The 121896-nt window shown below is 43.3% G+C and overlaps 1 protein-coding gene and 1 pseudogene across 1 annotated transcript; one reads left to right on the forward strand and one right to left on the reverse strand.

Annotated features, from left to right (window-relative positions):
• Positions 1 to 1663: 1663 nt before the first annotated feature.
• LOC143788809 (uncharacterized) lies at positions 1664 to 71412 on the reverse strand (annotated as a pseudogene).
• LOC143788492 (putative ferric-chelate reductase 1) lies at positions 58577 to 121391 on the forward strand. The gene is made up of 16 exons (XM_077278188.1): positions 58577 to 58691; positions 75284 to 75485; positions 77751 to 77890; positions 84729 to 84820; positions 94442 to 94505; positions 95465 to 95650; positions 97286 to 97387; positions 101894 to 102041; positions 105034 to 105144; positions 107894 to 108006; positions 110657 to 110743; positions 112920 to 113011; positions 113782 to 113840; positions 113965 to 114102; positions 117597 to 117622; positions 118542 to 121391. Exons 2-16 carry the CDS (start codon positions 75290 to 75292, stop codon positions 118629 to 118631), a joined length of 1644 nt encoding a protein of 547 aa, XP_077134303.1. The 5' UTR covers positions 58577 to 58691; positions 75284 to 75289; the 3' UTR covers positions 118632 to 121391.
• Positions 121392 to 121896: the final 505 nt, after the last annotated feature.

Below are 121896 nucleotides of genomic sequence, written 5' to 3' on the forward strand. Positions count from 1 at the left end.
AAGCGAATTCTCTAAAATTCGATACTGGCAGATTTGCTTGAATTCGGCAGGGAGATTTGATTTGTATCCAATAACTTTGCTGCGAATTGCAAGTGACCCGATTGCTGAAAGACGTTTATTATGCTGAAAAGTCTCTCCAGAAGCCAAAGAGTAATTAATATAAAGGAGGGAAATAGTTAAAAAATAACCCGCAATATTATAGTCACCTAGCCCCTCACCTGTTCTGCCCTCGCAGCTTCCTGCTGGGTTCTCCCCCTTTTCCCTCTGATATTCTGATGATGACTATTAGGCCACTCTGACTAATGTGCTTTTCCCCACATGGTAGCATTGGTAGTGTTATTATTGTGAGTCGCCCGCCAGGGCCGTGGGGTACTCGGTACCGGGTCCAGTACTTAAGGGGACATGTCATGGCGGAGACACGGTCCGTGGCCCTGGGCGCCCATGTAAAAGGGGAAAGTCTTTAAAGGGATTTGGTGAATAGAGTTTATGTTCGTGACGCCACCTGTGGTATTCGGTCAGTGTGGACGGACACTGCTTTAAGGGGTCCTCTGGGGTGATGTTATGGCAGCTTGATGGTATAACTTCCCCACAGGTGAAGTGTGTCCCCAGGGCTCCTGGTGTGTAGATGAAAAATGGTGAATGGCGCAGTAAAGAACGAGGACACAGGTTTGCAGTCTCTTTACCTGGTTTACTGAAGACTTCAGGCAGCCACAGTCCAGGGTACCAGATCACAGGGCAGGCAGGGTCCGGCCGGCTTGGAAGCGAATCCAGAGTCCCCTTTACCAGGTGGAGTTAAAAGCCTTCTTCTAGCGTGGTGGTGTTGTAGCCCCCTACTGCCTATGGCTTCACATAAGGTCCTCACAGTTCCTCCCTCTGTCCCCCATATAGGATAGGACATAACCCGTATGACTGGTGACTTGAGCCTTTTTACAGGGACTCTAGCACACCCCAGGCTCTATAGGTGTCACTGTACCTCCTGGGTATTAAGGCGGACAGGTAACTCGCAGTTCAGCTGTCCTGCTGATCTCTGAGGTAAGTCGTAGAGTCCTTACAACCTCGGTGGTCCGGCTACCGGTTATCTGCGCTTCAGAAGGAGGCAGCCTGCTCTTAGCTGGTCTCCCCTGATGTTACTCTCCTGTGCTTTGCTCTCCTGCACGCTCACTGAACAATGTTCGGCTTTCTGTATGTCTCTTTCCAGGAGCTGTAGTGCTTCGGACTACAAGGTCCCTTCTGACCCTCTAGGTCGGTCTGCTCTCTTCTGTCTCTCTGACAATCTGACCTCTCTTTCCCTCCAAACCACAATATATATATAAGGGAGTCACCTAGGAATAAGATCAAAAGCTCCCCCTTGTGGCCTGGAGTGTGAACATGTTGTATGCATTGTGGTTACCTGATAAAAGATATCCTTCGTCGCTTCCAAACGTAACATCACTCTCCCCATGAAGAAAGCAACTGTGACCACCAGGACCCTGGGGTGCCAGACTTGCTCATCTATTCACCCCTTCCCATGAGCAGCAGCATTATCCCCTTCTTATTCCTCCTCAATTATAGTAAAATACAGTACTAAACCAGACTCCGAGACTAGAAGCAGTTTCCCTACAGCCATCCTTCCCAGACTAGGGCACAAGTCATACTGTAGATGGGAGGCTATAAAGAGGGATTTCTAAGCTCCTTTCTTTTCTCCCTTGCTGTCCATGTGTAGACTGCAGGCTTCACCTGTCCAGGCAGACTGCACTGGTAATACAGGGCTGGCATTATCAGTGCAGTGTGTACTTTCTGTGTGAAGTTGGCTTCCCGACTGATCAGCGTCCTCAGCACCAGGGACAGCAAAATAAACAAGAATAAGCTGTTGCTGAAGAGACAGTGAGCATTAAAGATATAAAATGCCTATAACCATTAATAGCCAAAGTAGGTACAAAAAAACATACTGTAAAGATGACATACAAAGTTAGAATGAAGCATGACTGTGCAGCTGCACACCTACTCATGTTTCTCCCTGTTTCCCCATGAGGCATACAAGGTAAAGAATATGTAAAACAGGGAACAGCCATTGATAAGAGATAAAAGAGCTCAGCTGATTTTCATCAATCTTCAACCAAGAGCATTTGGCTTGTCCAACAATGTATGCGTTGTTTCGCCCCACCTCCATCAAAGCATTTCCGTGCTTCCGGACTTCACTGTCCAGACTTGGCTCCATCACCATGGTAAATAACTAATCCCTGAGACCACTTTAGCACTCCCCATTGCTATTTTTACCAGCCATAGTGCTTCATAGTGTCCAGAAGCATGTCTCCAGTAGTAAATACCCACATTGTATCTCTAAAAACAATTGTGAGAGCCAAAGTACCACAATAGTAATAGTGCCAACAATGTCCTTCAAATTAAGTGTGACAATGTTAAATCATAGTGCCCACGTAGGCCATAGTGGCCCCAAACACAGAGAGTGAAGGATAGGATCATTTCTCAAACTACAGTTTCTGACCTGTCTGCTGCTTCTGTTGTTCAGCAGTTCTCCATATTCACTAATGCTACAAAACCTTCTTCATTGGTTCCTCTATTGCCTTTTGCAGCTTTTCTATGGTGGTTCTTAACATCAGACTCCTGCAACATAAAATGGAGAACACAGGATCCCCAAATTATCAGAAATGTTTATTAAATACAGAATCACTTATTCCCCTGTTGTGGAGTTACCCATAATTGAGAAAATACTGGTCAGATCTGGAAGTCAAATGGAAGTGATGACGTCAATATGCGGGGATACAAAGGGTTCTGCATTCAGCCTGCAGCACTGTCAATACAACATCAATAATGGCGACAGTAACAGACACCGGGGCAATCAGCGCCGGACCTGTGAAGGGTGAATCAGCAACATTTGTTCAAACAAAGTGCACCTGGGGAAAGGGGTGTTTCTAAAAAAGGAAAAATCTATTCAACTGAAACATAATTAAATAGTTGAAATTACTTGACAACATTTTTCCGGTAGGTACATTTCAAGTTATTCATAAGAGTAATATGATCATGCAAGCTGAATACAGAGCCTTTTTGTATGTTTCTACAAACCTTTTATATAGAATCCTAAGGTTTGTTGTTTATCCATTTTGCAAACTTCTCCCTGTTTTATACTTTCCTTCAGCTTTCCCACACTTTGATATCCTGCTTTCACTGGCTTCAGCAAATAATGAGTATCTGGTTGCCAAATTAACTAGTCTGGGACTGAGTTCTGCCCTACAATAGAAGAGCTTCCCTCCATCACACCTCCTGGGACATAAGTGCTGTTCCAATTACATGACCTGAATTGACTATTCACACCCATTCCCTCTTAATATTCTGTGTCCATCCATCTATGAACAGATTATATATATATATATATATATATATATATATATATATATATAATATGTACAGATAATATATATATCTTTAACATATTTATTAAAAATCTGGTAGAAGGTTTACACAGTAAAATATCGATATTTGCAGATGATACAAAACTATGTAAAGCAGTCAATACAAGAGAAGATAGTATTCTGATGGATGGATCTGGATAAGTTGGAAACTTGGGCCAAGAGGTGGCAGATGCAGTTTAACAATGATAAATGTAAGGTTATACACATGGGAAGAAGGAATCAATATCACCATTACATACAGAACGGGAAACCACTGGGTAAATCTGACACGGAGAAGGACTTGGGGATCCTAGTTAATGATAAACTTACCTGGAGCAGCCAGTGTCAGGCAGCGGCTGCAAAGGCAAACAGGATCATGGGGTGCATTAAAAGAGGTCAGGATACACATGATGAGAACATTATACTGCCTCTGTACAAATCCCTGGTTAGACCGCACATGGAGTACTGTGTCCAGTTTTGGGCACCGGTGCTCAGGAAGGATATAATGGAACTAGAGCGAGTAGAAAGGAGGGCAACAAAATTAATAAAGGGGATGGGGAAACTACAATACCCAGATTAGCAAAATTAGGATTATTTAGTCCAGAAAAAAGACAACTGAGGGGCGATCTAATAACCATGTATAAGTATATAAGGGGACAATCCAAATATCTTTCCGAGGATCTGTTTATACCAAGGAAGGTGACGGTCACAAGGGGGCATTCTCTGCGTCTGGAGGAGAGAAGGTTTTTCCACCAACATAGAAGAGAATTCTTTACTGTTAGGGCAGTGAAAATCTGGAATTCCTTGTCGGAGGAGGTGGTGATGGCGAACTCAGTCGAGGGGTTCAGGAGAGGCCTGGATGTCTTCCTGGAGTGTAACAATATTGTATCTTACAGTTATTAGGTTCTTTAGAAGGATGTAGATCTGGGGATTTATTCTGATGATATATAGGCTGAACTGGATGGACAAATGTCTTTTTTCGGCCTTACTAACTATGTTACTATGTTATATTCTGCCTATTTTTTGCTGCCTATTATATATTTGTTGGTACATTATGTAAGGAAATTATGAGCAATGTGTATTATTTTATATAATATACAAAATGAAAAAATAATTTAAAAAGGGAACACAGTAGTAAGGGAAGTTTACATAGAGTGCTAGGCACTGCCATTGGCCACCAAACACTGCCCTGCAATTTGTCAGTTAACCAATCCCTACCATCGGTAGGTCAATAAGATCTAATTTACATAAAATTAAGTGTTAAATAAGAAGAACAATAATCATGCTGCCTAGCAGAGGTGAATGTACAGCTCAAACCCCCTGCAGTGAGCACCACTCATCAATTCATAGTGGCGGCACCTAACATCATGGGAGGAAGATGCAGACATGGGATCAGATGAGATATCCACATGCAAAAAATATCCGTGCTCTATCATTGTTACAGTACTTTAATTCTGTTTTCTTGGTGAGAGCTCTTGACTATGTTCATGAATATGGAAGGGTGGTGGACAGAGCTGTTGCATTCTTACCCCTGAAGACACCAATAACATTATTGTAAATAATGTGATGTAATGTGAATAATGTAATGCATTAGTAATATGCCTAATTATTTAAGATAAGTAGTGTAATGTATGTGTAGATAGTTGACAATAGGGTAGTAACAATAATAATAAGTTAGGAGGTGATGTTTGGGACTAGTCCCATAGTGGGCAGGGTTAGAGTTAGGGAAAGGACTGCTTTCTGCTAGTTAGGACGACAAGATTTTGAATGTGAAATTAGCAGTGCTGCAATTAAAGGGTGACCCTGCGTGAGAGGAGACAGAAGAAGTAGGGATGGCGTGATCCTGGGGAAAAGTCACCGACAAGACAGAGTGACTTTCTGGAGACATGTCCTGTGAGATGACACCTAAACAAATGACCTTGTAAAGCAGAAGAAAATAGGCCTAAGAAGGACTGAGAGATGGGGACAAGTGAAGGGTCCCGAGCAGTAAATCCGAGGTGGCAGTAATGCAATAAATGGGACGTGGAACTGCTGAGCAAGTAAAGGAGACTTTTGAATCAGGACTGTAGCATTAAAGCTGGTTTGTGGTGAAGGAGGGACACATAGTGTGCCTTGAAAGCCCTGGAGTATACTACAGAGGAGACTGTGCAGGAAATGCTTCATATTGTAAAGGAAACGTTCATAAGAATTTGTACCCGCTCTCTTGAATATAACCCTTACCAAGTGACCGTTAAGTAAAGCGTTTATTTTGGATAGGTGGTCTCCCTCATTGAACTGTGAAACAACTGGTCCTGGCAAGCACTCAACACCGGCTACATGCATCCTGCATTGGCATAAGGACCTCACAACACAAGTTCACCCAGTGAGGACCAACACTTTCATATAGCGAGGCTCTAAAGACGAGTGCTTCGCTCACGGCTACAGCCCTGCGCCACGTTACAAATATGCTTAAGCTTTACTCACCAGTCACCACAACTAGTGCCAATGAGGGAAATTGGACTGATTGTGTATAAACCTCTGATTGGGGAATAAGGGTGGAGAATCACTCTTCACAGGATGCACCCCTGATCAGCAAGGACAAAACCCATTGCATAGATTGTTTCTTTTCTGACAATCGTTGATATAAAATAACAAACTCTACTATACTCACCATCCGGTATTGGTACAGCATGTCAACAGCGTGTTAGCCAATCAGTAAGCTCAGGATCAGCCATTCTGAGAAGGGCAATTCATCTACACGGGCAAAGTCGCCGAGCTCACTGATTGGCTTCTGTGCTTTCTACGTGACCTCAGCGCCACGGCCAATATCGCACTCTGGAAGAGGGGGCAGAAACTTAACGATGGACCCAGGGATGGTGAGTAAAGAATAGTTAGTTATTTTATAACAAACTCAACCCTGTGACCAAGATTATGTGAAAGATAACACCCCCTTTAAATTATTTATTAAAGAGAACCTGTAGCACAATTTTGCCTGTTAAAGTAGCGACATGGCCGTAATGGCACTGTTATGTAGATTAAATAGATACCTTTACTGAAGAAATCTGCATCCTGATTGTTGTTTAATCACCATTTGAAGGTTAGGTGTATAGGGGCAGGACTGTGGGTAGGGCCTTCAGCTCTTCCTCGACTCCTACGCCTGACTCTGGTGTCCGTATTTGCCTCCTGTTAATATCTGTGCCTGTTCCATCCTCGCTGAGGGCAGCGCTTACCATTTTCTACCATTTGTAAGCAGTTTTAAAAATAATTTAGTGGCCATGGAAGGACATCTACTGTACATGTGTCTTGCTCCAGCCTCCATTATACATATGACCAATTATATCGGATAAGTGCTATCAGTAGTGTTGAGCGATACCTTCCGATATTCGAAAGTATCGGTATCGGATTGGATCGGCCGATACCGGCAAAATATCGGATCTCGCCGATACCGATACCTGATACCAATACAAGTCAATGGGACACAAATATCGGAAGTGATCCTGGATGGTTCGCAGGGTCTGAAGGAGAGGAAACTCTCCTTCAGGCCCTGGGATCCATATTCATGTAAAAAATAAAGAATAAAAATAAAAAATATGGATATACTCACCCCTCCGGCGGACCCTGGACCTTAGCGATGTAACCGGCAGCCTCCGTTCCTAAGAATGCAGAGTGAAGGACCTTCGATGACGTTGCGACTTGTGATTGGTCGCGTGACCGCTCATGTGACCGCTCACGCGACCAATCACAAGCCGCGACGTCATCGCAGGTCCTACACTCACTGCATTCTTAGGAACGGTGTTATGATCCTTAGTGGTTGAGGATCACAAATTACTCCAGCAAGGTAACAAAAATAGGACAAGCTCTAGGGAGGTGGAAAACTGGACTGACCGCAAATCTGAACCTATCCAAACACACTAGAGGTAGCCGGTGAACGTGCCTAAAATTCCTAGACGTCTCGAGCCAGCCTGAGGAACTAACTACCCCTAGAGAGAAAGAAAGACCTCTCTTGCCTCCAGAGAAATAATCCCCAAAGATATAGAAGCCCCAAACAGATAATAACGGTTAGGTAAGAGGAAGGCACATACACAGGGGTGAAAGCAGATTCAGCAAATGAGGCCCACTAATACTAGATAGCAGAAAATAGTAAAGGGATCTGTGCGGTCAGTAAAAAACCCTTACAAAAATATCCACACTGATATTTCAAGAACCCCCGCACCAACTAACGGTGTGGGGGGAGAAACTCAGTCCCCTAGAGCAACCAGCAGCACAGAAATCACATTTTAGCAAGCTGGACAAAAAAACATGATGAACGCTGAGAATCAGAAAAATGAACAAACAAGAACTTAGCTTGACTTGGAGAGACTGGGAGCAAGGTAGTCACAAGGAATCTGAAGAGCACTGAATACATTGATAGCAGGCAAGGAACTGAGTATCCAGGTGAGTTAAATAGGAAACCAACCAAGGATAACGAACCAGCTGATGCAGCCAACCTGCAGAAAGACAACACTACACAGTACCGCTTGTGACCACTAGAGGGAGCCCAAAAATAGAGTTCACAACAGAACGGAGGCTGCCGGTTACATCGCTAAGGTCCAGGGTCCGCCGGAGGGGTGAGTATATCCATATTTTTTATTTTTATTCTTTATTTTTTACATGAATATGGATCCCAGGGCCTGAAGGAGAGTCTCCTCTCCTCCAGACCCTGGGAACCATACACTGGGAACTTCCGATTCCGATTTCCGATATCACAAAAATATCGGAACTCGGTATCGGAATTCCGATACAGCAAATATCGGCCGATACCCGATACTTGCGGTATCGGAATGCTCAACACCAGCTATCAGAGGTCTTCACGGACAGCGCTCGTACCCATGATATTGGAACGCCCCCACACCGCCGCAGGGCCGAGGGGTACCCGGAGCCGGGCCTCTGAGAGTCTCTGTCCTGGGGTTGTCACGGTGGCTAGACCCGGTTTGTGGCCCTGTCTGTCAGTGGGGGACGTCCAGTGCAATAAGTGGTGGTGTAACGGTGCAGTTGTGGGGTGCAGGTCGCGGTAAATAACGAGGACACCAGGTTGCAGTCTCTTTACCTCTTTACTGAAGATCTCTGGGTCCTCAGTCCAGAATACAGATCACCAGGCTGCGCAAGTCCGGCCGGTCCAATGGCACCTCCAGAGTTCACTTTGCAGGTGGAAATCAGTGCCTTCCTTCTTAGCGCTATGTGTTGCAGTCCTTCCCTGCTATGCTTACAGAAAGTACCCCACAACTGTTGTGTCTGTTTCTTAAGTTCCCTCACAACTCGATTAGATGATGTTCTGCTAATCCTCCGTCCCTCCCTGTTGATCTGGTTGGAACGGCACCCGTTTGACGGGTAGGCTCGGAGCTCTTCCGGGACCCTAGAGATGCCCCTCTCCACAAGTTGCCCCCCAAGACTTCATAGGTGATTTGAGTCAGACAGCCCGCCTGAGACTGACTGTCCTGCCGCTGTTTAGAGTATTGCTTGAAGCTCAGTGTTATAATACTCTCTCGGCGTTCCGGCCACCGGTTGTGCGCCTCAGTAGGATGTTGCCTCGGTCTAACAGCACGACTCCTACTGGTATACTCCTATTGCTTCGATCTCGTTTCTCACTCAGCACAATATATCTCTCTTCTAGTCCTTCCTTAGGGCACCGCCGCTTCTCAGTGCAGGCACGGTCCCGTTACTTTCTTTCCTGTAGCCAGGTCTCCATCAGGGTCCCAAACCTGACAGAGGCCCTACCGAATCCTCCCCTGCAACACCCTCTGCCACAAGGTGTTGCCTGGTTCACATCCAGTCAGCTTTCTCCTCTAACTTCCTGCCTGACCCCCAGTTTACCCACAATGGTGAGGAGTGGCCTAGTGAATAGCACCCTTAGCTCCCCCTGGTGGCCCGGCTGTGAAATGTATTGGTGACTGTGATACCTGGTCAGATGAACTCTTTCAGTGCCATCAGACGTACCATGGCTCCCCATAGCGGCGGGACCACAGTACTGCAACGACCAGGACTCTGGGGCGCTGCACTCCCCCCCGGTTAAATCCAGTACTCCGGGACTGGGAAGAAAAACAACAATACAGTTAGCAAAAAGACATACAATTTTTGTGAGTGCAAATAACGATAAGTATAATTGAACAGGCTTCCCTTTATGGGAGGTGAGGACACTTGAACGTTACAAAACATGGTTAAACAGTATAAATTACAGGTTACAAACAACTCCTGTTACCCAACCGGGTATTCTATTTAGTGCAATTCTTTGAACAATACTTTAACATCGCCCTTAAGGACGTACACGCGGCATCCATTAAAGACCTTCTTATAATCACATTATAAGGCAAGTTTAACTTTACATTCTCCTTCTTTAATCTGCAGGACCGCCTGTCCTAACGGCACCAGACCTACTGCCTCTCCTTTCTTACAGGACCGCTCCTTTCAGCCCGAGCCTTCTGTCTTTTCCTCTGCTATACACAGTATAGAACATAACATACTTTCAGGTTTAGGAACACTGAGCCATCTACATATGGCTCCTAAGAGGACTCACTTCCTAACCCCCTACGGGTTCACTTTCTGTCCTCTGCAACACATTATTAACTCTTTCTCGACAATGAACTAGCTTTCTATGGAGGACTCAGGGTTTACCTTCTATCCCCAGTTTCTATCAACATTATCAACCATTTTCTTGGAGCATTAACTTCTATTTTAACTTTCTTGCTAACAACTATGCAGGACACTATGTCTACCCCTACGGGCCTACTGCACCTTTCTTCTAGTTTTCACACTTTCTTCCAATGAACTTTATCAGCATTTCTTTCACAATTAACTAGTCACATACATATAACTTTACATGTAAACATTAGCATCTCTTTCTTCATCAAGACATTACTATTATCTGTCAGTCTTAGAGCACACGGTTCATCAGCGTAATACGTGGACATCCCCTTTAAGAGGGGACCAAGTCTTTATGAGGTAGCATATCTTCTCAGGCTACCAGTCCGTACTCAACAAAGGCTCCGGTGCGGTATCTTCGCAAAGAGTCTCTCTTTAAGTAAAACCAGTAGGAAACACCCTTAAGAAGGTGTGAACTATATACAAAAAGTTTGTATCATGCACTGTTCATGATCCAGCAGTTCTTTTCAACAATGAGGAAACAGGAAACAAAAGCAAAAGCAGAGGAAGGGATCCCGGGTAAACAAAGGGATCCCTTTAAAAGTTAACCCTAGTCGGGTTTAAAGCAGCAAAAAGCAGGGAAACAAACAGTTAACTATGTACAGTTTCAGGTTTCCGAGGTTTAGTTGGACGGCTTCCAGGGCTGCACCTGGCACTTAACCCCTCTTGGCCTGGGAAAAGTGAGGTCCAGGGTTACACCCAGTGCTGGACAAACGCCGTTAATCCGTCTTGCATGTACAGTTAAATCATGCGCAGCGATGGAGGTCTGCGCAGCTTGAGAAGGGGCATTTGTTGCAGCAGAGGTAGAGGCTGCTGCAAGATCAGTCACTGGAACGGAGTCAGCAGCTTTGGCACTAGCAGTCACTGGAGTGGTGTCGGTCGTCAGGGCAGGGTCGTCCTTCATACCTGCTTCAGATGCGGTCCCTCCGGTGCCGGTCTGCTCCGCCTCCGCTGGGGTCTGGAACGCTGGTTGCGGGGCCTTGTGCTGCGACGTTGTCATCTCTGCTTGCAGCATTCCGCTTTCCGGCAGGGCCTTGCTTTCCAGCTTCGGAGCTCCGTACCTTCTTCCCTGCTCCGGACCAAGCGAGGCTGCCGACAGGCGTCTGGTGAGGCTCCCGATGATGGTCTTCTTCCACTTGGCCTCGGTGCTCAGCTGCGTCTGCCGGAGTTGGTGGATCAGCTTGTCCGCTCCGGTCTGCAGGAGGTCAGCGTCAACTGTGGAGGTCTGGCTGTGGTGCCTCTCCATGTAGCTGGGGGAGTCCTCGGCTCCGACCCCACGCTCCGGCTCCGGGCGGCTGGCCATGGCGTCCTCCATGTCGCTGACTTCTTCTTCCTGGTCCTTTTCCCGCTCTCTCCTTCGTGGGCGGTTTCGCTTTCTTTGCCTCTGCCCACCATTAAGGATCAGGAGGCGGATCTCGGCTGCTGACGGACACGTCCTCAAGGGGCCGAGATATTTAGACTGGGCGGCCATTGTTTTTCGCGCTCTTCAGCCGTCTACGCCCACTCCACGCCCCTCTTCTTCTCCTGCGCTTCTCCTCAGCGCTGCAATGGCGGCGGTTTTGGCGGTAAATGGCACAGCACAGTCTTTGCAATAAAGTACAGTCCAAGCACAATAAATCACAGTTCCAAGGCACACATGACCTGATCCTTCACGCTTAAGTTGATCCTGTTCGTGACGCCAAGTTTGGAGCGCCCCCACACCGCCGCAGAGCCGAGGGGTACCCGGAGCCGGGCCTCTGAGAGTCTCTGTCCTGGGGTTGTCACGGTGGCTAGACCCGGTCCGTGGCCCTGTCTGTCAGTGGGGGATGTCCAGTGCAATAAGTGATGGTGTAACGGTGCAGTTGTGGGGTGCAGGTCGCGGTAAATAACGAGGACACCAGGTTGCAGTCTCTTTACCTCTTTACTGAAGATCTCTGGGTCCTCAGTCCGGAATACAGATCACCAGGCTGCGCAAGTCCGGCCGGTCCAATGGCACCTCCAGAGTTCACTTTGCAGGTGGAAATCAGTGCCTTCCTTCTTAGCGCTATGTGTTGCAGTCCTTCCCTGCTATGCTTACAGAAAGTACCCCACAACTGTTGTGTCTGTTTCTTAAGTTCCCTCACAACTCGATTAGATGATGTTCTGCTAATCCTCCGTCCCTCCCTGTTGATCTGGTTGGAACGGCACCCGTTTGACGGGTAGGCTCGGAGCTCTTCCGGGACCCTAGAGACGCCCCTCTCCACAAGTTGCCCCCCAAGACTTCATAGGTGATTTGAGTCGGACAGCCCGCCTGAGACTGACTGTCCTGCCACTGTTTAGAGTATTGCTTGAAGCTCAGTGTTATAATACTCTCTCGGCGTTCCGGCCACCGGTTGTGCGCCTCAGTAGGATGTTGCCTCGGTCTAACAGCACGACTCCTACTGGTATACTCCTATTGCTTCGATCTCGTTTCTCACTCAGCACAATATATCTCTCTTCTAGTCCTTCCTTAGGGCACCGCCGCTTCTCAGTGCAGGCACGGTCCCGTTACTTTCTTTCCTGTAGCCAGGTCTCCATCAGGGTCCCAAACCTGACAGAGGCCCTACCGAATCCTCCCCTGCAACACCCTCTGCCACAAGGTGTTGCCTGGTTCACATCCAGTCAGCTTTCTCCTCTAACTTCCTGCCTGACCCCCAGTTTACCCACAATGGTGGGGAGTGGCCTAGTGAATAGCACCCTTAGCTCCCCCTGGTGGCCCGGCTGTGAAATGTATTGGTGACTGTGATACCTGGTCAGATGAACTCTTTCAGTGCCATCAGACGTACCATGGCTCCCCATAGCGGCGGGACCACAGTACTGCAACGACCAGGACTCTGGGGCGCTGCAATATTCTGCAGGGCCGTGCACATGTCCAATGTTGTTCTTGGACCACTCAGCATCAGATCAAAATCAGCAATGCAAGTCTACGTGTCTATGAAAAAAAACAGACAGCACTCGGATGACATCCAAGAGCGGTCTGATTTTCACGTACTGACAGAACAGAGAATTTCTCTCCACCTCCAAGAAAAACTGATGCCACACTGATCAACCTCTGGTCAGAATAATGGGACCGTTTTTCTCGGCTGTAGAACAAACAGTCATGTGCACCTATGCTTAGAAAAACACAGGCATGCACTGTGGGGCCATATAAGAACGCTATCAGCACATTTCTTAGGCCATGTTCACACGTTCAGTATTTGGGCAGTATTTTACCTCAGTATTTGTAAGCTAAATCCAGGAGTGGAACAATCAGAGGAAATGTATAATAGAAACACGTCACCACTTCTGTATTTATCCCCCACTCCTGGTTTTGGCTACAAATACTGAGGTAAAAAAACTCACCAAATACTGAATGTGACCTAAATCTGAGCGCTCCGTAATATAGGGGCTGATTTCAGAGATGTGTCACTGACTGGGCTGCTTGTTGTAGTTTCAAGAAAATCACTGTTTTATGAGCAGGAGATTATAACAAGAGGACTAGTTGTCTCATGCCATCTAGTTCTCCTGTTCTGTATAACCCCGCCCCCCACTGTTGATGGCAACTTTCTGCCTATGCACAGTGCACACAGAAAACTGCCAATCAGTGGTGTCGGTGGGGTTATACACAGCTCAGCATTCAGATAATTGCTAGATCTGCAGCAGGTAAAACAATGATTTTATAAAAACTGTAGCCCATTAAGGGTACGTTCACACAGGACTTTTTTGCTGCTTTTTTTTGCTGCTTTTTTTTATGCTAATTTTCAGCTGCTTTTTACAGTACCAGTAAAGCCTATGAGATTTCAGAAATCTCATGCACACACGTTGGTTTTTTGTTTGATCAGTTTTTTCTGCTTTGCTGCTTTTTTTGGACATAGGGCATGTCACTTCTTTCAGCGTTTTTGCAGCGTTTTTGCAGCGTTTTTTCACCCATTGACTTGAATGGGTGATGAAAAAAACGCTGCAAAAACGCTGAAAAAACGCATGTAGCATTATTTGCTGCTTTTTTTGTGCAGAAAATCATGGCCAGCAGGAAGGGATCTCACAGCCAAGAGCTTAGGGGTGTGGTTAGTGAGGTGTGAAGAGCCATTGTGAGCCATTGTGAGGTGTGAAGAGCCATTGTGAGGTGTCCTGATTGTGATCTATTGTGAGGGAGTTCCTGGTAGTGAGGTGTGAAGAGCCATTGTGAGCCATTGTCAGGTGTGAAGAGCCATTGTGAGGTGTCCTGATTGTGATCTATTGTGAGGGAGTTCCTGGTAGTGAGGTGTGAAGAGCCATTGTGAGCCATTGTCAGGTGTGAAGAGCCATTGTGAGGTGTCCTGATTGTGATCTATTGTGAGGGAGTTCCTGGTAGTGAGGTGTGAAGAGCCATTGTGAGCCATTGTGAGGTGTGAAGAGCCATTGTGAGGTGTCCTGATTGTGATCTATTGTGAGGGAGTTCCTGGTAGTAAGGTGTAAAGAGCCATTATGAAGTGTCCTAGCAGCTGAAAATTGGCATAAAAAAAAGCAGCAAAAATCTGCAGCAAAAATCTGCAGCAAAAAAGTCCTGTGTGAACATACCCAAAAAACGCACCAAAAACGCACCAAAAAAACGCACCTAAATTAGCATAAAAAAAAGCAGCAAAAAAAAGCAGCAAAAAAGTCCTGTGTGAACGTACCCTAAATGACACATCTCTGGAATAAGGGTCTCTGCCCCTATATCATGCTGCTCTCAAGTTACATAGCAAAAACTAGTTACAGATTCACTTTTATTGACTGTAAAAAAACACTTTTCATTATCTGCAGACTCATCTCAAAGAACCTTTAAAAAAATTTGCATTGTCATCTAAACTCATTGATTAAACTTCATGTAGGTGGGTAACCAGGACAAAAATAAAACTACAACGCACAATGACACAGCAAGTAGAAATTTACCAGAATGTCTACGTGATCCCTATGAGATCATGCTTTCTCTGTAATACTAAATGCTTGTAAAGTGATATTTTTGCTGAAACTCAAACCTTTACACACCAGTTTCAAGCAAACAAAGGAATTGTAGAAAAATGACGCCTGACCTTTAAAAACATTAGAACTTTTTACTAAAAAACTGATCGTAACTAAACGTATCTTTTAACCCCTTCGTGACCGGGCCAATTTTTTTAAAATCTGACCAGTGTCACTTTATGTGGTAATAACTCTAGAAAGCTTCAACAAATCCCAGTGATTTTGAGACTGTTTTGTCGTGACACATCATATTTTATGATAATTGTAAATTTAAGTTGATATATTTTGCATTTATTTATAAAAATATCAGAAATTTGACAAAAATGTAAAAAAAAGTGCAATTTTCAAACTTTGAATGATTATCCCTTTATTCCAGATAGTCATACCACAGAAAACATTAATAAATAACATTTTCCTCGTGTCTGCTTTACGTCAGCACCATTTGTAAAATGTTGTTTTATTTTGTTAGAATTTTAGAAGGTTTAAAAATGTAGCAGTATTTTTTTTTTTAAGGAAACTTGCAAAACTTATTTTTTAGGGGCCTGTTCAGTTTTGAAGTGACTTTGGGGTCCTATAAATTGGAAACACCAAAAAGTGAAATACATTTTAAAATCCGCACCCCTCAACGTATTCAAAATTGCTTTCAGATAGTTCATAACCCTTCAGGTGCTTTCCAGGAATTAATGAAAGACAGGAATGAAAAAGTGTATTTTTGCCACCTAAATTGTGATAACTTTTGAACCCGTCACTGTAGTCAGCAGACTTTAAGGCCATTATTTGGCCATGAACTGCCATGGCGAACATCAGGACCACACAATAAAGTTTTCAGGGTGCCAATGGGATTAGAGAGTAATCTATGTTCCAACCCCATGAGTAGGGATGAACACCTTGGTCGCCTCAGAAAGACCTTTTTGAATCAGGGCTACCATCCAAGAACAATTGAAAACCAGATTACATGAGCCACCAGAATATCAAGGAATCACCTGCTACATTACAAAGCTAAAGAAGAAAATAACCGGGTACCTCTAGTAGTGACCTACAATCCAAATCTGGAGGTGCTGAGGGGAGCTGCACGGAAATTACAACCTTTCCTACAAATAGATGCCCGCTTACAATCTATTTTTCCAGACCCCCCACTACTGTTTTAGGCTACTTTCACACTAGCGTTAACTGCAAACCGTCTCAAAACGTCTTTTTTGCCGAAAAAACGGATGCGTCAAAAAAGTGAAAAACGGTGACAAACGTATGCCACGCATCCAGCATTTCGACGGATACGTCGCAAATCCGCTAAATGTTTCCGTCGAAAATACTGGATGCGTTGCATACGTCGTATCCGTTTTTACCATCCGTTGCATCCGTTTTTACGACGGATCCGTTTTTAAAATGGGAGGCTCCCAAATTTGATTGGCTACTGGAAAATATGGAAAACTATATAGTTACTGTTTTTACAGCCCATCTTTGTGGGTTTTAGTTTTGTGGCAGCGATGGAAGGTGTTCTTGGGAGGATTGCTAGTTTGGTTACCGACTTTATCTTTGAGACGAATCGCCTGGATATTATAGTGCGGGAGAAGGAGGCGGCAGCGGAAAGACGGAGGATGCTTCTGCAGCAACGGAGACGGAGACGACTGTGGATTCATCCGATTAATGAACTACGGATGACCCGGGGTGTCCAGTCCACTCTGTACCTGGAGTTGCGGCACAATCCACACAAATTCTACAATTACATGCGGATGAGGATGGAACATTTCGACTTTTTGCTTCAAAAACTGGAGGATGTCATCCGAAGGCAGGACACAAGGATGAGGCTTGCCATCACACCGGCGGAGCGGCTGATGGTGACCCCGCGGTAAGCCTCTTTTTTTTCCTGTCATTGGTCATTTTTAATGTTATATTACATGCTGCAGACAATACTGCGCTGACATACTGCGCACTATTTTCTGCAGCATGTAATTTTGGTTTTCTTTGCGGACATTCCACTGCTTTTTTTAAATGTCATTGCTGATATTGAATGTTATATAAGGGCTGTCCCACACGTCCAGATAATTCCGGTACCGGAATAAATCGGTACCGGAGTTATCCGTGTCCGTGTGCCTGGGAACTCACGTAGGCCACTCACGTGTGCCGCCCGTATGGCGAGTGGGTACCACACGGAGCGTGTGGTACCCACGCGTGTGGTACCCTGCATCGTGCTGAAGCCACGATTCATATGTTCCCTGCAGCAGCGTTTGCTGCAGAGAAAATATGAATAACAGTGTTTAAAATAAAGACCTATGTGTCCGCCACCCTCCCACCCCCTGTGCGCCCCCCCCTCCCCCGCTGTTCTGAAAATACTTACCCGCCTCCCTCGCTGCTTCCTGGTCTGGCCGCGGCTTCTAGTGTATGCGGTCACGTGGGGCCGATCATTTACAGTCATGAATATGTGGCTCCACCTCCCATAGGGGCGGAGCCGACTATTCATGATTGTAAATGAGCGGCCCCACGTGACCGCATACAGTAGAAGGCGCGGGGCAGAGAGGAAGGAGTGACAGCCAACGTGGGAGCGGGTGAGTATTTTCAGAACAGCGGGGGGGGGCGCACAGGGGGTGGGGGGGCGGCGGACACATAGATCTTTATTTTAAACACTATTATTCATATTTTCTCTGCAGCAAACGCTGCTGCAGGGAACATATGAATCGCGGCTTCAGCACCATGTGGGGGGGACAGTGCTTACTGTAGCGCTGTCTCCTGCACGCATATGGACCCCAGACGGAGAACGTCCATGTGAGGTCCGTGTTTTACACGGACCCATTGACTCTATTGGGTCCGTGTAATCCGTGCGCTCCCACGAACACTGACATGTCTCCGTGTTTGGCACACGGAGACACGGTCCGCAAAAAATCAATGACATCTGAACAGATGCATTGATTTTTATGAGTCTACGTGTGTCAGTGTCTCCGGTACGTGAGGAAACTGTCACCTCACGTACCGGAGCCACTGACGTGTGAAACCGGCCTAACAGACTGCAGAAAATACTGCGCTGAAATATTGCGTTGCATTTTCTGCAGTTTTTTGGGGGGGTTTGTTGACATGCAACTGCTTTTTTTTCTGTGATTGCTCATTTTTAATGTTATATTACATGCTGCAGACAATACTGCGCTGACATACTGCGCACTATTTTCTGCAGCATGTAATTTTGGTTTTCTTTGCGGACATTCCACTGCTTTTTTTAAATGTCATTGCTGATATTGAATGTTATATAACAGACTGCAGAAAATACTGCGCTGAAATATTGCGTTGCATTTTCTGCAGTTTTTTTCTTTTTTTGGGGGGTTTGATGACATGCAACTGCTTTTTTTTCTGTCATTGGTCATTTTTATTGTTATATTACATGCTGCAGACAATACTGCGCTGGCATACTGCGCACTATTTTCTGCAGCATGTAATTTTGGTTTTCTTTGCGGACATTCCACTTTTTTTTTTCACCGGTTTCATGCTGGTTTGATTGTGTGTCCCGTCCTTAAAAAAAAATTAACAATGCCATATTGAAACTTGTTGGTCTGTGCAATTTTTTGTAACATTTTTTATTTTTATTTTTTTAAAGTTTCCTAGCTACGGGTGAATCTATGACTTCGCTCCATTACCAATTCAGGCTGGGCATTTCCACTATTTCAGGAATAGTGAAGGACACATGTCAGGCTATTTGGACCACTTTGCAACCAGAGTATATCCCCCAACCATCCATGGAAATCTGGTTGTGAAGTGCAGAAGAGTTTCAGCAAATTTGCAATTTCCCTAATTGTGTGGGTGCAGTTGACGGGAAACACATACGGATTGCGAAACCGGCAGGAACAGGATCGGCGTACTATAATTACAAGAAGTATTTCTCCATCGTTCTTATGGCTATTGCAGATGCCAACTGCAGGTTCCTTGCCGTGGACATAGGAGCGTATGGAAGGTCCAACGATTCCCAAGTGTTTAAAAACTCACCAATGGGTCGTTGCCTTTATGGAGAGAGCTACGATTTCCCGCCAGCCAGACCACTGCCAGGAACAAGTGAACCAGCCATGGAATATGTCTGTGTAGGTGATGAAGCCTTTCAACTGTCGCCGCACCTACTGAAACCGTATAGTAGCCGGAACTTAACCCATACCAAGCGGGTCTTTAATTACCGGCTTACTAGAGCACGAAGAGTAGTGGAGTGTTCTTTTGGCATATTGACGGCGAAGTGGCGAGTTCTGCTGACGGCTATCAAACTGAAAAACAACAACTATAGATGAGGTAGTTAAAGCCTGTGTGGTGCTCCACAACTTTGTCCTTTCAAAGGAGCCCGTTTCCTTGGATGACGAAGAGTTGGAGACCACCTTGTGGGACTACCGCAGCAGCTCGGTTCGCTCTACAGGTTCTGTTACAAGGATGAGGGACCAGTTTGCCGATTATTTTGTGTCACCTGTCGGGCGGATCCTATGGCAAGACATCATTGTGTGACCTGTTTTCCATGTGTTTGTTTATGTAAAAAATGTGTTTCTTCAGAAAACAAAAAAAAAAGGAAAAAAAAAAAACAAATTACAAAAGAGTGGTTTTCTTGCTAGTAAAACCAATATTTTATACCTGTGACACGTCTGGTGTTTATTTTTATTTTACCTTTGTTATTAGTTATCATATGACCTTAATAAAACCACACACACACAGAGTAGAATTTTTATCAAACTTAATTTTATTGGAACTCTTTTTTCAAAACTTTATTTTATTTCCAAAAAACATATATATATATATTTTCTGTTCAAACTTTCATAAAAATAGTTTTTACATTTTTGGGTAGAAAATAACTTTAACAAACAGCCATTTATAGGTCTTGAAAGTGTGGGGTGGAGATACGAGGGGAGGAGGGGCTGGAAGGTTGGACCACGTCGATAGGTGGGGAAACCCTACTTGTTTGGGGTGCAGTGGAAGGGGGGTAAAACCAGGAGGCTGACCAGAGGGGGGTGGTGTTGGGGTAGGGGGAATACTTATTGGGGAAGGGAAGCTGGGCAAGGAAGAAAACAGTGGGGAAGGAATTTGGTTTTGGGGCTGGGATGGGTATGGGGACTGGGTTGGGTATTGTGACTGGGTTGGGTAGTGGGACTGGGTTGGGTAATGGGGCTGGCGTGGGGTTTGTGGCTGGGTTTGGTAATGGTGCTGGTGTGGGGATTGGGGCTGGGTTTGGTAATGGGGCTGGTGTGGGTATTGGGGCTGGGTTTGGTAATGGGGGGTATGGTGTGGAAATGGTGCCTGGGGTTGGGCATGGTGTGGAAAAGGGGGCCTGGGGTGGGGCCTGGGGTGGAAATGGGGCCTGGGGTGGAATTGTAGTGGATGTGTGGGGAGGTGTGTGGGTCGATTGGGGCTCGTTAATGGCCTGCAGTACAGCATTATGGCAGGTATTCATTACCCGCATCTGTTGCTCAAAAGAAAGCTTCTCCATGCTCCTGAGCATGGATTGGAAAAAAATATTGGCCGGATCTGGACTTACAGCTGAATGCAGCCTATCCAAGCGACTGCTGGTTTCCTGGCTTGTTTCACTGATGCGTGACTGCACCATGTTGAAACCAGCAGTCACTTGCTCTCCCAAAATTTTGAAAGAGCCTTGGAAGGATGCATTCAGGTGTAAGAACTCAGGAGCATAGCTCCTTTCCTGACCCCTCTGTCGCTGACGCCACGAACCTAATGGTGGTGTCGAGGTGGCAGGATCAGAGGGGTGGGGTAAAGGGAACGCTAACTGTTCAGCATCAGATGCGAGCAATGAAGCCTGCAATAATGCTCCACTGCTTGGGGCGGATGAAGTGGAGGGGACAGAGGGGTCAGAGGAGGGGACAGAGGGGTCAGAGGAGGGGACAGAGGGGTCAGAGGAGGGCACAGAGGTGTGGGGCCTACCGACGTGGCCCTCAGTGGCGGACTCAGGAGGGATCGCTCCAGAGGGCGCAGAGGAAGATGCAGGCGCCCGGTGGCTGGAGAAGGTGCTGTGAAAGAAAAAACAAAATAAATTAATACATTGATATGAAAAAGCCCTGACTGAAAGCAAACTAAGTAGACAGGTTAACATGGTTATTAGTGGGCTGTAGAATACTTACACTCTGCTCAGCATTGTTCGCCTCAGGAAGGAGAGGGCCGGGCCATGTTTATATTTGCTCCTCTTCCTTCCTGCAGAGCCACTCGGGGCCTGCATCTCCGCGTTGAATTCCCTCTTAAAGCGATCCCTCAGTGACCGCCACCGCTTCCTAACTTTTCCACCTGTGAAGACAAGAATAATAAGAAAAAAAATAAATTGGTAAATGCAATACATGACAGTCAGCTCAAAACATCACTGGAAAGTGAATACTTACCTAGTTTGCTCAGCTGCTGAGGATGAAGGCTCTCCCACCTTGGAAAGAGGTTGTGACACACTTCGTCCCAGAGCCGACGGGTGACACCGGTATCGGAATGCTTGCGGTCAGCCATGTTCCACAGCGGCTCCCGCTCGCGAACCTCCTCAATGAGATTATCTATGTCGATGTCGTCATCATCGTCATCGTACTCTTCGGCGGGAGCACGCTGTGAAGCCTGTGCCAAAAAAAAAAGAAGAAGAAAAAAAAACAAATTATTACACTGAAACACTAAAGTACCAATAGAATCCCCCTCCCAACAAAAAAAACTCACTGATGGCCGATCGCGGCGACGAGTCCGCCGACTCTGGGAGTGTCTGGGAGAACTTTCAGCGGCAGCAGCAGGAGCAGCAGCAGCAGCAGGAGACTGAAATAAAGGAAACAAATTCTCAGTAATGTAGGCATATATTTTCTGTGTTTAGTTATGTATGAAAATCTGTTTTGTGTATGGTGCAGTGTGATGTGCGAAGCAACTGTTTCACCACTACTTACACTTGGTTCCTCCTCCACTTGCATCTCTCCACCCGTCTCGCCCCCTTCTGACAGCTCCTCATCTGATTCAGCTTCCTGTTGAAACATAATTTATGCATGTAGTTATCCATAAAAATGTAATTAAAAAAAAATAAAAAAATGTTTGTGTTAACTTACCGATACACGCTGTTGCTGTGGAGGAGGGCTGTCAGAAGAGGACATTGTTGCTGTGTCTTGCAGCGGCTGTGGTCCTGGTGGGCAAGGCTGTCAGCGGCTGTGGTCCTGGTGGGCAAGGCAGTCAGCGGCTGTGGTCCTGGTGTTTCTGTAAGTTAAAAACACACTTGCAATCTGCTCTACACATTGAAGTAGCAGATTGGGGGTCTTCAAAACTTACTTTAAAACAATTGTTGGTCCTGGTGGGCAAGGCAGGCAGCGGCTGTGGTCCTGGTGGGCAAGGCAGTCAGCGGCTGTGGTCCTGGTGGGCAAGGCAGTCAGCGGCTGTGGTCCTGGTGTTTCTGTAAGTTAAAAAGACACTTGCAATCTGCTCTACACATTGAAGTAGCAGATTGGGGGTCTTCAAAACTTACTTTAAAACAATTGTTGGTCCTGGTCCTGGTGGGCAAGGCAGTCAGCGGCTGTGGTCCTGGTGGGCAAGGCAGTCAGCGGCTGTGGTCCTGGTGGGCAAGGCAGTCAGCGGCTGTGGTCCTGGTGTTTCTGTAAGTTAAAAACACACTTGCAATCTGCTCTACACATTGAAGTAGCAGATTGGGGGTCTTCAAAACTTACTTTAAAACAATTGTTGGTCCTGGTCCTGGTGGGCAAGGCAGGCAGCGGCTGTGGTCCTGGTGGGCAAGGCAGGCAGCGGCTGTGGTCCTGGTGGGCAAGGCAGTCAGCGGCTGTGGTCCTGGTGTTTCTGTAAGTTAAAAACACACTTGCAATCTGCTCTACACATTGAAGTAGCAGATTGGGGGTCTTCAAAACTTACTTTGAAAGATGTGTGGGTGTGGTCCTGGTGGGCTGGTCAGTGGCTGCGGTCCTGGTGTATCTGTAATATGTATAATGGATTTATAGTTAGACCACCCCCAGAACTAGGTAATGTTTAACGATAAACACTATGCTAAAATGATGTGAGAAATGTTCATTACAGGTGAACACCAAAACCCCACAAAAAAAGTTGCACGTTATAGCATTCATTTCCATGTCCCAAAAAATAAAATTTTGAAATGTGAACCCACCATGCAAAAATATGTTTGCCACATTTTATTTTAAAAAATCACCTCCCCCCAAAAAAAACCTTTACAGTATAACCTTTATTAAAAAATAAGCCCTCAACCAACTCTGTATTGCATGTGTAACCATTGGTACATACACCAGTTTTAAATTTACCTTTATGAAATGATACTACGGACATTTTTTTAATAAACATTTTATTTTTATTTTTTTTTTTTACTTTTTTTTTTTTTTAAATCACAATTAGGAGCAGAAAAGCTCTTTATTTTAAATACAAGTACGTCTACTGCAAATGGTTTCAACAGTAAAATAAAATCAACACTTTTAAATAGAAAAAAAAACACACTCACACATTCAAACCACAAGCTGCAGACCGCTAGACTTTTAAAAAATACATCAGATTTAAAAAAAAAAAAAAAAACACATTTAAACCACATGCTGCACAGACCACTATACAGTAAATACATCAGAAAAAGGCAATTAACCAATTAAAGCATGGACAAATGCACATGCAATCAACAAGACGCACACAAACATGCATGGTATGTGTCCACATTCCGGATCGCATCAGGATTTGGTCAGGATTTTCCATCAGTATTTGTAAGCCAAAACCAGGAGTGTAACAATTATTAGAGGGAAAGTATAATAGGAAAACAGGCACACTTTTGCTTTTATCACCCACTCCTGGTTTTGGCTTACAAATACTGATGGAAAATCCTGACCACATCCTGATGCAATTCTGAACGTGGACACATACCCTCCCACATGAACAGACATAAGATTGGAAAAGGCATAATAAGGTGCAGGCACATGAAGACATACTTACAAAAGCACACAGCCGTACAAAAATAGACACATACACATGCACGCACATAGCTTTATGCAATAACACATATGTACAACAAAGGCAGAAAGGTGAACCCAATCAGAAGACGCATACACACACACACATTACACACACACATACAAAAGGCTGACAATCCTTTGGCTGGAGCTGCAGGTCTTCACAGTGGCTGGCATCAGGGTGCATCTGGACTCTAGCATGGAACTGGCTGTTGCAGGACGATGGCAGGCCTCAGGTTCTCTTCAGGTTTTAAGCTCTTGCTGTAGTCAGTACCTCATATACACACAAATGCACAGGCACACAGATGCACACAAAAATTGCAATACTCACACTGGCTCTATGGTGGCTGGAGTCTTGTGACTGGAGTCCTGTGGCTGGCTCCTGTGGCTGGCTCCTGTGGCAGGCTGGGGTCTTGTGGCTGGGGTCTTGTGGCTGGGGTCTTATGGCTGGGGTCCTGTGGCTGGCTGGGGTCTTGTGGCTGGCTGGGGTCTTGCTGGCAGTCTTCTCCTCTCTGGGTCTTGCAGGCATATGTGGGGTTGAAGGCCCAGGCCAGGTTTATATAGATTTGGGGGTGTCTGGCCAATTGGCAACAAAATTCTGCTTCTGAGCATGCTCAGTGTAAAAAAAATGTATTGCAGCGCTGTATTGCGTCGTACGACGTGTCCCGACGCATCCGTCGCTCATAGGCTTCCATTACAGCCAACGACGTATGCCGCAGGATACGTCGCGACACGTTTTTTAGGCGGAGACAAAAAACGTTACAATCAACGTTTTTTGCCGACGACGTTTTGCCAAATTTCGACGCATACGTCGTAAAACGTACACGACGTATGCCAATCCGTCGCAATACGTCGCCAATACAAGTCTATGGGGAAAAAACGCATCCAGCAAAAACTTTTGCTGGATGCGTTTTTTCTGAAAAAAGACGTTTTGAGACGGTTTGCAGTTAACGCTAGTGTGAAAGTAGCCTTAGGCAGTCCCCAAATCTAAGAAGTATCATTGTCAGAAGCTCCCTGTCCTCTCCAACAGCTGCAGGAACCTTTCCTTGCAAAATTATTAATAGGAAACTTATATATCACAGATATTTTAAGATAAAACATAACTTTTATTACGTCTAGAAATTAAGACATTAACATACATAAACCAAATAACCGTGCTGGCTACCAATAGCCTACTAATTGTCACCTATTAACCAAATGCCTACCTAACAGCGGAGGTTGGCACCCTAAACACAAAACGAGAATGGTGTGCCCGCTCCTCGGCATGGCTAGGTGTCCCTATGTTGGTGAGTCGCATAGTCACCCATTTATACAGACATAGAAAGGAGTGTATAGAGATTGCCGTTTGGAGGATTGATAATGAGGTAGGCAAAAATAGAAAGCATGTACAAAAAGGAAGTGAAATGAACACTGCATCAATAAAGTGACAAGTGCAGAAAATTAGTACCTTGCTAAACTGTTCCCTGTTGCTGTATAGCCTTCCTAAAGCAGAGGTTGACACCCTACTGTTTACCGGAATGGCGCCCCCGCTCCACGACGGCTGTCCCTAGGGATCCCTGATGTCACTCAAATGTTAATACAAGGACAGCCATTGCCAATTTATAAGGCAAACATACACTCAAAATATGCCAAAACAGATGCCCTAAATGGCATAAAAAGCACAGGATAAGTGCTAATTGTTGATAAGAGTGAGCTAAAAGGTACTTGAGATTTGATGATGATCATGAAACCTCAATGCGTTTCTCCATGGCGGATCATCAGGAGGTAAGATACATGGATGCTTCATGGTAGCCGTCTGAAAACCTTCTCAATATATAGCTAAGCCCATCAAAAACCATGCAGGACTTCTTCCATTTACTAGATGCACACATCAGTGTCTCCATAAAATGGAGTCAGATAACGTTATCCTATCAGTATTATGGATGGCATTCAACCCCTAGATTTTTAACCGATTAGCATCTTTTAAAATCTTAAATCCCCATAGGTGGAAGCAATGCCGGTATAATTACCATCAGCGACGGGGACCCGAAGTATGTTCACTCCATCGCCGGGTGCGTTCCACCTGGAACGCATACTAACTTCCTGTCATTTTTACACCCTACCTAAGATGGATAAGGGTCTCAATCCCATCAAGGGTCATCCTATTGTTTCAGGTTCTGACTCTTTGACTCAAAACTGTGGCATTTATATTGACAAAATACTTTGCCCCTTTGTCCTTGCCCTTCCCTCCTATATTAGGGATACTTCTGATCTCCTTCTCAAGTTGGAGGGTATCCATGTCGCGGAAGGTTCTCTATTGGCCTCTATTGATGTTAAGGCCCTTTATTGTAATAATTGTAATATGTCACACAATTTGGGCCTAGAAGCTGTTAACTATTTCTTAAAATCAAGGGCTGTCCAATGTAGGGCCCATATTCAATTTGTACTGGATTTATTGTGGTTCACTCTTACGAGGAATTTTTTCATCTTTGATAGGAAGAATTCACATCAGGACTACAAGATCCCAGGTACTTTCAGCTGCATCACATCTAATGCGGTGTACCTAATTATATGTACCAAATGTCCAGCTGGGGGTCTGTATGTTGGGGAGACAGGGAAAAAACTGAGAACAAGGATAAATTCTCACTGTCACACAATAAGAGAATAAAGAATGGATCTACCTGTGGCCAAACATTTTGTATGCCTGATTATAGCACCATGGACCTGAAATTACTTGTATTGAAAGGTAGCTTCAAATCTCAGAGAGACAGGAGAATCTGGGAGTATAAATGTATAACAACCTTTGACACACTCAGTGCAGAAATGAATGTGTCTTATGGGTTTATGTCTTTTTACATCAATTAAAGAATTTGCACTTCAGACCTTATGGGGCATCATAACAGAACCAGACCCCAATCAGAGGACAATAAAACATTCACACTCCTTACCTACGAACTGTTCCAATATTTATGGACACAACTGTTTATCACTCTCCAATAATGACAGTTCGGTGCTGTGTTGTGTATAAATATGTGATTCTTCAGATGTTGTATTAGTCTATGCCTGATGAAGGGACCTGAGTAGTCTCGAAAGCTTGCAATGTGTCACCATCTTTTCAGTTAGCCATTAAAAGGTATCAAACTATCAACCACTGAGGACTCTCAATTCCAAATATTATTCTATCTACTGGCTAACAAAGATATATATCTTTCCTGTATCATAGATCGTGTCTGGCACTTAAGTCATTTGGGAATCGAGTGTCCAGCATGAACATCCAGTAGGATACTCTGTTTAAAAGATTATGTCTATAATTTCCACCTCTTATTGGCTCGTTTAACTTTTCTATAGCCCAGAATTTAAAATCAACTACACTCCCTCCATGTATATTTGCAAAGTGTTTAGATGCAGCTGAAATTGATACTGCCGTGGGGCTTACCGCATCTGAAAGGTGGTGTCTGATGAGAACCTTCAATAGGCATGATGTGCAACCTGTATACTGTAATTTACATTCTATTACATAAATTACGTTAGGTATTACAATTAATTAAATCAGGTATTGTGTAGGTAGATAGATTATGTGTGGAACAGAACTGATTTGCCTTTTGCGCGTGTTCACAAGCTTTGCAGCGGTTCACTCTGCATTTAAAAAACCTTTAGTGTCTAGTTATGTTCCTCAGTTAGAGGGTTGATTGAATTCGCTGACAAAAAGACTGGGGGACAAGATGAAACCTAGGGTAGGTGCACGTTTAGCAGCAAAACAAATATTGTTTATTAAAATCTCTGTCAGTTTTTCAACGATATCTTTATATTGTGAACTATAGTTAGTTGTAAAGGTAATTCTATGTTGGTCCTTATTTTCTACTGTATTTCTTGCAATTTTATCATTCAATAGTTGTCTGCAATTCAAACGGGAAACAACTTTATATGCTTTATTGAGGGACCATTTAGGGTAACCTCGTTGTGATATTCTCATACATTTTTCTGACTCTATGAAATGTTCTCTCCCTTGAAAATTTTGTTTGATTCTAATTAGTTCGCCATATGGAATATTATTAATAGTATCGGGAGGATGACAATATTTAGCTGTTAGCATCGAATTGCTGGCTGTAGGCTTTCCATAAGGCATAACAATGATTTCATGATTAATAGAATCACCAGTAAGTTGTAAATCCAGAAAGTTAATTGTTTCAGTTTGATAAGAAAAGGTAAAACTTAAATTTAAATTGTTATGGTTGATATAGTCGGTAAATGTGATGGCCTCATCCTTGGTGCCCCCCCCCCCATCCACCCACACGAGGAGGAGGTCATCGATGAAGCAGTCATACCATATTATATTTTTACTGAAAACATTAGTGTCATTATAAAGAAAAAATTTCTCCTACCTAGCCATAACGATATTAGCCAGAGATAGTAAGAACTTAGCGCCCATACTGACTCCATTTATTTGTAAAAGGTATCTACTATCAAAACTGAAATAATTGTGATGGAGTAAAAAACGAACTGCAGAAATCAAAAAATCTTTGATCTCAGTGTCATAATTACTGAAAGTATCCAGATGGTATGTCAAGCTGGATAGGGCAATACTGTGGGGGATAGAAGGGTATAGACCCACGTCAGGAATAGTTTTTTGACCACGAAAACCTGTCAAAAATCATGGTGACATATTTGGAGTCTCTGATGTAACTTGGGGTCTCTTGGACTAAGGGTTGAAGGTAGGGTTGAGCGAAACGGGTCGTTCATTTTCATAAGTCGCCGACTTTTGGCAAAGTCGGCGTCTCATGAAACCCGACCCGATCCCTGTGCGGGGTCGGCCATGCGGTACGCGATCTTGGCCCCAAAGTTGCGTTTCGTATGATGCGTTTAGCGCCATTTTTTCAGCCAATAAATGAGCGTGGGCAGAGTGATGACATAGGTCTTAGGGGAGTGAACGCATATTGTCATGTTATCGCTTGTGCGCAGCAGGGAGTTGGAATGTGCAATACGCAATTTTCTGTGCTGGGACGGAGGAGAGAGAGAGAGAGAGAGAGAGAAAAAAAAAGAGAGAAAAAAAAAAATTTAAATTCCTTCTTTGGGTTTCGTGTTTCGGCCGAAACCCGACTTTTCACGGTGGTCGGACGATTTCACTCGACTCGACTTTTAAGACAGTCGGGTTTCACAGAACCCGACTCGACCCTAAAAAACTAAAGGTCGCTCAACCCTAGTTGAAGGTAGTAATCCACCCAGGCTCCCAATTTCTCTCCCAAAGATCCTATTCCTACAACTATGGGTCTTAAGGGTGATGGAAAGGTATTTTTGTGTATTTTTGGAAAAGAATGATAATTGGGTGTCACTGGATGCTCAATGTACAAATATTCTGCCATTTTTTTATTTATTGCGCCAGTATGCAATCCCACTTGTATAAGATCAAATAGAATAGAATTAAATTGATTAGTCAGGTCCATACTTAGTTCTTCATAAATAGCAGTATTTTTCAAGTCCATTAAGTTCAGTTTTTTATATAGTCCTGCGTTTAACAGAACAATGGTACTTGTGGTACCAAAAGGTCATGATTCATTTTAATTTCCTTGATGGCAAGTTTTTCCACAGGTGTAAGGTTCAAAGTCTGTTTCTGTGTTCCTGTCATCTGTTTTTTAAGATTTACTAATTCTTTTTCTATAAGGTCTTCAAAATGATCCAGCACCGATGGCCATGATTGTAACGGGTAGAAAAAAGGATTACCAGTTGTGAATACAACTATAGGATTAGTAATGGATAGGTGTCTTATAGAAGCCTCTCCATTGCTAAGCTGTGGGCTTGATGTCACCTGACAATACAAAGGTGACATCAACCCCACAAATATGAACCCCACTTGCCTCCGCTACAGGGCAAGTGGGAAGAGCCAGGCAAAGTGCTGGAATTGGCCCCTCTAATAGATGTGCCCCTCTAATAAATGTGCCTTTTCTGGGCAGCTGCAGGCTGCTATTTTTAGGCTGAGAGGCCTACATCAATGGCCCTTTACCAGCCTAAGAATACTAGCCCCCAGCTGTGAGCTTTCGCAAAGCTGGTTGTTAAAAATGGGGGGACCCCACGCCATTTTTTTATTATTTATTTAAATAATTTAAATAACAGCATGGGGACCCCTCTATTCTTGATAACTAGCCTTGCTGAAGCTGACAGCTGAGGGTTGCAGCTCCCAGCTGTGAGTTTTGCCTGGCTTGTTATCAAAAATAGAGGGGAACCCACGCCGGGTTTTTCAATCATTTATTTAGTTATAGCGCAGATGGCAGGTGAGGAATACCCCCATCATCCGCTCCTGCTGTCACTGTTATTAGTGGCAGCAGATGTAGGTTGATAGGAGTAATAGTCCCAAAAGTCCCCACCTGCTGTCATCGTTTTAACTTAAATATAACTCTCATCATTCTCCTTTGCTCGTGCCGATCGTCGGGAGAGCAGGGGAAAATGATGAGAGCCATCTTCAGCACCCGGTGTCGGGGAACAGCGCTTACTGTAGCGCTTCTTCCCCGGTGGCCGTTCATGTGGTACTAATATGGCACACGGGCAGCACACGGATGCCACACGTGTACCGCAAGTATTACGCACACGGACATACAGACACGGATATATCAGTACTAGTTTTTCCGGTACCGGAAATAAACGGACGTGTGAAACCGGCCTTATCCTGCGCTCTGCTTTGAGCGGTTACATCAGGGTTTCCATGTAAACCTCTGACATACGTGATTCAGACGGAAACCTCTGGCAGAAGATTCCCTAAAATGAGGCAGATAGAGGCACTGGTATCTAACACTGATCATATGGCAGTAATATCAATATTGGTCTTTATATAGAGATTATTTTCAGCGTGGTCATGTGCTGAGGTTGCTACAGGTAATGAGAGGAGGACAGAGGAGCCGCTTAAAGAAGAAATTACAGGTCTGTGAGTGCCAGAAATCTTGCATATTTTTAGGTCACCAAATACTTATTTTCCACCATAATTTGAAAAATAAATCTTGCCAAATCAGATAAGGTGATTTTCTGGATTTGTTTTCGCATTTTGCGGTCTACCTATGATGTCAATTACAGGCCTCTCTCATCTTTTTAAGTGGGACAACTTGCACAATTGGTGGCTGACTAAATACTTTTTTTCCCACTGTATGTATATATATATATATATATATATATATATATATATATATATAGTACAGACCAACCAAAGGTTTGGACACATCTTCTCATTCAAATATTTTTCTGTATTTTCATGACTATAAAATTGTAAATTCACACCGGAGGCATCAAAACTATGAATTAACACATGTGGAATTATATACTTAACAAAAAAGTGTGAGACAGCTGAAAATATGTCTTATATTCTAGGTTCTTCAAAGTAGCCACCTTTTGCTTTGATGACTGCTTTGCACACTCTTGGCATTCTCTTGATGAGCTTCAGGAGGTAGTCTCCGGGAATGGTTTTCACTTCACAGGTGTGCCCTGTCAGGTTTAATAAGTGGGATTTATTGCCTTATAAATGGAGTTGGCACCATCAGTTGTGTTGTGCAGAAGTCTGGTGGATACACAGCTGATAGTCCTACTGAATACACTGTTAGAATTTGTATTATGGCAAGAAAAAAGCAGCTAAGTAAAGAAAAATGAGTGGCCATCATTACTTTAAGAAATGAAGGTCAGTCAGTCCGAAAAATTGGGAAAACTTTGAAAGTGTCCCCAAGTGCAGTTGCAAAAACCATCAAGCGCTACAAAGAAACTGGTTCACATGAGGACCGCCCCAGGAAAGGAAGACCAAGAGTCACCTCTCCTTCTGAGGATAAGTTTATCCGAGTCACCAGCCTCAGAAATCACATGTTAACAGCAGCTCAGATTAGAGACCAGGTCAATGCCACACAGAGTTCTAGCAGCAGACACATCTCTACAACAACTGTTAAAAGGAGACTTTGTGCAGCGGGCCTTCATGGTAAAAAAGCTGCTAGGAAACCACTGTTAAGGACAGGCAACAAGCAGAAGAGACTTGTTTGGGCTAAAGAACACAAGGAATGGACATCAGACCAGTGGAAATCTGTGCTTTGGTCTGATGAGTCCAAATTTGAGATATTTGGTTCCAACCACCGTGTCTTTGTGCGACGCAGAAAAGGTGAACGGATGGACTCTACATGTCTGGTTCCCACCGTGAAGAATGGAGGAGGTGTGATGGTGTGGGGGTGCTTTGCTGGTGACACTGTTGGGGATTTACAAATATAGAAAAAGGAAGCAGCATCCGTCCCAGGTGAAGAAGATAAAAAAATCTTTATTCTGCCATAGTCACATACAACGTTTCGGCCATGTTGGCCTTTATCAAGTATACAATGCCTATCACCTGGCCACCTTAAATAGTGTGGAGCCAAACAAAGCCCCAATCACTAACAGAGGGCGGCCCTAATATATTTACACAAACAGCTGCAAAAAACCACATAAAACACATTTTAAAAACCATAATGTAATCACTGCATTAGTAACACATCATGTAATATAATGAATTCTTCATAAATAGAAAAGGGATGATCCGCTGTTCTAGCCACAGACCAATCGCAGTGTTTGTTATTCCAGTTGTCATAGTAACCACCCACCGGTTATTCAGTCCTCCATCTCCATGTAATGTAATCTCCGATCGTATCCGATCTTCATGTCAGTATGCCACCTATAAGCAATAAACCCCCGCATATCATAAAAAACAGCTCACATCTACCTCCAAATCCGCCGATCCGGAACCGCCAGAGCAAGCGTGAGGGCACATCACATGTCAGCGGTCACATGACCGTAGCAGTGATAAGCCCCACAGCGCATGCGCAAAGCCGCGCCGGACCAGACACCGCTCCCAGCAATGTTAAAGACTGCACGCAGCCCCGCAAGAGACAGGGAGGACCCAGGGCAAAACGCCCTGTCCAAACCCCGACTTCCACGTGACGCAGCAGTCCCACCATGCACGGGAGGACCGGATATAGCCAATTCCATGGCAACAGAGGCATATATATATATAAACATAGATAGCGATTTAACAAAAAAGGGAGAAAAACCAAAAGGCATATTATAACTAGCCTGAGAGGCAGGACAACACATCACTTACTCAAAATCTCCCAGACATCAGATGTATACTAATGGAAAAACAATTAAAAACCGCACAATTAAAAACAAATATACAGATGAGGGTGCCACCTATATAGAGGAGGAATTAAGAGATACATATTTGTAAATTATACTCGATGTTCACCCCTTTCGGTTGCAGAGTCTGCAGTATGGAGATCCATCTGAGCTCTTTTTGTTTCAACAATTGTACCCTATTCCCACCCCTTCTTAATGTAGGGACCCCATCAATCACCCTGAATCTCAATTGATTCACAGAGTGTCGACACTCATCAAAATGTTTAGGAACTGGTCGTTCAAGTAATTTAGTTCTTATTGTGCTCTTATGCTTGCTTATACGTGCCCGAACTTCCATCGTAGTCTCCCCTACGTACATCAGTCCACAAGGACATACAATCAAATAGACCACGAAACTGGAGGAGCACGTATAGCGATCTTTAATTAAAGTTTTTTTTCCTGTGCGAGGGTGATAAAAACTATCGCCCTTCAACATGTTACTACAGCAGGCACAGTTGAGACAAGGAAAATTGCCCATCCTAGGTGGACATAAGGTCCTTTGGAGGGCAACTTTCCTGGTCCCAACATCAGACCTAACCAGCCTATCTTTTAAGTTACGTCCCCTTCTATAAGAGAGAATAGGTCGTGAATGAAATTGATCAATCTGCGGTAACCCCTTATTCAAAAGACCCCAATGCTTATTCAAGATATTAGCAATCCCACCACTAGCTGGGCAATAAGTTGATACAAAAGGAACCCGTTTCTGCATTACTCTATTTTTTCTTGTTTGTAATTCACTACTTGATAACTCAGTCACCCGATTTTTGTAGGAAAAGACCTTCTTTTCAGGATAACCTCTACAAATAAATTTGTTACACATTTCATCCAACCTAACGTCGCATATGTCGTCATCGGACACAATGCGACGCACCCGTAGCAGCTGGCTCCAAGGGAGCGAATCCATCATCCTCCTCGGGTGATAACTCCCATACTCCAAAAGACTATTTCTATCAGTTGTCTTCACGAATAGATCAGTATAAAGCCTATCATCTTGCTTGTATACCATGGTATCCAAGAACTGTATCCTATCCACAGAATGGGTAACGGTAAATTTTAACTGTGGATGTACATTCAGGGTGACTGAGTTACCAAGTAGTGAATTACAAACAAGAAAAAATAGAGTAATGCAGAAACGGGTTCCTTTTGTATCAACTTATTGCCCAGCTAGTGGTGGGATTGCTAATATCTTGAATAAGCATTGGGGTCTTTTGAATAAGGGGTTACCGCAGATTGATCAATTTCATTCACGACCTATTCTCTCTTATAGAAGGGGACGTAACTTAAAAGATAGGCTGGTTAGGTCTGATGTTGGGACCAGGAAAGTTGCCCTCCAAAGGACCTTATGTCCACCTAGGATGGGCAATTTTCCTTGTCTCAACTGTGCCTGCTGTAGTAACATGTTGAAGGGCGATAGTTTTTATCACCCTCGCACAGGAAAAAAAAATTTAATTAAAGATCGCTATACGTGCTCCTCCAGTTTCCTCTCCTTCAGACCCTGGGAACCATACACTGGAAACTTCCGATTCCGATTCCCGATACCACAAAAGTATCGGATCTCGGTATCGGAATTCCGATACCGCAAGTATCGGCCGATACCCGATACTTGCGGTATCGGAATGCTCAACACTAGTTCTAATCTTTTTGCATCCATAGAGGTTGCAGAATTCTTAAAATACCTCCGCTTCAAAGGCTGGTCCTTGATCAGTAAGCACTTTTTCAGGATAACCATGAGGTCTACAGAAGTGCTGTTGGAAACTTGCTGTCAGATCCTTGACAGGTACAACTACTAGGAATCTGGAGTAGTGATCGATGATAGTCAAAGCGTAGACATAGCCTGACCGGCTTGGAGTTAATTTCACATGGTCTAAGGCCAACAGTTCAAGTGGCTTCTTGGTGATGATGGGCTGTAGGGGAGCCCTTTGGCTGTCACGGTCCTTTCTGCGCAGGATACATGGGCCACACTCATGGCACCACTTTTCGATGGTTTTCCTCCTGCTAGGCCAGTAGAATCTTCCACGTAACAGGATCTCCAACTTCTTCCATCCAAAGTGTCCTGCTCTGTCGTGGTACGCTTGTAGAACCATGGGCGCATCTCGTCTTGGGACCACTATCTGCCAGACTAGCTCGAGTATGCGTGGATCAATGTTTCTTCTGCACAGCTTACCATCGTAGATGAATAGTTTGCCTTTTTCCTTCCTGAGTCGTTGTGTTTCTTGCGGATCATCTGGACCAGGGTGCGAGTCTGCCTGTGTCAGCAGTTCTTTCACCAGACGGATTGCGGGGTCGCTATCCTGCATTTCTGCCCATCCATGGTGGGGCAAGGGATTCAGCGTGGCTTCGTGTTTGTTTTTCCGCCTGTTCCTCACGTAATGAGAGTATTGAGTTGCTCCACGGCAATGGAATGCTGACAGTTCCTCCTCTTCAAGTTCCTCTGAATCCTCTCCCACATCTGGTAGGTTGGGAATTCTGGATAAAGCATCCACGTTAGCATTCTTGTACCCTGCACGGTATTTGATAGTGAAGTCGTAATTGGACAACCGAGCCATCCATCGCTGCTCCAAAGCACCGAGTTTTGCAGTCTCTGAGTGGGTCAGCGGGTTGTTATCCGAGTAGACTGTAAATTTTGCAGAGGCCAAGTAGTGCTTGAATCTTTCTGTCACTGCCCAGATGATGGCGAGGAACTCCAGCTTGAAGGAACTGTAGTTCTCAGGTTTCCTTTCTGTGGGGCACAACTTCCTGCTGGCGTAGGCAATCACCCTCTCCTTGCCTTTTTGTACTTGGGACAGCACTGCTCCTAATCCCACATTGTTGGCATCCGTATACAGCACAAACGGTTGGTCATATTCTGGGTAGGCCAATACCTCTTCTCCCGTGAGAGACGACTTCAACTGAGTGAAGGATTCTTCCAGTCGGTCGTTCCAATCAAACGGGGTATTTTTACCTTTGATTTTCTTAGATTGGCCCACTAACAGGTCTTGCAGTGGTGCGGCTATTTTAGTGAAGTCTTTCACAAATCTTGGGTTTTGGCCAGTTCTTGATCACGGTGACCTTGTCTGGGTCTGGGGCCACTCTCTCAGAGCTCACCACATGGCCCAGGTACTGAACTTTGGGCTTTAACAGATGGCATTTGGATGGTTTTACCTTTAAGCCAAAGTTGGACAGAGCTTTGAACACCTCGGCTAGATGCTTCAGATGGTCCTCATATGTCTTGGAGAAGACGATGACATCGTTCAGGTACAACAAGACGGTTTCAAAGTTCTTGTGCCCGAGACAGCACTCCATCATCCTCTGGAACGTTCCTGGGGCGTTGCACAGGCCAAACGGTATGTAATTGAACTCGGAGAGACCCATCGGTGTGGTGAAGGCCGTCTTTTCCTTGTCCGCCTCTGCTACGGGAACCTGCCAGTACCCACTGGTGAGATCCAAGGTAGAAAAGTAATTAGCAGATTTTAAGGCAGCCAATGACTTTTCTATTCTGGGTAGCGGATATGCATCCTTGTGTGTAATGCGGTTTATCTGCCTATAATCCACACACATCCTCATGGTGCCGTCTTTCTGATGAAGACTCGTTCATACTCTTGGACCACCCTGTAAGCCCCTTGTTTCTGGTGTGAAGGTGTAGATTCAGTGCCCACGTGTAATTTCTGACACCAATCTTCCATTTGACCTGCAGAGCCATTATCCTCCGCCTGGGTGGACGGGACCAAGGGTTCTGCCGCCTGTATTACATTGTTGTTGACAGTAAACAGTTTGGCAATTGTGGCATATCTGGTTAAGTGAACTTCCTTCTCTCCGCAGATGAGAACACGTACTGGTACCCTGCCTTTGCGGATTTCGACTACCCCTCTGGCTGTCAGGTTTGTAGGCCTACTGTCAGAATACACAGGTTCTACCAGTGCCTGGTAGTCTTTACCTCTGATACCTATTGCTGCCCGACACCATATTAACATTTCACTTGTGGGGGGTATTGCAATGGGGATTGGATCACTCACAGTGACTCTGCCAATTTCTCCACCAGACAGTTCTACCTGTTGTCTTTGTACCAGAGCCCTGATTTCCTTCTGCAAGACTCTCTGTTCACTGGAACCAGCTGTTTCCGCCAACTGCTGTAACAAGAAAATAACCTCGGACAGACAATTTTCAATAACATTAGTACCAATGGTCATCATAGGGTTACATTCACGTCGATCAATATCAACAATCACGATTCCTTGGGCTTTTAATTCTACCTATCCCACTTTTATGGTGACCTCTTTGTATCCCACTTGTGGCAACGGCTGACCGTTACTGGCTACTATAGTGAAATCATCATCGGGGCCACGAGTAATGTCTGTGTCAGCCCAATAACGCTTATAAAGTATGTACGGCATAGTTGTAACTTGTGAACCAGTGTCCAACAAAGCGTTCATGGGGATGTGTTGTGAATTTACCTTTTGGCTCCCTCTAGTGGCTACTAGTGATTTTACTCTGGGTATGTCTATCATCCCTTGTATGCTCACCTGGGTCGTTAGGTCAGGGGTGTTGCTATATAAGCTCCCTGGACCTTCAGTTCAATGCCTGGCAACGTTGATATCAGAGCTAATCTGTAGTGCTCTTGTCTACTGATCCTGGTTCCTGCTTGATTAAGCTAAGTCTGCTTTCTTGCTTTTTGCTATTTGTTTTTGTTTGCATTTTTGTCCAGCTTGTACATAATCTGTATCCTATCCTTGCTGGAAGCTCTAGGGAGGCTGGAGTTCTCCCCCCGGGCCGTTAGACGGTTCGGGGGTTCTTGAATCTCCAGTGTGGATTTTTTAGGGTTTTTGTTGACCATATAAGTTATCTTACTACATTCTGCTATTAGTAAGTGGGCCTCTCTTTGCTAAACCTAGTTCATCTCTGTGTTTGTCATTTCCTCTTACCTCACCGTTATTATTTGTGGGGGGATTGTATCCTGCTTTTGGGGTCTATTCTCTGGAGGCAAGAGAGGTCTTTGTTTTCCTCTTCTAGGGGTAGTTAGACCTCCGGCTGGCGCGAGACATCTAGCGACCAACGTAGGCATGTTCCCCGGCTACTTCTAGTGTTGGCGTTAGGAGTAGATATATGGTCAACCCAGTTACCACTGCCCTATGAGCTGGATTTTTGTACTTCGCAGACTTGCTGATATCTCTGAGACCCTCGCCATTGGGGTCATAACAGTTTGCCAGGCCAGTATTAAATGTTAAATGCATTGCAGAAGCGGGATTATAAGAAAGAAAGTTCTGAGTTTTTTTTTCTCTTTCTCATTTTTTTTTTCTTTTCCCCTTTACCTCTGAGTGGCTTGTGTTTGCTGCAGACATGAATGTCCAGACCTTGATTACAAGTGTGGACCAGCTTGCTGCTCGTGTGCAGGGCATACAAGATTATGTTATCAGAAATCCTATGTCAGAACCTAAGATACCGATTCCTGAACCGTTTTCCGGAGACCGATTTAAATTTAGAAATTTCAGGAATAATTGTAAATTGTTTTTGTCCCTGAGACCCTGTTCATCTGGAGACTCCGCTCAGCAAGTAAAAATTGTTATTTCTTTTTTACGGGGCGACCCTCAGGATTGGGCTTTCTCGCTGGCGCCAGGAGATCCGGCATTGGCTGACATTGATGCGTTTTTTCTGGCGCTCGGTTTGCTTTATGAGGAACCCAATCTTGAGATTCAGGCAGAAAAAGCCTTGCTGGCGATGTCTCAGGGCCAGGACGAGGCTGAAGTGTATTGCCAAAAATTTCGGAAATGGTCCGTGCTGACCCATTGGAACGAGTGTGCTTTGGCTGCAAATTTTAGGAATGGCCTTTCTGAGGCCATTAAGAATGTGATGGTGGGTTTTCCCATTCCCACAGGTCTGAATGATTCTATGGCCCTGGCTATTCAAATCGACCGGCGGTTGCGGGAGCGCAAAACCGCAAATTCCCTCATGGTGTTGTCTGAACAGGCACCTGATTTAATGCAATGTGATAGAATCTTGACTAGAAATGAGCGGAAAATTCATAGACGCCAGAATGGCTTGTGTTACTACTGTGGTGATTCTACACATGTTATCTCAGCATGCTCTAAACGTCTTACTAAGGTTGTTAGTCCGGTCGCCATTGGTAATTTGCAACCTAAATTTATTCTGTCTGTAACTTTGATTTGCTCACTGTCATCGTATCCTGTCATGGCGTTTGTGGACTCAGGTGCGGCCCTGAGCCTTATGGATCTGTCATTTGCCAAGCGCTGCGGATTTGTTCTTGAGCCATTGGAAAATCCTATCCCTCTTAGGGGTATTGATTCTACGCCATTGGCAAAAAATAAACCGCAGTTTTGGACACAGGTTACCATGTGCATGACTCCCGAACATCGGGAGGTAATACGTTTTCTTGTTCTGCATAAAATGCATGATTTGGTTGTTTTGGGTTTGCCATGGTTACAGACCCATAATCCAGTCTTGGACTGGAAGGCTATGTCAGTGTCTAGTTGGGGCTGCCATGGAATTCATGGAGATTCCCTGCCCTTGTCTATTGCTTCTTCTACGCCTTCGGAAGTTCCGGCGTATTTGTCTGATTATCAGGATGTCTTCAGTGAGTCTAAGTCCAGTGCACTGCCTCCTCATAGGGAATGTGACTGTGCAATAGATTTGATTCCTGGCAGTAAGTTTCCTAAGGGGAGACTGTTTAATCTGTCGGTACCTGAACATACCGCGATGCGTTCATATATCAAGGAGTCTCTTGAGAAGGGGCATATCCGTCCTTCTTCTTCCCCTCTTGGTGCGGGATTCTTTTTTGTGGCCAAAAAGGACGGATCTTTGAGGCCTTGTATTGACTATCGGCTTTTAAATAAGATCACTGTCAAATTTCAGTATCCTTTGCCGCTGTTGTCAGATTTGTTTGCCCGGATTAAAGGTGCCAAGTGGTTCACCAAGATAGACCTTCGTGGTGCGTACAACCTTGTGCGCATTAGGCAGGGCGATGAATGGAAAACCGCATTCAATACGCCCGAAGGTCATTTTGAGTACTTGGTGATGCCATTTGGGCTCTCTAATGCACCTTCAGTTTTTCAGTCCTTCATGCATGACATTTTCCGGAAGTATCTGGATAGATTTTTGATTGTTTATCTGGATGATATTCTGGTTTTTTCTGATGATTGGGACTCGCATGTGGAGCAGGTCAGGATGGTTTTTGAGATTCTGCGTGAGAATTCTTTGTTTGTAAAAGGCTCAAAGTGTCTCTTTGGTGTACAGAAGGTTCCCTTTTTGGGATTCATTTTTTCCCCTTCTGCTGTGGAGATGGATCCAGTCAAGGTCCGAGCTATTCATGATAGGACTCAACCCTCGTCAGTTAAGAGTCTTCAGAAGTTCTTGGGTTTTGCTAACTTCTACCGTCGTTTTATCGCAAATTTCTCTAGCGTTGTTAAACCGCTGACGGATATGACCAAGAAAGGTTCTGATGTAGCTAACTGGGCTCCTGCTGCCGTGGAGGCTTTCCAGGAGTTGAAACGCCGGTTTACTTCGGCGCCTGTTTTGTGCCAGCCTGACGTCTCACTTCCCTTTCAGGTTGAGGTGGATGCTTCGGAGATTGGGGCAGGGGCCGTTTTGTCGCAGAGAGGCCCTGGTTGCTCTACTATGAGACCTTGTGCCTTTTTCTCTAGGAAGTTTTCGCCGGCAGAGCGAAATTATGATGTGGGCAATCGGGAGTTGTTGGCCATGAAGTGGGCATTTGAGGAGTGGCGTCATTGGCTCGAGGGTGCTAAGCATCGTGTGGTGGTCTTGACTGATCACAAGAATTTGATGTATCTCGAGTCTGCTAAGCGCCTGAATCCTAGACAGGCCCGTTGGTCATTGTTTTTCTCCCGTTTTGACTTTGTGGTCTCGTATTTACCAGGTTCTAAGAATGTGAAGGCCGATGCTCTGTCTAGGAGCTTTATGCCTGATGCTCCTGGAGTCGCTGAACCTGAGGGTATTCTTAAGGAAGGAGTTATCTTGTCAGCTATTTCTCCAGATCTGCGACGTGTGTTGCAGAGATTTCAGGCTGGTAGGCCTGACTCTTGTCCACCTGACAGATTGTTTGTGCCTGCTAAATGGACCAGCAGAGTCATTTCCGAGGTTCATTCCTCAGTGTTGGCAGGGCACCCGGGAATTTTTGGCACCAGAGATCTGGTGGCCAGGTCCTTTTGGTGGCCTTCCTTGTCAAGGGATGTGCGGTCATTTGTGCAGTCCTGTGGTACTTGTGCTCGAGCTAAGCCTTGCTGTTCTCGTGCCAGCGGGTTGCTCTTGCCCTTGCCTGTCCCGAAGAGACCTTGGACACACATCTCTATGGATTTCATTTCGGATCTTCCGGTGTCTAAGGGCATGTCTGTCATCTGGGTGATATGTGATCGTTTCTCCAAGATGGTCCATCTGGTTCCTTTGCCTAAGCTGCCTTCCTCTTCTGATCTGGTTCCTGTGTTCTTCCAGAACGTGGTTCGTTTGCACGGCATTCCTGAGAATATTGTGTCGGACCGAGGATCCCAGTTTGTTTCCAGGTTCTGGCGATCCTTTTGTGGTCGGATGGGCATTGATTTGTCGTTTTCGTCCGCTTTTCATCCACAGACTAACGGACAAACGGAATGAACTAATCAGACTCTGGAGGCGTATTTGAGGTGTTTTGTCTCTTCTGATCAGGATGATTGGGTGACCTTCTTGCCGTTGGCTGAATTTGCCCTTAATAATCGGGCTAGTTCTGCCACCTTGGTTTCGCCATTTTTCTGCAACTCCGGTTTCCATCCTCGTTTTTCCTCGGGACATGTGGAGCCTTCTGACTGTCCTGGAGTGGATTCTGTGGTGGATAGGTTGCAGCGGATCTGGAATCATGTGGTGGACAACTTGAAGTTGTCACAGGAGAAGGCTCAGCGTTTTGCCAACCGCTGCCGCGGTGTGGGTCCCCGACTTCGTGTTGGGGATTTGGTATGGCTGTCTTCTCGATTTGTTCCTATGAAGGTCTCCTCTCCCAAATTTAAGCCTCGATTCATTGGTCCTTACAAGATATTGGAGATCCTTAATCCTGTATCCTTTCGCCTGGATCTTCCGGTGTCGTTTGCCATTCACAACGTATTTCATAGGTCCTTGTTGCGGCGGTACGTTGTGCCTGTGGTTCCTTCTGCTGAGCCTCCTGCTCCGGTGTTGGTTGAGGGCGAGTTGGAGTACGTGGTGGAGAAGATCTTAGATTCTCGTCTCTCCAGGCGGAGGCTTCAGTACCTGGTCAAGTGGAAGGGCTATGGTCAGGAAGATAATTCCTGGGTGGTCGCCTCTGATGTGCATGCGGCCGATTTAGTTCGTGCCTTTCACGCCGCTCATCCTGATCGCCCTGGTGGTCTTGGTGAGGGTTCGGTGACCCCTCACTAAGGGGGGGGTACTGTTGTGAATTTACCTTTTGGCTCCCTCTAGTGGCTACTAGTGATTTTACTCTGGGTATGTCTATCATCCCTTGTATGCTCACCTGGGTCGTTAGGTCAGGGGTGTTGCTATATAAGCTCCCTGGACCTTCAGTTCAATGCCTGGCAACGTTGATATCAGAGCTAATCTGTAGTGCTCTTGTCTACTGATCCTGGTTCCTGCTTGATTAAGCTAAGTCTGCTTTCTTGCTTTTTGCTATTTGTTTTTGTTTGCATTTTTGTCCAGCTTGTACATAATCTGTATCCTATCCTTGCTGGAAGCTCTAGGGAGGCTGGAGTTCTCCCCCCGGGCCGTTAGACGGTTCGGGGGTTCTTGAATCTCCAGTGTGGATTTTTTAGGGTTTTTGTTGACCATATAAGTTATCTTACTACATTCTGCTATTAGTAAGTGGGCCTCTCTTTGCTAAACCTAGTTCATCTCTGTGTTTGTCATTTCCTCTTACCTCACCGTTATTATTTGTGGGGGGATTGTATCCTGCTTTTGGGGTCTATTCTCTGGAGGCAAGAGAGGTCTTTGTTTTCCTCTTCTAGGGGTAGTTAGACCTCCGGCTGGCGCGAGACATCTAGCGACCAACGTAGGCATGTTCCCCGGCTACTTCTAGTGTTGGCATTAGGAGTAGATATATGGTCAACCCAGTTACCACTGCCCTATGAGCTGGATTTTTGTACTTCGCAGACTTGCTGATATCTCTGAGACCCTCGCCATTGGGGTCATAACAGGGATGCCGTCGATCACAATGGGGAGAACAGGTCGTCCTCCAACGTATTTGGCTTGCCAGTTGTTTGAGCCTGGTCGTCCTACTCCTGGGGATTGGCCCTCTGCCACAGGGGTCGCCCGTTTAAATGACAGTACCTTGCAATGTGTCCCGCTTGGTCGCAGCGGCGGCAGATGGGTCATCCATCCTGATGATAGCGATCGTCATCCCTTCCTCTGGTCAGCGGGATCCTCTTCTGTCATCACCAGGGGACGTCCTCTGGTCTGGAAGCCAGCTTGATCTTCTCCTTGGGGGCCTCCTGTAGGGACTGCATAGTCTGGGCTAATGCAGCAAAGTTCTTGGTCAGCTTTTGCATCTGGAGGTGTATTCCTGCAGGAGAATCATCATCGAGGACCTGGGCATTGGCCTCAGCAGGGACTTGAGGATATGACGCCTGGCACCTGGTGGTACGTAAGTGCTGGTCGCTTAGGAGGTACTGCACGGCTGGGTGGAGGTTCGTGCAACACCCGGATGGCGTTGTCCTTAAATTGCGCAAAGTCTAGGTCGGGGTTTTGCAAAGCCAGAATACGTAATTGAGCCTTGTGGGTATGAGATAGAAGCCCCTCAATGAACTGCTCTTTCAAAAGTTTATCTGTGTCCTGTATGCTGTTAGGATCTACTGTACTTGTTTAACAGCCCGGAGTGCCTCCTGCAAATTAAGAGCATAGTCCCGTATACTGTCTTGGGCTTTTTGCTTACATCCGAAGAACTTCATTTTTATCTCTGCAGCAGTGCGGGTGTCAAAAGTAACTTTGAGCTTAGCAAAGATCTGCTGCACAGTCCCTTTATCCACATCCAGCCAGGATTTTACCTCCCTCAGGGCCGCTCCAGACAGTTGGCCAGTTAGAATATTAATCTTCTGATGCTCTGTCAGGGGATACACTTCAAACAGGCTACAGAGTCTTTCTTTAAAATCGGTGAACATATGTGATGCGCCAGAATGTTGCGGGAGCCATGCTGCTCCAGGTATGTAAGGCATGTAGAGGGGCATGATGGCCGCAGTAGTTGTGGTGGTGTCCGGCCAGCTTATGGGAGGCTTAGGGGTGCTATGAGGTCTGCGGCTGCGACCGCCACCAACTCCCCTCCCGGGTTAGACATGACTCTTTCCCCTTGCTAACCTGATAGAAGTCGGATCTCTTCTCCGGAATCTGCGGTGGTTCCTCCGGTGCTCCGCTCGGCACTTTGCAGCATCTTTTTTTCAGGCATTACTGTACGAAGTCTTCACTTCCGGTTTCCCGGGCAGCAGCGCAGCACCTGTTTTTCCTGCTTCGCGCTCTTTACGGCCGGCTCCGCCCACGAAGGTCTGTCTTTTCCTCCCCTCGCGCTCCACGCGGCGTGGCAATGGCGGATTTTGGCGTCAAAGTGTAACAGTCTCACAATAAAAGTACAGTTCAGGCACAGTCTTTTAGGCGCACATGATCCGATTCTAAGGGTCGGTAAATCCTGTTCATGACACCAAGATGAGTCGCCCGCCAGGGCCGTGGGGTACTCGGTATCGGGTCCGGTGTTCACAGGGGGATGTCACAGTGGCTGTGACCCGGTCCGTGGCCCTGGGCGCCCATGTAAAAGGGAAAGGTCTTTAAAGGGATAAAGTTTATGTTCGCAACTGTCTCAACAAGGTCTTTAGTCATTCTGCTGTCCTAGGACAGGTACCTGTATGGCAGGCAACTCGAGCCGTGTGAACTGGGATCTGTTCTCGGCGACTCCAGGCTTCTATGTGCTGCTGTGCCACAGGTAATTATGGGCAAAGTCCTTGTAGATCAATACCCTCTGGTTCTGTTCTGTGTTTTATAATCCACAAAAGCTTGGGGCTCCCGGTACCCGGATTCTTGCGCTGTAACTCTTCAGAGGCCTGCTTGTGGCCTCCTGGAGCTCTCACTTTCCTCTGTGCTCCACTCATGTCTGTCCTTGCACACAGACTCCTACTCCTGACTGAGCTCACTCCGCCTCCAAACCAAGATCTTTATTCAGGTAAGCTGCCCTAAAACAGGGCTTGGAGCTCCCTCTCCTGGCCTGGAAGTGGAAGGTGTTGTGTGTATAAACCTACCAAAGGAAACCTCACTTGTCTCCAGACATAGTACTATCCTCCCCATGAGGAAGACAGCACTACTGTGGTACCCGAACTCCTGGGGTGCCACATTGGTATAGTCAATGGGGCTTCCTGGGGCCGGCCAGATGTAGTATAGTTGCGTTTGCTGAGAATGATAAGGGTAGTCCACCTCTTTAAGACAATTATTATGAATATTTAAATAATATCAAACACCTGTAAATATGGCTAGAGCAGGGTATCATCAAAAACTAAGCCATTAAACAAGGAGATTACAATTGAGGGAGGCCACCAATATTAATAAAAACAATTACAAGCATAAATTGCTGACATGAGTGAGACTGCATATGACTGCTCAGATGCTTCACTAATCCCAGTTTATGAGACAGTATAAGACGGAAAGCAATGAGAAGCTCTCAGATAACTTGGCTATAGTTTGCTAAAAGACACTTGAGAGGCTCTGAAAATAAATGGGAATAAATTCTGTGATCTAATGATAAGTTTGAATAATTGAGACATAAGAAAAGCATCAAAAGTAGTGGAATACCGCCAATTGTGACAGACTATGTAGGGCCCATGAGTTGGTGGGGTCTGGTGCCTGGGTCAGCGTGGCACTTAGCAACACCTCTTGCCTGGCATTCCACTTTCAACTGTAGCGGCATTCTGGATGCCTGGCATGTGTACTCGTTTAATGTTAGACTAATTGGAGCAATGAAGCAAATTCAAAAAAATTATTTTATACAATGCACACACTTTGGTATGTAAGCACTTGTATTTAAGGTTCATAATTAAGGACATTTATATTTAAAAACAAATGGAATGTCCCAAAACACAGGAATTGCATTGTTGTTTACTAACAGAAACAAGCCTTGAATTCAGAATTTGGATTTAGTTCCAGAATCTGCAATGGTTTAATACTACACTTGCTTGTTGTCACTGTATAAAAACAAACAACAAAAATTAGCTTTTAAGGTGTTGTTGATGCTGTATATCAGAGATGTATTAAGTCACAAACTGAGTGGTGATGACAAGACGCAACAACAGTTCAGTGTATAAATTACAATCTTGCATTTCTATTCCCAGACTGAAACTATCAATCCCATTTTCAATCTAGTTCAGCAGTGCTGGAGTATAACACCACAATCACATTAGGTCTTTTTCTATCCCTATCATGTATGCTCTCAATACTCGTATCCTATCCCCACACAGTACAGGCATGAAATGACATACCTTGGTCAGCCCCAATGTTTTATACTGCCTGTGATAGTCATACTGATTGGCTATACCCATGCTGCCATGCCTGATGCAATTAGCATTTTTTTTGCAGATCCTCACTAATCAAATCATAGATTGTTCAAAATTGCGTAGTACCTTGAATTTCAAGAAATTCAAATTAAATTCATTCCTCTGCGGATCAATCTGCTAATCTTTAGTTGGTTACTATTGGTAGAAATTTGAATATAAATTTTGGCGCCCCTACAATGCATAAGGTGCCCCATACTTTATGATGTCCCCATAATCACATGCTGCCCCGACACATTTTAATTAAAATAAGAAACATCATATATTCACCTAATCCAGTATCATGAGTCCTCCTGCAAAGTGCTTGCACATGCACTGGATATCAGAGTCCCAACGCAGCGTGATGATGTCGCCGCGTCGGAACTCTGATGTCCTGTGTGTGCAACAGAGCTTCTGTCCCTGGCTTTTCGTAGACCTGTTGTCTACAGAAAGGAGAGCAGTAGTGTAGGGAGATCCTACACTACTGCACAATTTAACTATATCAGCTGCGCATACTGATATAGTTGAGGGAAGCTGTAACTGTAGGTGGGCCTTTCTGAGTGTGAGGCCCAGGCAAATGCCCCTTCTGCTCCTCCCAGTAACTGTGCTACTATTGTTATGGGAAGTCAGCAAGACACAAGAGAACAGCTCAACCTCAAGATGTTAGGTTATAGGTTGAACTCAATTGACTTCTGTCTTCTTTCAACCTTAAAACTATGAGACAATAGACGTTTAAAGCAGTGGTGATCAAGCTAGTGCCACAATACAGTTGATTCCATTGGAGGCCACATATTGCATCCAGTCTTCTTTGAGGCAATGTATATAATAATGCTTTGTCCGTGAGCCTCAAGATGATGCAATACTAAATTGCCCCATTGTTTATCAGTGTATTTAACTGTGTATCCCACTCACTCTAATCTTTTGCACTATTCATGGACATTCTACCAACTTCCCAATTCTTTTGAAAATGCTGCTTGCAATTCCAGCTATTGTTATTGTCAGGACTTATGTGACTGATTCTACCATCAAATAGTTTTATAGCCCTGTTACGCCCTTAAGAGTGTCCTACGGCAGAGGAATGTTTTGCGAAATAGTACAACTGACAACAATGATGACGGTTTACATTTGAACTTCACTAGGGGCTGATTGAGAAATTAAGATGCTTTGTACGTAAAGAACTAATTCTTGTATATTTTATGAACATGTTGTTTTAAGCTCAGCAGTGAAAAAAAGTATCGAGCTAGGTAAAGTTTAGTAAAATGTCAGGGGACTTTGGCTTCTTGCTCCAAGGTCTTAGGCGCTTTTGTCAACTCGTAACTATATTTAAATCAAACAAATACAAGTTATATACTATTGGTTTAGAAAATTCTTGCTACATGACATTGGCCACTTAGATGTCATTCTGTGGTTTCCCTTTATTTTTCAGAGGCTTTGATTATACTGGTGTTATTGTCAGTCGATTGAGGTTTCTGTTTTTGATGGCAAGAATAGTGCACTCTACAGTGGACACATGATGAACTTCATTATATATCAAGTTGGTCTGATTGTTTTGCAATCTGTTTTATGAATACATCTCCCATAGCTTTCGCAATTTATAAATAGGAGCCACAACATACAGTAAGGGCTTTATTCACCAAACCTATTCGTTTAAAAAAAGTGGGAGAGAAATTGATGACATCCATTTAATGAATGAATGAATTACCCCCTTTAAAACCCAAGCTCGTGTTCACATGCAGCAAATTATTTCAGAAGTGGAAATGTCCGAAAATTCATGACAAATTCTACATCTTATAGGTGGCTTTTGAGATTAATTTGTCTCCCCTCTCACCACTCTTTTCAAAGTGTTAGAAAAGGGTATAGAATAATCAGGAGGGGCATGCTTTCAGTCAGGCTTACAAATTTACTCTTACGCCATTATATACCAGATATAGATTTAAATGTTTTACATAAGAATAGCCAAACATATGGAAAGTTTAGAAAGAAATGTGCACCTAGTAACACATTTTGCTGCAAAGAATCAAATGTTAAGACTGAAGCATGAATGCCAGTCTTAGTAAATGTACCCCACTGTTCTCTACTTTTGCAACTTTTCAGTGTAGAATCTACAAGGAAAATCAGAAACTAATCTGTCATATGTCAGCATGGTGTAAAATTAATTATTGCTCTACCTTTATGAAAACTATTACAATGTACTGTAGCTTTCTCCTCCATATTCCGTAAAGAAAGACAACTTGTGAGATGTCATCCATAACATAGAATTAATACAAAAATAGCCTCACAATGAAGACTGCTGAGTCATGTTCTCTGCCTCGTATGTCACCTGCCTTGTCTGAGAAGTGTCTGGTTATTGCGTCCTTAGAGAAGAATGTACGGTATGTCATATCCCAGGAAGTAAAATAATATTATTATAGGAAAACAAACCTTCAGTTTAATGAGAACCTATCACTTCCCACAGATGTTTTGGGTTTTTTTTTACCTGGCATAAATGCCACTGTTCTCCAGCATCTGGTGTGGTATATTTTTAGTTCCTGCACCTCTCGGTTTTTGAGATATTGCCCCCTTTTCCCTGTATTTAAATCTAGTCTTTTTTATCAACTGGGCATGGTCCTCAGGAAGACTCCCATGGACAATAGTTGATGGCCACATCGAGTTGGATAAAAAGACTATATTTACATACAGGGAATAAGGTGCCATATCTCAGGAATTGAGACTCTCGGGAACAGAAGAAAAAGAACACCAGATTCAGGAGAACAACTGCATTTACACCAGGTAAAAAAATTACATATTTATGGCTCATAACAGGTCTTCGGTAATGAGTCTAGTGAATGAAAACGCTAAACATATGCAAAGTCCTTTCTCTCCACTACTGTGACTCACATGATAATCAATGAGAAGGGGAGGACAATGGCCACTTGACAAAACTGATCCGTGAGGCAGCATGGTGACTCATTGGTTTAAATTCCAACAAGGACAACCCCTAGAAGAAGTTTTCAAGTTCTCCCGATGATAGTGGGGGTTATCTCTTGATACTATGGTTTCCTCCCACACTCCAAAGATATACTGATAGGGAATGTAGATTGTGAGCCCAATGGGGACAGTGATGACAATATTTGTAAAGTGCTGTGAAATTGGATGGTGCTATACAAGTACAGTAAGCATAATAAATAAATAATGGTATAAGCATGTAGTCAAGGTTGCTTATACAACAACTTTTGTCCACCACGCTCAATGGCTCTTCCCTACAGTGGCTCCAGGACAGCTTATAGAGAAAGTGGTTAACAAAATACATGGAAATTCTGAAGAGGAACTTGTTGGAATCTGCAACGTACCTGTTACATGAGCTGATACATAGGGCTAGTTTAGACATATACAACCCTTTAAGGTTCACACGAGTATATGCAAATTCCGCCATTTTATATCCAGAAAAAAATGATGACTTGTCATCATTTATTGAGGTGAGTATTTATTTTTTTTTAACCTTTTGCCAACACTCTAAGGTTCAGCAAAACGGCAGCTAGCCGGGGGATATTTTGCTGAATTTTTGTGGAGCGAATTACAAAATATTCATATTCTGCAGAAAATGGATTTTTGGCAAATAGAATTCAATTCCACTCTAATAAATTCATCCATCTTTAGCCAACATTCTTTAGTCAGATAATAAACGCAGTCACTTTTTTATGCACAGTGATATAGGACTTTTGAACAATGGCCTGCAGACTTTTCTATTTAGCATCAAACAAATTTATATTTCTACTTTTAGGTAGCGGTCAGAGATTATTATAATGATATAATTTAACCAATGTATAAATTATATTATAGAAAATATTTGTACAGCATGAAGATAATATTCTCTCATCACCGACAATGATTGTCTTGGTAGTACAAATCCCAAACAGTAATCAACTAAAATACCGTACTTAAATAGGGCACCCTTTTTAAAGTGCCACTAGTTTGCTTGGAGTTGCTAATCATCAGTATGTTCTGACCCTGGTCTATTGTCTTGTGATACTCTTCTGCTTCACTTTGGATACCTGTTGCTGACTGAACTGACAGCCCTCCATTTGACTAATAATTCAGACTCTGATTCTGTATTCCTGGTTTTGACCTCTGCTATATCCTGACACTTTCCATGTTTTCTGAATTAGTCTGGTATTGGCATGGCTAGACATCCATCCTCTGCCAGCTTGCTCCGTCTGCCAGCAGCCACTTGGCGGATGTAACCCAATGCACTCTGTGTAAATCGAGATTCCTATATAATGCAATTAATGAGAAATACAGTGGCTGAGAATCCGCACTGCCCAGATCACACACAAAGATGAATTATGAATGCGGTTTATTATGTCAAAGCGCTTCAAGGGTTTCAAACCTCTTCATCAGGACCAAACCACAATGATACAGCCAGATTCATACATAGTAGTTGAAGGGGAAAGGCCTGGGTTCCTCCGTGACTTGCTAAGTGAATTTGCTAGTGCAACATCCATCCGTTGCATCCCTAATAAAGAGGACCCATCACCAGGTTAAAAGGGTCCAATTTTTGCTTTTATTTTATTTCTACAACTCCCCTAATTACGTTTTTTACTTTTTAAATATATATGGCTGCAAAGATTTGAGCCTTTTTGTTTAGTACTACTTTTTGTGGTCTTTACAAGGGGGTGTTACACTGCAATAATGCAGAGCACCTTGAAGGCCCACCCCTGAGGATCCTGCCAGCCACACCATATTGGAAAGACCATAAACATTAGCATAAAATAAAAAGGCCCCTTATATTTGGAACAGTATGAAGGATTTTATAGAAAAATAAGATTTATTATACTCACCCGGGGGGCAGTCTGGTCCGATGGGTGTCGCAGGTCCGGGTCCGGCGTCTGCCATCTTCTTGCGATGCCACCCTGCTGCTTGCTTCACAGGCTCCCTGGCATCGCCCTCCTGTGCAGATGTACTTATCTGCCCTGTTGAGGGCAGAGCAAAGTACTGCAATGCACAGGAGTCAGACCCAGACCTGCGACACCCATCAGACCGGACCACCCACAGGTGAGTATAATAAAACTTATTTTTCTTATCTTTCAGGTCAGATCGGGGCTTATCTACAGCATTATAGAATGCTGTAGATAAGCCCTGAAAGGCAGTGGCCGCATCTTATATCGGCCAAACCTGGTGACAGGTTCATTTTAATCGAGTAGACTCGGACCATGTCATGGTAACTGGGGATACCAATCATAAATGAGGCATGTTTATGAAAATACTGATAGAATCCTGTAGAAAACTTATACCCTCTAGTAATAAAATGTCAAGGAATTAAAAGAAACCATTATGGATAAATAAGACAGTGAGGAAAGAAAAAACTTGTTCCAGCTCCATATTCATAAAATTGAAACTTGATACTTTATTGATCCATTAAAAGCAGTAGATGTATAGCTCTCCAAATGCACAACGGGGAAAAAGAGTGACGCGTTTCAATCACTGTGACTTTGTGATGTTTTTCTATTGGTGTATGGTGTCTATATAATGTTGTCTTGGCATTGTGTGTTTAGCTTTGACAAAGATCTTCAGTGATCGAAAAGCGCCACTCTTTTTCCCCCGTTGTGCATTTGGAGAGCTATACATCTAAGGCTTTTAATAGATCAATAAAGTATCAAGTTTGAATTTTATAAATATGGAGCTGGAATAAGGTTTTTTTTTTCCCTCACATGTGATTATGTTAATCAACGCGGAGTTCCGTGCACCTGCGGTAGCTGTTCGGTGAGCTGGCTTTATTTGTCTGTATAAATAAGACAGTACAAAGTTTAATAAGACAAAAAGAAAAGGCTTTCATAACCCTGAAGGCTGAGAATACAAAAATGAAATTCAAGGGAAAAGAAAGCGGTCACTAGGGAGCGCTGTGAGGGTCACAGTTAAAATTGAAGGTAAAAGGTCCACCGCAGCTCCAGCCGTTAACCTTCTAGGAGGATACAAAATGTAGTAAAGAATAGTCATAACGGTCCTAGGAGCGCTGGAAATGAGACCAAAACAAGGATTTTAGTGTTGAAATACAATGCGTTTCAAAGGTTAAACCAACCAATGGAGATGTAATAATCATAGGGGATAACTCAGGAGACTCTTTGCGTGGAACAAGACAACTACAGGACACAGTGTTATAAGTGGTTAAGTCTATATTATCACACGGTGATTCAAACAGGTGCAGAGAGAAACTCAAGTCCACAACACTTGGTGCAAATAATAAACGCAGCTTAACAGTCTATAGGAAACTTCAGAGGAAAATGCAATCACGCAGAAAGTCTATGAAGCACAATTATTCTTGAGGATACTTGACACGAATAAGTCCTTGCTTAGTCCAAAACACAGAGAGATATGCTTATAAGGCAGTTCAAATAATATCTTAGCTCAACCAGGGAGGCCTGGGTGATAGTCTCAGGTTCTTGCAGAGCAGAAACAGCTTACATGTCCAGCAAATGCAGATGGAAGTAAACACGAGCAGCAGATGAAGGAGGATTACTGGAACTGGTGTATGCAGCAGGAACTCAGAGCAGAGTAGCAGGATAACCCCACAGGTTCACAGGAGCAGGTATATAGCCAGGGAGTCACCAGAGGTCAGGAGCTGGATGCAAGGCAGAATACTCTAGCACAGACTGAAGGCTGGGGTGGAGTTTTATAGCAGGAAGACACAGTGCACATGAGACCAAAGACGCCATCTTGGAAAAGGGCAGTAATGCACAAAAGGTAATAAAAAATGTTCAGAGTCCTGACAGGAGAGCAGGAAGGGGTATTTAAACAAACAGCAACCAACGAAATTCACAATCAGCAGGTCATATGATAAGAACAAGTCACATGATAAAATAATAAGGTCACATGATAAAAACACAATAGCAACAAAACTATGTATATATAAAAAAAGATTAAATAAAGTCCCTAGACCTGATTAAAATATAAAACATGATAAAAAGCAGAAATAAGACAACATATGATAAAATAACACTATAAAAAAAGACTTAAAAACAGAGATCACTTGTTAACCCTTTCAATGGTAGGATTTAACCCTTCAGGTGCCAGAGTCCCCAACTTAAAAATCCAAAATCTTTCCCTATTAATCAAGCTCCTATACCGATCAGATACATTGTCTGGTATAAAATCTATAATCGCTAGTTTAAGATATTCTAAATTTTTTGGGTGCTTAGTTAAAAAATGCTTTGATAGACTGTGCAACATAAAACCATTCCTAATATTTTGGCGATGCTTGTTCAGTCTTGAGTGCATGGTCTGTATAGTCTGTCCAACGTATTGGAGCCCACATCCGCATTCTATTAGATATACTACAAATGAGGATTGACAGATAACATGGTAGTTGATTCTGTAATTAATATTAGTAGTATTGGATGTGAATTCTTTAACACCATTTCTGATGGAGATACAACACAGACATTTTGCAGATCTGCAAAGCAAAACAGCCGGGATTTTTTGTTAGCTGGGTCGCAGACATGGCACTGGGGCTAATAACTGTATTGCTGGGTGCAACTAGGTTGCGGAGTGTGCGATTCCACCTATAAATTATTCTGGGGTGGGTAGGGATGTGACCTGAGAATATAGGGTCACCTTCCAATATGAACCAATATTTTTTCAAAAGTCTTTGGATAGTAGCATGAGATTGATTAAAAGTTGTAACCAAGCTCCACTTGACTTATTCAGAGGTCACGGATTTAGCACCCCTACTAGTTTTACTTTTTATTTTCTGTACACATTCATATTGGGACAATATTCCTGTTTTAGAAAGGGCGTCTTGAACCAGTTTTTTAGGGTAGCCTTTTTGTAAAAAAAAAAAAACGTTGCTCTAAATCCTCTTCAAAAAAATATGCTAAATCCGTGACCTCTGAATTTGCCAAGTGGAGCTCGATGGACTTTGTGTCCAGATAATTAGGATGCAAAATTCACTGAAAATATAATATGAACTAATTCAACATCACCTAAAACTGAAAATAATCAGTATAGGAATAGAAGTGTCTGACTCCAGTGCAAAAATATGCAGGGGGATAAATTAATCAGTCCCTGGAGTGAGAAAAATACAATTCATGGGTCCTTAGCTACCAGCTACATTAACTGGTACCCACAAATGCCACTCTTATCTTCAACCGTGAATTACATAATTTTATGACATTCATTTTTACTGGAAAAATTGTAAAACATTTGATCAATAATGTACATTATGATTTTATTTTTAAGTTTCAAGCCAATATGAAACTATTTTGGGGATCCCATCAAGGACAGCATCTGTAAGGAGTTTGTATGTTCTCCCTGTTTTTGTGTGGGTTTCCTTTGGGTTCTCTGGTTTCCTCCCACATTCCAAAGACATAGGGATATGGAAATTAGATTGTGGTCCCAGATGGGAACAGTGCTAACAATATCTTTACAGCGCTGTGGAATTATTGGCACAATATTAACAATGATAATCAATCCTGAAAAATCGCAATCATTTTCGATCAATAACTTCATTTTTCATTCATAGTAGACATGCCACTATCTAAATATTTCATTTCCTTAGATGAGATTAGTTTAGGTCCAGTCATTGAGGACTGCTTGTGAGAAAAGGCTTGAAGTCAGGTTTCAGAAAGACTCAAGTAATGTGACACTACTTCATTTTTCCTTACATGATAATAGCCTTTTTGTCTCCTCTCTATGAGGTGGCATAATGAAGCCCCAATATGCTGCCTACAGGCGTCCTCAGAATTAGATATGTATATTAGATAATACCAGCAGCATCAATGCAGGTTAAACTGGCAGAACATGTTTATTGAGGTCACAAATTAGTCAGTGGCTACACAAACAGACATTGATAAGATACCTAAGTAAAATAATAGTATGAGTAATGCAGAATATAAAAAGAGATGAGGACCGACAGCCTTTTATCCTATCAATGGATTAAAGGATACAGCCTATTGGAGTTTAGGACCCAGCAATTTTTTTGTATTAATTTCTGCAAAGCTACATTTATACATTTTTTATTTTTCTGTCAAGAATGATATCTGTATTGTTTGTTTTGTAGACTATTTATTTTTTTAACATAACCAATTTGGGGCACATATAACCTATTTATACATTTTTTTATTTTTTTTACTTTAACCCCTTAACTACCGCCAATACACCTTTTGACAGCAGCAGTTAAGGGTACTTATTCCTCAGTGCCGCTTTTTAACGACGCTGAGAAATAAGGTTATAGCGCCCCCCAGCGTTGGAAATTCTCTGAGGTCTTGGCTACCAGGGGTAGCCCTCCCGGTACCTCTGGTGTACCTGGACCCTCAGGATCCCTCTACGCATCCAGGCTTTTTTGAAAACTCTGTTGGAACCAGTTTTGACAGGATATATATATTTCCCAGTATACCAGTATAATTGTTCTGATGAAGGTCCGGATGTGGACCGAAAACGTTCAACTTTTGTCTCTATGGATGCACATTGAATAAATAACTATCCACGCTAAAGTTCTTTTTGAGTGCCAAGTTTCTCTATTGTTTGGACTGCTTTGGGCTGGATGCCCTACTTGAGCACCTAACTCACATGATAGTACGAGTGCCGTGTTGTACCGCTACAAACCCCCGATAAACAAAAGCAAATCAAACCTCCCTTTATCACCCCATTAGTTAGGTAAAAATAATAAAATAAATAAAAAATTATTTATTTCAATTTTTCCTTTAGGATTAGGGTTGGGCTAGCGCTAAAGTTAGGTTTGGGGCTAGAGCTATGGTTAGGGTTGGGCTAGGGTTAGGGTTAGGGTTGGGGCTAGAGCTAGGGTTAGGGCTGGGCAAGGGTTAGGGTTAGACTAGGGTTAGGGTTGGGGCTGGAGTTAGGGTTGGGACTAGAGTTAGGGTTGGGGCTATGGTTAAGATTGGGGCTAGACCTAGGATTGGTCTAGGGTTAGGGTTGGACTAGGGTTAGGGTTGGGGCTAGAGTTAGGGTTGGGGGTAGAGTTAGGGTTGGGATTAGGATTAGGGGTGTGTTAGGGTTAGGGTTGTGGTTAGGGTTATGGTTAGGGCTGGGAATAGTGTTAGGGGTCCGTTGGGGTCAGGGTTGTGGTTAGGGTTATGGCTAGGATTGGAAGTAGGGTTAGTGGTGTGTTGGGATAGGGCTGGAGTTAGCATTGGGGGGGTTCCACTGTTTAGCTACATCAGGGGGTCACCAAATGTGGCATGGTGCCCACCATTGATTCCAGCCAATTTTGATTACAGCTCCCTTCTGAGCCCTGCCATGTGCCCAAACAGTGGCTTTCCCCCATATCGGGGTATCGGTGCACTCATGAGAAAATGCACATCAAATTTTGTGGTCCATTTTCTTCTGATACCCTTGTGAAAATTAAAAAAAATTGGTAAGTAAAATTTACCAAAGTACATTTTTGGTGAAAAAAGTTAAATGTTAATTTTTTCCTTCCATGTTGCTTTAGTTCTCGTGAAGCACCTGAAGGGTTAATAAACTTCTTGAATGTGGTTTTGCGCACCTTGAGGATGCAGTTTTTAGAATTATGTCACTTTTGGGCATTTTCTGTTATATTGACCCCCCCCCAAACTCACTTCAAATGTGATGCGGTCCCTAAAAAAATGGTTTTGTAAATTTTGTTGGAAAAATGAGAAATCGCTGGTCAACTTTTAACCCTTATAAAATCCTAACAAAAAAAATGTATGTTTCTAAAATTGTGCTGATGTAAAATTGACATGTGGTAAATGTTATTTATTAACTATTTTGTGTGACACCACTCTGTGATTTAAGGGTACAAAGATTTTTGAAAATTGCTAAATTTTCAAAATTTTTGCCAAATTTGTTTTTTTTTTCATAAATAAACGCAAATTATATCAAATATATATTACCGCTAAAATAAAGTACCATATGTCATGAAAAAATAGTCTCAGAATCAGTGGGATCCATTGAAGCGTTCCAGAGCTATAACCTCATAAAGTGACAGTGGTCAGAATTGTAAAATTTGGCCTGGTCATTAAGTACCAAATAGGCTCTGTCATTAAGGGATTAAACTATAAATATAATGTTAATGTTTTTATTAATTTCATTATGATTACATCGGCACCAAATTTGTTTTATGGTTTATTACGTTTTCACAAAGTAGCAATATTTTAATTAATTAATTTTTTTATTACGGACTTTTAAGCTAGATTCCTGCATTGCACTCAGTCAGGGCTTCTTCACACGACTGTATTTTTGATCCGAGTGCCTGTCCTTGGAAAAAAAGGACAGCTCTCCGACTGATATTACTCAATGGGCCATTGCAGGTGAGCGATTTTTTTCACTGATTAAATCTGTGTGAAAAAAGTACACTATGTCGCTATGTTATGAATGCTAGTTATTCTTTTAATATTAGCAATAATTCAAACAAATCAACCCTACACTGGAAGTTAAATTGTCTATGACATTTTCCAGTATATATTTTGATGTATAGTAGGCTGTATTTTGCCAAACATTCTGGGGATTAGAATATTAGAATGGCCAACAACGTGAGAAGGCAGGTCAAAAAAAATTCTGTCTTACCGAAAGATGTGACAACCAGACACCCCATCAATTAAACGTTAATTCCTACAGAAAGTCATCAGTGCAGAAGAAAACCCCATACAGAATGGCTGGAGATAGAGAATAAAACTTCAGATTCATCATCAACATCTATAACCAGATCCCAAAAAAATATTGACTTCCTACTAGTTTTTTACATATCAGAAAAAAAATGGCAGAACAGTCTAATGCAATACACAATGCAGAAGTCACACAGTGTAACAAAACCTATGAAAGCTGGGGCCGCATTGCTTAATTGTCCACATGAATAAGGAAGAGGAAATGCTGGGTGAACTGATTCTGAGCTAATATTTGCAGTCCACGGTCCCTAAGATGTGATATTTGCTACACTCTTATTTATTATGAAACCCTCTATTGTTGTGGCTGTCAAAAAATCTAGTATTCCATCCAATAACTCATGCATCAGTGAATTGTGTCAGTACGTATACCAGCTTCGTTTACATACACCCTCCCTTCGAGGTGGGGATAATGACTAGCACAGTGTCTTCCCTGCCTCCTTCACCTGGGACTGATCCTCCGGTAGCCTCAGTATCACCTCTCCTATCCCCAGTACCTAGGTCCTGGATTTCGTAGAATACTGCGTTTTGGTAAGTGCTCTGAGGTCACTTATTATTTTGTTATGAGGTTTTAAAATGTTTAACACTTGTAATGTAGAAGCAGGGGAGATAAGAAGCATGCTTTCTACAAAGGAACACAATGACATAGGAAAAGTAGTGAAGCAATTTGGGGATGTACAGCAAGGATTATGTGAAGCTTAAGGTATAGTGACAAGTTCTACAACTTCATTATACTTGGTGTTTAAATTCCAAGATCTCTGTTTGGTCTTGTTTCTAGCTAGAAGCTGAAAATCTTTCCAGACAGAATACTTCTTGCAGCTGGGAATTTCCTAAAATTGTATCCAGCTTCAGCAAAACTGTGAGCCTGGACTGGGGGTTGATCCACATTATTATCCCTTATATAGGGTATTAGACTAGTAAGGCTACTGTCGGTGCATTCTCTCATCCGAGTGAATTGGGCCGATTACACTAATCACACTCTGATCAGAGAGTGATCATAGTGTGAACCAATTCTGTTGGATGAAAAGAAGATGGAGTAAATAATGTTTCCCTCTTCTCTCTTCTGTCAGTCCGTGAAAATCAGACTTTACTCAGATATCATCCGCATGCAGTCCAATGTTTTCCACGGACTCATTATCTTGCATGGCCGAGTGCGATCTGAATATCAGATCAAACTTCGTCATGCTGTGAATTTTTTCCCCACACTGGCTCTGTCCGAGGAAAAAATCTGACATATTAACAGTCCCATAGAATAACATTGGTCCAGGTGCAATGTTATATCCACTGAAAACATGGTTGTCTGCAGGAGCCCTAAAATAGGATAAATACTTGTGCTGATGAGGCATTTAATGATTACTCGGTTCCAATAATGGTTTTTCCTTCTGTCAGAGGTAGACATCAGGAATATTTCCGTAAGTACGACTTGGAGAGAAGGCAGGCAATGTATGTGACTTATAGTGGCATTGTGGTACAGCGGTGTCCACACTGTGCAGTGATGAGGCAGTGACCCGAGGAAGTTCAAAATAATCATAGTTTTTAATGTCCAAAAACTTACAACAAAACAACGGTATCCTCCGGATCGCAGCTAGGAAAACAAGACAGTCCATAAATGCGTCCTGTTGCCGAGGGCGACTGCACCGCCGTGTACACTGAGGGGTGTCAGGCGATTGGCTCCACTTAGGTTCTGTGTTGCTTCACACAGGGGAGATCTGCAGAGCCTTCTGCTCTGCACGATTGCAAAACCAATGTGACATACCCAACCCTTTCCTGCGGGGTTTTTTTTTTTACAAGGAATCTGTGGCCTTAGGCTACATGGAAAACCCAGCCGGGAAGGAAACGGACTGCCCCACTAGCATCCTGTAGTCAGTTTAAAAAATAAAAGCCCAGAGCAGGTTTTCCTAAATCTGCCTTGGACAAATAGCTCGCCCAAGACCAACACCCACTTTTATTGTGCATTGAAATCACAGGTAAGCCTGTGACTTCAATGCACTCCCACAGCCTCCATATGCTTCTTTGCACATTCTGGGAGACACATAGTGACCCTCGCATATAACACTGGTCACTGCCTCACAGGCATGCATTGCCTTATTAAAAGTACATTGTGCACTCTTTTCTGTATAGCAGCCTACATTTTCCAATACAGCTATAAAAAGTATACCAAGTTATACCTTCGTAGCATATAATATAGGGATACCCCTTTTAAATACACTAGGAGCACGATTTTTCAAGACTAGCATTGTTCAGACCAGTCTTGATGAGGAGGTGTTCTGGAGGCTGACGCCCTTGACTGATGAATAGGCACATGTCTCTTCATGAACTGGGAGCACAGGACAAGTGGTGTGCATGTGAGCAGCTTGCGAGATGCAGTGACAGACAGAAGGCAGAGCAAGAGTTAACAACTTTTCTTTAACAGGGGGATACTCCACGCAGGAAGGCAAACAGTTAAACGGGGAAATAAGCAGTTAAATGGCAGAATGAACGGTGGCAAAAGGATATGCAGTGTTAAAAATCAGGATCTGTGGAAGCGCAGTTTGCACGAAACAGCTGTCATCCTAGTTCGTTTCACGTTCTCCCTGTCTGAACTGCTAATGTTACAATAAAGGAATTTTTTATCGGGAAGGTGAGTGCACACCATTTTTTTTTTTTTCTATTATTTGGACTTTAAGTGTTAAAAAACAGTGGATTCAGTAACGGCAGTTCATTTAAGTTAACTTATCCTGTCAGTCGTTTCTCAGGCCATGGGTGCTGCTAAACGGATGATAGCGTCAACAATGGCTGACGCAAAGCTGGTCTGATGAGATCCTGTGGGAAACACACCGGACACATTGCGCATCTCTCTCTCCTGTCTCTGCTAGTGGTGGCAGAGGTAAGCAGACGTGGGCCTGCACGATAACAGTACTCCAGGGACAATACACTCTTCTCTCCCTGTTGCGCACTGCCTGTTCCCGCCAAGACTGACTGCTTCCGCGTGCGCTGTGTCTGCTGCAGCTTAGCCATGCACCATACTTCTGGGTGCAAAGGTTTGTCCGGTCCCTTATGCTTTCCCCCGGACAACTGAGGAGACTGCCCCGACAGTTCCGGACCCGACACAGAACTGGTACCCGTGGTCCGGTCTTCCTCCTTATACTCCCCCTCTCCTTAAGCTCACAATTCCATGGGCGAGAGTTCCTGCAGCAAACGTTGACACTCCTCCATTTCTTGGATGATTCGCTGCCAAATAAATTGGTATTGTTGGTAACAGGTGGTATTCCAGCTGTTGTCCGTTCTGTGCGGCGTAAGTCGGGTTGAGTAGTGCAGTCAGGTTGAGTAGTGAAGTCAGGTTGAGTGGGCAAAGACGGGGATGCGCCCAGGTTCAATGGAGCAGCCATCTCGGGAGCTTCAGGCTCCTGTTCCTCTTCTGGGTCGACAAATGGCAGGTCGAAGAATTCTTCATAGTCGAGAGCTGTAGAAGGGAGTGTTTCAAGGATGATGTGCACTCTCTCTGGTTGAACTGGATCTCGCGACAAGCAAGGGCATAACAGCATAACATCTTTAGATGTACTACTCGAGTGGGGGCACCTTCTTCCCCCTCAAGCTGTACCTCATAGACAGGACCATCGGATCAGATCTGGCATTCCCCCCAGTACGTAATCTTTTCCCACCGGTATTCCAATTTGCCTCGAGGACGTTTGTCTCGGACCAACACTCAGTCCCCGGCCTTAAGAGCTGTCTGTTGTGAAATTGGATTCTGGGCTCCCCCGGTGGCCACTTGTGGAATTGTACTTGTGTGCATCATCCCCTCTGTTCACCTGCTCCTATCAGGATGTGGGAGTCGCTATATAACCTTGCTCCTCTGTCAGTTTCATGCCGGTCAACAATGTAATCAGAAGCCTTTCTGTGCATGTTCCTGCTACTAGACAACTCCCAGCTAAGTTGGACTTTTGTCCTTGTGTGTTTTTGCATTTTGTTCCTGTTCACAGCTGCTGTTTCGTTACTGTGTCTGGAAAGCTCTTGTGAGCGGAAATTGCCACTCTGGTGTTATGAGTTAATGCTAGAGTCTTAAAGTAATTTCTGGATGGTGTTTTGATAGAGTTTTCTGCTGACCATGAAAGTGCCCTTTCTGTCTTCTTGCTATCTAGAAAGCGGACCTCGATTTTTGCTAAACCTATTTTCATACTACGTTTGTCATTTCATCTAAAATCACCGCCAATATATGTGGGGGCCTCTGTCTGCCTTTTGGGAAAAATTTCTCTAGAGGTGAGCCAGGACTGTCTTTTCCTCTGCTAGGATTAGGTAGTTCTCCGGCTGGCGCTGGGCATCTAGGGATAAAAAAACGTAGGCATGCTACCCGGCCACTTCTAGTTGTGCGGCAGGTTTAGTTCATGGTCAGTATAGTTTCCATCTTCCAAGAGCTAGTTCTCATATATGCTGGGCTATGTTCTCTCGCCATTGAGAATCATGACAGTTTGACCGGCCAGAAAAAAAAGGGTTAAATTACTGGCTGAGAAAGGAGAGAAAAAAGAAGTCTGCTACAATTTTTTTTTTTTTTTTCCTCTAGTTCTGAGTGTGCTCTTAATTTAATCACTTGCTAGTCTGCCTATACTGCAGCCTTCCTCTCTTTCTCTCCTTCTTATCCTTGAATGGCTCTGTGTTCACCTGTTTCAAATGGATCTTCAGAGTGTAGCTACAGGTTTGAATAATCTCGCCACAAAGGTACAAAATTTGCAAGATTTTGTTGTTCATGCACCTATGTCTGAGCCTAGAATTCCTTTGCCTGAATTCTTCTCGGGGAATAGATCTCACTTTCAAAATTTTAAAAATAATTGCAAATTGTTTTTGTCCCTGAAGTCTCGCTCTGCCGGAGACCCTGCACAGCAGGTCAGGATTGTAATTTCCTTGCTCCGGGGCGACCCTCAAGACTGGGCTTTTGCATTGGCACCAGGGGATCCTGCGTTGCTCAATGTGGATGCGTTTTTTCTGGCCTTGGGGTTGCTTTATGAGGAACCTCATTTAGAGCTTCAGGCGGAAAAGGCCTTGATGTCCTTGTCTCAGGGGCAAGATGAAGCTGAAATATACTGCCAAAAACTCCGTAAATGGTCTGTGCTTACTCAGTGGAATGAGTGCGCCCTGGCGGCGATTTTCAGAGAAGGTCTCTCTGATGCCATTAAGGATGTTATGGTGGGGTTCCCTGTGCCTGCGAGTCTGAATGAGTCCATGACGATGGCTATTCAGATCGATAGGCGTCTGCGGGAGCGCAAACCTGTGCACCATTTGGCGGTGTCTACTGAGAAAACGCCAGAAAATATGCAATGTGATAGAATTCTGTCCAGAAGCGAGCGGCAGAATTTTAGACGAAAAAATGGGTTGTGCTTCTATTGTGGTGATTCAACTCATGTTATATCAGCATGCTTTAAGCGTACTAAGAAGCCTGACAAGTCTGTTTCAATTAGCATTTTACAGTCTAAGTTTATTCTATCTGTGACCCTGATTTGTTCTTTGTCATCTATTACCGCGGACGCCTATGTCGACTCTGGCGCTGCTTTGAGTCTTATGGATTGGTCCTTTGCCAAACGCTGTGGGTATGATTTGGAGCCATTGGAGGCTCTGATACCTCTGAAAGGGATTGACTCCACCCCATTGGCTAGTAATAAACCACAATACTGGACACAAGTGACTATGCGTGTTAATCCGGATCACCTGAGGTTATTCGCTTTCTGGTGCTGTATAATCTACATGATGTTTTGGTGCTGGGATTGCCATGGCTGCAATCTCATAACCCAGTCCTCGACTGGAGAGCTATGTCTGTGTTAAGCTGGGGATGTAAAGGTACTCATGGGGACGTACCTTTGGTTTCCATTTCATCATCTATTCCCTCTGAGATTCCTGAATTCTTGTCTGACTTTCGTGACGTTTTTGAAGAACCCAAGGTTGGTTCACTACCTCCGCACCGGGAGTGCGATTGTGCCATAGACTTGATTCCGGGTAGTAAATACCCTAAGGGTCGTTTATTTAATCTGTCTGTGCCTGAACACGCGGCTATGCGAGAATATATAAAGGAGTCCTTGGAAAAGGGACATATTCGTCCTTCGTCATCTCCCTTAGGAGCCGGTTTTTTCTTTGTGTCTAAGAAAGACGGCTCTTTGAGGCCGTGTATTGATTATCGACTTTTGAATAAAATCACGGTTAAATATCAATATCCGTTACCACTGCTTACTGATTTGTTTGCTCGTATAAAGGGGGCCAAGTGGTTCTCTAAGATTGATCTCCGTGGGGCGTATAATTTGGTGCGAATCAAGCAGGGGGATGAGTGGAAAACCGCATTTAATACGCCCGAGGGCCATTTTGAGTATTTGGTGATGCCTTTTGGTCTTTCAAATGCCCCTTCAGTCTTCCAGTCCTTTATGCATGACATTTTCCGTGATTATTTGGACAAATTTATGATTGTGTATCTGGATGATATTCTGATTTTTTCGGATGACTGGGACTCTCATGTCCAGCAGGTCAGGAGGGTTTTTCAGGTTTTGCGGTCTAATTCCTTGTGTGTGAAGGGTTCTAAGTGTGTTTTTGGGGTTCAAAAGATTTCCTTCTTGGGATACATTTTTTCCCCCTCTTCCATCGAGATGGATCCTGTCAAGGTTCAGGCTATTGGTGATTGGACGCAACCCTCTTCTCTTAAGAGTCTTCAGAAATTTTTGGGCTTTGCTAACTTTTATCGTCGATTTATTGCTGGTTTTTCTGATGTTGTAAAACCATTGACTGATTTGACTAAGAAGGGTGCTGATGTTGCTGATTGGTCCCCTGATGCTGTGGAGGCCTTTCGGGAGCTCAAGCGCCGCTTTTCTTCCGCCCCAGTGTTGCGTCAGCCTGATGTTGCTCTTCCTTTTCAGGTTGAGGTCGACGCTTCTGAAATCGGAGCTGGGGCGGTGTTGTCGCAGAGAAGTTCCGACTGCTCCGTGATGAGACCTTGTGCTTTTTTTTCCCGTAAATTTTCGCCCGCCGAGCGGAATTATGATATTGGGAATCGGGAGCTTTTGGCCATGAAGTGGGCTTTTGAGGAGTGGCGTCACTGGCTTGAGGGGGCCAGACATCAGGTGGTGGTATTGACTGACCACAAAAATTTAATTTACCTTGAGTCTGCCAGGCGCCTGAATCCTAGACAGGCGCGCTGGTCGTTGTTTTTCTCTCGGTTTAATTTTGTGGTGTCTTACCTACCGGGTTCTAAGAATGTTAAGGCGGATGCCCTTTCTAGGAGTTTTGAGCCTGACTCCCCTGGTAATTCTGAGCCCACAGGTATCCTTAAAGATGGAGTGATATTGTCTGCCGTTTCTCCAGACCTGCGGCGGGCCTTGCAGGAGTTTCAGGCGGATAGACCTGATCGTTGCCCACCTGGTAGACTGTTTGTTCCTGATGATTGGACCAGTAGAGTCATCTCTGAGGTTCATTCTTCTGCGTTGGCAGGTCATCCTGGAATCTTTGGTACCAGGGATTTGGTGGCAAGGTCCTTCTGGTGGCCTTCCCTGTCACGAGATGTGCGAGGCTTTGTGCAGTCTTGTGACGTTTGTGCTCGGGCCAAGCCTTGTTGTTCTCGGGCTAGTGGATTGTTGTTACCCTTGCCTATCCCGAAGAGGCCTTGGACGCACATCTCGATGGATTTTATTTCGGATCTGCCTGTTTCTCATAAGATGTCTGTCATCTGGGTGGTGTGTGACCGTTTCTCTAAGATGGTCCATCTGGTTCCCTTGCCTAAGTTGCCTTCTTCTTCCGAGTTGGTTCCTCTGTTTTTTCAAAATGTTGTTCGTTTGCATGGTATTCCGGAGAATATCGTTTCTGACAGAGGGACCCAATTCGTGTCTAGATTTTGGCGGGCATTCTGTGCTAGGATGGGCATAGATTTGTCTTTTTCGTCTGCTTTCCATCCTCAGACTAATGGCCAGACCGAGCGGACTAATCAGACCTTGGAGACATATTTGAGGTGTTTTGTGTCTGCGGATCAGGATGATTGGGTTGCTTTTTTGCCTTTGGCGGAGTTCGCCCTCAATAATCGGGCCAGCTCTGCCACCTTGGTGTCCCCGTTTTTCTGTAATTCGGGGTTTCATCCTCGATTTTCCTCCGGTCAAGTGGAATCTTCGGATTGTCCTGGAGTGGATGCTGTGGTGGAGAGGTTGCATCAGATTTGGGGGCAGGTGGTGGACAATTTGAAGTTGTCCCAGGAGAAGACTCAGCTTTTTGCCAACCGCCGTCGTCGTGTTGGTCCTCGGCTTTCTGTTGGGGACTTGGTGTGGTTGTCTTCTCGTTTTGTCCCTATGAGGGTTTCTTCTCCTAAGTTTAAGCCTTGGTTCATCGGCCCGTACAAGATATTGGAGATTCTTAACCCTGTGTCCTTCCGTTTGGACCTCCCTGCATCCTTTTCGATTCATAATGTTTTTCATCGGTCATTGTTGCGCAGGTATGAGGTACCGGCTGTGCCTTCCGTTGAGCCTCCTGCTCCGGTGTTGGTTGAGGGTGAGTTGGAGTACGTTGTGGAAAAGATCTTGGACTCTCGTGTTTCCAGACGGAAACTCCAGTATCTGGTCAAATGGAAGGGATACGGTCAGGAGGATAATTCTTGGGTCACTGCCTCTGATGTTCATGCCTCCGATCTTGTCCGTGCCTTTCATAGGGCTCATCCTGATCGCCCTGGTGGTTCTGGTGAGGGTTCGGTGCCCCCTCCTTGAGGGGGGGGTACTGTTGTGAAATTGGATTCTGGGCTCCCCCGGTGGCCACTTGTGGAATTGTACTTGTGTGCATCATCCCCTCTGTTCACCTGCTCCTATCAGGATGTGGGAGTCGCTATATAACCTTGCTCCTCTGTCAGTTTCATGCCGGTCAACAATGTAATCAGAAGCCTTTCTGTGCATGTTCCTGCTACTAGACAACTCCCAGCTAAGTTGGACTTTTGTCCTTGTGTGTTTTTGCATTTTGTTCCTGTTCACAGCTGCTGTTTCGTTACTGTGTCTGGAAAGCTCTTGTGAGCGGAAATTGCCACTCTGGTGTTATGAGTTAATGCTAGAGTCTTAAAGTAATTTCTGGATGGTGTTTTGATAGAGTTTTCTGCTGACCATGAAAGTGCCCTTTCTGTCTTCTTGCTATCTAGAAAGCGGACCTCGATTTTTGCTAAACCTATTTTCATACTACGTTTGTCATTTCATCTAAAATCACCGCCAATATATGTGGGGGCCTCTGTCTGCCTTTTGGGAAAAATTTCTCTAGAGGTGAGCCAGGACTGTCTTTTCCTCTGCTAGGATTAGGTAGTTCTCCGGCTGGCGCTGGGCATCTAGGGATAAAAAAACGTAGGCATGCTACCCGGCCACTTCTAGTTGTGCGGCAGGTTTAGTTCATGGTCAGTATAGTTTCCATCTTCCAAGAGCTAGTTCTCATATATGCTGGGCTATGTTCTCTCGCCATTGAGAATCATGACAGCTGTCCCTCGCAGGAGAGTCGTCTCATGGTGTTCAAGCTCCCAAAACTTGGTCTGCACAAGTCGATGGAGAGTCTGCAAATGATACCGATGTTCATGGACCCAGGTGGACACCCCCGTCCGTGGGTAGTCCTCCTCTGGATCCAATTCCAGCTCAGTGATTTCTTGCCCTTTTTGGCCAAACAGCAGGGTGTAGTGCGTGTATCCAGTTGTGCTGTGCACCCAGTTGTTGTACACACAGACTAATTCAGCCACATACTCAGGCCAGCAAACTTTCCTATCTTCCTCCAATGTTCTCAGTATCTGTATCAACGTCTGATTGAAATGCTTTCAGGCTCCATTTCCTGGTGGATGGTAGGGTGTTGTCCTGGACTTCTCAATCTGGTACAGGCGATGTAGTTCTTCCATCACTCATCCTTGAGAGCAGGCGCCTTGGTCAGAGTGAATTCTCTTCAGACAACCGTACGCTCGGATAAAGTCTCTGCAAATGGCCTGTGCCGCCGACTCAGCAGTCTTATCCTGGGTTAGAGTTACCACAGCAAATTTAGTAAAATGATCGCTCATCACCAGACAGTGTTCACACCCCAGGTGAGCTGGATCCATGGTCAAGTAGTCGATCATTAACCCCTCCAGAGGAGCAGAAGTCACGATGGTCTGTGTAGGGGCCCTCTGTTCTGGAGGCTTAGTGAGTTCACATTTCCTGCATTGCTGACAGGCTTCATCTACTGCATTCTTCAGTCGAGAATGGTAGACCAGCTTCTGCAGCCACTGGAACGTCTTCTCCGGGTCAAAGTGGGCCTCTCTCTCATGAGCTTCTGTGGCCACCTCGTTAAGCAACTTTTCTGCGAGAACTACTTGCCAGCTGACTCCCAACTCCCGTGCTAACTGCACTTTCTGATACAGCAGGCCATCTTCCAGTTGGAGCCTCTCCCACTGCCGTAAGATCTGCAGGGTTCCTGGGGACAGGGCGCCTCTCTCTCTCTCTTTGGCTGGGAAATTGTTTCAAGGCCACTCACTGCCTCAACTGAGCAAGCACCCCATCTTCCTGCTGCAGCCATACCCAGTCATCATGGGCTCGTCCCAGTGTATGTTTTCCAGATGCCTCCCCGATCTGTCCCTGCATTGCCGCCAGCGTCCTGGCAGAATTCTGAAATCCAGGAATCTCTTCGGCCTCCAGTTCTTCATCCCGGATGTGCCTAGGTTGCTCGTGAGTTATCTTGGATAAAGCATCAGCATGCATTGTAACGGGGTCTACCATGCTGGAGTACCTCTTTCAGTACCACCCCGTGTTTCAGGAGGTCCACTCTGCTTTGGCTGGAGTCTGAATGAAGGACGCTGGCTGGAATTGCTTGGTTACATGGGCGCATATAAAAGATCACTGCTTCTCCACGTATTTCCAGTGTGACAAAACTTTACTCACAGGACACAGAATATATATCACACAGATACAGAGGGCAGGCCAATTGAAAAGCGGCTGGCCAGACATACATTACAATAGCCGCAGGTGGCCGGAGCCTGCCGATATTTACTGTGGGAATTACAAAGGTGGGGGAGGTCAGAAGGGGGATATATTGTCCCCTCTGCAAAGGGGCACAGCCTGTGGGCTGATGCATTAGGGACATGCATCTCACATGGAACCTATTATACATACATATAACTGCACAACATATTCTGGGTGCTGGGGGGTTCCATAATACGCGTATTCTCAGCTCCTCATCGATGCGTGTTCTTGTATCAGTACTTGGCCATATGAGCCACCCATCTCTGCTCCAGAGCCCCCAGTTTCACGTTTTCCAGGTGGGCCAGAGGATTGTTATCGGTGCGTACCAAGACTTCAGACCCAGAGAGGTACTCAGCGAATTTCCCAATCATGGCCTATACCAACACCAGTAGTTCCAGCCTGAAAAAACTATAATTATCTGGATTTTGTTCAGAGTCGTGGAGGGACTGGCTCACATAAGCAATCACTCGCTCTTTTCCATTCTGCATTAGTGACAATACAGCTCCTAGTCCATGCAGGCTTTCATCAGTGTGAAGTATGAAGGGTTGAAAGAAGTCTGCATAGGCCAACACGGGTGCTTCAGTCAGGGCCATTTTTAGGGCTCAGGAAGCTGCTTCTTCCTGGCTATCTCCCCACTAGATGGTTTGATTCTTTGTGCCGGATGGCACCTCTTTCAACAACTCCAGCAGCGTATTAGCAATATGAGTGAAGTTTTTCATGAACTGTTGATAGTACCCGGTAAGTCCCAGAAAGGCCCGGACATCCTTCACGGTTTTCGGGGTGGGCCAATCCTGTACTGCTGCGATCTTCTCACGCGATGGTCTCACTCCTTCAGCGGACACCACATGTCTCAGATATTCAATCTGCTTGCGAAAGAGACGACACTTCCGGGGTTTCACTTTCAGGCCATGCTTCTGTAGCCGGCTCAGCACTTGCTCCAGCAGTTGCAGGTGTCCCTCAAAGGTGGATGCATAAACAATGATTTCATCCAAATAGATGAGGGTAGCCTCAAAGTTCAAGTCTCCCACACATCTCTCCATCAATCGTTGGAAGGTGCAAGGTGTGTTGGTAAGGCCGAAACGCATCCAATTGAATTCCCATGTGCAATATGAATACTGTCTTTGCCCAGTCATGCTCAGGGGACTTGCCAATATCCACTGGCCAGATCCAACGACGAGAAGTACTTCGCTTTTCCCAGGGCAGACAATGGATTCCTCAATTCTCATTAGTGGGTACGAGTCTCGCATGGTACAGGCGTTCAGTTTCCGGTAGTCTACGCAGAAGCGCAGGGTCCCGTCCTTCTTCCGTACTAGGACAGTTGGCACGGCCCACGGACTTTGGCTCTCTCAGATGACCCCACTCTGCAGCATATGCGCCAACATCTCTTTCACTTCCTGGTACATTTGTGGTGGGATTTGTCGATATCGCTCCCGAATGAGTGTGGTGTTTCCCATTGGAATCTCGTGGGTGATGGCTGTGGTACACCCAAAATCATCATCATGATGAGCAAAAACATCCTGATATCGCTCTAGTACTGCCTCCACTTGTTGTACCTGTTGGAGTGAGAGTTCTGTGAGCTCGGCCTGCATCTGCTCCAGGATTCGGCGTCTTTCTTTTAGGTGATTGTATGGCTACTTGGAGGACACCGTTACAGCCACTGTCCAGGGATCCCCCTGTTTCACCACCAACTGAATCGCCTCTGGTTGTATCAGCTCTTTCAGCATTCCCATTACCTGTGCTACTTCACTCTTGGGCGAGAGCATGAGATCGTCTTCTCCCAGATTGACACATCGCACCAGTACATGACCATCGTGAACAGTGGCTAACAACCGTGTAACGAGGAGCCCTGGAGGTAGTTGATCCATAAAAGCTGGCTCGATCTGCACTTCTACTCCTTCAAAGGGAGTACAGGCTCAGATGGGTAGAGTGAGCACAGTCTGACCTGGTGGTAAGACGAGGTTGGCGGCGACCGGAGTGACCACCTTACCCAATGTTTTTCATTCAATCGACGTCTCATGGGCCTGGGCCACCCGTATCAACTGTTGGAACACTTTTCTCTGAGGGGTGTGGGGGCTCCATCAATTCAGAAACAAATCTGCTGACTCGCTGACAAGGATGTTCCCAAGTTCTTTCAACACGTTCATTCCTAAAGTCACAGGGTGATCATTTCCAGGGTCCCCAGCGGTCAGCACGACTCCTTTCCGGCCCACATCTTTGCCACACACAATGATTTGTATCCAGACCACCTCTGCGACCGGGATGGGCAACTGATTGGCCACCGTCAATTTGATCACTGAGCCCCATTCAGGCCGCATCGCCTCGGGGAAATGTCATCGGAAATAAGTCTCGGGCATGGTGGTTACTTGGGAACCGGTATCAACTAAACAGAGGACGGCCCAACCATCTATTTCAGCCCAGACAAGAGGACTCAGGGAACCTAACCTTGTGGGACTTCTTTCTCTCTTTCCTGGCTTCTCAGGCTCTGGGTGGTGGTGGAGGGATCTTCCCCAGTGCACGCACCCTCGAGCATAATGTCCAGTGTCTCCACAGGTGAAACATATTGGCAGCCTTTCTGCATGAGGCCGTCTTGTTTCCAGGCAGGGTTCAGGATCAGTTCTGCCTCCAGGGGGGTCCAGGGGTACTGAAGGTGTTTTCTTTAAGTCGGACCATTCCTGTCGCATGTCCTGGATTCCCTTCCGGAGTTCTCTCACCCAACTTGGTTCAGTTGTCAGCTAAACGGATACCTCCCCGCTCCGGACCTTCCCCACCAGGACTGTCACCCTCTGCTCCTGCTCGCGTGCATACGCTTCCGCCCCAACTTCCAGAAAGGACATACGCTGATTAACCCGCAAGCGCTCTCGCAAGGCCTGTTTAAGCAGCGCGTCTCTAAAGCCTGCCACTAGCTAGTCTCTCAGAACAATATCAGGGGGTCCTATTCCTACGTCATCCTGCTTAGCAATCACAGCATGGATCTCCTTCAGCGCATTCATGTATTGTGTCACAGACTCCTCCTCCATTTGGACATGGCTAAACAAGCGCATGCGCAATTCTCCAATGTCCCTGGGGTCCCCTTGCATCACCTCTAGAATTTGTAACACCTTATTAAAGGTGTCTCGCTCATGCGGGGGCCGGAACATGAGGAAGCACCTCGCCTCTCCATCCAGGGCCATCATGGCAATCTCTGCCTGCATCGCGGGGGTCATGGGGTGCATTCTCAAGATACCCTTGACCCGCTCAGTCCAGTCCTATAACAAAGTGTTGCTCCCTGTAAACTTTGGGAGGTTGCTCAACATTGCCCCTAGCGGTATACTGGCCCTTGGGGCACCCACAGCCACTTGGTCTGTCACTTCCATGCCTGTGGACTGCAGCCTGCCAACTACGCAAAGTGTGAGCAGTTTGCGCAATGTAGTGACAGACAGAAGGCAGAGCATGAGTTAACAACTTTACTTTAACAGGGGATACTACAAGCAGGGAGGCAAACAGTTAAACGGGGAAATAAACAGTGGCAAAATGAACGGTTCAATGGCAACAGGATATGCAGTGTTGGAAAACAGTGGATTCAGTAACGTCAGTTCGTTTAAATTGAATCTGTCACCCCATTTTTGGCCTATAAGCTGCGGCCACCGCCATCAGGGGCTTATCTACAGCATTCTGTAATGCTCTAGATAAACCCCCGATGTAACCTGAAAGATAAGAAAAACAAGTTAGATTATACTCACCCAGGGGTGGTCCAGTCCGATGGGCATCGCGGTCTGGGTCCAGTGCCTCCCTTCTTCATGCGATGACGTCCTCTTCCTTGCTTCCTGTCACGGCTCCTGAGCAGGTGTACTTTATCTGCCCTGTTGACCTTTCCCAGCACCTGCGCACTGCAGTACTTTGCCCTGCCCTCAACAGGGCAGATAAAGTACGCCTGCGCAGGAGCCATGACATGAAGCAAGGAAGAGGACATCATCGCATGAAGATGGGAGGCGCTGGACCCAGACCGCGACGCCCATTAGACCGGACCACACCGGGACCGCCCCTAGGTGAGTATAATCTAACTTGTTTTTCTTATCTTTCACGTTAATGTAACACCCCAGGTAACCGGTTGTTACAGTGGCATTGCTTTCCTCACGGGGAGAGTGATGTTATGCTTGGAAATGAGGAAGGATCCCTTTAACAGGTATTCAGAACAAACAACACTGTTCTGACTCTAGGCTAGAAGGGGGAGCCCGACTTCAGGGGAGCTGCTCTCTCTGGTTGGGAGGAGGAGTCAGTTGCTAGGCAGTTGGGGAGAGTTAGGCAGTTGGTGAGAGGAGAGCAAGGAGTGAGGAAGAAAAGCTGGGGCCGTGGAGACGAGTGATTCTGTGGCTCCTAGGAAGGGAAAAGAAAGCAGAGCAGTCTGTAGGAGACTGGGAGGGAGAAGAAGCAAAAGAGAGTAAAGAGCTGGAGAGAGAAGCTGCGACTGGGCTTCCTCCATGCTGAGCGCAGATACCGGTAGCCAGAAGACCGAGGTTGTGGGGGTAACTTCATGCCCCACGGCAGAAACTGTCAGACAGCTATACACTCACTGGCCACTTTATTAGGTACACCTGTCCAACTTCTTGTTAACACTTAATTTGTAATCAGCCAATCACATGGCGGCAACTCAGTGCATTTAGGCATGTAGACATGGTCAAGACAATCTCCTGCAGTTCAAACCGAGCATCAGTATGGGGAAGAAAGGTGATTTGAGTGCCTTTGAACGTGGCATGGTTGTTGGTGCCAGAAGGGCTGGTCTGAGTATTTCAGAAACTGCTGATCTACTGGGATTTTCACGCAAAACCATCTCTAGGGTTTACAGAGAATGGTCCGAAAAAGAAAAAAAATCCAGTGAGCGGCAGTTCTGTGGGCGGAAATGCCTTGTTGATGCCAGAAGTCAGAGGAGAATGGGCAGACTGGTTCGAGCTGATAGAAAGGCAACAGTGACTCAAATCGCCACCCGTTACAACCAAGGTAGGCCTAAGAGCATCTCTGAACGCACAGTGCGTCGAACTTTGAGGCAGATGGGCTACAGCAGCAGAAGACCACACCGGGTACCACTCCTTTCAGCTAAGAACAGGAAACTGAGGCTACAATTTGTACAAGCTCATCGAAATTGGACAGTAGAAGATTGGAAAAACGTTGCTTGGTCTGATGAGTCTCGATTTCTGCTGCGACATTCGGATGGTAGGGTCAGAATTTGGCGTAAACAACATGAAAGCATGGATCCATCCTGCCTTGTATGGAGCATCTTTGGGATGTGCAGCCGACAAATCTGCGGCAACTGTGTGATGCCATCATGTCAATATGGACCAAAATCTCTGAGGAATGCTTCCAGCACCTTGTTGAATCTATGCCACGAAGAATTGAGGCAGTTCTGAAGGCAAAAGGGGGTCCAACCCGTTACTAGCATGGTGTACCTAATAAAGTGGCCGGTGAGTGTATATCATGAAATCCTCCCAACGTATACCTGTGGTGGACGGCTAGAAACTAAAATATCCAGAACCTTTGATATCGACAGGTTGAGCCTACACTCTATGTCTGGAGTCACCTGACAATTGATTGTCACAGAAGAAGTCGATCTAGCATGTCTGATTTCACATTGCCAATCATTTTGTTCTCCCAGAGAAAGCGCCGACTGACATGTCACTCGGCTTCTTTGTCATTGGGCAACATAAGAGCGCTCGTCTCTGTGCATGGGATAGGCAGCTGAAATGGCTGTTGGCCAAACAATCGGACAAAGCATCATCTAGCCAACAGCCATCGAATGAATAAGGGGTTAAGGCTACGTTTATATATCTATGATGCCTTGTAGATGTATTTGCTAACACAATCTCTTTACCTCCATGTGCTCATGCTATTTGGCTGAAGAACGTAGAGATTTTGTTGCTGTTTGTGCAGTCAACGATATACAAAAAGTGTCTAGTTCTATACGGCCAGCCATATGATCAACTGGTCCATCTGATTGTGGTGTGATTTAGCTTAATCTTTCTTGTTTTAAAGCTTCTTCTTTATCATTTCTCTTAGTTAACCCAGTACGAAAATGCAGAGAACATTAACAATAAAGTGCAATATCATTAGATTTTACGACATTTAGTCCCCTGGATTCCTATTCAGGTTCTATTTTCAGAATATAGATGTAATATGCACAGAAAATTGTTTTTGACAACTTTCCTTTCTCTGCAGGTAGAAATGGAGCATTTTACAGCGTTACTTATTTGCGTTATTGGATGTTCGGTGACAGTTTTTGGATACCCAAGTGGACAAATAAGTGCTTCCTGTGACAGCATGCTTCCAACTCATGGGAACAATGGTCCTCAGTCATCGGTGGCACCGTACATTATCACTGTGTCCAAAACTACTTTTGTACCTGGTGACGTTATTACCGGTAAGCTGCTGCTGAGGGTTTTACTACTGTACTATCAAATCCATATTTTGCTACAAAAGTAGAATGTAGAAAACAATCAGTATCAATAGAATAGCTACCAACAGCAATGAAACAGACAAAAGCACACCATGTTCATAATATAACAATTATTTTTATTTATCCCATATTAAAACAAAAACAAGAGCAATAAGGCAAAAAAGGCAAAAAAACTTGGCTATCTCAGATTGTGAGGGACTCACAAGGTTACTATTCACTCCCATCAATACATGCAGGCATAGGTGTGCTTATAACGCAGCTGGGTCCATGTATATCTAATGACAACCCACTCAATATATACCGCTTACAAAAAGCCTAATGCGGGTGAAAGAAAAAATGGCCACCATAATATAGAGCAAGGAACTAAAGCTGCAAATATACCGCCTTACATCAGTTTCCAAATGGATAACTATGAAGGCTTGCTGTCCATCCACAGAAATAGAACCATGCTCGCTATAATCTGCTAATAAAAGACAACACCAACATGCTTACATCAGACGGGTGAAGAGTCCCGGTCCCTCCAACCCCAGCAGGTCAGTGTAACCGCCGTTATTGAAACTGCACACTTGGATGGTCAGGCAGCATCACATTTATATTCATTGTTACTGATCTCCCTTCAGCCATTTGTCACATTTGTGTTGGAAACATTGAAGATTAGTGTTGGAAACATTTATTATTTTGAGCGATTAATGTTTCCAGTACATCTAATGCTTAAGGCAGATTGTCAATACATTTTACTGCTAAACATACATTATCCCAGTTTTTGTCATTCTGTATTAGTACTTTCAGCTTTTCCAGCCTGCAGTAAGTACATTGTTATAAGACACTATATGGGCCATTAACCCCTGGCTCTATTATATTTAGCATTACATTGTGATTGTGTTTATTTATTTTATGTCTTTTTTTAGGGTTAGTTCAGGTGGGGATTAGGTGTTAGCTAGAAGGATTAGCGCCGCAAACCATTGCTGTTTTTCATGTTGCAGATGGCAGTGCATGGGTTAATTAATTTCACGTTTCCCTTCAAAGCTACCAAAACTATAATCCCAGATAAACTAGACTATTCCTCATAGAGTTTACAGATTGGAGCCGTCCAGATAGGCGTCAGCTGGTTCAGGTTTACTGTGCGCCTGAGCGTTAATTAGAATCAAACCCAGAGGGAAAATTGCAGATTTGTATTTTCCATAGGTTATTGTTAGAGATGTGGGAAGTAATTATAGCCCAACACTATCATTAGGTAGAGTAGATCCTGCAGGTTTCTGTGTTTTCCTGTATTTAGTCCTTGTCCTATGTAAAACAGTCTAAAATTTAAAGGAATTTACTACTTAAAAAGAAACTTGTGACGATTGCATACTTGCAAAACAATGAACAAATGTCACGGGGAGACTAGGTGGGCGAGAACTAATAACCCGGGCCCCTGCAATTTCCTTTAGACTAGGGAAATCCTGACTGACCCTCTACCTGAAGTTTACACTGATGGTGTGCATGTCCAGGCCTCGAACCTCACCCTGTCTTCTGTTTCAACCCTGGGCTGAAACCTCCACCCACCACCCGGTGAATGTAATACACCAATACCCACAGTTAGCACAGACAAGGATAAAGGAAAATATACACCACGCCGCAGTCACTCAGGAATACACTATAAATGTGCAGGGCAAAATAAATACAAATATAGGAAGGAGTAAATAAGACAAAGGAAAATACACCACCAGCAACGAATCTCCAACCACCAGCTCTCCACTCCAGACCGAGATAACAACGCGCAAGACAGAAGCTATAATCGGCGACACCCAATGGTCAGGAGAGCTATTTAAAGGCAATGGGCGTGGCCCAGCTTCCAATCCGAGGATCAGGTAAATCAACCCCGGAACAGCTAGATGGAATCTAGCCGACGCCAATGAGCAAATAGTGGTCAAAAGCGGAATTACCGCTGTCTGTCGAACGACCTGGTCTGAACAGCGTCCGACATGACAACAAAGATTCCTTACTAAGAGCACTTACACCCTGTACATTGCCGTATGCCGCCTCTGTGGGTGGTCACTACTTTAACACTTTGGCATCTGGGAAACGTGACCTCAGTGGTGCCTAATACTACTGGGTTTGTATTATGTCTCTATACAGCCTGTAAAGAACTGTAATTTATACATTTGTATAATGTTTTACCCCATAAAAATAATCCATTCATTATTGACCCTGACCGATCTCTAATTATTTCATACTTTTTAATTTCAGTGACTATACAGCCTAAAGTTACTTCGGACTTCTTTAAAGGATTCCTCCTTGAAGCCAGATTAGTGGGAGGAAATGGGATTACTGGAACTTTTACCACCTCAGATGCTAAAGCTCAAATATTAACATGTGGCGCTCAGGGGGTAAGTCGATCACTTGTATTAAACATTATGGAACTGCTTTGTTAAGACGGCGTCTCATGTTGTGGTCTAAAAACATATCTTGAGTAGATTGCACTAAGTTTACTAAAATGAGAATGGTTTTTATAAGGTTCGGTGCAGTTTGGACTTCTAAAGTCTGAAAACAAATTAAAGTATTGTGGAATTTGAGTTTTTTTAACAACTTTGCAGACAATGCAACTTAATAAATGTTGACTTTTATTTATATCCATTTAGTGCTTATTAATTTTACTGAAAGTGATATATCTTGTAAATAAATGTGTTTCTTCTATATAACATATCTTTTATACTTACATAAGGAGGAGGAATAGATCCTGTGTCATTAACTGCATCTGCGGGCCTTGTATTAGACATAAAATGATTGGGGCAGAATTATCAAAACTGTCTAAAAGAAAACTGTCCTTGTTGCCCATCGCAAACAATCAGAGTGCAATTTTCATTTTTTGTATTTCATTTTTTTAAATAAAAGCTGAGCTTTGATTAGTTGCTTTGGGCAACAAAGATATTTTTAATTTAGAAAGTTTTTATATATGAAGCTAAGTGGGTAGAATTGATTAAAACTGCCTGTTTTTATGCTGGTCTTATTAAAGAGACCACATGAGATGAGGCACATTTTTTAAAAGGTGCACACCTCTTAATAAATTTGTAGGAACTCTTTGTGTGTGTGCACCAAAAAGTCAAATTTGCTCCAGCTATGGGTGCAGGTTTGTGCTAAAATTGACACCATTTTCTGTGTTCCGCAACCAGTATCCTTATGTAAACTTGCTGATTTTGTAAGTATGCTCACTAATAAACACATGAACAGTCTATAATTTTAAGGGTAGGTTAATTTTAACATTGAGAGATAGAATATGAAAAATAAAATCCAGAAAATCACATCGTATAAATTATATGAACTTATTTGCACATCCACAAAATAAATTATGGTGCCAAAACTACAGTTTTTAAGTTACTGCAGCTTCAAAACCCAAGATAAAAACATAATAAGCAAATACCTTGCTGTAAGTAAACAGCAGTAGTGCGTGAAAATGATATAATAACATAAGGTGCTTAATTAACGTAATTTTGATTTTAAAAAAATGTAAAAGCCATCCCACCACGTCGTGGTGACCCTATTCGGGATGGTCCTTGTTGTGAATTCCGTTCTCGGGCTCCCTCCTGTGGTCGTGAGCGGTACTGTGTGAGTTTGTTCTAGGGCTCCCTCTGGTGGCCTTTAGCGATATGGCTGGTCTTGGCTGGGCTCTGCTGATTCATTTCCTGCTATGCTGGGCCTATTTAATTCACCTGGCCCTTCATTTGTTGCCTGCTGTCGGTGTATTCAGTCCTGTTTCTGAGAGCTCCTGAATATTCCTTGTGACCAGTCTCCTGCTGGAGAAGCTAAGTTTGTTTGCTCATTATTTCCTTGAAAACGTTTCTCACTATATAATGAGTTCAGTCCAGCTTGCTTTTATGTGATTTTTGCTTGCTGGTTAGTTCTGGGGTGCAGAGTGCGCCCCTCACATCGTGAGTCGGTGTGGGGGTTCTTGCATTCTCTGCGTGGTTTATTTTTGATAGTTTTTGTACTGACCGCACAGACTCCTATCTATTTTCTGTCTATCTAGTATTAGCGGGCCTCATTTGCTTAACCTGTTTCATTTCTACGTTTGTCTTTTCCCCTTAACTCACCGTTATTATTTGTGGGGGCTATCTATAACTTTGGGGTTATTTCTCTGAGGCAAGTGAGGTCTTTGCTTTCTCTCTAGGGGTAGTCAGTTTCTCAGGCTGTGAATGTGGCGTCTAGGATTTTATGAACGCTCCACGGCTGCCTTTATTGTGTGTGGATAGGATCAGGATTGCGGTCAGTATAGCTGCCACATCCCCAGAACTTGTCCTATATTCTGGTCATATGTGTCAGGTCAGTTTTGAGGTCTTACCAGCGGACCATAACAGTACAGCAGGCCACAAAGTGTTAATGCAGCAGAAGAGGGAGAAGAGAAATCCTGAAGTCATTTTTTTTTTTCTCTGCACTGTGTTTAGTCTCTCTCCTCCTCTTAATCTCTGGGTGGTTCTGAATTCAGCTGCAGTTATGGACATTCAGAGTCTGTCTTCTAGTGTGGATCATCTCACTGCAAGGGTGCAGGGCATTCAGGATTATGTAGTCCGCAGTCCTATGTCAGAGCCTAAAATACCAATTCCTGAACTGTTCTCCGGAGACAGATCTAGGTTTTTGAACTTTAAGAATAATTGTAAGTTATTCCTTTCTCTGAGACCTCGCTCCTCTGGTGATTCTGTTCAGCAAGTTAAAATTATTATCTCTTTGTTACGTGGCGACCCTCAAGATTGGGCATTCTCTCTGGCGCCAGGAGATCCTGCATTGCTAAATGTGGATGCGTTTTTTCTGGCGCTTGGAGTGCTTTATGAGGAACCAAATCTGGTAGACCAAGCAGAGAAGGTTTTGCTGGCTCTCTCTCAGGGTCAAGATGAAGCAGAGGTTTACTGTCAGAAGTTTAGGAAGTGGTCTGTGCTCACTCAATGGAATGAGTGCGCCCTGGCGGCGATTTTCAGAAAGGGTCTGTCTGAAGCCCTTAAAGATGTTATGGTGGGGTTCCCCACGCCTGCGGGTCTGAATGAGTCAATGTCTTTGGCCATTCAGATTGATCGGTGTTTGCGGGAACGCAAACCTGTGCACCATCTGGCGGAATTTTCTGAGCAGAAACCTGAGCCTATGCAATGCGACAGGATTCTGACCAGAGTTGAACGGCAAAACCACAGACGTCAGAATGGGTTGTGCTTTTACTGTGGTGATTCTGCTCATGTTATCTCAGAGTGTTCTAAGTGCACAAAAAGGTTCACCAAGTCTGTCACCATTGGTACTGTACAACCTAAATTCATTTTGTCTGTTACTTTGATTTGCTCTCTGTCATCCTACTCAGTTATGGCTTTTGTGGATTCAGGTGCCGCCCTGAATTTGATGGATTTGTCATTTGCCAGGCGCTGTGGTTTTATCTTGGAGCTTTTACAATTTCCTATTCCACTAAAGGGAATTGATGCTATGCCATTGGCCAAGAATAAACCTCAGTACTGGACCCAAGTGACCATGTGCATGGCTCCTGCACATCAGGAGGTGATTCGCTTTCTTGTGCTACATAATTTGCATGATGTTGTCGTGTTGGGTCTGCCATGGCTGCAGACTCATAATCCAGTCCTGGATTGGAAAGTAATGTCTGTGTCAAGTTGGGGTTGCCAGGGAATTCATGGCGATGCCCCTTTGGTGTCAATTGCTTCTTCTACTCCTTCTGAAGTCCCTGAATTTTTGTCGGACTACCAGGATGTATTTGATGAGCCCAAATCCAGTGCCCTACCTCCTCATAGGGATTGTGATTGTGCCATAAATCTGATTCCTGGTAGTAAGTTCCCTAAGGGACGACTTTTTAATTTATCTGTACCTGAACATGCCGCTATGCGGAGTTATATAAAGGAGTCCTTGGAGAAGGGGCACATTCGCCCGTCCTCGTCCCCTTTGGGTGCGGGGTTCTTTTTTGTGGCCAAGAAGGATGGTTCTCTGAGACCCTGTATAGATTATCGCCTTCTAAATAACATCACGGTCAAATTTCAGTACCCCTTGCAACTGTTGTCCGATCTGTTTGCCCGGATTAGGGGGGCCAGTTGGTTTACCAAGTTAGATCTTCGTGGCGCGTATAATCTTGTGCGCATAAAGCAGGGCGATGAATGGAAAACCGCATTTAATACGCCCGAAGGCCATTTTGAGTACCTGGTGATGCCTTTTGGGCTTTCTAATGCCCCCTCTGTGTTTCAGTCCTTCATGCACGACTTCTTCCGAAAGTATCTGGATAGATTTATGATTGTGTACCTGGATGATATTTTGGTCTTTTCTGATGATTGGGAGTCTCATGTGAAGTAGGTCAGGATGGTATTTCAGGTCCTGCGCGCCAATGCCTTGTTTGTGAAGGGCTCTAAATGTCTCTTCGGAGTCCAGAAGATTTCCTTTTTGGGCTTTATTTTTTCTCCTTCTACTATTGAGATGGATCCAGTCAAGGTCCAGGCTATTCATGACTGGACTCAACCTACATCTGTGAAGAGTCTTCAGAAGTTCTTGGGTTTTGCTAATTTTTACCGTCGCTTCATCACTAATTTTTCTAGCGTGGTTAAGCCTTTGACGGATTTGACCAAGAAGGGCTCTGATGTGACAAATTGGTCTCCTGCGGCCGTGGAGGCCTTTCAGGAGCTGAAACGTCGGTTTTCTTCGGCTCCTGTCTTGCGCCAGCCCGATGTCTCTCTTCCCTTTCAGGTCGAGGTTGATGCTTCTGAGATTGGAGCAGGGGCTGTCTTGTCGCAGAGAAGTTCTGATGGCTCTGTGATGAGACCATGTGCTTTCTTTTCAAGAAAGTTTTCGCCTGCCGAGCGGAATTATGATGTTGGTAATCGTGAGTTGTTGGCAATGAAGTGGGCATTTCAGGAGTGGCGACATTGGCTTGAAGGAGCCAAGCATCGTGTGGTGGTCTTGACGGATCACAAGAATTTGACTTATCTCGAGCCTGCCAAACGGTTGAATCCGAGACAGGCTCGATGGTCGCTGTTTTTCTCTCGTTTCGATTTCGTGGTTTCTTATCTTCCGGGTTCGAAAAACGTGAAGGCTGATGCCCTTTCTAGGAGTTTTGTGCCTGACTCCCCGGAAGTTTCTGAACCTACTGGTGTCCTCAAAGAGGGGGTGATTTTGTCTGCCATCTCTCCTGATCTGCGACGGGTGTTGCAGGAGTTTCAGGCCAATAGACCTGACCGTTGTCCACCGGAGAGATTGTTTGTCCCGGACAGATGTGTTATGATCCTAGTGGTAGAGGATCTCAGAAGTTCAAGCTAAGTCCGCAAACACAAAAACCAGCTCATAGGGAGGTGGTAACTTGGCTGACCGTATATCTGATCCTAGCGCAACAACTAGAAGTAGCCGGGGAACGTACCTACGTTGATTCTAGACGTCTCGCACCAGCCGGAGAACTAACTAACCCTTTCAGAGAAAATAAGACCTCACTTGCCTCAAGAGAAAGGACCCCAAAGTTATGATACAAGCCCCCAACAAATAATAACGGTGAGGTAAGAAGAAAAGACAAACGTAAGTATGAACTAGATTTAGCAAAGAGAGGCCCACTAATTAATAGCAGAAAATAGGAAGAGAACTTATGCGGTCAGGAAAAACCCTACAAAAATATCCACGCTGAATATCCAAGAACCCCCGCACCGACTAATGGTGTGGGGGGAGAATATCAGCCCCCTAGAGCTTCCAGCAAAAATCAGAAATCACATTGTAACAAGCTGGAACAAAATAGCAGAAATGCGAATAATCAAAAAGAAGAAAGCAGGACTTAGCTTATCTTGCAAAAAGCAGGAGACCAGGAGTCAGGAGCAAACAGACATAGACTGACTACATCGATTCCAGGCACTAGACTGAGTTTCCAGGAAGTCTAAATAGGAACACCCAAGGCCTAATGAACCAGGTGGGTACCAACCTGGAGAAAGACAATCCAAGTGTCATACCGCTAGTGATCACAAGAGGGAGCCAAGAAATACAGTTCACAACAGTACCCCCCCTTTAAGGAGGGGTCACCGAACCCTCACCAAGACCACCAGGGCGATCAGGATGAGCAGCGTGAAAGGCACGAACCAAATCGGCCGCATGAACATCAGAGGCGACCACCCAGGAATTATCCTCCTGACCATAGCCCTTCCATTTGACCAGATACTGAAGCCTCCGTCTAGAGAGACGAGAATCCAAGATCTTCTCCACCACGTACTCCAACTCGCCCTCAACCAAGACCGGAGCAGGAGGGTCAACAGCAGGAACCACAGGCACAACGTACCGTATTTTTGTGAGATAACATTCAGTATAACCTGTGTTTTAACCATTTAAACTTCTGCTCTTTCTGCGATTTTCAGCCCTATCAGTGACTGACAGCTATCTCTATATGCACATTTATGCAAATAAGCTGTCAGTCATTGATAGGACCAGCTACTGGACTGAAAATCCCAGAGAGAGCATATGTTTAAATGGTTAAAATACTGATTATATTGAATCTTTTCTCAGAAAACTAGATATCCATGTACTTACCTGTTCCTGCTCTATAACATGGTGTCTTTAGATTAGACTGCATTTTTCTGGTGACAGGTTCCCTTTAAATTTGACAACTCACATGTGGCCTTGGCCAGACACCTTTTAGCAATCTCTGCCCGTTTTTTTTTTAAAGAAAAGTGGCGTTAGCAGCAAAACGCATACAAATTATGTAAATTATTGAGCAAATATGGAGAGTGCCATATTTTGCAATTTTTTTTACCCCAGAAATTTGGCATGGGGATGATGGAATTAGGGGGAATTATATATTTCCTAAACCTTACATTTTGCTCACAGTGTTTTTTAACCTAGAATTTTTTTTTGTTCTGTTAATCCAAAAGAAGGCAATATTTAACCCCCCATGAGATAGTAAAAAAATGTGTTTTTTTTTTAGAAGAAATGTATCTGTAGTGTCCACATCATAGTCTTGATCCTACGGAAATGAGCTAACTATAAAACCCAATATATCCACAAAAAAACCCCATAGTGATTGAAAATCAGTTCCGTAGAAAAATTGGAGTATTGTTGTTGCTGCTGTAATAGAAAGCTATAATGTGCCATGAGGCTGAGTAAAAGTGGCCTAACAGTAGAAGTGTGGGAATATTGGTATTGACACCATCTAAAAGTGGCCGTGGTGTGTGGATGAAGAAGAAGTAGTGTTTTATCTCTTTTGTATGTAAATGTTTAATTTCTTCTATTTAGAATGCAGCTGTCAGTCACAGAAATAATGACCAAAAAAACAACATTACGGCTTTCTGGACAGCTCCACAAGGAGCAGGACCTGTGCGCTTTAGGTATGTATTACGAATTTGGCACAGAGCCTGGATAAAGGAACATTTGCTTTTGTAGAGTCATTGTCCTGAATGCACTAGTATTTCGTATTATGAAAACAGTGTGTATATTTCCTCTTTCAGACTTGTCTTGTGATATTTATAGATATATCGTTTCCAGATATGACATTCCACTCCATAGATGCAAGGAGATGGATATACAGTTGTGCTCAAAAGTTTACATACCCCAGCAGAATTTTTGCTTTCTTGGCCTTTTATCAGAGAATATGAATGATAGCACCAAAACTTTTCTCCACTCATGGTTAGTGGTTGGGTGAAGCCATTTATTGTCAAACTACTGCGTTTTCTCTTTTTAAATCATAATGACAACCCAAAACACCCAAATGACCCAGATCAAAAGTTCACATACCCTGGTGATTTTGGCCTGATAACATGCACAGAAGTTGACACAAATGGGTTTGAATGTCTGAAGGTGAAATCCTCACCTGTGACCTGTTTGCTTGTAATCAGTGTGTGTGCAAAAAATCTGAGTGAGCTTCTGGGATCCCAACAGACTCTTGCATCTTTTATCCAGCCACTGACATTTCTGGATTGTGAGTCATGGGGAAAGCAAAAGAATTGTCAACGGATCTATGGAAAAAGGTAGTTGAACTGTATAAAACAGGAAAAGGACACAAAAAGATATCCAAGGAATTGATAATGCCAGTCAGCAGCGTTCAAACTGCGATTAACAAATGGAAAATCAGGGGCTCTGTAAAAACAAAACCACGGTCAGGTAGATGTTGTGAAATTGGATTCTGGGCTCCCCCGGTGGCCACTTGTGGAATTGTACTTGTGTGCATCATCCCCTCTGTTCACCTGCTCCTATCAGGATGTGGGAGTCGCTATATAACCTTGCTCCTCTGTCAGTTTCATGCCGGTCAACAATGTAATCAGAAGCCTTCTGTGCATGTTCCTGCTACTAGACAACTCCTAGCTAAGTTGGACTTTTGTCCTTGTGTGTTTTTGCATTTTGTTCCTGTTCACAGCTGCTGTTTCGTTACTGTGTCTGGAAAGCTCTTGTGAGCGGAAATTGCCACTCTGGTGTTATGAGTTAATGCTAGAGTCTTAAAGTAATTTCTGGATGGTGTTTTTGATAGGGTTTTCTGCTGACCATGAAAGTGCCCTTTCTGTCTTCATGCTATCTAGTAAGCGGACCTCGATTTTGCTAAACCTATTTTCATACTACGTTTGTCATTTCATCTAAAATCACCGCCAATATATGTGGGGGCCTCTGTCTGCCTTTTGGGAAAATTTCTCTAGAGGTGAGCCAGGACTGTCTTTTCCTCTGCTAGGATTAGGTAGTTCTCCGGCTGGCGCTGGGCATCTAGGGATAAAAAACGTAGGCATGCTACCCGGCCACTTCTAGTTGTGCGGCAGGTTTAGTTCATGGTCAGTATAGTTTCCATCTTCCAAGAGCTAGTTCTCATATATGCTGGGCTATGTTCTCTCGCCATTGAGAATCATGACAGTTTGACCGGCCCTAAAAAGGGTTAAATTACTGGCTGAGAAAGGAGAGAAAAAAGAAGTCTGCTACAATTTATTTTTTTTTTTTTCCCCTCTAGTTCTGAGTGTGCTCTTAATTGAATCACTTGCTAGTTTGCCTATGCTGCAGCCTTCCTCTCTTTCTCTCCTTCTAATCCTTGAATGGCTCTGTGTTCACCTGTTTCAAATGGATCTTCAGAGTGTAGCTACAGGTTTGAATAATCTCGCCACAAAGGTACAAAATTTGCAAGATTTTGTTGTTCATGCACCTATGTCTGAGCCTAGAATTCCTTTGCCTGAATTCTTCTCGGGGAATAGATCTCACTTTCAAAATTTTAAAAATAATTGCAAATTGTTTTTGTCCCTGAAGTCTCGCTCTGCCGGAGACCCTGCACAGCAGGTCAGGATTGTAATTTCCTTGCTCCGGGGCGACCCTCAGGACTGGGCTTTTGCATTGGCACCAGGGGATCCTGCGTTGCTCAATGTGGATGCGTTTTTTCTGGCCTTGGGGTTGCTTTATGAGGAACCTCATTTAGAGCTTCAGGCGGAAAAGGCCTTGATGTCCTTGTCTCAGGGGCAAGATGAAGCTGAAATATACTGCCAAAAATTCCGCAAATGGTCTGTGCTTACTCAGTGGAATGAGTGCGCCCTGGCGGCGATTTTCAGAGAAGGTCTCTCTGATGCCATTAAGGATGTTATGGTGGGGTTCCCTGTGCCTGCGAGTCTGAATGAGTCCATGACGATGGCTATTCAGATCGATAGGCGTCTGCGGGAGCGCAAACCTGTGCACCATTTGGCGGTGTCTACTGAGAAAACGCCAGAAAATATGCAATGTGATAGAATTCTGTCCAGAAGCGAGCGGCAGAATTTTAGACGAAAAAATGGGTTGTGCTTCTATTGTGGTGATTCAACTCATGTTATATCAGCATGCTTTAAGCGTACTAAGAAGCCTGACAAGTCTGTTTCAATTAGCACTTTACAGTCTAAGTTTATTCTATCTGTGACCCTGATTTGTTCTTTGTCATCTATTACCGCGGATGCCTATGTCGACTCTGGCGCTGCTTTGAGTCTTATGGATTGGTCCTTTGCCAAACGCTGTGGGTATGATTTGGAGCCATTGGAGGCTCCGATACCTCTGAAAGGGATTGACTCCACCCCATTGGCTAGTAATAAACCACAATACTGGACACAAGTGACTATGCGTGTTAATCCGGATCACCAGGAGGTTATTCGCTTTCTGGTGCTGTATAATCTACATGATGTTTTGGTGCTGGGATTGCCATGGCTGCAATCTCATAACCCAGTCCTCGACTGGAGAGCTATGTCTGTGTTAAGCTGGGGATGTAAAGGAACTCATGGGGACGTACCTTTGGTTTCCATTTCATCATCTATTCCCTCTGAGATTCCTGAATTCTTGTCTGACTTTCGTGACGTTTTTGAAGAACCCAAGGTTGGTTCACTACCTCTGCACCGGGAGTGCGATTGTGCCATAGACTTGATCCCGGGTAGTAAATACCCTAAGGGTCGTTTATTTAATCTGTCTGTGCCTGAACACGCGGCTATGCGAGAATATATAAAGGAGTCCTTGGAAAAGGGACATATTCGTCCTTCGTCATCTCCCTTAGGAGCCGGTTTTTTCTTTGTGTCTAAGAAAGACGGCTCTTTGAGGCCGTGTATTGATTATCGACTTTTGAATAAAATCACGGTTAAATATCAATATCCGTTACCACTGCTTACTGATTTGTTTGCTCGTATAAAGGGGGCCAAGTGGTTCTCTAAGATTGATCTCCGTGGGGCGTATAATTTGGTGCGAATCAAGCAGGGGGATGAGTGGAAAACCGCATTTAATACGCCCGAGGGCCATTTTGAGTATTTGGAGATGCCTTTTGGTCTTTCAAATGCCCCTTCAGTCTTCCAGTCCTTTATGCATGACATTTTCCGCGATTATTTGGATAAATTTATGATTGTGTATCTGGATGATATTCAGATTTTTTCGGATGACTGGGACTCTCATGTCCAGCAGGTCAGGAGGGTTTTTCAGGTTTTGCGGTCTAATTCCTTGTGTGTGAAGGGTTCTAAGTGTGTTTTTGGGGTTCAAAAGATTTCCTTCTTGGGATACATTTTTCCCCCTCTTCCATCGAGATGGATCCTGTCAAGGTTCAGGCTATTGGTGATTGGACGCAACCCTCTTCTCTTAAGAGTCTTCAGAAATTTTTGGGCTTTGCTAACTTTTATCGTCGATTTATTGCTGGTTTTTCTGATGTTGTAAAACCATTGACTGATTTGACTAAGAAGGGTGCTGATGTTGCTGATTGGTCCCCTGATGCTGTGGAGGCCTTTCGGGAGCTCAAGCGCCGCTTTTCTTCCGCCCCAGTGTTGCGTCAGCCTGATGTTGCTCTTCCTTTTCAGGTTGAGGTCGACGCTTCTGAAATCGGAGCTGGGGCGGTGTTGTCGCAGAGAAGTTCCGACTGCTCCGTGATGAGACCTTGTGCCTTTTTTTCCCGTAAATTTTCGCCCGCCGAGCGGAATTATGATATTGGGAATCGGGAGCTTTTGGCCATGAAGTGGGCTTTTGAGGAGTGGCGTCACTGGCTTGAGGGGGCCAGACATCAGGTGGTGGTATTGACTGACCACAAAAATTTAATTTACCTTGAGTCTGCCAGGCGCCTGAATCCTAGACAGGCGCGCTGGTCGTTGTTTTTCTCTCGGTTTAATTTTGTGGTGTCTTACCTACCGGGTTCTAAGAATGTTAAGGCGGATGCCCTTTCTAGGAGTTTTGAGCCTGACTCCCCTGGTAATTCTGAGCCCACAGGTATCCTTAAAGATGGAGTGATATTGTCTGCCGTTTCTCCAGACCTGCGGCGGGCCTTGCAGGAGTTTCAGGCGGATAGACCTGATCGTTGCCCACCTGGTAGACTGTTTGTTCCTGATGATTGGACCAGTAGAGTCATCTCTGAGGTTCATTCTTCTGCGTTGGCAGGTCATCCTGGAATCTTTGGTACCAGGGATTTGGTGGCAAGGTCCTTCTGGTGGCCTTCCCTGTCACGAGATGTGCGAGGCTTTGTGCAGTCTTGTGACGTTTGTGCTCGGGCCAAGCCTTGTTGTTCTCGGGCTAGTGGATTGTTGTTACCCTTGCCTATCCCGAAGAGGCCTTGGACGCACATCTCGATGGATTTTATTTCGGATCTGCCTGTTTCTCAGAAGATGTCTGTCATCTGGGTGGTGTGTGACCGTTTCTCTAAGATGGTCCATCTGGTTCCCTTGCCTAAGTTGCCTTCTTCTTCCGAGTTGGTTCCTCTGTTTTTTCAAAATGTTGTTCGTTTGCATGGTATTCCGGAGAATATCGTTTCTGACAGAGGGACCCAATTCGTGTCTAGATTTTGGCGGGCATTCTGTGCTAGGATGGGCATAGATTTGTCTTTTTCATCTGCTTTCCATCCTCAGACTAATGGCCAGACCGAGCGGACTAATCAGACCTTGGAGACATATTTGAGGTGTTTTGTGTCTGCGGATCAGGATGATTGGGTTGCTTTTTTGCCTTTGGCGGAGTTCGCCCTCAATAATCGGGCCAGCTCTGCCACCTTGGTGTCCCCGTTTTTCTGTAATTCGGGGTTTCATCCTCGATTTTCCTCCGGTCAAGTGGAATCTTCGGATTGTCCTGGAGTGGATGCTGTGGTGGAGAGGTTGCATCAGATTTGGGGGCAGGTGGTGGACAATTTGAAGTTGTCCCAGGAGAAGACTCAGCTTTTTGCCAACCGCCGTCGTCGTGTTGGTCCTCGGCTTTGTGTTGGGGACTTGGTGTGGTTGTCTTCTCGTTTTGTCCCTATGAGGGTTTCTTCTCCTAAGTTTAAGCCTCGGTTCATCGGCCCGTACAAGATATTGGAGATTCTTAACCCTGTGTCCTTCCGTTTGGACCTCCCTGCATCCTTTTCGATTCATAATGTTTTTCATCGGTCATTGTTGCGCAGGTATGAGGTACCGGCTGTGCCTTCCGTTGAGCCTCCTGCTCCGGTGTTGGTTGAGGGTGAGTTGGAGTACGTTGTGGAAAAGATCTTAGACTCTCGTGTTTCCAGACGGAAACTCCAGTATCTGGTCAAATGGAAGGGATACGGTCAGGAGGATAATTCTTGGGTCACTGCCTCTGATGTTCATGCCTCCGATCTTGTCCGTGCCTTTCATAGGGCTCATCCTGATCGCCCTGGTGGTTCTGGTGAGGGTTCGGTGCCCCCTCCTTGAGGGGGGGGGTACTGTTGTGAAATTGGATTCTGGGCTCCCCCGGTGGCCACTTGTGGAATTGTACTTGTGTGCATCATCCCCTCTGTTCACCTGCTCCTATCAGGATGTGGGAGTCGCTATATAACCTTGCTCCTCTGTCAGTTTCATGCCGGTCAACAATGTAATCAGAAGCCTTCTGTGCATGTTCCTGCTACTAGACAACTCCTAGCTAAGTTGGACTTTTGTCCTTGTGTGTTTTTGCATTTTGTTCCTGTTCACAGCTGCTGTTTCGTTACTGTGTCTGGAAAGCTCTTGTGAGCGGAAATTGCCACTCTGGTGTTATGAGTTAATGCTAGAGTCTTAAAGTAATTTCTGGATGGTGTTTTTGATAGGGTTTTCTGCTGACCATGAAAGTGCCCTTTCTGTCTTCATGCTATCTAGTAAGCGGACCTCGATTTTGCTAAACCTATTTTCATACTACGTTTGTCATTTCATCTAAAATCACCGCCAATATATGTGGGGGCCTCTGTCTGCCTTTTGGGAAAATTTCTCTAGAGGTGAGCCAGGACTGTCTTTTCCTCTGCTAGGATTAGGTAGTTCTCCGGCTGGCGCTGGGCATCTAGGGATAAAAAACGTAGGCATGCTACCCGGCCACTTCTAGTTGTGCGGCAGGTTTAGTTCATGGTCAGTATAGTTTCCATCTTCCAAGAGCTAGTTCTCATATATGCTGGGCTATGTTCTCTCGCCATTGAGAATCATGACAGGTAGACCAACAAAAATGTCGTCCACAACTGCCAGGAAAATTGTTTGTGATGCAAAGAAAAACCCATAAATAACAACAGCTGAAGACAGGACTCTTTGAAAATTAACAGTGTGGCTGTTTTAAGAGGCACAATAAGGAGGCACTTGAATAAAAATGGGCTGCATGGTTGAGTCGCCAGAAGAAAGCCATTACTGCGCAAATGCCACAAATATCTCATCTACAATATGCAAAACAGCAAAGAGACAAGCCTAAAAACTTCTGGAAAAATGTAATTTGGAGATATGAGACCAAAATTGAACTTTTTGGCCACAACCATAAACGTTAAGTTTGGAGAGATGTCAACAAGGCCTATGATGAAAGGAACACCATTGCTACTGTAAAGCACAGAGGTGGATTGCTGATGTTTTGGGGATGTGTGAGCTACAAAGGCACAGGAAACTTGGTCAAAGTTGAAGGAAAGATGAATGCAGCATGTTATCAGCAAATACTGGAGGCAAATTTGCAATCATCAGCCCGGAGGCTGCGCATGGGACGTATTTGAACGTTCCAACATGACAAGGATCCAGAACATAAGGCCAAGTCAACCTGTCATTGGCTACAGCAAAATAAAGTGAAGGTTCTGGAGTGGCCATCTCAGTCTCTTGACCTCAATACCATAGATCCACTCTGGGGAGATCTCAAGCGCGCAGTTCATGCTAGACAGTTCATAAATTTACAGGAACTGGAGGCTTTTTGCTAAGAAGAGTGAGCAGCTTTATCATCTGAGAAAATAAAAAACCTCATCCACAACTACCACAAAAGACTTCAAGCTGTCATTGATGTCAGAGGAAGCAATACACGGTATTAAGAAATGGGGTATGTGAACTTTTATCAGGGTCATTTGGATGTTTTGGGTTGTCATTATGATTTAAAAAGAGAAGACAGTAGTTTGACAATAAATGGCTTCACCCAACCACTTACTTAAGTGGAGAAAAAGTTTTGGTGTTATTATTCATATTTTCTGAAAAAAGGGCAAGAAAGCAAAAATTCTGCTGAGGTATGTAAACTTTTGCCCAAGTTCCTCCTTGAAGACACGAGTATTGTTATGGTGTATAATGTGAATTGTGACAGTGTTGTGCCTCACTCGACAGTAGGGAGAGTTAGAGTTAATGAATGGGACTAGCACAGATTGGGTGGGGCCAAAGTGAAAGGACAAAGACAGTTTCCTGTAACTAAGTTAGATGGAGCCCAGCATGCAGTAGAAGCAGACCTATGGTCTAACTTGTGAGTAAAGCCATGGGTGTCACTGATGTAAGTGGAGACTGAGGCAAAGGATAGTGTGATCCTGATTAGAGACAGAGCGAACTGACCGAAGAACAGAGTGATCAACCTGAGATGGGTTCTAGGACAGAACATCTAGCAGTACGACCCCATGTTTATAACTCAGAGAGGTAATGGGCCAGGTCGGAACAGAAAACAGAAGATGAAGAGAATACCCTAGGCAGGAGTTCCAAGGTGTCAGAAGCAGAGAAGCTTAGTAGCGGCCATATTGGCAAACTAGTTCCTTTCAGAGGGACTAGGACACGTAACCGGGGGATTGAGATTAGGGCTCTCACTTATTGGACTGTAGTTCTATGCTGGGTAGTCATGAAGATATAGTACTGAGCGAGACAGAACTGAGTCATTCTGAGAAGAACAGGAAGAATGTATGTGAAGAAGTTGAAGATGCTTTATGTGTTAAACAAAACGTTTGTGAAGTATTGCACCAGCTATCTACTGTGAATAGTTCCCACCAGGTCTCTGATTTGTAAAAGACTGTTTTCCTTGATTTGTGGTTTCCCTCAGTGAACTTTACAACTCATGGTTTTGGCCACTTTAAATCACTGGCATCATGTAGCCTGCAAGGGTGTAACGCCCCCATAGCACAAGTCCACACACCCAGCCAGGACCCTCACCATCATGTACCGCTATCACCCCGCACCATGTTACATACACAAGCTTTGTATCGTTCACTTCTTTTGTAGTCACTTTTTATTGTTTGTACAGTTTGTTTCATCTTTTCTGAACTGATGCAATGGACAAATAAGAAATATATCAATACCATGAGGTTAGCCTTCATTACAAAATAGTTCTGAAGCCACAAACCTTTCTTTGGTGATAAGTTTGGGCACTTGCATTACTTTACTTTGTCAAGTGAAACAAAACACAATGCCCAGGCTCTGAGAGCAGAATTATTATTTTTAATTATTTTTCATTCAAGAAAATCATTAAAACGAATTTGTCACCAAGTTTTCAGTACGTAATCTGCATAATGTAGGTGCTACAACCCTGATTTCTGCAATGTGTCACTTGCTGGCCTGCATGCTGTAATTTCTATACAATCCCTGTTTTAGCTGCTACAGATCTAACAGTTCTCTGAATTCTGAGCTCTGTATAATCCCGCCCATGCCACTGATTGGCAGCTTTCTGTGTGCACTGTGCATATGCAGAAAGCTGCTATTCAGTCGTCGGAATGTGGTTACACAAAGCAGTTGACTAGGAGGCACGAGACATCTAGTCAAGTAGTAATAATCTTCTGCTGATAAAGAACTGATTTTATTGAAACAGCAGCATACAGCCTAGTAAGTGACACATTGCTGGTATCAGGGTCTCTACATTTACATCAGGCTGTTCTCAGATTACATACTACTGGTGAAAATAACCTATGAAAATAACTGAGAGCAAACACTGATGAAAATCTGATTCAAACTACTGCTGAAAGTCAGTCCATATTTTACTTATGGGAAAGGTTTTTGATGTGTGATTGAGGCCTTTCAAATAATTGAGACCATTGGCAGGAGTCAAATGTCTGTAAAGCTGTGGAATATGATGGCGCTAGGTAAGTAATTTAAATAAATTAAATAAAATGTGGACATTCAATTGTTTCCAATGGTTCCAATACTATTTATGGGGAATAACTGCATGGCCAAATCTTTGGGAATTAGGCTTCAGCCAATCACATTCTCAGTAATGGCGGAGGTCTCAGAAGGTGGACCTATCAAACTTTCATGTCCTGTTTAATTGTTGTTCTGGTGGGGAAATTGCTATGTATTTTTTTAAATAGCACAACTAATGTCATTACGAATTATCCCCTTTATTTTCAGAGCCACAGTTTTGAATAGTTATGACACCTTCTGGACTGGAGTGGAAAGTTACATTATAGAAGCAGTAAGTCTATAAATGAAGTAAAGAACTGTAAATGTGGCCATTGTAAGGTCATAAAAACTAAAGTATAGACTATCCTCTGTGTAATCACCTAGACTGCATTGGATTTGATGGAATACATACCCATAGGCCCAGATTTATCATTTTTGTTTTTCCATTTTTCTGTAGTAAACTCCTCTGAGTGACTTTAGTATGTGCACCTTATTCTCTACAAATGTTGCACCATATTTTAGGTTGTCTTTTTTATTAAGTGTTTCTTTATTTCACTTTCCTTCCTTTGTATAAATACACCCTGTATTGTGTTATGTACCACATGCCCTGAAGAAGAGAGCAAGAAAGCTCTTGAAACGCGTAGGCTTCAATAAACTTCCTAGAATCTACCTCGTGTGCGCGGTCTTCAGTTTGCCTAAAACTACTTTATTTCACTTTGACAACTTTGCCTATTCAGATGTTTTTGAAAGATTCGCGAAATGCAACTCTTTCCAAATATTGTATTTTTTTTTTTTACACATTTCGCTTCAGTCCTTTGCCCGGAATAAGGTTTACGGTGGAGTTTTTAGTTTAGTGTAGTCGACTGTGGTCTCATGCAGACGTCAATGCAAAATGGTCCAAGCACGGACCTCTAATTCACGGACTGGCCACGGTTCTCCAGACCTGAGCGTGTCAGCTTTATAGAAATATATGAAGCAGCCATGTTTGGATTGAGAGAGCCATGGCCTGTCCTACACTGTAGTCCAAAAACGGACCAAAATTTGAGCTTTTACATGCGGCATTTGAAAGGACTTGCACATTTTTGCATTAAAAAGTCATAAAAAGATGCTTAAAGACAAAAATGAAGAACATCTTATTTTTTTTGCTTGTGAATAAAACAAGACAAAAAAATGTGACTTGAAAAATTGTAAATGATGAGTAGTGTGTAGGCTAGGAATGACAATAATGATCATATTCTTACATTCGTCCAGTTGCAGATATCCAATTCCACGTGTGGTTCTCAGAAGTTTTGCCTCTCTAGTCCCCTGAACTGCAGTCCTGATGACAGCGGATGTCTCTTCATGTCCTCAGTTCCCTCCAGCAATGGATATGTGTTTGAAATGAGTGGATCCACGGCTGGATATGTGGCTATTGGGTTCTCTGATGATATGAAAATGGTGAGATGACAGTTTTAGATCTTGAATGAATATATTGGTTTATATCATCAAATATGCATTTTTAATTGGTTTTACTTACCAAAAACAACCTCCAGTAGTCTAGAGAGGAATAGCTGTCTACAATAATAACGTTCATATTTGCTAACATGAAAAAAGAACACAGACCTAGAAATGAACGTCAAAAGTGTTCACAAGGTAAAATTCTCCCATACTTTTTCATAAGTCTGAAGGAATTTCTGTTGTTCCTGAAACCGTATTCTATAAATTTTGCAACGAACACAAGAGTTCATTTCCAGCTGATCCATTTAATTATTTGGATAAGCAACTAAGAGGGAGGGAAGGGGTATAAAACCTTGCAAGGCTTAAAGGGAATGTGTCAGCAAGCATTAATCATGTTTTACAGATATATGCAAATAAAACTAAGTGCTTTAGGGTGTGTTTTATGGAATATTGATTTTTTTGGTTTTCAATAAAATATATTTTATATTATATACAGGTGTTCACATCAATATTGTATTGCTTCCTACTCCTCCTTTTGGTTATTAAATGTTGTACTGATGCTTCATGAGGAGGTGAACTTCTGCAGTCGCATTTCTTTCCTTCAAGACACCAATCGCTATAACGTGTATAATGTCAAATGTTATTGTGATGTGCGTTAGCAATGCTGGTAGTGTTGGTATATGTGTAGTTTTACTGTTGGAATAGTTAGAGTTAATGTTTGGGACTAGCCCACAGTGGAAGATGTTAACGTTAGGGAAAGTGACAATTTCCTGTCAGATAGGTCCTGGAATGCATAGTAAGCGGACCTAAAGGTCCAAGGTGAGCAGTGCCGCATTCTGGGGTGACCCTAAGTGAGAGGAGACCAAACAGAAGGGATAGCGAGATACGAATCATAAGTGACTAAGAGATAGCATAACCTTCCAGAAACGGTTCCTAGGAGAGGACGTGAGGCACGAGGGCTCGAAGCGATCACTCTGGAAGGTAATGGGCCTAAACAGGACTGAGTACGTGGGACAAGTGAAGACTCTCAGGCAGGAGTTCAATGGCGCCAGTAGTGAAATAAATAGGAGGCAGAACTGCAGAATGTGAAAAGGAGGCTTGTTAATCAGGACGGTAGCATTAGAGCTGGGTTGTGACGAAGTAGGGAGAAACAGTGGACACAGAAAACCGTGGAGTAAACTATGGAAGGGGACTGTGAGGAACAAAATTCAAGTTGTAAAGCAGACGTCCATAAGACTTTGTAGCCGCTATCCCATGTATTTATTCCTTTCCAAAGTTCCGTTCAGTAGAGGTTTTTTTAATGATGGACTCCGTCATTGCACCATGACACAACTGATCTTGGCAAATCGGAAACATCAGTTACATGGCGCCTGCACAGACGTGGAGCCTTCACAGCACAAGTTCACACACCCAGCCAGGACCTCCACTTTCATGTAACGTGCCGGGGCACAACATACGAGTTCCTCACCTATGGCTACCGGCCTGAGCCACGGTACACTTGGACAATTATAGTGTGTCTTCTAGTTGTGCAACTGTCTGCAACTTAGATATTGAAATTCAGACACTAAACTGCATGCTGCTTATCATTTACAGTAATCATATTTTAACAAAATGATGTTCTTTTGTGTCTTCCAGGGGAATGATGATGTGTATATTTGCACCAAAAACTCTTCTGGATATGTCTTAGTACAAGAAGCATATAACACTGGAGCTGTCCCTCCAACACTCAGAAATACTGTGAGTCCATAGAAAAAAATATTGAATTCCAAGTAGTTGAACTTCAACATTGTTAATCAGTCAAGCCTCTTTATTTTTTAAGAAATCATTAGTATGCTATTTGAATTGTTGTGACTTACAAAAACTTGTAGCCCTTGTTCACATAGTTCAGCTTTAATTAATATCATGATATATTTTTTCAGCAAGAATCCGGAGTGGATGTAAACCAGCACACTGACATTTTTTTCTTACAAACATTAAAAGAAATATGACAGTAAGATCAACCCAACCCACTCCCCAACTGCATACATAGGCATGCCGGTCCTTGAAATCTAAATCAGTTGACATCTTTAAATCTTATATCTGTTGTTGCATTCACAATAAATCAGAGTTTTAATTAACAACAAGCAAATTAGGTGATAAGTGCTTGTGGGAACCACAGGTGCTAGGTGAGGAAACAGCCTTGGGAGACTTGGGAAGTAATTTGTCATGCCCGGGGTACTTAACATTTCATTTTCATTTCAATTAAAGGACTGGTTTCTTGGGAACTCAGCAATAGATAGAAGATGTAAAGTTTTTGATGGATTTATTTTTCAAACTGCATGCCTATACATGCAGATTGGAGGGGTGGATCTTACTAAGGCCTCTTTCACACTTCCGTCTTTGAGCTCCCGTCGAAATCCGTCGATTTTTGAAAAAATCTCCAAGCCATCACTGATTGTGGAAACTTCACACTAGACCTCAAGCAGCTTGGATTGTGTGCCTCTCCCTCTTCCTCCAGACTCTGGGACCTTGATTTCCAAGGCCTAGTGTGAAGCTTCCACAATCAGTGATAGTTTGGGGAGCCATGTCATCTGCTGGTGTAGGTCCACTGTGTTTTATCAAGACCAAAGTCAGCGCAGCCGTCTACCAGGAAATTTTAGAGCACTTCATGCTTCCCTCTGACGACAAGCTTTTTGGAAATGGAAATTTCATTCTCCAGCATGACTAGGCACCTGTCCACATTTGGTATTTGTTGACTTTTTTTGCCAAATTCTGTAAAATAGCTTGCGCTGTTCATATATTTCGCACAAAGTCAAACATGGTGTTTTCTCTCTTAAACTGTTCTTGCAACTTGGTAGGGCACAAAGTTGCACATTTTGCAAAATAGCTCAGAAATTGCACCAAAACACTGATGTACTCCATAACATACCAGGGAGGAGTGGAGTTGCACCAAATTTTTAAAAAGCTTGCATACTGTGAATGGCTGAGAGAATCGTCTCACTCACACCCATACAAGTCTATGGGTGCATGTGAAACTCCAGCCAAACAGTCAGGCTCAATTGGTAGAATCTGTGCAGCCACATAGGTGCCCAATGTGTAAGGCCGGCGTCACACATGTGAGTTTTACGGACGTAAGAGCGCAGAAACTACGTCCGTAAAACTCGCATAACATACGGCACAATTATTCTCAATGGGGCTGCTCCTATCAGCCGTATATTACGGATCCGTAATATACGGCATTCTACGGCCGTACAAAATCGCAGCATGCTGCGTTTGTCAGCGTATTGCGCAAAAAAATCGCCAATGAAAGTCTATGGGGGCGAGAAAAATACGGATTCCACACGGACCAGCAGTGTGACTTGCGAGAAATACGCAGCGGTGTTAGTGAAAAGTCGGTAATTCAATTGCCGGCTTTTCATTTCTCCTGCACAAACCCGACAGGATATGAGACATGGTTTACATATAGTAAACCATCTCATATCCCCATTTTTTTTGCATATTCCACACTACTAATGTTAGTAGTGTGTATGTGCAAAATTTCAGCGCTGTAGCTGCTAAAATAAAGGGTTAAATGGCGGAAAAAATTGGCGTGGGCTCCCGCGCAATTTTCTCCGCCAGAGTGGTAAAGCCAGTGACTGAGGGCAGATATTAATAGCCAGGAGAGGGTCCATGGTTATTGGCCCCCCCATGGCTAAAAACATCTGCCCCCAGCCACCCCAGAAAAGGCACATCTGGAAGATGCGCCTATTCTGGCACTTGGCCACTCTCTTCCCACTCCCTGTAGCGGTGGGATATGGGGTAATGAAGGGTTAATGCCACCTTGCTATTGTAAGGTGACATTAAGCCAGATTAATAATGGAGAGGCGTCAATTATGACACCTATCCATTATTAATCCAATTGTTTGAAAGGGTTAAAAAACACACACACACATGATTTAAAAGTATTTTAATGAAATAAACACAGCGGTTGTTTTAATAATTTATTGCTCTCTCAATCCATTTGCAGGCCCTCGCTTGGCAAAATAATAAACGCACAAGATACATACCTTCAGATGACCTATCACGTCCAAATATTACAGGCACGAGCTGCGATAAACCACTCGCTCGTGCCTGTAATCCCCCGGGTGCTGAAAGGAAAGCTGGATCTGTACTTACATTGAGTCGCGGTGATGCGCCCCTGCTGGATGTTCTCATGAACTGCAGCCTGGGAACTTTTTCCCACGCTCCAGGTCATATGAGGACATCCACCAGGGGGCGCATCACCGCGACTGAAGGAAATGTAGGTCAATGACCTACATTTCATTCATTCGCCGGGGAATTACAAGCACGAGCACAGCTGCATTATAGCAGGGCTCCTGCCTGTAAAATAATTAACCCCTTCAGATGGATTACCTCGTGGGACGTGACGGTTCAGCTGAGGGTATGTATCTTGTGCATTTATTATTTTGCCAAGCGAGGGCCTGCAAATGGATTGAGAGAGCAATAAATTATTAAAACAACCGCTGTGTTTATTTCATTAAAATACTTTTAAATCATGTGTGTGAGTGTTTTTTAATCCTTTCAAACAATTGGATTAATAATGGATAGGTGACATAATTGACGCATCTCCATTATTAATCTGGCTTAATGTCACCTTACAATGGCAAGGTGGCATTAACCCTTCATTACCCCATATCCCACCGCTACAGGGAGTGGGAAGAGAGTGGCCAAGTGCCAGAATAGGCGCATCTTCCAGATGTGCCTTTTCTGGGGTGGCTGGGGGCAGATGTTTTTAGCCATGGGGGGGCCAATAACCATGGACCCTCTCCTGGCTATTAATATCTGCCCTCAGTCACTGGCTTTACCACTCTGGCGGAGAAAATTGCGCGGGAGCCCACAACAATTTTTTCCGCCATTTAACCCTTTATTTTAGCAGCTACAGCGCTGAAATTTTGCACATACACACTACTAACATTAGTAGTGTGGAATATGCAAAAAAAATGGGGATATGAGATGGTTTACTATATGTAAACCATGTCTCATATCCTGTCGGGTTTGTGCAGGAGAAATGAAAAGCCGGCAATTGAATTACCGGCTGTTCACAGATATCGCGCTGAATGAAATCTAAATACAGAATATATATATATGTGTCTCAATGACATATATATATATATATATATACTGTATATATGTTTTCCCGAACATTTGAGCACATAAATCCATTAGATGTCGGTTTTGCAAGCCTGCGCGAAAATCTCGCAGTACGGATGCCATACGGATTACATACGGAGGATGCCATGCGCAAAATACGCTGACACACCCTGACTACGGATCAATATTTTGGGAACATTTCTCCGTATTACGGCCGTAGTACGGGCGTATAATACGTGGCGTATTGTCTTACACCAAGTGTGACGCCGGCCTTAGGGTGGCCACTTCTAACTAAGCAGCAGTAAGCAGCTGTAGTCACAGATACAAGTACATAGAGGGTCACATATGCTGTTACTACACAAGCGCCCTCTTCTGTGTGTGTCCGCCACTGTTAACAGTGCATAGCCCACCATAGGGTGACATGACCGATTTCTCTCCATCTGAGAAAAACTATCCGATACTGGTCTGACTCTAATCAGAGTGGGATCCGGTTTTCTCTGAGGTGGAGAGAAAAAAACAAGTTTCTCCAATTTCCACACCTTCTCCATTATGTCAGTCTGTGAAAATTGGACTCAGAAGACACCTGAGTGCAGTACAATTTTTTTTATGGATACATAGACTTGCATTGCAGATTTTGATCCAACGTTCGGCAAAATCGAACATGTCACTGATTTTTTTCATCAGACCACTTAGTCTGGGGAAATAAATTGGTCATATGCACACCCCCATAGACTATGATGGGTACGAGTGCTATCTATGAAAACACGGATATCACTTGTATGATATAATCGGTCTTGTACAGGAGCCCTAGAGTGCATTTACACATACAGGTATCTAATTAGTTTGTGTCCAGTTAGACCATTATCAATTTTAACTGGTGAGCGCAAATGCTTAAATAATGTCATTGAAATATATCTCACCTGACAGGAGACTGATGAGATGAAAAAAATTAGCATTGTAAATATCCTAACTAATTTTCTGTTGATGCAAATGACCATTATCATCATCATTAACATTGCTTTGACTGGTCAGAAACCTGCTTGTAAACTGTTTCCGACTTGCAGAAGTGAAGGCTTGGTTAACAGGTTAGCACCAACTGTCTTTGAACTAAAGTCAATTTTAATTTTGTTGCAGAGCACAGCCGGATCAATAGTGTCATCCTATAACGCAGGCGTACTAAAGTGTTCCTTTATTACTCAAGGCAGCATCTCTCTATCACAACGATCAAGCGGTAATCCCACCTACTATGTCTTCCTGGTCAGTGGTCCCTCAAATGCAGATGGTGAGTAAGGGAACGAGACACTGCTTACTCTGAATTAAGAACTGTATATCTCTGTAATATATTCGGATTCATTACAGGGTTTAGGTCTGGATATTTGGAGAAGATTCCAACCAGATGATCGAGCACAAATGCATTGGCATTTAGAGTATATATTACGATATTTCAACTTATACTGTGTGATATTAAGACCTGGCCTTAGTCTAGGGGCATTCTGTGCAGCAGTTTTTGTCTTCTGTCCCATACAAGTCCATATAATATAATACAGCTCTAGCGCTCATTCAGATGTCCGTTATATTCACGTATGAGAAAACCGTCAGACTTTCATCCAAATGTCATAACAGTTTGGTCCGAATGTCATCAGTTTTTCTCGTATGCAAAACAAAATTCTCTATTCCTCTCCTATCTAGCAGTGTGTGAAAATTGAACCGGACTCAGATGGCGTTCAAGTGCGGTCCGACATTTTCACAGACCCATAGATTTGGACGACTCCATGATTTTGCCTGGAACTCTCAACCCCCAGAAAATCACATGTGAATGATCCGTCAGAGTGAACACTTATAAATGTACATAATCTTGACCAAAATCATGGACTTATTTACAATAATGGTATGTTTCCACGGTCAGGAATCGGCAGCGCTTTGGACGCAGCACAGCATTTACTGACCGTGGAAACATACCCATACAGTGATACTCATTGTAATCTATCATGTGACATAGAAAGGAAGCATTTCCCCACATTACAATTACTCTTACCTCTATTTAGAAGCATTTATGGACTTCTTAGCAGTAAAGAAAATTAATGTAGCTTTGAGTTTATATCCAAAATGCATAGACTTCAAAGAGAATGCATCTTTGGAAAATTACATGATGTTGTTATGTTAAAAAAAATGGAAAACTTTTTTTCACATTTTTTTTTTTTTTCATTTTAAATGTTTTTACAAAATCCTGAAATCTTTAAGTTTTCTTGCTGGCCACTAAGCTTCAAAATAGTCTGATATTTTTTGTAAAAGGAGCTTAAAGTAAACTAATCAAATTTGCAGACGATACAAAGCTAGGAGGGATAGCTAACAATAGAGAAGACAGAGAAAGGATTCAGAAGGATCTAGATAAGCTTGAACAATATACAAATACTAATAGAACGATATTTAACAGGGAGAAATGCAAGATTCTACACCTGGGCAAGAAAAACAAAAATAACAACTACAGAATGGGAGGAATAGAACTAAGCAACAGCACGTGTGAACAAAACTTGGGTACACTAATAGATAACAGACTGCAAGAATCAACATTGTGATGCAGCAGCAAAAAAGGCAAACACCGTTCTACGATGTATTAAGAGAAGCATAGAGTCTAGATCTCGGGAATTAATTATCCCCCTCCACTCCTCCTTGGTCAGGACTCATCTAGAATACTGTGTCGAGTTCTGAGCACCACATCGAAAATCTGGAGCAGGTTCAGAGAAGAGCTAACAGAATCGTGAGCGGACTGCAAACTTTGTCTTACGAGGAACAGTTAAAGGATCTAGGAATGTTTAGATTGCAAAAATGAGGCTAATGTAGTGCAGCTGCCAGAGCCCTTGCATGGTGTTCCCTTCTCCCTCCATGTAAGGATGCCGGCTTACTCACAGTTCCGGCCCCCAGCGTGTTCCCCAATGTGCTCCTGCTACTGTTGTGTGTGTGCCACAGTTCCTGGTGGCGCACCTAGTACACGCATGCTCGAGCTCTCCTATTCTTAAAGGGGCAGCACACATAAACTAAATGCCCTCAGCTTGTTGCTGAGAAGCATTTAGTATAATGTATTGCACCTGCAAAATGGCTCTTAGCCAATAGCTGGGAGACATCTTGTATAAAAAGACTCCCTCTCCCCTTAGGAGTTGCCAAGCAATGTGTAAAATCAGTGGTCAGCAAGGTGTACTACTAGTGAGTTGTAATGTCCCCTGGTCCCAGTGTCGCTAATGCCTGAACCTCGTCCCCTGGTCCTGGAGTGATCAGTGTGTGAAAATTGTGCCCTGGTCTAGGTGTGGCCAGTCCTGTCCCCAATATCCCCTGGTCCCAGTGTGACCAGTCCTGTTCCGGACATCCCCTGGTGCCATTGCGGCGAGTGCATGAACATTATTCCCCAGTCCATCCCTGTTCCATTTATCCTAGACCAGTGTGTCTGAACTAAGCCCTAAATCCGTGTCAGCGTACCTTACCCTTGGGGTAACCAGCTGCAATACTGGGCTTGCCTGTGGCACAGTGGGTCCACAAATTCAGGTGCATCACGGTTGGGCGTAACAGTTTGCTTGGCCCAGCCATGGCCGCACCAACTAAGCGGAGACTTAACAGCCATTTGCAAATATCTGAAGTGATGTCACTGTATGGAGGGATCATCCTTATTGTCACTTGCACATGGAAACACGAGAAACAATGAAATGAAACTGAAAGGGGAAAAAATATAGATTAGATATTAGAAAAAACTTTTTGACAGTGAGGGTGATCAATGAGAGGAACAAGCTGTCACGAGAGGTGGTGAGTTCTCCTTCAATGGAAGTCTTCACACAGAGGCTGGACAGACATCTGTCTGTGATGGTTTAGTAAATCCTGCATTCATTGATTAGGGGGGTTGGACACAATGACAATGGAGCTCCCTCCAAACTCTAACATTCTATAATGCTATGATTCTATGGGTCTTCACTAGTCATCTTATTATTACAGGCAGGATTACAATGAAAGATACCATCTCAAATAAATCCAGAGGCACAAAACCTAGGATGAGATGATTGGGGTAGCACTTCTATACACCCCCCTGCACATAAAATGCACACACAATTCTCCCAAACACCAGATTCCTATGTACACGTGACTGCTATATGGCAAATCTCTACAGTTCTGCTCAGGTCGCAAAGCAGCAGCTCAGTTTTTTATTGGCGCATATGTAGGTGATACATTCTTTAATGCAATCTATGTAATAAATGGTAAAAGTGTTTATAAATGTAATGTATTCTGCACAGGTCAAATCCAGGTTCATTCGACGAAGTTAATATCTAGTAGTAAAGTTGACCTGACAAGTTTTGTAACAACTGGCACACAGAGTGGAAGAAGTCGAGTAGTGCTTGGTCATGGTGAGCATTTATCTAATGACTTAATTATCAAATGTCATTCCTTTCCTCAAGTTAAATCTATATGTAGATAAGAAGGGAATATTTAGAGGGCTTGCCTCATCTTGTTAAATGGATCAAATTGCAAAATGCTGACAGAGCAATGAACTGTGCATTTACCTGTTATCAAAAACCTCATGTTTCTCAAGAGGAGAAGGATTTTTAAATCTACAGTTTACTACTCATTGCCTTGGTTACCAGCCACTTCTACGGTGGATCCGGTCAGCTTCAGTCCTCCAATACTTCTACAGCAAAGCTGCCTCTGCTAACAACATAAGAGAGCGCAAGGATAGCCCCAGCAGGGCGACCATGTTTTCAGGAGCGCATTGTTACCTGGCATGCACAAAGTCTAAGACTGGGGAACGGGATACTCCTGTAGATAAAAAATTAACAAATCCCTTTAACCCCTTCACGACATGCGCCGTACATGTACGGCGCATATCGGGTCTCCCCCTTTGATGTGGGCTCCGATGCTGAGCCCCCATCTTTCTGGCATGTGTCAGCTGATTTGATCAGCTGACATGAGCCACTAACAGCCGCGGATGAAATCATGATCCATCCGCATCTGCTAACATGTTAAATGCCGCTGTCAATCTCTGACCTCGGCATTTAACATGATTGCGCCAGAAGCTTGTCACAAACCCCTCTTATCAGCGCCCATGTCACATGATCGCGGGTCACCAGTGGGTGGGCATGATGACCCAGAGTCTGCAGGAGACCCCTGTGGTTCTCATAGCTATGAGCGCCACCCAGAGGTCAGTGCTCATAGCAAGTGATCATTTCCGCTACACAAAGCAGGGTGCACTACAGGCAATTGGATAATCACAGCTTCTAGTCTCCCATTGAGACTATTGAAGCAAGTAAAAAGAAAAAAAAATGTTCTTAAAAATATTAAAAAAATAAAAAAATATAAAAGTTTAAATCACCCTCCATTCAACCAACTCAAAATAAAACAATTAAAAAATATAGAAAATACACATAGTTGGTATCACCGCGTTCAGAATCACCCGATCTATCAATACATAAATATGAATTGATCCAATCGGTAAACAGCGTAATGAGAAAAAAATCAAAACTCCAGAATTATGTGTTTTTTAACTACCACAACATTGCATTAAAATGGAATAACAGGCGATCAAAATACTGTATCTACACCAAAATGGTATCAATAAAAACATCAGCTTGGCACGCAAAAAATAGGACTTCACCCAGCCCCATATCCCAAAAAATGGAGACTCTACAGGTCTTCACAACTTAAATAAAAAAAGAGCCTATACATGATTGGTATCTACAAACTCATAATGACCTGAAAAATCATAATGGCAGGTCAGTTTTTGCATTTGGTGAACATACAGTAGTAAGAAAAAAAAAACGATTGTGGAATTGTACCTTTTTGCAATTTCACCGCACTTGGAATTGTTTTCCTATTTTCCAGTACATGATATGGTAAAACCAATCATGTAGTTCAAAAGTACAAAAATTCCTGCAAAAAACAAGCCCCCACCTGGCCATATTGATGGAAAAATAAAAAAGTTATGGTTCTGGGAAGACAGGGAGCGAATAAACGGAAATGCAAAAACATAAATGGGCCACGGCTTGAAAGGGTTAATCTGTCAGTGTGAATTTCTCTGCTAATGTCAGTCAGGGTGCAGGGGAGTGATTACTGTACAGAGCAGTCACTATATAGATAGCTTTGATGATCACTATGCTGGTGCCACCCCAATGACTATAAGTGAGCAGCTGCAGGGAGAATATAACTTTGCATTTTTTCCCTGCAGCCAAATTTCCAATCAAACTGCCACAAATGGCAAAAACAATATTTACCTGCAGGTTACCACAATGACTGTAGGGAAAATACCAGTATGTTTGCTAAGAGGTTCTCTTTATTTCCTGGAAATTCTGGAATGTGTAAATTGTCTAACCGTGGCCGTGTACAACAAGGTCAGACATTTAGTATATTACATGCATGATACAAATCTAAAAAGAACTGAATGGGAGGAGACACAGATTAGATATTAGAAAAAACTTTGTGACAATTAGGGTGATCAATGAGTGGAGCAGGCTGCCAAGAGAGGTGGTGAGTTCTCCTTCCATGGAAGTCTTCAAACAGAGGAAGGCAGACATCTGTCTGGGATGATTTAGTGAATCCTGCTTTGAGCAGGGGTATGGACCAGATGACGCAGGAGGTCCGTTCCAACTCTATCATCCTATCTTTCTATCATTCTATGATTCTACGAAGAAACCTGCCACCCCACTCACTCCACAAAATCACATTACAGCTTAGCGCTACATAACTGTTTAGCCAAGGACATGATCCATTCTCCGCTATTCTTTGAGTCCTGGGAAATCCTTACCCTAGAGGGTTTTAGTAGTCACTTTCCTCATTTCACAATGGCAAATATAATTCCATGCTTGACTCTAATTCCACAGCGCCTGCTCAGCAGAATGTACCAGAGATATGGCCCTGGATGATGTATTGATAGTAGCTGTACACTCCTCCTGGTACCTGAAGAGCTCAATCCCCCACCTGCCTGTATTCTAAATGTCACAAGGAAGATGGGGACCCTGCTATATATTAGGACTGTTACTGCAGCATTAATAATGGCACTTATAACAATTTATATTGTTTCCATCTAAATAGCAATCAATCTCAGCAGTTGAAGGAATGAAAGTCTCCAGGCTGTATCTTATGAGAAAACTTGGTGTTTTTCAGGAGCCCTCATGCTGATTGCCTGGATGACCACTGGAAGTATTGGGATGATTATGGCCCGTTATATGAAGAGTGCTGCTGGAAAGCCAGTCCTTGGAAAGGCAGCGTGGTTCCAGGTGAAATATAAGGAGATAAAGCCTAGAAATTCAGGCATCTACTCTTATTCTTTCTTTACATTAAAGGGATTGTCAATTACATTTCATTTATAAATGCTGCTTCCTCAATAAGTAACCCGATATGACTGCGCTGGCAAACACTGCCCGACGCAGAAAATAAAACTGCACATTTGGACCAAACTGCATTGCCTGTGTGAACACTACCTAATGCCAACCTGAGAGAATGGATCTCTACACTATGCAACTATGTAAATTTTTATTGGAAACATATTTTTCCAAAATTTTGTGAAAATTTTTTGAAAATTGTGTTTTTTTCACATTTTCCACTCTCTCGGGTAGGCTTTAGGTAGTGTCCACACAGGCAATGCAGTTTGGTCTAAATGTGCAGTTTTATTGCTTTCATAAAATTCCAAGGGATTCAAAGCTAAAATAGATTCTCTGGGCACAAAGGTGACGGTGATGAGCGAGCGTGCTAACAAACTCAAGCATATTTTTCAAGCACGCCAAAATACTTGATTAGGACATGAACGTGCTTGGATAACACCTTATCCGCGCACACTCGGTCATAACTAAACAGAAACTAAACTGTTCATTCACCAGGCACATATGTGTCAGTGTGGGCTCACCCGAACAGATTAAAGTCCTCTCCCGCTCAGCTTCTGGCTGAGACTGTCAACACCAGATGTATTTTATTCTTTCCAAACACAATAAGGTGATATATACAGTCCATTTTCCTGGAGCAAACTTTACACAAAAAAGAGGCACGGTCCTGCCAGTCTCAGTATCCCATTCAGCATGAGCTCCAGCAGCTTCCAGCACCGAACTGAAATGTTCAACTCCATGCTCAGCTCACACTGAGCAGACTGTACCTTCCACACATTACTCTACAGCTCCAACACACAGACTGCTCAGCTTTCCAAGCTGACCCATTCAGTCTCCATTCAGAGAGAAACTTTGGCTTGTCTCTCTCCCAGCTACAGATAACATTTTAAATGGCCACTTACCAGGTTCACATTCCACTCTGCTCAACCCCCAAAAGACTTACACAGGGAAACCCATTCACTGGTTCTTAGTCAAAGCTAGCCAGGAGCATCTAATTAAGACCTGCAGTGCTAGGAATTAACCCAGTTCTACCTAGCTTTCCTACAATAGCTTGAAAAAAGACACAAGTCCATCAAGTTCAATCTTTCTCCACCAGTTACACATTTTCTATCGCTAGATTTATAACCCACAATGCAATTTGTTGTAAGAAAAGCATCAAAAAGTTGATTTAAACCACAGGTAATTTTATGACACTTTCCATTAAGGTAAGCAAATTGACAATGTGCCCCATTAACAGTACTACAGAAAGAATGCTGATAATTGGGTAAAAACAAATGGGCAGGATTAGAGATGAGCAAATATCTTCAAGTGAAATTGAATATTCTTCAAGTTTAACAAAAATCTGTATTCTTCAGAATACAGTCTTTTTGTAATTCGCTCTGCACAAATTTGAGCAAAAATATATTTCCTGAACTGTATAGGGCTGGGAAAAAGTAAAAAAAAAATTCACCTGTCTGGCCATCCTGTTGCTCGCTGCCCGCCATCCGATCCTCTGTGCCTCTTCTTTTAGCTATCTTACACCAAACCTCTGACCTCTTCACTCTAGGAATGGACTTCTGGGAGTGACCAAGCATTGGGCGTCCATGCACCCCCTGCCGATGCAGTGCACACTGTGATTTTACAAAATATATCACGGCCTTACAATGCGCAGGGACATCCGAGGACTGTCACACCCAGAAGTTCAAGTCTAGAGTGAAAAGGTTGGAGATGCAGTGCATGATGGCAGAAAGAAGAGACGCTGAGAACCGGATGGCGGGCAGGAAGTTGCGGTGGCAGACAGACGGTGAGCAGTGAGGTTATTATTCAATTCACAATGGATAGTTTACCTGCAAATTAAATTTCCTGGCAAAATCTGCACGATTTGGCAAATTGGAAACTCCCAGATCCAATCATCACTAGTTAGGGTATGATTAATAACAGGGAAAGTCACATGCTGAGGCTGGGGTCACACTTCATGTTTTTAAGAAATACCTGCAGCCGCACGCTCCGGTCTGGCAGTGCCGGGTATTGAGGAGAGAGACTCGCGCGAGTTTCTCGCACTGCACTCGCAAGTGTGACCCCGGCCTTAAAGGCGAACTCCCTGAAAATTTTTTTTTAAAAAACATGATGCCAAGTTATTACTGGTTGATATCACAGTATACTGTTAGAAACTCCTTTTCCTGCATCCACACTATAAATTCTGCCATGTATTGAGTCAAATAGCAACTAATTAGAATGTAACTTTCTATTTTTATTACACAGGTAATAAAATGCAAGCAGATTATAGTTGCTTGTTACATATTGTCACAACGATACAACAAATCTGTCAATGCACAATAAAGGATATGGTGTGATATGCACAAAAATACAGAAGTACTTCTAACCGGAGACCTATAAACATCATCTAACATCTAATAGGAATAGAATGTTTCTAACACAGTAAAAACACATATAAAGAGCTTTCCTATATACAGTCAGTTCTGGGATTCCTGATGGCTGTCACTATTACCGTATATAGTTTTACCTTCTACAACACTTTACAGACCATTCTCTTGTTTTCTCTTTGCAGGCTCACTTCTATCTTATGATATTAACAGTGATTCTCACCATCATAGCATTTATCATGGTGTTTGTAGAGGCTTCTGCTTGGAGTGGTGTAAGTATGTTCTATAAAAAAAAAACTAATGAAAAAAAAATAACCCCCAAAAATATATTTAAATTTAGAAATTTGAAATGATTTTAAATTACCTAAATAAAACAAATGGAAATGCATATCTAACTTTTAATTTCATATCGCAGGACTTTACCCCTTAGACATTTTTTTACCACAGTGTCCTACAAATGCAAGAAAACCCCTCCTATTGCATTTTATATAAATCATACCCCACTTATGGTTTAGTTTGCAGGAAAGTTTGATAAAAAAAAAGTAGGTTTGTGGTTTTCTATGCAAATGCTTTATCTGAGAGTTGAATAACATGGACATTACTAGTCTTTAACAAAAGTCAAAAGGAACCTGCCAGCAGATCGGAAATGTTGATGACATCCATATCTTTGTATTATAAGTCCATTTCTCTGTTTTCTACAAACTATCGGTGATTGGGTGATTGTTTATGCAAATGAGCTCTCAAGTGCAGACAGCTTGGCCTGCATTGGCAACTCTCCGGCCTCTCTCCCTCTTTCTCTGCCCGCTACCGGCCTCCTGTTAGTGACTGACTCTGTGACCTGCTCGCCGCCGAAGATCTTGCATAGGTACTGTCATTACTGGGGAAAAGCATATGTGCAGATCGATCATCTGGCTCTTTCAATGTCATCAAGATCTTAGTGTTCATTACCCCTGGTAATTATGGTGCTTGCACAAGATCTCTGGTGGGGGAGCAGGACACCGAAAAGAGTGAACTGTCAGTAAAAGAGGCCAGCGAGCTGTAAGTGAAAGCCAGGACCCCTGCACTTGTGGCTCATTTGCACAAATATTCAGAAATGGATTTCTAGAAAATGGAGAAATGAATTTATAATACAAACGTATAGATGTCATCAACATTTCAAATGCTTTACATAGATGACATTAGTTTAGGATCTAACTCTGTTGACAGGTTATATTTAAAGTTCCTGTTTCAATCATTTTGTTAACAATAAAAAATTAATTAGTATAGTATTATGTGGGTGATAACCCAAAAGAGGGGAAGCAAACAAAAGCCAATAATAGTAAAAAATTAACAAAGCTTTATTGAAGAATACATATAATCAATAGAAGAAAGTATAAAGGGATAAACGTGCAGAGAATCCTGTGCTGTAACAATCACCACATGCAAGTAGGGTATTTACAATAATTAGTAATAAATTAATGTCCTTGAAAAAATAGTGAAGTGCAAGTGCAACTGAAAAATCCTTTATCAAAAGCAAAAATACACGCATGCAGTATATTTGAGATCCCTAGTGGTCAAATGGTATTTTAGAAATTATATGTGCAAAATATATTAGAAAATACCAACAACATGAGGTAGATGATAAAAGTCATATAAATTAATAATGTGCAATGCAGTACCACAGTGAGATGATAAATTGGTGCAAGAAAAGTACCTAGTAATAAATGAATAGTAAATAATTAGTTATGAGGTATATAGGAGTACTGACAGTGTATGAATGCCAAAAAGACAAAATGTAAGCCTGAGAATCATAAGCAAAAAAAGTACCAAAAATAAAGTGCAAGTGCAATAAGTAAACAAGGCACAGAGATATAATGCCTAAGAGGCTGCTTATGTGCACACATACTTTCATTTATTGATTTTATTTATTCTTCAATAAACTTTCGCAATTTTTTTACTATTATGGGCTTTTGTTTGCTTCCCCTCTTTTGGGTTATGTATGATGGTGGAAGTGACTATTTACTATTGAGTCTAAAATAGGTTCTTACTATGGGGGTGAGCATAATATTTGTATTCTATTTGGCTTTCATTCCCTGCTTACTTTGCACAGACATCTTGGTCAAATGTATTTATTAATTATGCTTAGTTATATAGCACCATCATATTCTACAGCACATTACAGTTACTTTAATTGCTGTCCCCATTGGGGCTCACAATCTAATCTTCCTATCAGTATGTCTTTGGAGTGTGGAAGGAAACCCACTGAAACACAAGAACATATAAACTCCTTGCATATGCTGTCCTCAGTGGTATTTGAACCCATGAGCCCAGTGCTACAAAGCCACCATGCTAACCACTGAGCCACCATGCTACCCTATAATAAATATATTTCAAGATCCTGGATAGCATAGGTTACTACAGTATGACGGAAGCTCATACAGCCTCTGTTCCTTTTCCTTTTCCTCACAGGGAGTCCATCCAGTCCTTGGCTGCATAGTTATGATTCTATCATTTTTCCAACCCATTGCAGCTTTTTTCCGCCCAGATCCGAAGAGTAAAAGGTAAATCTTCTTTGGCATTTGCTTAGTAATATGACTTATCTTACCATTCTCCTGTGATTACTAGAATCTGAAAATATTAAAAAACCTGGAAGGGAAATGTACCCGTTTAATGAGACAAAAACACAATGAACAAGATACTTATAAGATGTTAAGGTATCCAAAAACATAAGAACAAAGCTGGACAAACCATTCTTGATTTTACTATCTATGGCCCTATTTATCAAGAATAGCATTTTTCACGGCAGTCTTGATGAGAGATTGGGTGGAGTGCGAGGCGCCTGACCCATTGAGAAGCACGTGCCTCTTAATGAATCAGGTGAAACTTAAAGTGGTGTTTGACTCCATGTGATCCTCACCACAAATCTTACTCCAGTTGTGGAATTTGATGAACTCATGAATTTGACAAGTGTGGGTCACCCTGTCCATCCCATCCCCATGGAGTTAAAACAGCAAAAGTTGCACTGTGTAAACATATTGAGACTTTTTATGCCAGTTTCTTGTATAAAAGCTTTGATTAATTAGGGCCTTTGTGCTTCTAAAATGGAGAGGAACCCTCCTTGCAAATGGAATGCTTCCCTATAAAATGTAACATTGCACAATCAGTGCTCACAGTGTCAGACTAAGAGAGGACACACTTTATTGACCGAGAAAATGATAACAGCCAGTTGTCAATTATTTTATTTAGCTTTTTCAAGTTTAATTCTGTCACACTTTGGATACTGTATCTAGGAATGAAGATTCTAAATGTTTGTTTCTTCTTCAAATTTTAGACGCTTCATCTTTAACTGGGGACATCGTATAAATGCACTTGTGATAAAAATCCTAGCAGGTGAGACAATAACAGAATAAGTCCAGATCATACAAGATAGCAAGTAGGGAAATATTGTTGACTACAATGTTCTAAGACTTTAACTACACATTCATTTACTGTATTTTTGCATGTTCTCTCTTAGTGGCTGCCATCTTTCTTGGCCTTGAGCTTGTGGATTCAACACCAACACAATGGATGCCAAAGTTGATGGGAGGGTTTTTTGCATGGGAAGTCCTCTTTTATATTATCCTGGAAAGCAACATGCGCCTAAAGACAAATAGTAAGTAACGTAATTAATATTAATAATCAATATTTGATGTTTATGAATTAATTTATTAATGAAATATATGATACCAAAGCCACAGCTCATGAGCTTCCCTCACTCAGTAGTCTGAAGCGTCAGAACAGATTAAGCAAATACATGTTGGTCATTTATTTCAATTTCAAACTAGTTGATTGCCAAGTGCTTGTACTATAGTTAAGTTAAAAAAAATTCCAATAAAAATGCAGTGTATGAAGGGCATTTAATATATCCTTAACGTTTCAGCCAACATCTGGCCGCTGCATTTTTAGCCGCAAAAAAATTGGAAAAATTTGTATCGTTTTTGAAAATCACTGTGACATTTATCAATACTGCACAATTTTTCGACAGTGCACACATTGACTGTTTGATAAATCTGCATCTTTAGTGTTCACCAGATATCACTTGACTTAGCTTGTACCAGAAATTTAGCATAAAAATCTGCAACATCTGTGCCGGCTTCTGTTTTGGCTGCTAGGCGCGCTGAGCATTTGTTGCAGGAGACGCTTGACAGCAACAGTTCTGCATTATTTCTGGGACTTGTGGCTCTGGACAGTCCAGAAGTTAAGGAGTTAATGCTGTTCATGTGTGCTTCTAGCATCTGTCAGCACTGGGTGTAGTTCACACTGCCAAAGTTTGTGCTACCTGGTTTTACTTGTGCGCTATGCATCTGGTGTTTCTTCCTGACTTATCCTGTTTCCTGACTTCGGTTTCACTTTTGACTGCCTGCTGTTTCATTGATAACACTTCTTGGCTTTGACCCTGCTTGGCAACTCTTGCTGCCTCTGGTTTGCTCTTCCGGATGGCAGTCCTTCCGTGGTAGCAATCCACGGGGTCTTGTTGTGAAACCAGACCCATGTACAGGTGTTAAAGGGTATCAACGTTTCTCTGGAACCTTCAAGTTGGAGCGTCTTGTGTCAAGTCCGTCCAAGGTAGCCTTTTTGAGCCTGTGACCTCAGACAGATGTGACAAAAGCTAAATTGTGACATGCTAGTTAAATAGATGGGACTGAATGCATAATAGCATCAATGCTATCCAATAGGGCAAGTATACATTCATATTAAAAAGCAAATTTTATCAAGAAGCATGTTAAAAAGCATAAATAAGACCTTGTTCAAAACAAGCACATAAAATGGTATGAATGAGTAAAAAATGACGTGTAAAAAAGCAAATAGGTGTAAAAAGTTCAACACCGACAATATATTTATTTTAAGAACCAATAAATAGTCATTTGCAAAGTGCAATAAACACCTCAGAAGGATACCTCAAAAAGCCAGATAAAAAATAGATAATTATATGAATTACTGGTCAAAAAAGTTGTGAAAGAAAACAGCGTAAAGGGTTGCCCACCAAGAACACCTGACACGCGTTTCGCAACTGCCTCATCTACATCTTCCTGATCTGCTTTTCTGGGGTTTTGATCTAAATTAATTATTAAACTTTGCATGTTATTTATTTGCATTTTAATATCATTACTGCTTACTTGCATATTATTTAAAGGGAATCTGTCAGGTCCCCAGAACCATCAGCAGTTACGTCTGTATATGTAGGCACACTGCCTAATAGTCCCTTTATCCCATTACATACATAAAGAGATCTTATAATAATAATAATTTTATTTATATAGCACCAACATATTCCGCGGCGCTTTACAACTTATAGAGGGGACTTGTGCAGACAATAGACATTACAGCATAACAAAAATCACAGTTCAAAACGGATGCCAAGAGGAAAGAGGGCCCTGCTCGCAAGCTTACTATCTATAGGAAAAGGGGAGACACGAGAGGTGGATGGTAACAATTGCTTTCGTTGTTCGGACCAGCCATAGTGTAAGGCTCGGGTGTTCATGTAAAGCTTTATGAACCGGTTATCAGCCTAAGTATGTAGCAGTACAGACACAGAGGGCTATTAACTGCATAAAGCATATGAGAACACGATGCAAGGAACCTGATTATGGTTTAAGTTGTTTTTTTTCTTTTCTAAAGTCCGTTTATGATATGTAAATAAGGCATTTGACTAGTCGATGGGGCGTTTGTGTACTCAGACTTTCTCGGCCCACTTAGCATGTTTTCATGCCCACTGTGGGCGTGATAATATTACAAGTGCTGGCGTCATCACTAGCACTATACCTTGCGCTAGCAATGACGTCAGCACTTGTAAGTCATATTATCACGCCCACAGTGGTATGATAACATCTAAGTGGGAGGACTAGTCTGGGGACACTAATGCCCCATATTGCGATAGTGATGACTCTTGGTGGTTCTTTGGGTACCGGTGACTTGACAGGTTCCCTTTAATGGTTTCTCCTGTGTGTATTGTAGGTATTGAACTTTTTTACGCTGGGGACTCATTTTTAGCTCACCTGTCCCATTTTATGTGTCTGTTATGAACACACAAGGAAGGAATGGAAAAAATCCAGCGTATTAAAAACAATCCCAAATATTGTTCAAAAATGTTTTTTAAATAAATCTTAACATTTATTCCATTCTATAAAATTTCCATAGAGGTCCAAAAACAAAAAAGGTAGACACCAAAGGAATCAGAAATGAAAAAATAGAGACATGTTTCGGCAATATGCCTTACTCATATTTGACAATTTCTGAACATTTTTGGCAAGATTTTGGATTGTTTTACTACCCTGGATTTTTTCCCTTCCCTCCTTGCAAACTTCTTGGCGGCTCTTGCCAGACCATATCCTCACGAAGTGTCCCAGATTCCACTTAGAGGACCTCCAGTGTGCTGACCTGACTCTATCCATTTATAATTTTGTTGTGAACACAGTTTGCTTCTCAATAAAAATTTTCTTTTTAATATGATTATTTACTTGCCATGCACCATAAATTTGTGGCAACATTTTAGTGCATCTTTTGGCACACAGTGTCATATATAGACCATGCCCCCTTTTCACTAGTCTGCGTTCTCTTTCTGCGATACCAAGTCTCCCTTGTCAGACACATATAGAGTCTAAAACAAATAATAAATGGGGTGCAAGTCAAGAAAAACATTTTTTGGCCCTTGGCACCAGAATGTGGGATACTTTAGCCTACTAAATGTCCCAATTGTATGTAAACACATTGTTAAAAGCCTTTATTCTTAAAGTAGTTGTTGGATTGAAGAGATTGGTGGCAAAAAAGTTAACCGTTTCCAGAAGCCATATGTTGGGCCATTGTCCATTTGGCCTCCAGAAAAGGAAACGTTCTAGATCCAGTATTCACCATGACATTCCAATTATTAGACAGAGATGTATCCATACTGGTCGGATTACTGTATCAATCGTTATATACACGGTCTGTTTCATCTTCTATCTTATTATTTTCCTGATTTCTTGATTATTTTGCTACATTTATGAAGGCACAAATAAAAAGATGTTAATTTTGCTATGAAAATATAATCTTGTATGTGATTGTCATGGCTTGCAGAGGTGAGGCTACAAACAGCATTCATGGTTTCTGTTGTTTCTTTTTTACCCACAGGGACATATGATAATCCAGACAAAATGGTAAGTTATGTTATATTTTGGTATAAATTATATCCATTCTACTACCTGGGTTGTTGCAATACTTATTTTTTATTCATAGGAAGCCTCATAAATAAACTAAGTCAGCGTTCTCCATCCATGCCTACTGTAGCAACCAGTTTTTGCCTTCATGATGTAATGGTTTTTGTATTGCCATTACTTATCCTTTTTCTTTTCATTTGAGCCAGAAATGCTGTTTCCTGTTACTATTTTGGTCATATTGGTTAATGAAGCAATAAACCACCTACAGACTATAACCAAACATGTTTCTGTGTCTACATCGGGGAGCAGCTAAATGAGCCGACTATATATATATATATATATATATATATATATATATATATATATATATATATATATATATATTATTGTTATTACTATTATTTATTTCACCCTGAAGTAGGATCGCCAATGTCTGATTCCTTCCCGTAGTAAAATTAACATACTAACCATCTTCTGCTGTTCCCAGTGCCGCTCAGGTCCCGTTTCGCCATCATGTCACCACAACTCCTGACTGACCGGAAAGCAGAGTTAACGTTCACAAACTCTCAACGTAAGTCTATGAGATCCTCGTTCTGGCCTCGTTATGGCTCTCATAGACTTAACATTGAGAAGTGAATTTCCAAACTTCAGAAGATGACCAAAGTGGCAGTGAGAGCAGCAGAAGATGGCGACTGATAAGGATTATACTACAGGCAGAGAATAAACCATAGTGATATAACACTTTCGGGGGTGAAATAAAAGAAAACCCCGGAATGGTGCTTTAAAAAAAATCTGAAGGCATGGTAAAAGTTGTTAAAACCTATAAGAGCTTTCTACTGTACATACTGAAGATAAGATGTTGAAATTAAGTTGTCACATTTAAAGTGAATGTCAGTAATCAAATCATTTTCTGTTGCAGATGCAGCTAGAGACCACAGCACTTATAATCTTCATTTGTGGAAACTTGGCATTTCTGATAGCACTGTTGGTTGGCATTGGACAATCGTAAGCCTGACATTGTTTACTGGTTAAAAAATCCAACTCTTCCCAGCCAAAGAATGAACTTTTGAAGGACCTTATCATCATCTACAAATTTTTTTTGATAGATCTAAAAATTGCCAATGCCAACATGCGAAGGAAGTCTGTGAGATATTTAAACTTGTTAGGACCTACATATCACTAGAATATGTCTGTGACTTTGTGTTTTTGGGGGGTTCCATATCAAAATGGATAGCTAGTGTCATGATTTACTATGACATGGAACTCATGACATTACATTTTGTGAACCACTTCTCAGGGTAATATATTTGAGGGTTCTTTATATTTTACATAAAGAAATCCTCCATCAGGGAATAAAAAGTGACAATATATTTCTCATATATAGACACTTTATCCGATGCCTTCTGTTTGCCTCTCACGGTGCCCTTCACACAGATCGGCGTTCCAATTCTCCTGCTTTCCAGAATGGACATCACAGTGGCATATACAGTGGTAACTCTAAACGATACTTCCACTGGAAAGGCAGGGAGACCATGGCTTATACTTATACTAACTGTCCCCATGCTACTGCAGTGGCCCTCATTGAAGCAGGAAAAAGGAACGTCAACATGAGTGAAGGAGGCAGCGGGAGGCAAATGGAAGGCACCAGGTAGGGTGACTTATACACGACAAACGTCGAGTCACTTTTTAGTTGTAGGGTGGAGGGTCACTTATAGCTTTACATACTTACATGAAACATTTGAAAAAGGAGATAGTCTGATTTGGGCAATATCTTCTCAAACTATTGGCTACCCATCTAAAATCTACCATCGGTAATATGAACCTGCAGAACACTCGAACATCGGCACCCCCTCTCCCTGTCCCCCCAAAAATGATACTGTGAGAAAAATAAGCCCACAGTTACACCACCTTTTTCTATGAAATAAGGGCCAGGAACATGGTGAACAACTGATGGATTTGGATGTATTGACAGGCGAAAACACAGTTTTGAGTTTTAGCCTGTGTCCTGTATGACAAGCGCGGCCATCAGCTGATTGGTAGGTTTCCCTACTGACATAATTGGTTATGTACAGAGTTAATCCTTGTAGTGACAAATTGCAAGGTATCAAAAGAAACCCGTTAAAATGAAGGGGTGCTTAGTGTTTTTGGAATGTTGTAGATGCTCCAGCTGAAGGCAATGATGATTTATTGTGGCTTATGATATTCGCTATAAGGAAGGAACAAACATTTTCTAGTTACATATTCTCTAAAAGAGTTTTTAAAAAGGAGTTGCTGAAGTCCAGCGTGGCGGCATCGTGTCAGTTTTCACTCTTGATAGACAAGAGGTAATGGAGTCTCATTCTTAAAGAGTAAAATTACTTTAAAAAACTAGCAACTTTGCAATTCACCTCTTATTAAAAATCCTCAAAATTCTCAAGAACAGAGATTTTTTAGCTTATGGTTTACTGGTCATTGCCTAGGTTACCAGCCACTTCTTCTGTTTATCATAAGTGGTCAGTCTCCTTGGTAAGGAGTGCAGAGCTTACTATGCGACTCCTCCAATGCTGCAGAGAAAACCTGCCTCACTTTGCATCATCGTAGAGTGTACAGGACTGGCCATCAGCAAACCCATGCACCGGGTCTAAACTGTCAATCATCTGGAGCGCACAACCCCCCAGCAAGCAGGAAGCCGGGAGTACAGGAATGGGTGCACTCCTGAAAACAGAACATGGGACAAACCCTTTAAGGTGTGTCGGTTTATCAGTGGTATGTTCATTACTGATATAGCACTATTTATCTTTTGTGTCGCTCGTCATACTAGTACTCTTTTTTTTTTTTTTTGTAATTCTTCCAAGCACAGTTGCTGGTTGTCACCAGTTTGGTCATTTTAAAGAATTCAAAAATGTTTTACGCAATATATATTTTTAATTGAGATGTGTTATTTATGTTTCATATAAGCAAACCAAAGCTTCAAGCTTCTATGTTTACGTCATCATCTTTCAATGTGGTTATCCTGTTGGGGTTTTTTTTTGCGGGATCATGGGTGGGGTTGTAAAATTAAAGGGATTTCTAAGATTTACAAACTGATGACCTATCTATAAGTCATCAATTTCTCATTGGATGTAGTTTGACACCAGGCATCCCCACCAACCCGCTGTTATCCACTCCAGCATTTGTAGGACATCAGCAATGTATGGGGCAGAGCCCTGTCCTATTGTTTACTGGCCGCTGTCTGTTTCTGCACCTTATCTACTATTTATGTGGTGTCAGACCCCCACTGATCTGATATTAAAAAGTGCGGGCCAAACGCTTTTAGGCCCTGTGGCCACTGGAGTGAAGCCTTCTGTCCACTGTTTACACTGGCAAGAATTTCAAATATATGCGTTCAATGGAAGGCTACAACGTGTGCCACCAAACAGCCACTGCCCAGCAGCATTGTGCACAAACACTAAGCGCAACATTTTTATTCTCTTCTCTGCTTGTTAAGAATCTTTAGAACTTGGCCTACACTAATCCTAGATCCTCCTGTCCTTTTTCCCTAATTATATGATTCATGCAGAGCCTTTATAAATATAATAACAGTATACAACACTGGATTTGTCAGTAATGAATATATCGTATTATAATGATATTGAAGGAGATATTATATTACACTGTCTATATACGAAGTATCCGTTAAATAATTCCTATAATATTTGTTTATCAGAAAATCCCTGCCATATACACAGAAATGTGTGTTTTATATATGCATTTGACTTTTTTGTAATGTTAATAAATTATTTTGTCTTATTTATTGGCTTTCTTCCTTATTTATACATCATCTGTTTACTTTCGTTTTTTGTTTAAAAATACAAAATGGCAAAAATGTTCTAGGTTTCTGAATCACCTTTCTTAAGAAATCAGGGAATTGGTGTTAGCTAGGTTTACTAATCGTAGTGTCCATTTTCTCCTGTTAAGCCTTATTAAAATGGAAAAATTGAGTTAAAGCAACATTGTAGTAGAAAAAATTTAATTTTTCAACTACAGGGCCCAATGTTATAAAATCATGTAAAGCACATATGATTTAAAATGCCCACTATACCCCTAAATTAATTCCTTTAGGAGTGCAGTTTCAAAATAGGGTAATTTGTGGGGGCTTGTATTGTTTTGCAATCTCATGATCTCATGGAGTTCGTAATCTATTCCAGCCAAATTTGCACCAAAACTTAAATAGTGCTTCTTCCCATCCATGCCTAGTTGTGTGATCAAACAGTAGTATCCAACTACATGGCATATTGCCACATTTAGGAGAAATT

Source organism: Ranitomeya variabilis, chromosome 8, assembly GCF_051348905.1.
Source record: "Ranitomeya variabilis isolate aRanVar5 chromosome 8, aRanVar5.hap1, whole genome shotgun sequence".
Lineage (NCBI taxonomy): Eukaryota > Metazoa > Chordata > Amphibia > Anura > Dendrobatidae > Ranitomeya > Ranitomeya variabilis.

Excerpts from the sequence above, each read along its gene's own strand:
- LOC143788492 (XM_077278188.1), top strand. The coding sequence starts at position 75,290 with ATGGAGCATTTTACAGCGTTACTTATTTGCGTTATTGGATGTTCGGTG. Across the intron at positions 102,042-105,033 it reads TGGTCCCTCAAATGCAGATG|GTCAAATCCAGGTTCATTCG; the intron begins GTGAGTAAGGGA and ends TATTCTGCACAG. Across the intron at positions 114,103-117,596 it reads CATGCGCCTAAAGACAAATA|GGACATATGATAATCCAGAC; the intron begins GTAAGTAACGTA and ends TTTTACCCACAG.